The 121,282-nt window shown below is 39.0% G+C and overlaps 4 protein-coding genes across 4 annotated transcripts; 3 read left to right on the top strand and 1 right to left on the bottom strand.

Moving 5' to 3' along the window:
* Window positions 1-687: 687 nt before the first annotated feature.
* Window positions 688-9,207, bottom strand: dixdc1a (DIX domain containing 1a). Its single transcript, XM_046862771.1, has 15 exons — window positions 8,612-9,207; window positions 6,644-6,756; window positions 6,410-6,558; window positions 5,441-5,527; window positions 5,262-5,315; window positions 5,107-5,157; window positions 4,457-4,561; window positions 4,272-4,325; window positions 4,092-4,184; window positions 3,879-3,950; window positions 3,607-3,771; window positions 2,214-2,280; window positions 1,063-1,171; window positions 881-989; window positions 688-773 (listed from the first exon to the last, which is right to left on the bottom strand). Exons 1-15 carry the CDS (start codon window positions 8,632-8,634, stop codon window positions 690-692), a joined length of 1,335 nt encoding a protein of 444 aa, XP_046718727.1. The 5' UTR covers window positions 8,635-9,207; the 3' UTR covers window positions 688-689.
* A 6,478-nt stretch (window positions 9,208-15,685) lies between these two features.
* arcn1b (archain 1b) lies at window positions 15,686-24,248 on the top strand. The gene is made up of 10 exons (XM_046862769.1): window positions 15,686-15,856; window positions 19,250-19,513; window positions 19,640-19,819; window positions 20,037-20,236; window positions 20,336-20,497; window positions 20,611-20,776; window positions 21,074-21,221; window positions 21,340-21,448; window positions 22,561-22,765; window positions 22,851-24,248. Exons 1-10 carry the CDS (start codon window positions 15,854-15,856, stop codon window positions 22,938-22,940), a joined length of 1,527 nt encoding a protein of 508 aa, XP_046718725.1. The 5' UTR covers window positions 15,686-15,853; the 3' UTR covers window positions 22,941-24,248.
* Window positions 24,249-25,955: 1,707 nt separating this feature from the next.
* LOC124394499 (glucuronokinase with putative uridyl pyrophosphorylase) lies at window positions 25,956-36,468 on the top strand. Its single transcript, XM_046862767.1, has 23 exons — window positions 25,956-26,069; window positions 27,273-27,379; window positions 27,461-27,505; window positions 27,634-27,787; window positions 27,876-27,947; window positions 28,211-28,299; window positions 28,578-28,734; window positions 28,918-28,995; window positions 29,148-29,239; window positions 29,335-29,440; window positions 29,529-29,608; window positions 29,736-29,804; window positions 31,512-31,572; window positions 31,665-31,681; window positions 31,895-31,952; window positions 32,029-32,121; window positions 32,196-32,256; window positions 32,590-32,703; window positions 32,788-32,845; window positions 33,742-33,810; window positions 33,898-33,961; window positions 34,824-34,895; window positions 35,588-36,468. Exons 1-23 carry the CDS (start codon window positions 26,013-26,015, stop codon window positions 35,657-35,659), a joined length of 1,845 nt encoding a protein of 614 aa, XP_046718723.1. The 5' UTR covers window positions 25,956-26,012; the 3' UTR covers window positions 35,660-36,468.
* Window positions 36,469-37,647: 1,179 nt separating this feature from the next.
* ubash3bb (ubiquitin associated and SH3 domain containing Bb) lies at window positions 37,648-62,043 on the top strand. Its single transcript, XM_046862766.1, has 14 exons — window positions 37,648-37,924; window positions 52,348-52,401; window positions 53,772-53,958; window positions 55,242-55,440; window positions 55,848-56,017; window positions 56,196-56,404; window positions 56,756-56,900; window positions 57,107-57,227; window positions 57,327-57,446; window positions 57,528-57,620; window positions 60,563-60,707; window positions 60,826-60,932; window positions 61,014-61,123; window positions 61,381-62,043. Exons 1-14 carry the CDS (start codon window positions 37,797-37,799, stop codon window positions 61,513-61,515), a joined length of 1,923 nt encoding a protein of 640 aa, XP_046718722.1. The 5' UTR covers window positions 37,648-37,796; the 3' UTR covers window positions 61,516-62,043.
* Window positions 62,044-121,282: the final 59,239 nt, after the last annotated feature.

Here is a 121,282-nt window from a genome sequence, read left to right as displayed (position 1 = left end):
TTTTAACGGCACCAATTGTATTAACGATTTGACCATTTTTATAAAAAAATATAAATAAATAAATATATAACAGACGAAATAAAATCCTTAAAGTTAAAACATATTTATTCACATTGTCCTTTCTTTTGCATATATATCTCACTAAACATTTGTTTACTGATGCGCCAATTCTCAAATCAAGCACCAAAAATCCGCCATTGTGCACACATGGCCATGTTGATAAGAGTATAATAATTAATTTTAGGTGACAAAGTATTAATTTAAAGTACTTCAACTGTGACCAGTTGCATTAGAGCTAATTTTTGTTACACCAATGGTGGAACACTGGTGGATTTTTTCATTTACTCCAATATTATTAGTTATTTTATGCAATAACATATAAATACCAGTAAACTCCTTTAAGTCTAAGGTTGTAAATATCAGACATAAGGGCGGTGGTGGTGGGCTCAGCAAATGTTTAGTATCTTTCAAAATATTTTTAAATATAAAGCAAAAAAAGAATAATAATGTAATCCATCATAGTATTAATACTCTCATAGAATGATTTTGTAAACAGTTTTTACAATCGGTTGTCACACAAAAATGGACCATTGAATTATTTAGTATGACATGGTGCAGATTTGTGTAGAGTTGAGGTATGTACACATAAAATAAACACACTGGACAGAGATCAAAGCTATTGTCTTCATTTACCTTCCATCACTATGGTCTTCTTCCACCCAGGCAACAATCTTCCCTTCCCATCCAGGTATTTTAGCATCATCCTGGAACACCTGATTAACACAATGTAAATAAACAGGGCTTCATTACACTGGGCATTAATGTACTGACATTAAAATCACCGACGCATAATCCATCGTATGTTGAATTATATACTTGCCTCCTCCTTCACTGTTCCAAACTCAGGATCTAGAGATTTAAAGTGATATCTGAAATTGTTGTGTCTTCCAACAGCTGCTTTAAAATCCTGAAGTGTAACCTCCCCTAGTCTGAAAATAATCAATTTGTTTAGAATCTTGCATGAAATCTAAGCACTGTGGGAAATGAATATGTATTTTATACCTTTTAGGGATGTTTACTAGAAAAGGTGTAAGAGAGCGATCTGTGAAATAGAGTACTTTGGTTGAGGTTGAGGCGCCGAGCACAGGACTACTGTGAGAGTGGGGTATTCCTGGGGAAAAATAAGAACAAATGATTAAATTATATATCTATATATACACCGTAATTTCCGGACTATAAAGCGCACCCATATATAAGCCGCACCCACTAAATTTGACAAAGATTTTTATTTTTAACATAAATAAGCCACCTCTCTATAAGCCGCAGGTGTCTACACTGAAACTAATGAACTTTACACAGGCTTTAACGAAAGACACTAAATGCAATATGTTGCGCTTCTATTAGGAGCATAGCGGTATTTTGGGAATAGCCTGCCACTGCATTTTTCCGGTAGTCCTGCGTGTGTGTTAGAATGAGGATTATGTCGTTTTTATTTTCTAATGCTCATTTCTAAGTTTCTTTGACTAACCCATAACGCTGTTGCCAAGAAAAATAAAAAAGCATGAGTTTTGGAAACCTGTATGTAAAATTTTAAAGTTTAGGGATACGTAGTGTACTGGAGTAATAGTAAAAAAATGAGTTTTCCCTCCGCTTATCGCTTCTACCCTCCACACACACACACACACCCCACCGGCATTTTTGTTAGCTTAAGTCGTCTCATCTCCAAAGAAAATACACTGAAGAAAACCTTATTTTGCGGGGTTTAAAAAGTGGGAAAAAAGTAGTGGCTTATAGTCCGAAAAATACGGTATGTATGTATGTATATATATATATATATATATATATATATATATATATATATATATATATATATATATATATATATATATATATATATATATATACACACACACACACACACAGTTGTCAGCTGTTTCTTTAGCTTCCTATAACTTTTATAACTGTTATATCTGCTGTAAAAGATAACAAGCTAAGTTGGTAAATTTTATTGGACATTTCACTAAACATTGTCTGATACCAAATATCATGCTTTTCATAAATAAAATCTGTGTCTACTGTGGTACAAAAAGGGTGAAAATTATCTACTTTGCATTTGGCTGCATTACCCAATCACTCATTATTTTCCTAGAACACCTTCTATTTTGTTTTATTTCTTAGTAAAATAGAAATTTAGTAAAACAAAAGTGTCTTACTTGAACTAGATGGCCATGACTCTCTATCAGTGTGATTGGCTCTTCTCCCAGGTGATTTGTTCAAACCCTTCAAACAGACACAAAGAGATTTTAATGTTTTATAGTATATACACACACACACACACACCAGCCACTTTATGAGGTACACCCTACTAGTACTGGGTTGGACCTCCTTTTGCTTTCAGAACTGCCTTAACCCTTCGTGGCATAGATTCAACAAGGTACTGAAAACATTCCTCAGAGATTTTGGTCCATATTGACATGATAGCATCACGCAGTTGCTGCAGATTTGTTGGCTGCACATCCATGATGTCTCACCTCCCAAAGGTGCTCTATTGGATTGAGATTTGGTGACTGTGAAGGCCATTTGAGTACAGTGACCTCATTGTAATGTTCAAGAAACCAGGCTGAGATGATTCGCGCTTTATGACATGGCGCGTTATCCTGCTGGAAGTAGCCATCAGAAGATGGGTACACTGTGGTCATAAAAGGATGGACATGGTCAGCAACAATACTCAGGTAGGCTGTGGCGTTGACACGATGCTCAATTGGTACTAATGGGCCCAAAATGTGCCAAGAACATATCCCCCACACCATTACACCACCACCATCAGCCTGAACCGTTGATACAAGGCAGGATGGATCTATGCTTTCATGTTGTTGATGCCAAATTCTGACCCTACCATCCGAATGTCGCGGCAGAAATCGAGCAGGCGAAACATTTTTCCAATCTTCTTTTGTCCAATTTTGGTGAGCCTGTGCAAATTGTAGCCTCAGTTTACTGTTCTTAGCTGTCAGGAGTGGCACCCGGTGTGGTCTTCTGCTGCTGTAGCCCATCTGCCTCAAGGTTCGACGTGTTGTGCGTTCAGAGATGCTCTTCTGCATACCTTGGTTGTAACGAGTGGTTATTTAAGTTACTGTTGCCTTTCTATCAGCTCGAACCAGTCTGGCCATTCTCATCTGACCTCTGGCATCAACAAGGCATTTAAGCCCACGGAACTGCCACTCACTGAATATTTTCTCTCTTTCGGACCATTTTCTGTAAACCCTAGAGATGGTTGTGCGTGAAAATCCCAGTAGATCAGCCGTTTCTGAAATACTCAGACCAGCCCGTCTGGCACCAACAACCATGTCACGTTCAAAGTCACTTAAATCACTTTTCTTTCCCATTCTGACGATCGGTTTGAACTGCAGCAGATCGTCTTGACCATGTCTACATGACTAAATGCATTGAGTTGCTGCCATGTGATTGGCTGATTAGAAATTTGCGGTAACGAGCAGTTGGACAGGTGTACCTAATAAAGTTTCCGGTGAGTGTGTATATATACACTTGTACTAAATGCATTTGAATAAATAATAAATGTAGCTTTTAGTTAGACAACTTCATGCTTGCCTTTCTCTCCTGCTGCCTCTTCTTAGAGTCAGTGGAATGGAAATGGTCTATCAGGCTGGACACTCCCTGCTCCAAAGTGTCCAGTGTGTGGTGCAGAGGATCATGACCACTAAAACTGTTCCTCAGACTGCGCAATGCGTCCCTCACCAACTGCAGCTCATCACCCTGACACAAATACCAAATAAGAGCAAATATTTTACTATTGTCTGTCGTCAAAACTCACAACCTTTCACTGCCAGTTATGGTTAAAATCTCCTTATGTTCTCACTTACCACTCCGTGTTGAAATGGTGAAGAGATTGCTTCCATCTTATGGCTGTAGCCATTGTTCTCACAACTAGATACCTAATCAACAAAACATTGATATATGTTGTGTAGAACTATACAGAAGTACATTCTACTATATGCCAAAAAAATAAAGTCTAGGTCAAGTTTTATTGAATAAAAATTCCTAACTTGATCTTTTGTATTAGCTCTGTTCTTTACCCTGTTATGATTAGACTCATTGAGTTTGTACACTGACTCATCTAGGTTAGGGTGATGCTGCTGAAGTTGTCTCTCTTTTTGTGAAATTTCTTTCTGGAAGAAAAACAAAAATAATTTAATATTCAGTTTAATCAATGGTGTAGCTTTAAAATTGTTTCTATAACGAGGGATGTCACATACTTTGTATTCGCTCAGCAGTCTGTCTCTATCACTCAGCTTCCTTTGCAGTTCCATCTGAAAGCACAGGCTGTTTATATTAATAGTTATTTCTGCTATATATCACATCTACATGTATGGTCCCATATGTGCATGACGTGCTTAAAACATTTTGTTAATTGTGCTTTTAATTGAGATTTTATACTCACATTCTGCCCTACTAGCTCCTCCTTGTCCATACTGGATCGGAGTAGTTCCTGTTTAAGCTTAAGTACTGAGTCTTCCTGTATTGACATGCGGTACTGCAAAGTATCCTTGAGTGGCAGGTGAAGGACATAGACGTTAAAGATCTGGTTTCAGTTTATTCAAACTCTAAAACTTTCTGAAGTTCAAAACTGCTAAACAACATTTAAGCCAACTAGTCCAAAAGTATTTGCATATTATTTACTACTAGAATAGAGTAATATAGACTTTGAAATAAATCTATCAGCATATTTATCAACTTTTTATTTCAACTGTATGTTGGGCATACTATATGTAATTACTTCAGATAAAAATTCCAGTAGGTACAGTACATAAAAAAAACTGGAAGGTACTTCTACGGGAACACATTAATATAAAGGGTTTTTTGTTACAGTGCTGATAAATGATCAAATTTGACGTTTGGGCATTAAAAATAGCAACAAAGTAACAAGAATTTATAAGAGGTTTACTCTTCTAATCTCTCATAGAAATATATTGACATTTATCTCTGAGGAAATCACATATACTATACAGGTGTGATTGAAAAATGCAATGGCCATTGAGCATTTCAAGATCATCAATCTAGAATATTTCAGTCTAAATGGTTCTGGTTTACCTTGACTGCCTGAAGATTGCGTGCCTCCTGCTTGTACCTCAACAGTTCCCTCTAAAAATACACATATTAAAGACATAAGGCAAAAAATATAAAAATGTTAAAAAACTCCCAGGCCAATTTTCCCCTTTACAGCTCCTCTGCTATTAAAAATTCACCTTCAGATCCAGGGATTCTTCCATGCTCTGATCGAGGCGACTGCGAATTAATATCTGTACAAGGAAAAAAAACACTGTAAATATTTATCTCTGTAAATAAAATCTGTTGACTCTATGACAATATGAAGTATTTCTCTATTAAAAAATTTATTATTGCATTTGACATGCAAGTAAATTACCAGCTGCTGCTCTGTACTGATAGCACTGTCTCCAAATAGAGAAGCTGTTTGCTCATCTTCAGGCAGTGACCCATGAAGAAGTAAAGCCTGAATGAAAAATAATAAAAGCAAAGGTTGGAATTAAGATACAAATCTAGGCCCTGTATTTTATTCAGGGCCAACAACGATGTGCAAAAATACAGATTACATTATTATTATTGATTTTTTATTTAATCACTGTATATTCAGGCATTGGGTTTATAGCTTGAAGAAGACTTCTGTAAGTGAACTGCAGAGATAGACGTCACACTGCTGTGTGATGTATAAGAACGTTATTTCTTGTAACCCGTATGTGACTTTTTACACTTAGGCACAAGTAGTTGAAGGAAACAAGTTAGAATTTAACTTAGTTTATTAAAAAAGTTAATAAAAATAAATCTTGATGTGCCTATATACACTATATGGACAAAAGTATTAGGACACCTGACGTTTCCAGCTATATGTGGTTCTTCTCCAAACTTACCACAAAGCTGGAGGCACACAATTGTATAGGATGTTTTTGGATCCTTGAACTTGAAAACCCAAACCTGTTCCAGCATGGCAATGCCCCTGTGCACAAAGCAAGCTCCATGAAGAGATGCTTTACTTGGTTTAGAAAGGAAAATATTGATTGGTCTAAAGTTCGAATCTCAATGCTACTGAACATCTTTGAGATGAATTGGAACACTGACTGCACCTCAGGCCTGTGAAATCTTCACAAGTACACTCCAAAATATTGTGGAAGATCTTCCCAGAAGAGTGAAGGGAATTATAAGAGCAACTTGGGACTAAATGTGGAATGCAAAGCTCAAAAAGCACATACCACACTTTTGACCAGGTGTCTGCAAACGTCTGTCAATATAGTGTCTCTTTTCTAAAGTGCATAATCAAAATTCATAAAATCTGGCTAATCACAAATCAGTGCACAAAAAAGGTTGACAAAAAACTAACTTGAAGCCTTGTCACCATCTTCCTAGTCTCCTGCATCTCCTTCTCCAGCTGCTCCTGCTGGATATAAAGCTGCTCCTCCCAGGAGCTCCCATCTGTTGTCCCAGTGTTTTCTGGCCCTGGGGTTGGCTCATTGGACAACTTTACTGTATCTATAACAAGAGCAGAAAAAATGTTGAATGATGCAGAAATGGAAAAATAAAGGTGCTTGTTGATCTACACTGATATACCTCTTACCATTCAGACTTTGTGGTTGCTCTGTGTGGTTTCCCACAACTTCATGCTGTTCTTCAAACTGCCCGATAATGTACTCCTCTTTAGGCGTGTGTGTAGGACTGGATGAGCTGAGACTGTAGAGGTGAAGCAGGCAGTGTGAGAACATCTAAGTTGTATATTTAAAGAACATATTTAGCTTAAGCTTTGGCTGTAAGGAGTAGAACGTATTAAACCTTTTATTGGATGTTATATGATTGCTCTTTGCATTCTTAGTGCTAAGACTGTATTTCACAGGAATGTTTTTCAGAACTTAATTCTATTATTTGTGCAGGGTTTTGCTTTCTAACCGCTGATATATGATGCCGAAATATTTCACAAGAACATGCGCTCAGAAAATTTCAATAGATGTGAAATGGGAAACCCCTACAAACTGCTCCAAAGTACAGTGATCTTAAATGATGCCTTTAAGTGCTGAAGGCTAAAGGGGGCAAAATAACTTGTCTCTAGGGAACTACTGTGGTTAATAAAAAAGTAAGAGCAAAGCTTGTTTATATATTTATATTTATTGACCTTTTTGCAATATTACAGGCTTACAAAGACAATTGTCATTAATAACACTGAATTATTTTGCTGTTACAACAAGATGGTAAAATTAAATTTGTTTAAAGTTTCAAATGAACTAAAAAGTTTACAAAGAACCACAATTTAATGTGTTCACATACAAGGGATTTGCAGATTTTGTTTTTTATCTCTTAGTTCAACAACTTGAGATGGAGAAAGTGTTTTACAAAGGTTAGAGTAATGTAATTGCATTTTTCGCTCCATCAAACACATTTGCTCCATAAACCACGTTTGAATCAATAAATTAATGAATCATTTTCTGTAAAAAAAAAAAAAAAAAACAGAAATACGCAAAAAATTTGCCTATGTTCTCTACACAATTGCTTTTGTACAGTTGCTAAGGAACAAAGAGGCATGGACTGACATGACAAATTCAGAAAATTTAGCATGTGACAATAAGACTGCACAGGCAATATACTGTGTGGAAGTTAAATTTAGCGTAATTTGCTATTTTTTTTCTGGTGCACTACAATTAATGAATAATTAAACGGTTGTGCAATAAAGTTACTGACTACCAGAATATTTGGTACATAATTATTGTAGTGATCATCACTTAGATTATTTCTATGTTTGAAGTAGACTGATGAATAGAATCATTATGCAAATTGTATTTTATACACTTAACATACATTCAGATCCAGGTCAAAATTTAGTGTATTCAAAATACAATGGTTTGTGGTTGCTGGGCAGTTTTATTTGAGTACCAGCACCCACAGCTTAGGCTCACATGGAAGCTAAAGCAACCGGATTATCCATAGCAAAAAAATTAATTAATTATCTGAAGCCTGTTTTAAACTTGACAGGCCCAAGGATGCCCATTAGATAAAATATTCTAATGTTAATAGATTACAATACAAATGATTATAACAATAGCATTATCAAGGTCTACATATATATATACAGTATATTAGATAAATATATATTGTGCAGATGGCACAATACCACTTTTTATTTTCCAATACTGATACTGAAATCTTGAGTGTCAACCAACTTTATATATACATATATAAAAAAGGTATTTTTTAAGCAATAGTTTAAAACCAAACTTACACAAAGTCTGAAAAAATCTTTTACATTATAAATATAATAAAATACAAATTATGTAATGTACATACGATAAAAATCAAACCTGACTGAAATACAGTTCATTTTCTTTATATATGTATATATAAAGTTTCTTTTTATATATTCTATCTTTAATTTTTGCTGGTTTGGCCCAAATCCAATCCCAGGAGCCTGGTTGCCTGCTTTGGTTATAATAATAGAGTCGGTTTTTTAATACTTTTGAAATGTAGCCTGGAATGTCCGAGAAAGGTAAAGAAACAATACGCAATGCAAAGAACTCAATGTGTAGAATTTCATTCATACCATTTCATCTGTTTGGCTCCCATCCTTGTAGCTGCTCTCCTATTCTTTCATGCTGTTTCTTCGAAAGGCGTGGTATATGATAGACCGAAACAACACCATAGCAAAATGAAGCAGCCCCAGTCAAAAGAGGAGGCACGTTATTCAATATAACAAAAGCAGCCTGCACTGAGTACTTTGGTCCAGTGATGGAGATCCGCCCTCAGACACCCGGACAATATCTCTGTGAGCATGTACTGTACAAATGCAGATCTTTGCTTGTTAGGGTAAATCCTCCACAATAGGATATTTCAGTCAACAGGGCTTAAAACCCTGACACAATCCTCTTTAGAATAAAATAAAATGACCACCATGTGGTTAAGTATCTGGTATATGAGATATGAGGCATTCCTATTTTCATTTCTGAGTCATAACAAGAAAGAAAAAAGGAACGGGATTGTATTTCATGCCCCATGGATGCTGAATTTTGCATGTTTCTTCAGGCAAATTGTGTATCTTCTCTCCTCTTCATTGGAAGGTTTGTTGTTCTCTGCGATTAAAAAGAAGGATTAGTTTCATGTCTTCATGTCTCACGCTCCTGTTCCTGTTTCTGTTCCGATGGCTCAGCCTGGTGTGTTTACCCTCCCCCTTCATCATCATCTCCTCCTTCTCACCCCTCCTTCACATACCAAGCAGCCCCCACCAAGGGGCTGGCCATTGGGTCTGTGGACACAAAATCTTTCTCTAGGCAAAAAAAAGCTGAACATTACAAAACAAACTCTTTCCTAAGAGCTGGTTAGCATTTTTTTTGTATTGTGTTCATATAATTGTCAAATTTATTATTACATGCAAAATTAAATTGTTTCTAGAAAATTATAAAACACCTCACAGAAAAACTTGAATGAAATGGAAACCTTTTGTTTGGAAAGAATAGACTGGTACACTTTTAAGTAGACATGAGTCCATCTGCTTCTAAGATTAATAACCCAAATAGTTGTGAATGATCCAACATTTCCAGTGTCCAGTTCAAGCTTTTTCGGAAATCACCTCCAGATCAATTCAAGCCATTGCTGTAATTCAACATACATCATTATCCTGATTTCCTTTTTTCCTCTCAAGAATATTTGCCACTGTAACTGTGTAGATTTTTTTATAAGCTGTTTCATGAAATAGTCATGAACTATGTACACGTGTAAGCCTACATGTTAAGAATATTGGTCAATATTATAGTTTTCATATTAGATATATTGTTTTGTCCTTTTTTAATCCTACATATGAATAATCCATTTCCCTGAATTTTGAACCAATAACACAAAAAAAGGATATGCATATACTGTATATTTAAAAAAAATATATATATGTATAGAAAAATACAAAAAATTAAAAATCGCTAATTGAAGAAAAGCATTCATTTACCAGTCTTCAGTAAAATTTTTCCTGGTCAAGTTCAAAGTGAATCTAAAGACTATTCCAGGAAATATACACCTGCTAAATCACACACTCATTCACACATTGGGGCTATTTAGTCTGCCTAAGGGCATATGATTAAAGACAGGAGGTGGGGCTGGAGGTAGCAGAGCTGAAGATGTTGAGGTTTTCGTTGGGAGTGACGAGGATCGACAGGATTAGAAATTAGTTTATTAGAGAGATAGAGCATGTAGGATGTTTTGGAGACAAGGTGAGGGAGGTGCGATTGAGATGGTTTGGACATGTGCAGAGGAGGGACATCAGGTATATCGGTAGGAGAATGCTGAGGATGGAGCCACCAGGAAGGAGTTAAAGAGGAAGATCAAGGAGGAGGTTTATGGATGTGGTGAGGGAAGATATGCAGGTAGTTGGGTTGAAAGAGGCAGATGTAGAGGACAGGGGGGTATGGAGAAGTATGATCCGCTGTGGCGACCCCTAATGGGAGAAGCTAAAAGTGGAAGAAGAATTCCACCTAAGGGCATGTTTTGGAAGATGGAAGGCAACAGGAGAACTTAGGTTTCTGTCTGTTCGTTCTTGCAATGTCTATGTGAGATTTTTCTAAGTTCACTGTTGACCCAGGACTACTAAGCCCACACTCTTAAGCTGTAAGACCTCAGCAGTGTGTTTGTGTAAATGTTACATTGATGTCGAATTGTTATCGAATTTTGTTTCTCTTTCACTTTATACCTCTCTGTGAAAAAATGAATAGATTGGTCAGTGAGAACTAAAAATCATACAGTAAAGACAAAAGGGAAATTCATAGAATGTAGCTAGTTTTGATAGAAATGCCTAAGAAACCTAAGAAACATAATACTTATCTCACAATGTATGGCACAACATCATATCAACTGAGTTTTATTTCTTGCTTTCTTTCAAAGCACTGTAACCCATTAGAAATTGATTCATTTAGTATAGTTAATTACCTTATATAGTACCTTATATATAGACACAAATATATACAATTTCAAAGTGACTTATTTTGAAGGTACAGTGGCACAGTGGATTTCAATATCACAACTCTAGAGATTACTGTCAGTTTGGTTTTACACTGTTTGCTGTGTCAGTGTGTGCATGTGAAAGGATGGTGCTTAGGGTGTGTCCTAAACGTATGCCAAGTGTTCATAGTGTACACCACTGCATTAATAAATGAGTTGACAAAGGTACTTTGAATGTTTCAGGAGATTTTCGAAATGACATGCTCGACTGCATTCTCTTCCTTTTCTAGTTCATTTACCGCATCACTCATTTTCAGGATTGTTTCCATGGTAACCTGAGGACAAGGCAAGGTGGTGAAAATGGGTCTGCATTGTAATATATCTATTTCCAGGCATCTCATACCTTTATATGACATGGTACAATGCTTGTCACATAGAGAGGTTAAAAGTGTGGGGCGTGCCTGTACTTGTTGCAGGACTTAAATGTATTCTGGTTTTTTTTTTTGCATCCTGGTTGATTTAAATGTATGACTCAGCTGCTTAGTTCTGCATTCCCACTCATTTTCGTAAGGCATTGTATTATCATACTGCCAGAGTTTTCAATTGACCTAAACTGGATAGAAGCAGCCTGCATCCATCCTTGTTTCATCCAATATCCCCCTGGCATAAATCTCCACTAGGGCTCCAGCCAATTTCTAAAAGGCTTTGGCCAAAACCGATCCAGCAAAATCTGTTAAATATCTTTCAGCAGGTGAGAGCAGATTTGTATCAGTGATATTAAAAATCTCTAAAACTAATCTATCGGTCTGTGTATGTTTGATCCATGGAAGAATAACACAGCTTTGCATCAGGTCAAGTAAATAGAGATCGGAAATTTTAATGAAATTTTGTTACTAAGAACTTGAAAACTTAAAAGAACTTAAAAATGATATATAAATAAGAGCATAAATAAGAGCTGTGTTAAAGGCCAAGAGTTATCCATAAGAATTCTAATTAAGTAAGTTCTAAGTTAAAAGAATGGACATACTAATTCAGAGCATGCGGTTTTGTTCTGTCTCTTTTCCCATCACTCTTCCCATTGCAGATATTTCATCTGGGGATCTGAGGAACAGTGAGTTTTTGCAGCTTTCAAATTCTTGTTTTACTGACAACCTCAAATCTGTGTTTGTGTAAATGTTACATTGATGTCGAATTGTTATCGAATTTTGTTTCTCTTTCACTTTATACCTCTCTGTGAAAAATGAATAGATTGGTCAGTGAGAACTAAAAATCATACAGTAAAGACAAAAGGGAAATTCATAGAATGTAGCTAGTTTTGATAGAAATGCCTAAGAAACCTAAGAAACATAATACTTATCTCACAATGTATGGCACAACATCATATCAACTGAGTTTTATTTCTTGCTTTCTTTCAAAGCACTGTAACCCATTAGAAATTGATTCATTTAGTATAGTTAATTACCTTATATAGTACCTTATATATAGACACAAATATATACAATTTCAAAGTGACTTATTTTGAAGGTACAGTGGCACAGTGGATTTCAATATCACAACTCTAGAGATTACTGTCAGTTTGGTTTTACACTGTTTGCTGTGTCAGTGTGTGCATGTGAAAGGATGGTGCTTAGGGTGTGTCCTAAACGTATGCCAAGTGTTCATAGTGTACACCACTGCATTAATAAATGAGTTGACAAAGGTACTTTGAATGTTTCAGGAGATTTTCGAAATGACATGCTCGACTGCATTCTCTTCCTTTTCTAGTTCATTTACCGCATCACTCATTTTCAGGATTGTTTCCATGGTAACCTGAGGACAAGGCAAGGTGGTGAAAATGGGTCTGCATTGTAATATATCTATTTCCAGGCATCTCATACCTTTATATGACATGGTACAATGCTTGTCACATAGAGAGGTTAAAAGTGTGGGGCGTGCCTGTACTTGTTGCAGGACTTAAATGTATTCTGGTTTTTTTTTTTGCATCCTGGTTGATTTAAATGTATGACTCAGCTGCTTAGTTCTGCATTCCCACTCATTTTCGTAAGGCATTGTATTATCATACTGCCAGAGTTTTCAATTGACCTAAACTGGATAGAAGCAGCCTGCATCCATCCTTGTTTCATCCAATATCCCCCTGGCATAAATCTCCACTAGGGCTCCAGCCAATTTCTAAAAGGCTTTGGCCAAAACCGATCCAGCAAAATCTGTTAAATATCTTTCAGCAGGTGAGAGCAGATTTGTATCAGTGATATTAAAAATCTCTAAAACTAATCTATCGGTCTGTGTATGTTTGATCCATGGAAGAATAACACAGCTTTGCATCAGGTCAAGTAAATAGAGATCGGAAATTTTAATGAAATTTTGTTACTAAGAACTTGAAAACTTAAAAGAACTTAAAAATGATATATAAATAAGAGCATAAATAAGAGCTGTGTTAAAGGCCAAGAGTTATCCATAAGAATTCTAATTAAGTAAGTTCTAAGTTAAAAGAATGGACATACTAATTCAGAGCATGCGGTTTTGTTCTGTCTCTTTTCCCATCACTCTTCCCATTGCAGATATTTCATCTGGGGATCTGAGGAACAGTGAGTTTTTTGCAGCTTTCAAATTCTTGTTTTACTGACAACCTCAAATCTGGGGTTGTCTAAGCAGAGGCAAGTAAACAAACTTTTAATGTTTATGCTAGGGTCTATTAAAAACAACTTTACTTCTAATCCATATTTTCTCCCTAGATTTAGAATGAATGTGGTCTATACAATAAATTGTTACAAAACAGATGTAGTATATCCTTGTTCTCTTGAAAAGAAAATGCATATCCCTGCAGGATGTACACAGATAGAGCACAGCTTTCTAATGTTTAACTAATACCCAAGCTACTGACTGCTAGGCAAACTGTGATTTATATTCGTCTTTACTGTCATGCGTTATAACCTCTATGCTTTCTTTCCCCAAAAAGTCATATATTAAAACTAAAGGGTATTAGTAACATGGGGCAGAGGCTCACTATAGCATGTTTGTCAATCATATAATCTGAAAATAGTGGGTATTCTCACACACATTTTCTCTTCCATCGTGTCCCTACACTCTGGGAACTACCAAGTGCCACTATGTATGACAGCAAATTGCATTATAATTCAATATTATTCATTTATAAAAGCCATGAATGTTTTGCATTACCAGGGGTGGTATAATCTTTGAATGTCACTGCCAAAGTGCTCTATCGAAACCAGAAGTCCTGCATAAAAACAACCATCACTTGCACAAGCCTCGACCGTCTTCATATTATAATGCCAGAACATCAGCCAAACTGTCACAATTGATATAATGTGTTTATAATATTATACTGTATTGGGAAAAAATCCCTCAAAACATTGTGATAATCTACTTCAAAGTTAAGACACAGTGGTTATGATAGTCAAAATGTTCTCATTTAAGTAACATTTAACTATAATGCCACTGTGACTTGAGAACTTTATTCAATATTACTCCACTTACAAACAAATATGTACAAATTACAAATTAAATTACTATCATTAATGCTGCCACATTTTGTGGAGTTTGTACAGAAGTGTAGATTTACTATGAAGTGAAGTAAGGCATGTTTGGGTCAGGTTACTGGAAAAATCTAATGATGATAGAATTAGAATCAACTACAGTTTATTTATTTTTTCATTCCACTTGTGCTGTTATTATTTCGGTTTGTACCTGCCATATGAATTTATTTGGTTTCCATAATAGATATTTAATATAAATGTATAGCTATAAACTTAGTCATGGTTATTTTAAATAACCATGACCCCAGTGGTGTGTGGTCAGGGCCAGCAAAGCCTTCTCTGCAGGCCTAAACCCTATCAGAAGCACTGACCTACATTTACAACCTAAATTCTACTATTTGTTCCATGAAATTGTATTCATTTATTCCCAAAAGTTTATTCTCTAAATTTCTTAGCGTTTCTCTTGGCTACACTGCTTCCAGTAAGTGTATATGGCAGGTTTTTTGACATGTCAATTTAATCTGCCCAGGGCCTTCAAAGTCTGCACTGCTGGCTCTTTTACTATAGACTCCTTAAGAATTGGCTCTGTTTCTTAAACTAATCAGATTTAAATTTTGCCTCAACGAGCCAGCTAGTTGGCCCAGAATAGCGTCAGCATTTTTCCACCTCTGATTGCTTGGTCAGAGGGAAACTGTTACAGCCAAGTTCAAATGGCAAAACATGTCTGAAGCTCTGCACACATTAATACATCTGAGTTAGACTTTTTTATGCCCACAATGGCTGACTGAGGAAGAGAATTTTTTTCTTTTCTGACATACTTAAAAATCTATTTTCCAGAAAAGCTAAAGGGAAGGGTTTGTTCACCACTTCCAGACCAGTGAATACGAGTGGTACCACTGGATTACAGCCTCTGAGGAGCAGTGCAAATTATGAGTCTGCATCTCTGGTGAGTTTTTATTATTTTATTATCAATATTTTCATGTTATTAGACAAATATTGATTATGAACTGCTCCAGATGATGTAGGTGGCACAGTTATGTCAATTACATCGACAGTTTCAGAAATCAGCTTCATCCCATGGAACCTGAGCGTTCATCTTTTCCCTAAATGTGGCGGGTGCTGTGTCTCCTCTCCACATGGGGGCGCTGTTTCAGTTTTAGCGCGTCTCAGGAAAACCTGTTTCGTTCTGGAACTATTTCCGGTTGGAGACGTGGCTCTGCTGCTCTGTACGGCTGCGGGTCGGGTTGCGTGCGGCGGTTTACAGTGAAATAAACAAAAGACCGTGTTATATTCCTCAGGCGTTTACTGTATTTCTGAAAGTCATTGAGAACTTCGGCGGTGGTATTAAAGCGCCATAACACGGATACAAAATGGTACGAGTTTATTCTGTTATTATTTCTGGTTATAAAGCGGAACAGAGTGGGTGAATTAGCTCTCGGCTAACTACTGACAGCAGACTGCGCAGGTGTCACAACTTTTTAGTCTGACAGCAAAAACGATAATATTTACTGATAATTGTTTCCACAGAACTTTACTTTACTACATTTTACGGAAATTAGCCGGATGACCTCACGAGCCTGTTACATGTTAATGTTGGGTAAAGTCAGCTAACTCTTCTAGCTAGTTAGCTAATGTTAGCCTTAAAAGTCGTTTTGTAGCTAAACTAGAAACATTTGATAATTATAGTCTTTTATTAGTTATGATTCCTCTGACCATTTCGCTATGTTATAACTATACATCTCTGTAAATATCTGTTCATAGAGGTTAAGAAATATGTTTATATAATTTAACTTTTTTAAGTCACCTGGGATTTTTTTTATCCTGCTAAGTTTTTATGATAAATGTTATTATAACACATTGATTTATATTTTAATATTGCTTTTAATTTTCACAAATATTACTTGAGCATATTCCGGTTAGGTAAATTTAGAGTTAAAGGCTAAAAACACCTAAGCATTAAAAAGCTCTTGTTATTGGTCAGTATGAAGTTTAACCTGTTAAAATAAATAGAATTAAGGCATTTAATACTTATTAGTCTCAAATATAACAAATAATAGTTTTATACATCTAATTTACTTTTGCAATGATTAGAAAATTACATATTTTGTAATGTTAATTATAAAAAATGAATACCTATAGATAGATAGATAGATGGAAAGAAAGATCTAATGGATTTTCTTATTTAATTTAGTTCAAAAATACAAAATCAAAATTGTAGTCAATTCATGGATTTCCCTCAGACTGATTGATTTATTGATTATTATGAGGCACATAAATTGTTTCTTTCTGTCTGTCAAAAAAATGTTTTTCCGTCTGTGTGTCTATTTGTCTATACATATGTTTGTCCATAAATGTCTGTCTGTCTGTCTGTCTATCTATGATTTTAAATACTTGAATCTGATTCCTTAGAATGTATTGACACTTAGCGGCAAATCAAATATATATATATATAAGCATATATTAATATGATTGTTCTAATACATAATTATTTATTGAAAAGTCTGACATGCTCTTGAAATTTAATGAAAACTGAACCCTTGACAAGTTGCAGTATAAGTGAAATAAATTATAAAAATATTATTACAAATATTACTCATATCTGAGATCAGTGCATATAAAGCATGGTGATATTGATTAAAATATCTAAACCAGGGGTCACCAATATTCACACGGATCGGCTGATGGGGTTTATATCAGTTCAGAATAGTTATTTAATTTTGTAACATTTAATTTGCACAAAATTGTTAGATTTAGTTTCCATATCAACTGCATTCTGCAATATTCTTATGACCTGATTGCAACTTCTACTTTGGTATTCATTTAAGGTGTCTGAATACATTTGAATATGGCTGCTGCTATCGATTATTGTAGTAATAATTTATTCTAATGATTAATTGATTAAGTACTAAAGAGTAATACTAAAGAAGAGAGAGAAAGTAGGACAGGTCTCTTAAAATGAACAAGTAATTTGGATTTCTTTTTAGAAAAATGTACATTTTTATTGCTGAAATCGAAGCAATCGCATTTAGTGCATTCCATAGCCATATTACATCAAAATACAAATACAGTGCATTCAAAAAGTCCCTGCAAGGTGACTGTGTAGAGTAAGTTATAGGCCTGAAACTAACAATTATTTTCTATTCATTGGATTTATTTTTTTACCTTTTCTTTTTTTTTTTAATCGATTAATCTGATAAAAATCGAGGGGAAAAATTTGATGTTTTGCTTATTATAACAATTCCCTCATTTAGGGTATATATGTATAAAAGTGTACTATAAAAAAATGCAAAAGCCACATATTGAGTTGAACTATCTTAAATGTTAAACAAATTCACTTATGCTGGACAGGCTGCAACAAATAATCGATAAAATCGATAATGATAATTAAATTCGTTGTCAACGAATGACTTTATCGATTAGTTGGGCTGCTCAAGTTACGGTTTTGTGTGATGGTAAGATAATACAGCCACTTGTGAAAATGGCGGACAGTACAGGGTCAAACGGCAGCGGGAAAAAGTGTGCGTCCCAAGTCATCCAAGGCATGGGAGCATTTTATATAATTAATGATATAAGCATGAACTAAATATACAAACATTGAAAACAAGCATTTGAATGTAGTAAAGCTGCAGTAAATCACATTCGAAAACAGAACTGTAGCAGTAGTTGTAATAGACAAATTTGGCTAAAAATGTAATCATTTACTGCTGCTGTTATTTGCTGCTTTTAGATTTTGTTTGTTTGCACCTTTTTAATAGACTCGAGGTGATTGTTGATTGTGCAGACTGATGCTCGTGAGTCACGCCAGAACAGATCCTGCACGACTGTCCTGAAGTTAGCAAACAAACAGTTTACACAATAGCACTTCATTAAACTGTACCATTTTTACATAATGAGGGAAAAAATTTTTGTTCGCCGTGCAGATGTTTCGCCTTCATCTGTGACACCAGTGTGTTTTCTTTTCATGCTCTCGTGCATCACTGTTGTACTTCCATTCCACACAAGCTCAGCTTTGCAATAGATTGCAGGTTACAATCTTCTTTGTTGTGTTTAATAGATGACCTTGGATGACTGCTGCTGGTTGACCCTGTCCTCTCTGCCATTTCAAGTATTATCTTGCAGTCACGCTAAACCGAAACTTGAGCAGCCCAACTAAGTAATAATGACATTCGCTGACAACAAATTTAATTATTGATTATTATCGATTTTATCAATTAGTTGTTGCAGTCCTAGTAAGTAATGGGAAAATATTTGTTTGATAAAACTCATAACTATTCTCACTCATGTATTTGTGTATTAAAACCCGCGCAGTATCGCGAAGCTGCTTGAAATTTTACACAAAGTAAATCTGTGTATTTATCGCCAGCTTTAAAAACCTGCTCCACTACTCTGCTCTACGTGGCCACTGTCAAAGGACTTTTTGACCACGCTGTATATAAATAAAAATTAAAAAATCTATTTCAAATTACTTTGAAAGCAGTAACCGCACTGTACGTTGTGTTTTTATGTTTTAGAAAACAAACCTTGGAAACTTTCTGGTGTTTCCTTGGCCTGAGCTTATGCAGAACTTCAGGTTAATAACTGGAATTAATAATGCGTCACAAGTTTAATAATCTGATTTCTAGGCACAGGAATTGTGAACCAGTGCGCTCAATAGGCTTAGACTCAATAAGAAAGGAGTCCTTATGTGATAGATTCAGAACTAAACAGCATTAGTAGATTTTGTCTGTAGTAGTAACAGTGTGTTGTCTGTGTGTTTATTTTTTTAGGTGCTCTTGGCAGCTGCAGTATGCACCAAGTCAGGGAAAGCCATAGTGTCACGGCAGTTTGTAGAGATGACACGAACTCGCATCGAGGGTCTCCTGGCGGCCTTTCCCAAACTGATGGGCACAGGGAAGCAGCACACCTTTGTAGAGACTGACAGCGTTCGCTACGTCTATCAGCCGTTAGAGAAGCTCTACATGGTTCTCGTCACCACTAAGAACAGCAACATTCTTGAGGACCTGGAGACGCTACGCCTTTTCTCTCGTGTGGTATGAAATAATTTCAGTTGCGCTTCTCCTCTACACTACACTTCTTTGTTTAACAATCTGTATGGGATTGCAGGTATTAGAGTCACGATTGTGTGTTTTTTTTTTCCTTTCTTTCTTCTTCTCCAGATTCCCGAGTACTGCCGTGTGCTAGAAGAGAGCGAGATCTCTGAACACTGCTTCGATCTAATATTTGCTTTTGATGAGATTGTCGCATTGGGTTACAGGGAAAATGTTAACCTGGCCCAGATCCGAACCTTCACTGAAATGGACTCGCACGAGGAGAAGGTCTTCCGTGCAGTCAGAGAGGTGAGGTGGGCTAAAATATGCATGTGAGGGTGTGAAGGATCTTTCTGCCATGCGAAAGTCTTAAGGGTGAAGGTCTTTGTATTTTGTCGTAACATGACACTTTTTTCTTATCACTTTTAAGAGAGAGAAGAGACGTTGAGAAATGAATGTTTATAGCTGCTGTTTTGTAAGCGTCAGTAGTTTAACACCCGTTTCTGATTTCTGATTTGTCCACCAGACCCAAGAACGAGAGGCAAATGCAGAGATGAGGCGAAAGGCTAAAGAGCTGCAGCAGGCCAGACGGGATGCTGAGCGAACTGGCAAAAAGGCACCAGGCTTCGGAGGTTTTGGAAGTTCAGGAATGAGCAGCACAGCTACCATCATCACAGATACTATGATGGAACCAGAGAAGCCCAAACCTGCTCCTGTATCAGTTAGGTACGTGTAACATGTACTTACATGCAAAAGACATGACTAGTTATTTCATTAATACTCAATGATATGAACAGATTGAAAGTGTGGTTGTGTCGTCTCCAGGCCCAGCGGTCCAAGTAAAGCACTGAAGCTGGGGGCCAAAGGAAAGGAGATTGATAACTTTGTAGACAAACTCAAGTCAGAAGGAGAAAACATTTTGATACCCAGCTCAGGAAAGAAAGCCTCAGAGTCTAAAGTGCTTCAGCCTCCATTGAATACTGAAAGGTACATTTCATCTTCGAAATAGTAATTCTACATAACTAAGCATATGGTGGGTGTGTGTGTGTGTATGTGTATATGTGTGTATATATATATTTGGTATTCCTTGTGTGGCTCAGTGTACATCTGAAGATAGAGGAGAAGATCTCTCTGACCTGTGGGCGGGATGGTGGGCTGCAAAACATGGAAATCTTGGGTATAATCACACTAAGAGTTACGGATGACAAATTTGGCTGTATCCGCTTGGACATAAACAACAAGGACAAGAAAGGAGTGCAGCTGCAGGTAATTTTTCATCCTGTAGTTTCAGGATTGCATATGTCGAGACAGTTATTATGTAGTGAAATGGCCTCCCTGGATATAGGGAATTGGAGAATCTCTGGTATAATTTGCACAGTTGTTTCTTGGCCACACCACACTTTTGCGTGGACTTTGTTGTTTTGCATCTGATTTTCCTCGAGTAGGATGGTTAAAGAATCCAAAGACAAATGACTGCACAAAACCACTCATTTAAGAATTTAACAAAACAAATGCAAATCTGTATCAAATATCATTGAAATCATCATTTTGTCTTTATTTCAGACCCATCCTAATGTAGATAAAAAGCTGTTTACTACGGACTCTTTGATTGGACTGAAAAACCCAGAGAAATCTTTCCCCTTAAACAACGATGTGGGCGTGCTGAAGTGGAGGCTACAGAGCACAGACGAGTCCCTCATCCCTTTAACCAGTGGGTCTACTTTGGAATTGGAGCATAATTAAGTTCAAATTAATTACGGTTAATACCCATAGATGTGTACCAAATGTGTATAGTTCACCTGTTAATGCTAGGCTTGTTTTATCTGTAGTAAACTGCTGGCCTTCAGAAAGCGGAAGCAACTGCGATGTCAACATTGAGTATGAGCTCCAGGAGGGGGGCCTTGAACTCAATGATGTAGTCATCACCATCCCTGTGCCGTAAGTTCTACTAAGTATACTACAGCTATACAGTTTCTTCTATAGCTATCTGTGGCCGGGGCCCAAGAGAGACAAAACGCGTTCTCTCTGTCAGTCACGTACACTAACCAATCAGGAGCATCTGTATTTCGAAACAAAGGCATTACCATATTACCAAAGATGCTGTTGGTTTACTTTTGTTTTTGGTCGATTGAAAGATGATTAAGGGCAGGCACAAACTGGTGTGAAAAAATGAGAATATGGTATATTTTCCTAGTAAACCTTTTGCTATATTATACTGCTGTTGATTGTTCAATTCTGATTGGTTAGAAGGTTATTTTTTTGGATCACTGGCTGTAGTGCTATCGAGCCCACGATTTCTTGTACATGGTGGTCCAATTTTTCGTTGCACTGAACCTTTGAATCATTATATAATATTATAACTTTTTATTAATAATAGAATCTTGTAGTCATTGGCTAAAGCACATGCAGAGTACACTTTGTTTTCTGAACAAGTGAGCACCTGAGTGCAAGTGTTTTCATTCATGGGTTCAGTGCAACCAATCCTGGACCACCTCCTACAGGTAGTCTCAGGTTCAAGAGCACTACTAAGACTGTACGATGAGCACAAATGCACCTCGAGGTCTGATGGCGACCGGACCTGTGGAAACAATCGCACTCACAGCAAATGTGTGGGTGAAAACCACTTAATGGTTAATATTTTGACATTTTATATGAAGAAGTTTATTTAGCATTTATTGAATGAGTCTCTCAACATTTGTAACAATGAGATGTGTGACATGGGGTATTCTTCAGGATGCTTTGCATTTTATCGTAACATGACCATTAACATTTTAGTAGTGTACATTTTTAAACTTGAAAAAGAGATTGGCTTGAGGAACATGAATGTTGATAGCTACTGTATTATAAGTAGGAACACTTGCTAAATGGTAATTCCACAACATCAACGGATAAGATGTATGATGTTGCGTAGTGTATTAAAAAATGTAGTATTGGTATAATTTCTATGGTATAAAATGTACTGCTATAGAAAAATGATCTCCCAGACTTGCTTGGTTTTTACAACTGGTTCTGTCATGTTTTATCCTTCATTATGCGTCCCACATTTGCAGGTCAGGTGTAGGCGCCCCAATTGTTGGAGATCTTGATGGCGAGTATCGCCACGATGGCAGGAAAAACATCCTTGAATGGTGCCTGCCTGTCATCGATGAAAACAACAAGAGTGGAAGTTTGGAGTTCAGCATAGCTGGGAGGCCGAACGACTTCTTCCCAGTGAATGTCTCATTTGTGTCTAAACGCACCTATTCTGACATTCAGGTGAGCTGTAGTGTTTGGGATATGAGGCTGGTTTATGATAATGACTAATGATGACTAAACAAATCTATTTTTCTCTATAAATCAGGTGGCCAAAGTGACCCAGGTAGACGGGGGCAGCCCGGTGAAATTCTCCACTGAGACTTCTTTTGTCGTTGACAAGTACGAAATACTCTAAAGACTTTTAAAAAGTAATGTTTCTAGCCTGCCTGCCTACCTGTGTAACGGTTTGAACACAGTACAACCGGAGTGTCCAAACCTCCCCCAATGGCGTGCAGTATTTGTGTATTTGTTTGTATGGCAAAGGAAATTCTATATGTTTATATAAAATGAATCTAAGAGGTAAACAAACCACATCCTAATATGAATACAGATGGACGTTTTACTTTGTGACTTGAGCCCCAGGACACCGAGATATACCATCTCACCACATGGTCTCGGCTTATAGAACACCCTGATTTTGGGCCCTGAGTCTTCATGACCCCTAAAATAAATTATAGTAGGAACCTGAGAGTTGCCCCAGTATAATATATTTTCTATATTGTAACTTCAATCACATAAAGCAGCACATATTTGTGCCGTTATATATTCAAAAAAAAAAAAAAGTTTTTTCATAATGAACTTATACTGGCTCTGGTGAAATATAAATAGCTTTCACATTTTCACTGTGTTCTGTATTTAGGAAGGCAGTTCTTTTTCTTCCTTTTTGTTTTGTTTGAAAGATGTTTTGTAATTTTAATTATCGAAACATAAAAAGCCCACCCAGGACACTTTGTTTTCCTTTTCCTTTTTAAAGCAATTTACTTTGTGGATCAGTTATTTTCATACAGTAACACATCTACAAGCGTTTTGTTGAGGGCAGAACTGCAACCGATTTAAATGCTTTCTTTGGTAGCTGCTAGCGGTTGTAAAAAAAAGCTGTAAACTATTTCAAAAGGTCTTCAACACGCTAGATGAAATTCACTGACACAATATGGAGGTGTAAGAGGAACCTTGATATTCATCTTTTATGCATCTAGTTATTTACAGTTTGAAGGAAAAAAAACCTCAAACTTAATATCTGACTTTTATCTGGGATTGTGATTGATGTTTGTCAGTGCAAATCTAACATTGATTCAAGTGAAATTTGATTAACAAAGCCAAATTTGTATGACTTTTGCAAGTTGGAATTCTCAATGCTTGGTTTCTTCAGTCACGGTTTAAAATATTTAAGCACTTAAATCATCCATTATAATAATAGTAGACACAAGTGTTCACACTATTTCATCTATTTTGATCAGCTTGTTTTAAGACCAAAACAGTAGCCCTCTGAAATGTAAAATATAAATATTTTCTCACAGATATCATTTTTTGTATCTTTCCAAAAAAAAAAAAACCTGTCAGATAATACTTTTGGAGGGGTTTATTTAATATCCAATGGCAAGATGAAAATAATAACATTCCAGCTTACCATGACTTGTTTTGATATTAAAGCATATTGCTTGAATATGAGGCGTGTTTCATGAGTTGTCTGTTAATTTCAACATTAAATGGGTTGTTTTATTTACATGGTTGTTTGATCATCAGACTGATGAGAAACTGGTTACTTAAGATGAATGAATGAATCATTAAATGATTTACTTGTTTGTACTTTTATTAATAAGTGCAGTTAAAAAAAAGAGCACAATGTGAGGATTTTCTAGAAAATGAAATTAAGCATAATATATACCTATTCATTTATTACTACTTAAATTGTTTGTGAAATTAATCTTAAAAATACAGCATTTTATTAATGCTTCATTAATACTTTATTTTTCAACAATAAACTAATAGAGTATTGGAGCACCACATGTCATTGCATGTGATGTCATTTATGTTTCAAACTACATATTTTTGTAAATCTGTATTTTCACAACTGTTTGCTTTGTTGTTGTTACTTGTATATGTATTTATACTAAATAATGTTCGGTGTAAACAAAGCACCAAAGAATCCCTAAAGTTTAGAGATTATAGCACAGATTTTAAATTGTTCATGCTGGATATGATAGAAATGTACAGTACAGACCAAAAGTTTGGACACACCTGCTCATTCAAAGAGTTTTCTTTATTTTCATGACTATGAAAATTGTAGAGTCACACTGAAGGCATCAAAACTATGAATTAACACGTGGAATTATATACATAACAAAAAAGTGAACTGAAAATATGTCATATTGTAGGTTCTTCAAAGTAGACATCAAGAGAATTCCAAGAGTGTGCAAAGCAGTAATCTAAGCAAAAGGTGGCTACTTTGAATATGACATATTTTCAGTTGTTTCACTTTTTTGTTATGTATATAATTCCACGTGTGTTAATTCATAGTTTTGATGCCTTCAGTGTGACTCTACAATTTTCATAGTCATGAAAATAAAGAAAACTCTTTGAATGAGAAGGTGTGTCCAAACTTTTGGTCTGTACTGTACGTTGCCACTTCTTGCTAAGATGCAGACTGTGAAAGGGTGGCCATGATGACCCCTGTCCTCCACTAAAAGCACATACAATGTGCATCAGAACTGGACCACTGAGCAGTAAGTAAAGGTGGCTTCATCTCATGAACCATGTTTTTCTTTCACATAAAGTGGAGAGATTTGCATGTTTCCTACGTTAACACTGTTGCAGAGCGACTTCTCTAGCAACAGTATACCCTAATGACAATGCCCTCTTTTTAGCCGTACTGCAAAAAATATCCAGGAATGTTTCTAGGAACATTTCAGTGTTTAAGCCTTCAAATTTAATAGATCAGACTGTGTATCTGTGGGATGTGCTGGACAAACATACCTGATCTACAGAAGCTCTGCAACAAAAATGATCTAATAATGTTGGTAGCACACTTTCAGAGGTTTTATGGAGATCATACCTCGAGGTTTCAGCTGTTTCAAGGAGGAAACTACACAATACTGAGCAGGTGGTTCTAATGTTATGCATGATTGATGTACACACACATTACTACAGACCAGGGACCATGTGTACATCTATAACAATATAATAACTTTGTTACAGCTTTGGAAACAACAACCTACAGCTATTAGAGTCAAAATAAATAAATACAATAATATAAATAAATGTAATAAAACGTAGACCAGCTGTTGAAGAACCATTGCTTCACTGTAGGTGTAATGATGTAGGCATTTTGTGGACGCTGTACCTTTAAGACACGCCCACTTCCGGGTTCTTACTGGACTATGAGCTCTTTCAGAACACGTTCACACGTTGCAAATAACACGCATTTACAATGATTTGTATTTTACTTGTTGCAGGCCACGGTACTGTTTTAGAGACGCAGATTAAGGTACAGAAATACTGTCTTTTATATCGATGTTAAATTTGAAGGCATGCATTTTTCTTTTCCACACTATACCATTAAGTGCAGGTATCAGTTGCCTGGTGGAGCAGATGACGTGGAAAAGCAAACATCACACACACACACACAGAGTTACAGTTGGAAACCTGATGGAACAGTTTCCCAGAGTCTTAAGTGACTTTTTATTTCCACATTAAATTGCTTGCTTTACCAGAAAATGTAGGCTGGAAGGAATAATGGACTTTCCTCTTAGAAATGCAATTTGACACATTATTATGATATTATTTATACACTGATTCGTATAATTTTCACCAAAAAAGTACAACTGCAAAGTACATTCTTGACGATTTTTAAAGGTTCTTAACATGCACTGTTATATACTAGTATACTTCTAAGACAAGGCTCCATGATCCACTGAAGGCCTGACCAGGATGAAGATTTAACTGAAAATGAATGAATGAGTACAAAAAGCACTGCCTGCATGCAATATACTACAATTAGTGAGAGGAAAAGAAGAAAAACTCAGAGGAAACAACATGGGACATGCAAAACTTTTACCCAGACAGTAACCAGAGCTCAACAATCAAACAAGGAATCCTGAAACCGTTAGGAAGCAATGATACTGTATAGCTATACAATACTTTGGATTGTAGAAGGGGAGTTTTGTCCAAATCTTAGGCAGTAGGCATCACTAGGAAACGAGGTTCAGATAGTGTTTATCAACTGCAAAGTCCACAAATCTAATGTATCTGACAGACTTGGGGGAGGTTGCAGCTTAGTGGTTAAAGCGCTGCATGATTAATCAGAAGGTCAGGGGTTCAGGCCCTGGTATTGCCAAGCTGCCACTCTTGGGGCTCCTAAACATGGCTCTTAATCCTCTGTTCTCCAAGAGGGGTGTGAGATTGGCGACAAGAGCTTCCAGTGTGGGAGAAAGTACAGACATAGTGCAACACATGATAGTGCAGACATACATAGAATTACACAGTCGAGATGAAATTAACAAATGAAATGTGCTGTAATAAGTTATCTATCTATCTATCTATCTATCTATCTATCTATCTATCTATCTATCTATCTATCTATCTATCTATCTATCTACATATAAACAGCTTTGTCTGTCATGTTTGCCGGTTTCTTGCTCATGTAGCTCATCGTTTATGATCCTGTTTACCATTTCTCTTTTTATGATAGAATGATGTCACAGGCTTGTACACACAACTGGCTGGGGTGCCAAAAGCATTGCTACCTGGTGTTGGGGGAAAGAAAATCCTAGACTTCTGGTGGGAAACTGTCAACACGTAAGTTCCCTTCAATATAAATTTTGCTGTGAAGAGATATTTCTTTCGTCCAGCCCCATTTAATCTATCATTTTTTAATAGGCGACAACTCTTCAGTGAAGTCTATTTGGTTACAAATGCAGATAAGTGGGTACATCTTTGTATTTTATTTGATCATACTCCTGTTTTTTAATATCGAAGCCATTATTTGTATTTTAAAAATTGCTTGTAATTTCGAACTAGTTTTCACATTAGATTTGACCCCACCATTGTAGGTACAAACATTATGAGCGGTGGGCGACCGCCAATGACTTTCCAGTGGAGAACGTGGTTAATGATGGTAGCACCACTTTGGAGGATCGGCTTGGGGCCGTTGCTGACTTGGAGCTGGCTATCCGAAGCCGTCATCTTCAAGATGACATCATGGTGGTATGGCCATGGACTCGATTTCCATTTACAACATTTCACATTTCACATTTAATGGTTGTGTTTGTTAATCTGGCTTTTGTGACTGTAGATTGCAGGAGACATGCTTTGTTCTGACCAGAACTTTGACATTGCTCAAGTTATTCGTTTTTTTAGGTCCAAGGTAAGAACAAACTGCTGTTTGTGCCATAGCAATGTTGTTATCCATGCCAGCTAATGTTCACAAGCAGTTTTTGTGTAGGAATGGCAAGCTATTTATATAATAATTTGACCATATAAAAAAAAAATTATAATAGTAATAATATTAATTGCGTATTGCTTTTTGGCTGCAGTTTGACCCTCTATATATTACTATTTTGATGTAACAAAGACTAATTGAGCCATTCAGTCTATGAAAAGTAATCACATTTGTGTTTCATTGTTTAGTCTGGAGAGCTGGCTATTTATTATGAGCTAGAGGAAGGTGAGAAATGTTACACCAGAGGCATTGTAGAAGTTTGTCCAGATTCTCATAGGTAAGGTTGCATTATCACCTTTTACAGACATTATATGTAGATTGAGACAAAATGAAATAAAGACAGTCGTTTTAGACAAAACAAATGTTTAAGAAAGCTGTGTCTTAAAAGTTTCACTAGGCATTTTGGACTATTATTTTTAGACAATTTTAAACCAATGTAGCACCAAATCTCAGTTTCACATATTAATCAGCTTTAGTAGAATGTTTTAGCAAATCCGGTGTGCATCTGCATATGAAGATCCTGCACATCTTGTACATCATGTTGCTGTCTTTTAGAATAAAGCGTTTCCTTGAGAAACCACAGGAGGGCGTCACGGCATCTCGTCTGGCCAGTGTGGTCTTCTACTGCCTCCGCAAAGAGACGCTATCTTACCTCTCAGACTTCCTGCTCAAGCAGCCGGATGTGGAATACAGGACGTTCGGCAGGTTTTGGGTCAGTGCATTGCTGCAATACATTTTCAAGCAATAAAAATATATATACAGCAACCACCTTAAACCAATGAAAACGGGAGAACCACAAACACTTTGAATGAATATTAACCCACTATGCCCAAGTTTTATTTGTACAATATTTTCCAGTCGAAACTGTGTTTTCTATTAACATCCTGGTTCTTAGGAATGGCTTATAAATGAAGAACAATTTCCTGTGTATGGAATGAAGCTGCCCACAGGGTTCCAGTTAATTGGACAAGTGGTGAGAGTGAATAAAATCTATGTGTAACATGTGAATTTCAGTTTATTTCGTGCATTTTGCAAAGTAACGTCTGTGTTTGTGCAATAATATTCTGTTGAAGCCGAAAAGGAGAAGTTATTTTGTTTTAATAACGTAATCTTTTTTCATTACAGGGTCTGTCTGACTACACAAAATGGCTTGCACACTACTCAACTAAACAGCAGGAGCTTCCAGCGAAACCAATCACATTCCGCTCCTATGCTAGGTTAGTACCAGCACCAACAATACAGCTGCCCAAAGAGTTCAGTCTAGCTTGTAATCTTTTGAGTCTTGCTTTATCACTTTTTTCCCCCCTCACAGGGTAGGGTTGATGGGAAATCCCTCTGACGGCTTCAATGGCAAAACCATTGCTATGACCATCTCTAATTTCTGGGCCGAAGTGACATTAATAGAAAGCCAATCTCTGGTAGATAAAAAAATAATATTGTAAATCTAATAAAACCTAAATAAATGAAATGGTCTGTAAACTTCCTGAACATGTCTGTTTACTGTAGGTCCTTCTTCCTCATCCACTGAATGATCCCACTGAGTTCGGCAGCCTACAGGATCTGTTTCGCATCAGCCACAAAGAAGGGTTTGTTCTTTTTTTTTTTTTTCCCTCTTGTAGTAATACTTCCTGTCTCTGTTTGCTGTGTGTACAGAGAGTATATCCTGTATGAAATGATTGTGAATCAACATTAGCTCATGTTCCCACTGGCCAGGTATTTGGGAGGTCTGAGACTGCTACAGGCCACTTGTAAGAAGTTTTATCAGTTCTGCTCAAATCAAGGGTAAGACTTTTCATGTTGCACATTTAAAAATATACTCAAGGTATTATAATAGTAATAATAATAAGAGGAAATGGGATTATTTACTGGTATCGGAGACTTATACAGTTTTATCAGCCAAATGTGCTTGGAAAGTCTGAATTTGTTAAACAATATTTCAAATAATCTAAACAAATATTAGAGTAGCACAATTTTTAGGTTTTAACTTACAAAATGTAAAATCACCCAGTTTTTGTAATCGTTGTGCAGAAAGTTTTTTCCATGAGTCAGGCAGTAAATACTTTAATTCATACACACTGGAACATTGATGAGCTGTCATTCCCTCTCCACTGCATTCCCTGGAGTGTTTATTGGGTTTGAATCTGGGCCCTGAAAAGACCTATCAGAGACTAATTTTCTTTTCATCAAGTACTCTTTGAAAAAAAAAGGCAGATGGTGTGCTTTGGTGTGTTATCGTGAGTAAAAGATCCACTTGTGTCATGTGAACAATTTGTTTGCAAGCTTCTGCAAAATTCCTTTGTACACTACATGATCACATAAATGCACACAAGCTTACTGGCACTCACAGTTACAACTTGCATTCCTCATTAATACAAGATGAAATGCAATTGCTGCTGTTTTGCTCATACTTCTAATTATCCTAATGGCCTTTTTGGCTGTACCAGCACTCACAAAATGCTACACCTTTTAGCAGAACTCACGCCACATTAACTCTAAACCATTTCTGTAGCACACTGAAAACTACAGTACTTTTAAGGTACAGTTATTTTAGGCCACATGAAAAATTAATCTAATATATAGGTTTTGAATGACTGTTAAAATGTCCACTGTTAAAAGCGGTATACAAATAAAATGGAATTAAATTGAATTTGAAGCCAGATCTTCCATATTAGCTGATTTGTCTGGGACCATTGCGGCGACTGGACAAAACAATGTGTTCAAAACTATCACCAAAATCAACGATGAAACAATCCCTTGTATATCCAATCAATCCCTTGTATATCCAATGTATATCCAATACTTTGTACATTGTTAGAAAAACGCTCCACATTTTCCCAGCTCAATCAACTATCAGTAAATAATCAGCCATGCAAATGTTTGTTCATACAGATAATGTTGGTAACTCACCTGATTCTTACACCACAGTAATGTTTTTGTTTGTTTGTTTTTTTCCCCAGTAGTGGACTTTTTGGGTTTGGTACCTTGATAAATATTAATCGCATATTAAGTCTTAATTTTGTGATCTTGAATATGACCCCATGTGGGTAGTCTCAAAATAGGTTCCGCTGTGCCCACTTTATCCCCTCTCGTTTGCCATTTGTGCATTTTTATTTACGTATTATGGTTTGATCTCACACTCCTTACTTTGAACTTTAATTCCAACTTGCATTGATGTTACTGCTTTTGAAAGTGTGTACCCTGCGCAGTACCCCCAGCAGAAATGGACTGTTGAAGTTTATTTAAATTGCCAAATCTTTCAAAATTAAACTACTGCTCCCAAGGCAAATTATGGCAAATATGTGCAGTGAAGTAACTTTACAGATGCAGATGAGAACATTGTTAATAGGCATCAGTGTCCACATGTTATTTTGTTTTCATATAAAGGGGATGGCTGATGGTTGAGAAATTGTTGGTTTGCTATTGAAAATGATTAAAATACTACCTCCAAAAATAAGAAACATAACTGATATCTCTTCATTACCTGGACAGCATTGCCCTAACCAAGCAGAATTTCACTCTTAAATATGACACCAACATTCCACGGCAGGTGGTGAGTAAATTGTGTGTTCTTCTTTACAGTACTATCAGCAAATTCAGTGGTTTGTAAGTTGAAATATAATAGATGTTTCTGGACACTTCCAGGGTCTAGCTGGCAGTAGGTAAGTATTATTTATCAAGGATATACTGTACTGTATATACTGTATGTATATAAAAAAGAAATCCTTAAATAATTAAGTGTAAAGGATAAAATACACATAATTTGAATACATACACCACCACACTAATTAATTCAGAATGATTTGTAATATAATGTTATGTGTTGCTTGTACATTTGACTGACATTACTCCTGGTTGTGTTTTATTGTGCAAAGTGCAATCGTGTCTGCTACCTTGAAGTGCCTGATGAAATTTTACAACCTTACAGAAGATGTAAGTTTACCTTATTTTCCCTTTACAAAAATCATACGGGTCTGTCAGTAAAAGTAAAGAATCGTATTATTCTTAGGATCTTCCTAAACCAATCCGAGCCAACTTTATACTGAATGTGGAGACTGATGAGCTCTTTATCACGGCTGGGCTCCAGGACAGAGTGGTGCAGGTGAGTCTTGCATCACTCAATGTATTCTTTATTAGCGATGTTACTAACTTTGTTGTTTCATGACAACTTTGCAGGTATATGAGGGTTTGGTGTACATGGATTTTAACAAGCAACTAATGGACAAGCAAGGTTATGGTACTGATTCTGAAATTGTATCTCTTTGTTTGGCTTAGCACTTTTTTTGGCAATAAATAGTTAGCCATGATTTTACTGATTTTACTAATACAATAGAAACATAATTTTTATATTTGACCAGAATTTACAAGTATATAAGGAGGAAATACAAACCCCATTAATAAATCTTAATAAATCTTTCCATACTTCACTTTGTCTTATGAAGCCACTCGTTGTTTTTATGAACTGTTTCAAAGATTTTTCACAAAATGCACTATATGGACACCTGATTATGAACTGAATATGCTTTAATTATGTATGCATGGTAAGGCTACTATCTGCACATTTGTTTAGGGGAGTACATTACTTTGGATATGAGCAGTCTTCCCACATTTTGGTTAGCTTACTTGGGGGATCCAAGTGACTCTGGCCGCATTCACAGTACTGTGAGAGAGCGCTGGTTAAAGGGTAAGTACACAGAGTAAACATGAACTCTTCTGAATTTGGTGTAGTTTTCCTGCTCATCTCTTATGTCCTGTTGTCTTTGTTTAGGTGAACCTGATGTTGTGGAAGCCATGAAGCGCTTTGCTAATCTCACAGACCAGGCCCGGTTTGTTCAAGCTCTACACATTTACTATCTACATTTACACTTAGTTTTTACTTCACAAGTACTCATTACTTGTTATGTTGTATAGTGTTGCCATGTAATAAACCAAGTGTGGTTTTCTCTGGGGTTTTCTGTTTCCACATAGCTTCAAAGAGACATAGATGCTTTTGTGCTTGATGTGAATGAGTGTTTATGATTCTAGGACTAACCCAGAATGGTATTTTTGTGTCTAAGCTGTGGGAATGTGACATATATGAAGTGTGCAAATAACAAATAAACTGTTGAGTAAAAAATAACCTGCATGTAAGTAATGAAAATATTCTGGTGTAAGCATAGTCAAGTAATTATTTTATACATGTTGCCCTGGGATGCAGTCAGTATTAATGTTCATCGAAAAGGTGTTTAGTAGGATCGAGATCAAGGTTCTTTTGTAGGACCTCATCTGTTCTAAGGGACATCTTGTCAAGCATTAACAGATTTAGGCTTCTTAGTAACAGTGAATGTGCAAAGTGCAAATAAATTTCATGCAATTTTGTGCTTTAAAGCAGGACTTTTGAAGAAGAAAAAAAAACACATATGGGTGGGATAATTATCCGTCCCACAAAGTTTATCTAAAATTGTTTGCTTTTCATTCCGTATGAATCACCATTGCCTCCCCCATTTCTCATCTCGGTCAAATGCAATCTTTTTTGCTATGATTTTAGATGATTTGCAGTCAGGCCTTCAGGGCTTTCTCATACCTGGTACTTTTTGAGAGAGTCCTAAAGAATGCCCTGTGATCCAGAGTATATCTTTGCACACAGTGTTTAAGATTAGGACGATTACTGAAAATGAATGATTTAATTATTGCTTACTAGTGAGGGAGCAGTATTACTAGATGATTTTGTTTGACTGTGCAGGGAAGCCTTCGAATACAAGGACTGGCCCAGACTGGCCCAGCTAATGGATGAAAACTTTGAACTGAGACGGTAAGATCCTTCAAAATTCTTTCATTCTCATAATGCAGTTTGATGTTCATCTTTAGACAACAATTAAAGTGTCCTTTTCTCCTGCAGGTCTGTTTACACTGAAGCCTGTTTGGGCACAGGAAATCTCAGAATGGTACAAATGGCACGACAGGTAAAGCATGGCGAGGATGTAGATTATCATCTTTAAACTTACTGTTGAAATTATTATATTATTTGTTTTATTTTATCGTTTCGAATATATGTAATTTGATAAGCATTTACCAAGTGTATATTAGGGAGTATACTGTATATCCTTAACTAGAATGTAATTATACTGTAGCTAAATGCTACAAAACTCCAACTACCAGTCTGAGCATGTCAGTTTACATAATGAATGGCAGTGGTGAGTGAGTCTCAAGCCAATTAAACAAGACAATGGACAAAATAATAAAAAAGATGGTGAGGCTGACAAGATAGAATGTCTTTCTTAAGTCAAAACAATTGCAAGAATGCCATTTTCTTAAATCTTACAACAAGCAGAAAAACAGGGTGCATGCTTCATTCCCTCAGTGGCATTTCCAAACACATGGTTAATGCATTTGGGTTACTTTAATAACATATAACTGTTGTTAAGGCATTGGGATACTGATTGGTAGGTTGGAAGTTTAAATCTCAGCACTCCTAACCTGCCATTGTTGGGGCCTTGAGCAAGACTACTAACCTATTTCTGCTCCTAATTTTAAGTCATTATGGATAAAACATTAGGCCAAATTATTAGTGAATTAGCATTTCAATATAACTGCTAAGAAGTCAAGTTAATTTCTATATCGGGTTAAAATCAGATAAACATCATTTAGCTATTTCTGATATGTAGAGGTGAGAGAACTTGAACTTAGAGATGGCTAACAGAAAAGTAAAATTAAACAGCTATATTTATTGCAGATGATAGTAGGTTCACTACAGTGGCTATGGTTATTAGTTTAATGTTAATAAAAGTCTTTGAGACAGTTTCTGTCATTTGTATTTACATACAGTTTGGCTCTGCTGTGAAATTACCTGGCAGCGGTGGTGCGGTAGTGGGCCTGTGTTCGGATCCTGACCGAATGGTAAGACTTTTAATTTGTTTTTTAATTCTAATACATTTTAATAAAGCCTAAACTATTAAAGCATTATTAATATACACTATATGGACAAAGGTTTGTGGATACCTGACCAAATGACTAGTAGATTCTGTTGCTATGAACATCTATTTCCATATTTAGGCCCTATTTGCTGTTATTATAACCTCCACTCTTCTGGGAGGAGGTTCCACTAGATCGTTGAGTATGCTTGAGGAGATTTGTGCTCATTCAGGAATTAGTAAAGTCAGATACTGATGTAGGGTGAGGAGGCCTGGAGTGCAGTAAGCATTCAAGTTCATCCCAAAGGTGTTGAGGTCAGAGCTCTATAGCAGGCCACTCAAGATCTTTCACTCCAAACCAGGTAAACCATATCTTCATAGGGCTTACTTTACGCACAGAGGAACTACAATGCTGGAACAGGTTTGGGCCTCGACGTTCAAGTGAAGGCAATATGTAATTATACCGCCCCAAAGATATTCTATACTATCGGGTGCCTCTAACTATGTGCTCACAGTTTGGGGAAGAACAATATGTCAAAATGTCAGGTGTCCCAATCCATATTGTTCCATATAGTGTATGTGCAATATAGATAATGAATGTATCTGTAAAGTAGAAACCAATTGACTGATTTCTTTCAGATACTAATTATGAGTATTGTTCACTTGTCATACTATTAGGTGGAGATGAAGAAAGCATTCCAGGAGGCTGGCTTTGTTTTCTGCCTGGTTGTGCCTCACAGTCCATCTTAATGTATGATGTAGAAGTCATTTTCTATTGACACCATAGAACAAATTAGATAGCATTTCTGTGTCTACACACTCTGCTCTCCAGGCTTAAGGAATGGTAACATACTAGAGGTCCTTACATCATTAGAGTGTAACCCTGGTCACATATCATAGTCATTGAGCTCCTGCTGCTGTGTGTTTCAGGCCAGACAAACAATTGTCTATTTAAAAGTGCTATCAATGGCAGCATTGTACACCCTTCCTGTCCCTGTGTCTCAGTACAATAATGGCCATAGACTCATAACCAAAATGTTTGTTGGAAGGAGTGCAGTGTAATTTTTATGAAAGCAGTCATGTTTTTTTTATGTATAATAAATTTGAAACCTAAGAGTTGCATTAATGGTTAGCAGAGCAGGCTTTTTTGAACAGCAAGCTCTGATACTGTAATTAGCTGGAAATGTTAATTATAGTGTAAAATGACAGAGGATATAATAATAACAATTATACACTAATGCACTTTTACACAAATTTATTAAAAGGTGCTTCCATATAAAAATTCTGATCTGATTAATCATGTGTTTAAATTATTTACCGTGCAATGTATTTTTTTTGCGAGATGATATGATATTTTTGTGATATTTAGCAAATACACTAATTGTATTTCACAGTATTTAATTTGGGTGACAGGGTTGTACTTTCAGTTGCTCAACATTGCAGTGTCATGGAACTTATTTTTCTTCATACTAAGATAAGATCTTGTTTCATACCCTATTTCATGAATGAAGACAAGAATGCACAAATAAAGCATGTGCACAAATAAAGCATAAAGTCAGTGTTTGCCTAATGGTCATTTTAAAATGCACATTGAATTATCTGACATCAGTTACTTGCAATACGATTCATGTTATCTAAGTGGGAAACTAGACCTCAGAAGTATTTTATAGTTATTCTGGAATGGGACATGCAACAGTGCTGCTGTGCAAACATTTTAAACAATAGTATATTATATACTATCTGTGATAAACATCCCAATTTTGTAAACACCCTTATACACAGAAAGTTGTTCTGTTTTAAGGCCGATTTTTCCTTGTAGTGCAAAGGTTAAATAGCTAAAATATTGATGACGGAAATGTATGATGTAAAATTCAACACATGCCTGGTTTCACCATCAACTACTCAACCAGCGGACATCGAATGAAACAATTGACTCTTCTTTGTGTATGCAGAATTTTACCCAAAAGGCTTAACATTTCTCTTTGTTTTCTTTAAATGTTTGAGTTACTTTGTTTAAGGTTTGTCTATTCCCTGACCAATGATATTTTTATGGAGAATGTTTTATTATGCTTGAAAAATTATATTTCAAATTATGATGATGGTGATTATTTTACTGTTGATTCTCACACCTCATTTTGTAAATAACAAAATAAATAAATAAATGTATTAAAAAATAAATAAACTCATACATTAAAATAAAACTTTCACCGTTGATTCCCCTAATGCCCCTAACATCAATACCTGCCTTTTGTAACACCCTTGTGGCTGATTTTAGCAAATTTAGTGGAACATCTTCCCAGAAGAGTGGAGGAAATTATAAAAGCAAATTGGGAATAAATGTGGAATGCAATGCTCAAAAATCACATATTTATGACCAGGTGACCCAATACTTTTGGCAATATAGTGTATATTATATATATATATATATATATATATATATATATATATATATATGTGTGTGTGTGTGTGTGTGTGTGTGTGTGTGTGTGTGTGTGTGTATAATATATAAAATGTAAAAGATAGTCTAGTATATGCTGTACATTTACAATTATGATTATAGTTATTAGTATCCAAAGATGATTCAGAGGGACAGTAAATTTGCAGCTGATAAAATGTTCAAACTGTCTCGGTCTTCCTGCTTACTGCATAATAATGTGCGTACTAGTATGCCGAGCTGGTACGCCACCGTGTGGTGGTATGTGGCGCACCGCTTGTTCAGGCTGTGTAACGGTGTGTCGATTACAGTACGAGCGCTTGGACGTGCTGCGCCTCACAGTAGCGGGGGAGGAGGCCGACCAACATGCTCATACGGAACTTATCTGAGTAGCTGTCTCTTGCTGGGTTTTTATTCCCCCGACTGAAAAGTAAGCTGGCATCCTAAGGAGGCATGGCAGCGAAGGAAGACATTTACTCCAAAATCATTCCTCGCAGACTCCGGCCAAACCGACACAACACCGTCAAACACGGCTCTCATTTGGACGTGCTGTTATCGATGGGCTTCCCTCATACCCGAGCGTGAGTACTGCTGCTCACACACACACACACACACACACACACAGACACACACACTAATGGCTTTCTACTGTACCTGCTTTACTGGGGTTCAACTTCTGTTCAGCTGATATATATATATATATATATTTCACCTAAGAAATGTTTGTTAGAATTGTTTAAATAAGTAATCCATAAATATATATATATATATATATATATATATATATATATATATATATACACATACATACACTAAATATCCAAAAGTATTGGGTCACCTGGTCGGTCATAAATATGGTATGTGATTTTTGAGCATTGCATTCCACATTTAGTACCAATTTGCAGGTACTGATGTAGGTGAGGAGACCTGGGGTGCAGTCAGTGTTCTAATTTATCCCAAAGGTGTTCAGTAGGGATGAGATCAGAGCTCTATAGCAGACCACTCAAGATCTTCCTCTCCAATATTATATATATATATATATATATATATATATATATATATACATACACACCTCATCGTCAGGTCTTTTCTCAATGTTCAACCGTCAACCAACGTGAATTTTTGATGAAGCCATGCACATTGTTGACTCAAATTGCTGTGGTTCTCTGCTGTTGTAATCCATCGACCTAATAGTGTGATGTGTGTTCTAAAATGCTTTTTTGACCACCATCTTTGTACAGAGTGGTTTTTAAGTGACTGCTGCCATCTTGACAGTTAAAAAAAAGTCTGGCGATTCTTATCTGACCTCATCATCAAGGCATTTCCACCCACAGAACCGCCACTTACTTTGTTTCTGTTCTGTGTAAACTCGAGTATGTTGTGCATGATAGCAGTTTCTAAAAAAACTTAATCTGGAATCTGGAACTCACTCTTGCCAATCTGGAACTAACACTTTAACATTTTCAAAATCATTATAATCACGTTGTTTCCTTATTGTAATGCTTGATGTGAACATTCGCTAGCTCTTCACCAGTATCTGTGTGATGCATTGAACTACTACTAAATGGTGAGCTGGTGGAATATTTTCATGAATGTTCCGTTGGAAAGGTGTTCTTAAGAAAGTGGATGTTGAGTGCATATATCAGGGAGTATTCCTAGTATCATTCAGTGATATGTAATTTAATGTGATTGCGCTGTTCAGTACGTTGTTGAACTGTTTGAAAAGTTTTTATCTGTCAAAAAATAAAATAAAAGTGACCTATGTATGACAGATTGCCAACAGTAATAATAAACAAGAAATACATTTTAGCTTCTGAACAAGCTGGGATATGCGAAGAAAATAATTCCACTGTGCTATTATGTATATGAAAAAAAATTTATTCTTGTTCAAGTTTCAAGCATTAAATGTTATTTATTTGTCTTATCATTTTGCTTTTTCTAGGAATAAAAATAACTAGTACAATTCTCATAGAACAAGACTATTTCATATTTTGATGTCTACAAATAGGCATAATAATCTTATATTTGAAATCTTATAATCTTATAATAGGAAAGAATTTGCTTACTGCAACTATATTCAAGATATTGCAACTCCGTAAGATATAATCTTCTACAATGCACTTGGAAAAAACAAAAAAAGAAGAAATGTTTTGGTTGTTGTTATGGAAAAGCAAAAGTGTAGTGGGTGGTTGACTTGAATCCAGAACCCGCTTCTAAGGCTTACACTGTGGCTGATCAGAAACTCCATGGTATAGGCAAAAACACAACTTTTGTGGATGTTATTTGTGGTGTTGGTGACACCAACATAGACATGGTTTTAGGTAATTGTATGCACCACAGGTAGACAAAAAATATTTTCCAGCTAAAGTGTGTCAGTGCTTGATGCTGACCCAACTCCCATTGCTTTTTTTTATCGGCAATGGAGGGGATCAGAAAATCAATTCGTTCCAGTTTTGTCCAGCTAGGTATCTGCCATGACAGTTAATACATCACATATATAAAACACAAAGGGATGTGTTGTACTACAAAAATAATGAATCATTAAGATCTGAATCTTAGAACTGATTCGTTCCTTTTTTTTTTTACTACAGTTTTATTTATTTAAATAATGACATGTACCGTTTATCTGTTGGTAGTAACGTGTAATGCTGTGAAACAATAAAACAAGTTAGTTCCTCTTTTTACTTATGCTATAGCAGATGTAAACGATTTTTACCTTTAAATCCCAAAGTTTATAAAAAGGAAAACAATACAGTTTGTTAGAGTTTTACCATGAACTCAAAGTCTTCTCTTGTGGAACCTTTGCATGGCAAAATGCCTACAGGAGTATATAAAGTGGTAAACTCAGAGGTTAAGGTTGTTGGACTTTTGATCAGAAGTTTGTAAATTCAAATCCCAGCACCACCAAGCTGCTGGGCCCTTGAGCAAGGCCTTTAACCCTCAATTGACAAGTTTTATAACTTAGATAATTGTAAGTTGCTCTGGATAAAACTGCCAAACACTAATCAATATGAGTAACTTTACCTTTTAATTTAACTTATTAAAGGATTATTATATAGTGCTGAATGATTGGGCAACTACTGCACAAGTGATAAGGGACAGCTTGGAAGGTACTTGGTGTGACCCTAAATAGAAAGTAAGGCAAAGAGACGTGGTGGTGAAATGAGTAAGTGCAGGAGAGCATAAGGAGAAAGAGGTTAACAAAACAAAATTGGGATCGGCAGAGAGATGAAAAAAGTAGGCAGGAGTACATGGAAAAGGCATATGAGAAGCTGTATGAGAAGTTGACTAGTGAGGAGTGTGTGTTGAGAACATGGGGGGAATATTTTGAGCAGCTGAAAAATTAGGAAAAGAAGAGAGAGAGAGAGAGAGAGAGAGAGAGAGAGAGAGAAGGTTGGATGATGTGGAGATGGTGAAGCAGGAAGTGGATAGGATTAGTAAAGGGAAAGTGAGAGTAGCAATTAAGAGGATGAAGAGTGGAAAGTCTGTAGGACCAGATGACATACAAGCATGGAGATGTTTAGGAGAGATGTCAGTGAAATTTTTAACAATATTGTTTAACAAGATTATGGAAGGTGAGAGGATGCCTGAGGAATGGAGAAGGAGTGTGCTGGTACCGATCTTTGAGAATAACAGAGATGTGCAGACCTGCAGTAACTACAGGGGAATTAAGTTGATCACTCACACCATGAAGTTATGGGTAAGAGTAGTGGAAGCCAGGCTGAGAGAAGAGGTGACTATCTGTGAGCAACAGTATGGTTTCATGCCGAGGAAGAGCACCACAGACGCATAATTTGCTTTGAGAATGTTGATAGAGCAGTATAAAGAAAGGTCAAAAGGAGTTGCATTGTGTGTTTGTGAATTTAGAGAAAGCGTACGACAGAGTGCCGAGAGAGCAGTTTTGGTGTTGTATGAGGAAGTCAGGTGTGTCAGAGAAGTATGTGAGGGTGGTGGAGGACATGTATGAGGACAGTGTGGCAGCAGTGAAGTGTGCAGTGGGAACGACAGACTGGTTTAAGGTGGAGGTTGGATTGCATCAAGGATCATCTCTAAGCCCTTTCCTGTTTGCAGTGGTGATGGACAGGATTGACGGACGGGGTCAGACAGGAGTCTCCATGGACTATGATGCTTGCGGATGATTTGGGTGAGAATAGGGAGCAGGTTGAGAAGAGCCTGGAGTGGTGGAGGAACCTGCTGGAAAGAAGGGGAATGATAGTCAGTAGGAGTAAGACAGAGTATATGTGTCTGAATGAGAGGAAGGGCAGTGGAGTGGTGCGGTTGCAGGGAAAAGAGGTGGTGAAGATGGATGAGTTTAGGTACCTCAGGTCAACAGTGCAAAGTAATGGAGAATGTGTTAGAGAAATGAAGAAAAGAGTGCAGCCTGGGTGTAGTGTGTGGAGAAAAATGGCAGAAGTTATTTATGATAGAAGAGTATCTGTGAGAGTGAAAGTTTATAGGACTGTGGTGAGACCTGTGATGTTGTTTGGTTTAGAGACAGTGACATTGAGTCAAAGACAGGAGGTGGAGATGGAGGTAGCAGAGCTGAAGATGCTGAGATTTTCATTGTGAGTGATGACGATGGACAGGATTAGAAATGATCTTATTAGAGGGACAGCGCATGTCACAATGAGAGAAAGGCCCGATTGAGATGATTTGTGTAGTGTGGAGAGGAGGGAAATGGGGTATATAGGAGAATGCTGAGGATGGAGCCACCAGGAAGGAGGAGGTTCATGGATGTGGTGAAGGTAGACATGCAGGTAGTTAGTTTAAAGATAGTTTAAGATGTAGAGGACAGGGGAGCATGGAGACGGATGATTCACTGTGGGCGACCCCTAATGGGAGCAGTGGAAAAAAGAAGAAGAAGAAAGGATTATCATATAGAGCAGTGGTCCCCAACCGCCAATATTTTGTTGTATTTATCCATCACACCTTAAAGGCCGGTCCGTGAAAATTTTGTCTGACATTAATCCGGTCCGTGGCACAAATAAGGTTGGGGACCGCTGAGTGTCTGCCATATATCTTCCAGTCAAGTCACAATAAAAACAATAAATTATGATTATGAGCACCTTTATATAAACTATTATAAAAACTTTTAGAGCTGTTATTAGTAATTAATCAGGGCAATTACGTTGATTGCTACGAAACAAAAGTATGGTGTCACTTTTGTAATTTACAGCTGGTAAGATATACATAATGATGCTACCAGCTTGCCATGATTCTACTCTTGCCTTAATTTTACAATTGTAACAAGTTAATAGTGCATTTGCAGATCAGATCTGTTAGCATACTATATGCTAGTGTCTGCTTCCTGGTCAAACACATCATGCTATAAATGGGCAAAAGTAAACATTAATAAATAAATCAAATCGTTTACGTTTACAGGTTGTATTTCGGAGCTTTGCACATCTGTGGTGTGATTCATAAGCAGACCAGTATGCAGTAGGAAAAAAGTAAAGGGAGGAAAAAGAGGCGGTTTGGTCTCAGAACAATGGAAAGACATCATAAGTGGATCTCTCACACATCGGGCCGTACTCCACCCACTAAACTAATATAGATTCAACTTAGAAGGAGTTTTAAATAAGCAGTGAACTAAATTTGAAGAAAAAAAAAAAAGACGAACAGTATCTTGCTGTGGTCATTGCAGTAGCTTGCTTAGACACATCTCTGCTCTTTCCTTTTCCTTATTACTTCACACCTGAGTTAACTCCTGCTTTCGTTTCATGTCAGTAAATACATTTTGAATTCTGTCTAACTTTACTACTTGCTATACCATGAGAATCAGAATACACTGAGCTATTACTCAGGAAAGTTTTGCCTACCAGAAAGTTTCTCCGATTCTTAAATGTCAGGAAACAGATCTTTTAAACAGACAGCTTTGATTAAAAAGATTAGCTTTGCTTATAAAATAATGTGTACTGATTGCTCTGTGAATACGTTATTTTCAGCCTGTGCTTTAAAGTAAGAAGCCACCATATATTACTTGCTTTAATCCTTAAATTCATTTTCTGGAAAATATCTTTGCAAGCTTCCTGGATTTATTTTGTAATTTCAGACTTCTTTTAACATGTTTATAATTTTTATTAACATTTCCCGACAATTCGAACCAGTAGAATTTAGCTCTTGTATTATCTCTAGTCTTTCAGTCCAGCTCTTGCATCTCCTCATCTGCACAGTCAGATTCAACTTTCATGCTAATACAGCAATGTCAATACTGCTAGTCATCTTATACTAGATGGACAAAACTTTGTAGACAACTGACCAGTAGCTTTAATGTGGTTTTTGAACATCAATTTCCTCACTTCAATTCAATTCAATTAATCTGCGTTTGTATAGCGCTTTTAATAATGAACAATTAAAGCAGCTTTACACAGATAATGTGGTGACAAAGAATAAATAAGATGTTCTTTATGTGTAAGTTTGTCCCTAATTAGCAACGACAGTGGCAAGAAAAAACTCCCTGAGATGGCATTAGGAAGAAACCTTAAGACTAACCAGGCCCAAGAGGGAACAAATCCTCATCTGAAGAAATCCTCAACATTGCAAAAACAATGTTGAGGTGTGCAGTGATGGTGATCAGATGCAAACTGTAGTCCTGAGTCACATTTAGTCCCCATTTGCTGTTACACTAACTCTCACTTTTCTGGGAAGATGTTCCACATGAATTTAATGTGTGGTTTGCAGATTTGTGCTCATTCGACCACAGTGGCATTAGTAAAGTCAGGTACTGGTATATGGTGAGGAGGTCTGGGGTGCGATCAGTTTTCCAATTAATTTTAAATAGCACTACAGCAGGCTACTCAAAATCTTTCACTCCAACCCATGTAAACCATATCTTCTTGGAGCTGGCTTCGTCTACAGGGGCATTGCCATGCTGGAATAGGTTTAGTCTCTTAAGTTTAAGTGAAGGAAACATTTAAATGTACCAATTGTGTGCCTCCACTTTTGTGAATAAAATTATTTTTTTATATTTATTTTATTTGGCATTAAATATTGCTGCAATGTAGTACAGAGATTAAGCTTTTTTTTTTTTTTTAGAAGCCCAAAGTGATTTTTTTTCTCTTCTTTAAAAAAAACCCCCACAGTGCCCCCACTACGAGATCAGTATAGCAGACAGCCACTAAATCAGGGTTTAGGGTTAGTGACCCCATTTGTAAATCAAGTGACCCCACATGGGTTTGTTACACTAGTTTGAGAAGCTCTTGCATTAAAAAAAAAAACTACAAATGCATATATATGTAATATTTCAGAGTGCAGAATTCCCCTTTGCACTTTAACATAAAGTTATTAATACTCCTTACTGCCATCTAATTTTTGAACAATTGGCCCATTTTATTGTTCTCCCAAATGAAAAGCGACTGTCCCAAATTTGTTTAAGAGAAATGTCATAATACATTCTCGTTCAAACCAGACAGTCCAAGATGAGACGCAGTCAGAAGTGTCAGTTTGTGCTTGATACCTACTGTAAATGCATGCATAATAGAGTGGAAAACACTCCAGATGCTCATTATCCCATGACTGATGTTCAAGTCACAAGGTGCTGTCTTTTACTCTCCTTTTGACACAAGGGCATTTGGCATGGGAGGGAGCTTAAAGCCTTGCAGCTGACCAGTATAAGCTCTTTGTTTTGTGAACAGAGGGCTTGTCTGTAATCTTTCAGCCATCGCATTAAAGTCAAGTCAAGTTTGTAAAGTCAAGGATTCTTAGATTCCTAAAATGGTTAAACGGGAATATAAAAGAAATCACTCTGCTGGGTACTGTATTTTTGCATAAAAGAGTTAAGAACTGGTCCTACAAGACTGAACTTCAACCTGACTTTCAAATCATTTTATTTTATTTTATTTCTTTTTGAAAATGTGCTTCTTCAAACATTAATGAATGGCTCTTCTGTAGAATCCATCAAAAGTACAGAACAAGTTCTTTCAAAACATTACTCCATCTGGCTTTCTCCCTCTTTAGGAGAATTTCCTATTACTGTTTTTACTGCTGTAACCCTCATTAGTTTTTTGGATTTAGATCAATTTTGACTTGGATTTATGAGGTTGCAAAGCAAATCTTCTGCCTGTTTCAGCGAGATCAAGCTGTCAGAATGGTTTGCATGTTGCTTTCTATTGTTACACTAATGATACATGTACTACAAATTGTTCTATTTACCTGGGTTTTACCTCATTAAGTGAGTACATCATTTACATATTTCTCCAAGTTGGACTATTATATTGTACTTTCTTTGGAACTAAATGGTGTGCACTGGCCTTTGGAAGACTTTTCGCTTAAAACCATAGGCCGAGCAGCAGTCACAGTTGCAGTCACAGTTGTGCTTGCAGGTGTTGTAGTTGATGTTTTTTGGATAGACAGCTGTACGCCATTCACTCAATCCCTGATTCAAGCTCATGTTTAGCAGACATAGCAGCTGTTGTTTTATGGGGTATACTTTAGCCAATGGTAACGTGTTCGCAGTAGTTCCATTGCTGCCTATGTGTCATGTTCTTAGAATAACACAATCCGATGCAGCACTACACTCTGACACCAGAAGACAATTTTAGCAAAGGCAAAAAAAAAAACACTGTAATACACTGACAGGCTCTGGTAAAGGCATGCCTGTTTTTTCTGCAGTTTGCTTCACCACCATAAGAGAAGAAAATGTATTCGCCAGCATTTGTGTGGGTATCCTCTCAGTAGTGAGTCCACCATCTGTCTGTTGTGCCCTTGCCAAATAAAGAGCAGGCATCCAAAAGTGAGTGTCCTTCCAACCTGCTGCTGTATTACCTCATTCAAGCTTTGGCATGCTCTCAATCAGCCTGATGGAGAATGTTTTGAATTCACATTTGGAGCTTTTAAATAATGATTCAGTTCCAAAACATGACATTTTTAAATGGAATGACTTGTAGAAATGGCCTTTTAAATTCTTTTTTGCAGCTTGGAGAGCTATTGTAAGCAGAGCTTCTCTATCTACCCCCCTCCCATTAAAATCTTAAATAATTTTTTAGACCTTTTGCCATGTTTCTTGGCAGATTCAGTACACTATTCTAAGAAGTATCGCTGTGTGCAGAAGCGATTTGTGTCGATCTGCCAAACAAAAGGAATGCAGTCTCCATGTTGCCCACTCATGCTGAATTTAGAAAAGCTAATCAATACATTTGTTTAAATTATACTTTATTAATTTTAATTTCTGGTCCTTTCTATTGTTTAAAACCAAACAGCTGCTTTTTTAAAAACATAATATGGTTGTTGATCAAATTAATTATGTGGCTGAACTTTACCAGTACAACCTTACAATAAGCTCTTTTTACCATTATGAAGGGAATCTCCATTTGCACAATTTGGCTCTTGTTTTTTTTGATGGAACTGGTATGCCACAGAACCTCCGGCATAATAAATTCTGTGTCCAGTAATGAAAGGAAGGAAGCTTGCAATTTGTTTATGAAAACATAGCTGGTGCTGATGGTTAAGTATAATTAGTGCAGAGGGCAGATTTGTTCACACATTTCCCGACCGTACGTGTCTTTCAGATATACTGTACCTCAGTGTAGTTAGTATCTGCGCATTTCTGAAAGCTGAACGTGTATGTGCAGCAGATATGAATAGAACTGCTCTCTCAATTATCACAAAGCATCATCATAAACAGGAAGCATAAGGATGCTGGGCCTGATGCCGAGAGATTTCCCTTCTAAGGAGCAGCAGGGAGAAGGTGTGCTAGCGTCTGTATGGACAGCTGTGTGGGGGTGGAGAGGCATAAACATAAACATAGGGTTAAGGTCAGGAAGCTCTGATGGCACACTGGAATATGTATAAAGCCATGTGTCGAACTAACAACAGGTTAGGCATGGTTCCAGCACATGATGCTTAATTCATTCAATGTGAATCAAATGTCACCCTGTTAAATCTAAAATTATAACACTTTGATGCAGCACATGCAGAGTGCAATTGCAGTCATTTAATAGTGTGGTTTCTGGTTCACAGGCTTGCATATGGATCGAAATTGTCTTGATGTTCTCCATCTGTAGAGCACTGTTGTAATGGGGATTGCATATGGAGACAAATTATGTGAAGGTCTCCCACCATCTGTTCAGCCCGGTTCTTTTTATTAAATTACGTACAATGAAATTCTATTTAGTTTTAGAATCAACCCCCTATTATGTATGGTACATTGCTTTGGATATTTACATTATAGGATGTGGTTATTCATCTTGGCCAAAGGCATGGACTGTATAAAGCTTGCATATAGGTGCAAATTGTCTTGGTGGTTATGTTGATAACTGTGGTTTCCTTTTAAACGTCCTCTGCCAGCAGCCTGTGATATTTTAGTGTTTAAAAACTATAGCATGACCATTTAGTGTAGAACCTTTCACCAAAGGCAATAAGGCCTTTAATTTGACATTTAATAAAAATTCCACATAACCAATTTCTTTCATGAATTTCATTTTTCTTACAAGTTTCCTATTACCACTCCATGTTAATGTGTAAGAAATGTTAGTAGGAGTCTTAATTCTGGAAAACCTCTAGAAAAAGTCTGCTTTACCCAAAATCTCTAGCTACATTGACTCTCTGGCAGATATTTAAAAGCAGTTCCTACTCAGCTCAGATTTGTGAATAGAAACAAAAAGAAAATCAGGAATTAACTCAATTTCATTCAATTCAGTTTTGGTTGTATAATGCTATTGCTAATGGGCCTTGTCACTAAAAAGGTTTACAGGAATCCAGATACAAAATGTTTCATGTAAATGTACCATGAAAAAAAGAGAGAAAAGAAAAGAAAAGAGAAGAAAAGAAAAGAAATATGTTTATTCGTCCCACAGTGGGATAATTTCTGTGTTACAGCAGCAAAGAAAAGAAATGTGCAAATATATACAAAGTAGAGAAATAATACAAGTCTATACATCACAGTGTATAAATACAAAAGAAAAGAGACCATCAATAAAGCTTTCAAACATAGTAATTGCATCACAGTAATTGCACAAAACTTTGTTATTGTTATTATTATTGCACAGTAATTGCACAAAACTTTGTTATTGTTATTATTGCACAGTTAAAAACACAATAACTGAGTGTATTTTGGTGACTGGTTCACTGGAAACAGTTCTGATTGTACAGTCGAATAGCAGCATTGAGAAAAGACCTTCTGTATCGTTTCTTCAGACACTTAGTCTATCACTGAAGGAGCAGCTCAGAGAGGAAACTGTTTTATACAGGGGGTGAAAGACATTATCCAGCAATCATTATAGATTAGTTACGATCCTCCTTTCTCCCACCTCCAGTACAGTGTACAGGGGAATCCCCAGGACTGAGCTGGACCTTCCTGGTCACTTTGTCCACTTTCTTCCTATCTGCAGTAGAGATGCTGCTGCACCAACAGAACACACCATTGAAGATGGCTGAGGCCACCACAGAGACAAAAGACTTCTTCAGGTGCTCTCCCTGCACGCCAAAAGACCCTAGTCTCCTTAGCAGAAAGAGTCTGCTCTGTCCTTTCTTGTAAATAAGCAAGTTGGCAATCAAAAACTCTCTGAGCTGACAAAAATAAGAAACCTGTAGAGGAACTAAACTCAAAAGGGAACCCATCCTTATCTGGGTAATGCTGTCTAGTGTGGTTATGAATTATTTCATGTCTACTTTAACTGTATGCTGTAAAGTCAAGTTGTGTCAAGTGTGTTAAAATCGACTTGTGTGTGAGCATTGTTAGTTTAACTCGAACTTTTTGTTTAATCTGCTAGTGTGAACAGAAATGTGCCACATAACTAATCAGTACACAGTCATGTTTTATTCCATACTGCTCGACTGAAACTGATGGTTTAATTTGTTTGTTTTATTTTTATTTTTTTTTACCTGGGCATTTGCTGATCACAACTTTTTTTTACATTTATTATAAGAACGGAAATAATAAGTTTTTTCTGCCCACATTTGCGGTTACTTTGTTCTTTAAGAGTGGAAAGTATTTCGGTTCACTACATACAGACCCTGTTCCTATTCTTTTGAAATATTTATTATTTATTTAATAAAGAGAAAAAAAAGCATTTGACTCTGGAAGACTGTAAGCAAATTAAACATTATATAATTTCTTTTTTTTCTTTATCATTATTATTATTATTATCATCATAAATGTATACATTTCTTTAACAAATCAGTACAGTGAAATATTTAGTGTGAGACAGTGGAGACAGATGAGCATCCCTGGTCCAATTTATCAGACATTTTAGATGTTAAATGCTTTAGAGGAAATATGCTAAATTATATATATATATATATATATATATATATATATATATATATATATATATATATATATATATATATATATATATATATAATTGGCATTTACCAGTTGCAGAGCTAGAAAACTAGATAACTAGCCAGATCTTTGATGTTGTACAGAATAAAAGCTTTGTATTAAACATAAAGTCACTTGGGTAGTTATTGTCTGTTGTGTCAAATATTTCTATGTTTCAATAGCTTTACCTAAACTCTGTAAAAGCAAAGTATAAGGGGCATCTTTTCTAGATAAATAACCGCTTAGCTAAAAAAATATAGGAAGTGAAATTAGCTAGCTAGCTGTAGCTAGCTAAGGAGCTAGCTAACTTGATATTTATGGTTACTGGGTTAACTGATTAGTCAAATCAATTGGTAAAAAAAAAAAAATTGCGATGTATACATTCGTAGACTTTCTTTTTTTACCTGACAACTTATTTATTCAGAGTAATGTGCTTACACATTCATTTTACATTAAATTAATTATTGTTAAATCATTAGTACTTTTTTCTTTTACTTAAGTCTATTCTATAATTTTTTTTACCACTAGAAACTACTTCAGTGTTTTTTTTTTTTTTTTTTTAAATCTATTTTCATGTTTCTGTGTTTAGTATATGCAAGGTGAGAGTGTTCTCAGAGTAATCAGGAAGTGTGGCCTTTCTGTCAGTGCACTATGGTTTAGCTTACCACTGTGGTGTACTTAAAGATAAGAAATGGCTGATCTGTGTTGCCTGATGCATAAGTTGGACATAGCAATTGTGCATTTTCATGCTTAATTGTTTTTCCCTCTTTTTCTTTGCATATTAAACATGCTGCACACCACATACCCATCTATATTTGATTAAGCGAACAGGTGATTCACAGCTGTGTGGCTTACATTTCTTATTTTAGCAATATGAAAAATACCAAACCACAAATATAATCACATTTCCATGACACCACTAGCTTTCACACTAACAGGGGCCACTGAGGTGTTTGTCAATAATGTAAACTTCATCTTTGTACAATCAAAATAATATATTCTGCACTAGGTTAAAAGTTCCTGGGTGGGCCTTTGTGAAAGATTTGACATACTCCACAGTTCAGACCTTTGTTTCAGTGGTATTAGGAGACTGTGACACTAAAAGGGAAGCTATAACGTACTGTGGGGTTTCACTTCAATAGTTAATATAGCCAGTGTGAAAGCGATCTCTGGACACCTGTTTCGCAGGCCTGAGGTCTTAATGCACTCACGCAATGGGGAAGTGATTGCTGTGAATCAGACTTCAGCAATAGTTTTTAATAACCACTTTCATTGTTATAGATACACTAGTTTACATCTTTTTTTTTTTTAAGAGTTCCTTTTTGGACATTATCTACTATACTGCATTAACATGCACAAAAAAAGATAATAACTACTTTGACAATGTAATAGATATGAATCGACATATTCTTTGAATGTATATTGCAGTTAGTGTTTATCTTATTTAAAAAAATAATAATAATAGTTACCTCTAATGGTAAATATTATGTCCCCAAATGTTGAAAACTCTGATCTCGGATGTGTAACTATTTGGAAATTTTTGACAGTTAATTAGGTGAACTCGGTGTAAACTCATATATATTAATCAGTTAAATACTTTATATGCAGCCGTTGAGTATATTTTATATTTGGTTTATTATAAAAAATATATAAAAATCAAACATGTCCTTTAAAAATGTTGCAAAAATCTCATTGATGTTCACGTTTTTAGATTTGGTATCAAGTTCAGTTAAGTGAATCTTGATATAAAGCTTTACCATTTACATGCAAATATTCTGCAGTAGGTATAGCAGTTCTAAAAAATCCAAATATGCCGTGAACCTCGTACCCTTGTTATTTTACTGGGGCGGTCGGATATGGCACACTTTCATCTAATTCAAATCACTCTTTGCTAATTATCTCATTAGTGAGATAATGCGTCAGGTCAGACAGCATTAATTATCCCAGATATACAAAACCCGCTACGAAACGAGTCCCTGTTGGATACAAGTCAGTTCAGACAAATTTAGCAGAAGTAAGAGCATAACTCAGATGAAATCTATTGTATAAGGTCTCTCTCTCTCTCTCTCTCTCTCTCTCTCTCTCTCTAAAACTCATTTCAAGGGTATTTCATGTTTTCACTGTTACCCAATATGTACAAATATGTTCTTTGATTATATCAGATGCTAATGATTGACCAAAAAAACCCATTTGCAATTCTGTTATTTTTCAAATCCTCAATATGCGAAGGAAAAGTACACTCAACCTTTCTTCCACATAGCTTAACTGTTTCCACACACTCTCATGAATTCACCAGAGAGGTGTTTTAATCATCGTACAGCTCACCGTGTGAAATGTTCTCCATTTTGTCACCAGTTATGTTAAATACACTATACAAGCGCCAGTACTGTATGTCATGTCTTTGTGATTGTGAGTCACATCATGGAACACAGAGTATCACTTCTTGGCTCTGTAGCTTCATAACCCGCCCACACAGTTTTAGTCAGCTCAAGCACGAACCCCTCCCATGATAAGCCATGTGCAATAAGAAAAAAAAAGAAACATCTATGTATTTTCTCATGTGTGATAGTGTTGCTCAATCAGGGTGTAATGGAAAAAAAAAATTGAATCCGGAAAATCAATAAGGTGCAACGGTGCAAATAAATAAATAGAAAGGTCATCATGCCGAACATTTCCATTCTGATGCTGATGGTTGATTTTGCTATCTATCCATTTTGATATGCCTATCTATGTTGATTGCAGGTTAAAGGCACTGGTTTCTACAGGAGGCAGGAATGTACAACTTGCATGTGACTGGTAAGACCCCTTTTCATTTTCTTCATGCTGTAAGCAATCATACAAAATACATTCCACCCTCAAATTTGTTTTATTTGGACAGTGTTCTGCTGCCTCCCACTGGCAACACTGTGTTTGTGTCACGTTATAGCCGTCCTAAAGAATTACAGAAAAATCCTATTCTTGCTTTAGTTTCAGACTTAGATATGCATTTGAAAAAACTTAAGAAATTATACTTTGACATCAGGGCTAAAAGAAAAAATATACAATCTTACAAATTAAATGTTGGGGTTTTGCCCTCAATGGCAGAAATATAGAAAATAATCTTGCCTGTGTGAATCATTTTGAAACTATCAAGAAGTAGTTATACTCTAAGAATAAAAATCAAATGACATTACTGCCATTTTTCAGATGCCCTTTTCTAGAGCAACTTACAATTATATCATTTATATTACTGAGCAGTTGAGAGTGGCAGTTTGGTGTTAATTGGATATGAATTTACGACCTTCAGATAAGAAGTCCAACGCCTTTTTCGACTGACCTACCACTTTGAAAACAAATGGCTAAAACATATTTTTCTGATAGATTTAATAAAACATATGCTGGCTCATTGATCTGTCTGATATCTTAAATGACAGCTTATAATTTAGCATTTTGATCTTTTCCAAAGCTCTTCTTAAGAAAATTGTGTAACACCTATTCTGTAAAGACATTCGGGATTTGTTAATCTATATGTCAGTTCGAAGCATGGCTGTCAGTTGTTTAGTCAAAATTTCCAGTCAATATTTCGTCAGTTGATATGTCTGTCGGTGTGTTGGTCTACATGGCTGTCCTTAAAAATGTCTGTTGGTCTGTCTGTTGGTCAGTTAGTCTGGCTTTCAGCCAGCTGGACAATTTGCCCATCTGTCTGTCGATCCAGTCCTGGTGACTTGTGCTTTTTTGGTGTACATTGAAGCCCATTAGAAGACTATTAAAAACAGCGGTGTCACTTGATCCCAGTCTTATTCACTATGAGTGGAGAAATATGATGTTTTAAAGCTATGGACTTTCAGTATTAAAGTTTATTTTGATTTATGCAAAGAAATTGACATTAACATGAATTGCTTCTGATTTGCCCAACAAATGCCAGTAGGTCAATTAGTAATTCTAAATTGCCTACAGAATTAAATGATTGTATGAATTGTGTGATTGTAGTGAATTAATATAAGTGAATTTATTCAAATTCTTTGGGCAACTTATAGTTACATAACCATCATTTTCTGTGATATATTGTAAAGATATATACGTTCTTTCAGCTTCTCCCATTAGGGGTCGCCACAGCGGATCATCCGCATGTTTGATATTGTAAAGATATATAAGGGACACATAATCTACTGTTTGTCTCTCTGCAGGCTTTTTTCCCATATAGATGATCCTTTCCTGGACGACCCCTTACCCAGAGAGTATGTATTGTACTTACGGCCAAGTGGCCCCCTTCAGAACCAGCTGGCTCACTTCTGGCAGCAGTCACGCCTCACATGTGGCAAGAACAAAGCCCACAACATATTTCCTCACATCACACTCTGTCAGTTCTTTATGGTGAGCCTTTTCTGGTTATTTATTTTCATAAATGGTTCTTGAGATGATATCCTGTTCTAACTATTTTATATAGTGGTGCAGTTAGTATCTTTGACAGCTAATAGATCCCCAGTTTGATTTTCAGCCTAAGTTCGTTTGTAATTTGAGTATGCCATTGACTTTGAATAAATTTAGGCTACTAAATTAACAGATGCCAATAATGATATGCAACTGATTCCCAATGTTGAAAATGTGTACTCTCCTTCTCTGTGTTTATTTTACTAATACTGTACATGATATAATTCCTATTGTTTTGTAACTCAGAGGATTTTTGTTATCCTTTAAGCATGTACTATATACTGTTTAATATATATATAAATATTATATCCTGAACTTGTGTTACTGTTGAAATCACCACACAAAATAAAAAATCAAGAATAACACAAAACAATTATATGCAAATCTACATATATGACAAAGTATATAGAAATGATCTTTAATGCTTTAATGATTTGATGTAGGCATGATAAGTCGTTATTTAAATATATATTATGGCTCACTGATATGCCAAATGCCTTGAATTAAACATCTTTTTTTTTTTGTTTATTTATTTATTTTATTTTAATAAATGCCTTTCTTTAGAACATTTTATACCACCTTCTGTTAAGACATTCAAGGTGTGCATTCCTGGTGGTCTTGCCTTTCCTGCTGTACATTGTAAAAGAAGCCCATTTTAAGAACAACAGTGTCACGTCAGCAGTGTCCCAGTTTTATTCACTGTCAGTGGTGCTAGGAGATGATTTGAGCTATGGTCTTTCAGTATTGCAGTTTATTGTGATTTATGTAAATAAATTAAATGGCCAACCCACGAATATGATTATTTTTTCTGTTTTCTATGGATTCTCCAAAAAATACCAGTAGGTCATTTGGCAATTCTAAATTGCCTCTAGGAGTAAATGATTGTGTGAATTTGTAGTTACTGATTATGAATTTGTTTAAATTATTTGAGCTACTTATAGTAACATAACCATCATTTTCTATGATATGGTATAGAGCACATATATAATTGGTAAGGTTTAATGCATAAATGTGGGAACGTCATTATGGCTATATTCAGTCTACACCACAAATGGTCCAGATTCTGCATAGGTTTAGGCTGAAAAGGATTTCCATTTTTTCCATGTTTTTGACTCTTTGTTGCCAGAAATAAACATTTCTATGTGTTGTTAGAATAATATGTCTCTAGCGATATTTTGCAGTATATAACAAGGTTATAATTTTTCTCATATTTCTCTTTTGTCTAGTGTGCAGACAGTAAAGTTGAAGCTTTGTGTGGGGCTTTACAGTCCACAGTTAATCAGTGGAGAGGCCGCTTTCCTAGCCCTTTGCCCTTAGAGCTCTACACCTCTTCCAATTTCATCGGTCTCTTCGTTGAGGAGCAGGTGGCTGAGACCCTGAGGAAATTTGCTTTCAACTTTGCTGCAGAAGCTGCCACTAAAGCAGGTAGAACTATATAGATATAAAGGGCAGTTGATTAGACTTCATCTCGCAGCCTTAATATATATATATTGGTAATAATAGTAAGTTTCACCAATTCAGAGCAACAGAATCATTACAGGCATCTCTGTAAGCCCAATATCACACTCACCTGTTTTAAAACCCTTACTGTTATTTATAAGACATTAACACACTGATTATTTCTTTTTTGCTTTGTACATTTTTATCTTTTTTTTCTCCTTTCCATGGTTCTCTGTTCTTGAGAGAACAGATTTTTTCCATTGTAAATTGCCACCTTGATGAATCACTTAATTGTGGATCATTCACTGATTTAAATGATCACTTCACTATATTTTAAAGGAAAATAATTGTAAAACGATGTGAGCTAATGGAAACATCTGGTCATCTCACAGATGTACAAGTGGAGCCACATAAGAAGCAGCTACATGTGACTTTAGCTTACAACTTTCCAAGCAGCCACTTTACTTCTTTGGAGAAATTGGCGAGAGGAATCGAAGTCAAGCTTAGTTGTGATTGGCTCGCTGTTCTTTTCTCACGTGACATTAGATATGCAAATCATGAGGTAGGTTTTGGGAGTAATTCTGAAAGTCAATGACTGCTTGAATTCTTCTGGTTTAATTAGACCCAGATTAATCCTGCTTAATACAGAACTAAATAACTTTATGCAACATAACAGATATTTAGATAGTATAGTATGAAATATTGATATGCCCAAATACCATTCTTTTTTTTTTTGCCAGACTCTAAAGGTGATGTACCCATATGTTCCTCAAAATGAAGACGAGCTAGAGCTGGTACCAGGGGACTTTATATTGACCTCTCCAGTGGACCATATGAGCACCAGTGAGGGATGGGTGTATGGTACCTCTCTGAGCACAGGGCTTTCCGGTCTGCTTCCTGAAAATTATATTAATCGGGCTGATGAGTGCGACACCTGGGTTTTCCATGGGTGAGCATGTTTAACACATCTGTCGTTTCAAATGATTTTACATAGAGGAGTATTTCACAAAACCTTGGCATAGTATGAGAGACATTTACATACTTATTCACACACAATCAACCTAGTCCACCTAGTGGCATATTTATTAGGCAAAAGCCTTATGAAATGCATGTGGAGGATATGCACAGAAATGACACTAACAGCAAATTAAGTAAATGAATCATATACTATCTTTTTTTTTTATCAAAGTCAAAAAGATCTAAACATAAACTTAGATCCAATTACTGTTCCACTATTATAGCATTATCACAGACATGTTTAAACATCAGAAGAAGGTTACTCTTTTTCCATTAAAAACAGGTCGCACTCATTCTTCAGTGCCTTGCCTTCAGAAAAAAGCAACAAAGAGAGCAGAACACTGGATGGCCTGCTCAGCATTCAGTGCCTAGAAAACTCAAAAGCTGGAGATTCATCTATTATGAATGTAGTCTGCCAACCTATGCAGGTGCCATTTTTACAATGAATACCAATTACTATCAGATAACATAATTATGATGTTAAATGCAATGTATGCAATCCACTGCTAATTTCTTTAACAGCCGAGAATAGTATTCTCTGATTCTTTTCAGATCTTATGAAGGATTCTTGCACCTAGATAAACAAGGTGCAATAAAGTCAAGCTTGACTGCAGAATGCTTTGTTTTGGTACAGGTACTTAGAGTGAACAGTCACTCGCAGTCCCCTAAAAGAACTCTGTTTGTCTGTCGTCATGGAGAGAGGATGGATGTGGTCTTCGGAAAACACTGGTTCTCACAGTGCTCAGATGCCAAAGGTAGTGGGACTTATACCTCTACCTAGAACTCTCTCACTTCTACACATGCATAGATAAAGAGTGACTTCAGCCCAATAGTCCAATATGGTCTTTCTGCAGGCAGATATGTGCGAAGTAACCTGAACATGCCCCCTTTTCTGCCTGCTTGGGGTGGAAACCGAGATTATGACATGGACGCTCCTATTACAGTATTTGGAGCAATACAGGCCAGAACTGTGGGTATGTGGGAACTTCTCCCTCTACAGTTTTTACTAACTAGAAAGTTCAGTAGAGCTTTAAATGTCTGATTGTGTTTTGCAGGTGAGGCATTACTGGAAAATAATATTACTATTGACTTTGTTTACTGCTCGCCCAGCCTCCGCTGTGTCCAAACAGCCCATGAGATTCTCAAAGGTAATAGATTAATTAGTATTTACTATCCATTCCTGCGACATGTAAAAGCCATCATACCCAGCATATGTGTATTTATTTGCAAGAACCACACACATTTAGTTCCAATTTGCTTTTATAATTCCCTCCTTTTCTGGGAAGATGTTGCACTAGATTTTGGAATGTGCTTGTGGACATTTGTGTTTATCAGCCACAAGTGTGTTAGTAAAGTCCGGTACTGATGTAGGGTGAGGAGGCCTGTGGTGCAGTCAGTGTTCCAGTTCATCCCAAAGGTGTTCAATAGGGTTGAGTTGGCATGCTGGGACAGGTTCAAGTGAACGCAAAATTTGTTTATACTGCATCCAAAGTCGTCTTGTACAATTGTGTGCCTCCAGCTTTGTGTTAACAGTTTGGAGAAGAACCACATATGGCAGGAAAAGTCAGGTGTCCCAATACTTTTGTCCATATAGTGTATATAGGTATACATCCATAATATTACCTATTAGGGGTGGGCTATGTTAGGAAAAAGGTAAACAGTAGTTATGTGTGATTCTAGAAAAAGCTAATCTGTGATGGCTGGACAATTGGATTAGAGCACCACCAAAATGGCAGGTCTTATGGGGTGTTCCCAGTCTGCACTGATTATACCTACCAAAAGAGCTTCAAGGAATGTCAACCGGTGAACTGGTGATCTGGTAATGGGTGCCTAAGGTTCATTATTTGTGCTTGGGTAGCACAAATTGCTGAAATGCTCGCTATGGCAGAAAGCTGTCAGAACACAAGACGTCTACATATGAGCTAGTTATACTGTAAGTTATATAGTTACAGCATACTGTAAGTTTTTGGGTCCACGGGGCCAGGTAGCATCATTATTCACAGAGATATTCAGCCTCTCCCTAGAACAGTCACTGAATTCTGCATGCTTTAAACAGTCCATTACTGCTCAGTAGCTCCTGGTTCTATAACCTCAAATGACTGTAAAAGACTGTAGATAGGACGTTACTCATAATCTCACACTCCGGTGCTCGTGTTAGTTCTCACTCTTCAGTGTTCTGTATTGTTTTAAAGATTTATAATCACACTCTTGATGTCACCCAAATGAGGATGGGTTCCCCTTTTGAGTCTGGTTCCTCTCAAGGTTTCCTCCTCATATCATCTGAGGGAGTTTTTCGTTGCCACAGTCGCCATGGCTGCTCATCAGGGATAAACACACATCGTTCATCTTAACTGTTAAATTCTAAAAAATCTGCTTTGAGACAATGTCTGTTGTGAAAAGCGCTATAGAAATAAACTCGACTTGACTTGACTTGTTCCTGTCACTAAGTCATAATGGCAGGCAGGCTGGGGTTTCTATCACCCAGTAGCCCTGGCCTTTGTGATGTGATAAAGTGCATTGAACGACTGCTCAGAGACTTCATCACCTCTTTATTACCTGAAACCCATTACAATTCACATATGGTCCAAATCTACCACCTTCATCATCAACATGTAGCCTTGAGCCATATGAACATCAGGAAACTGTTTGTTGACTACAGTTGAGCATTTAACAGTATACTTCCTTCAAAACCCAACAAGTTGGGGGGCCCTAGATCACAAGCAGCACAGGTGGGCAAATGTGTCTCACCACCCTCACCCTTAGCATTAGAGCACCCACAGGGTTGTATCCTGAACCTCCTGCTGTACTCATTGTACACTCATGATTATGTGGCCACTGTCACGTTTGCTAAAGACACTGTTGTAGTAAGCCTGTTCTCAGTATCTCAACCAGGCTATCTGACGTATATTCAAAGCCTGCAGAACTGGTGCCAGGAGACCTCTTGAACATCAGCAAGACCAAAGAAGTTGATTGTGGACAGGAAGCACCAATATTTTGGTGTTTACATCACACACAGGAACCTTCATTGCCTGGTCTGAGAACAGCACCAAGCAGGATAAACTGTAACAATTTGAGGAACATTCCAGCTGTTAACTTCCACATTTCCCAGATCTCAAGCCAATTAAGCATCAATACAATATATTGGACAAACAAGCTAATATCGTGGTGCCAGACACCACAACACACCTTCAAAGGGCTTGTGGAGTCCCATGTCTTAAAGGGTCAGAACAGTTATGTTGATTAAAGGGACATCGTATTAGGCAGGTGCTTGTTAACCCTTATCATTTATGTCTGTACTTTAAGAGTCACAACAGCTGGAACCAAATTCCTTGTGTGTGTCAACACACTTGGACAATAAACCTGATTCTGATACTGATCCTGATCATTGCATATTCAAATATATACATTGCTATCTCACCAATGATCGCACCTTGCCCGGCAGTTATCTTTTGCAATTTTAACCCTTAACGGAACTTCCTTCAAAAGAATAAGCTCTACCTTATTTGAAATACCACTGAAAGATTTCTAAGTTTCAGAAGAACACCTTTAAATTCATCTTCATTAACCACATAATGATGGAGCTGCAGTCTATCCAGGGATGCTGGGTGTGAAGTAGAAGTACAACCTGATTGGGATGCCAGTCTTTTGCATTGTGTGAGAAACGGGAGAAAAAATAGTGTTACTAAAAGAACGAATGTAAAATTATGCATCAATCCATCTAGAACAAGGGTGTCCAAACTTTTCCACACCTGCCCTTTGCGGAAAATATTGGACATCCCTGATCTAGAAATAAACCCATATTACTGTTCCTCAAGATGGCAGTATAGGTTTTACTTTAACACTTTTTATGTTTACTTTGAATGTGTGGGATCAGCTCATGATTACATTAATGCATAATATACCTTATTATATACCTTTTTAAAATTGTGAATATTTTGAATTATACATGAATACATTTAATATAAAGAAAAATTTATACATTTCTTATTTTATTTTGTGTGTTATCAATACCCAGAATACATTTTTACACTCTTTCCAAAACACAATGTTTTTTTTTGTTATTGCCCTCTTTTTCCTTTACCATGTACAGGCATGAAGCAGGATGGGAAGTTAAAGACACGAGTGGAGCCAGGGTTATTTGAATGGACCAAATGGGTCTCTGGAAATTCTTTACCTGCATGGATATCTCCTATAGGCCTTGCTGCAGCCAACCTCAGTGTTGACACAACATACAAGTACAGACAAATCACCTGAATATTATTTAATAGTATAGTTTTTTTTACATGTTACATACCATGCAATTATTATGAGAATAATCAATGATCATAAGAAGAAATATTTCTATATTCACAGACCTCATGTCCCTATTACTAAACTAAATGTGTCAGAATCCTATGACACCTACATGAGCCGCAGCTACAGAGTGACCAAAGACATCCTGACAGACTGCAAAAATAAGGGTGATTGCCAAATAAGTGTGCTTTTCTAATCAGTTTATGGTTGTGCTACAAGCAGGTGCTCAGTGTGCTTTTGTTTCATAGGAAACAACATTCTCATCGTGGCCCACGCGGCATCTCTAGAGGCCTGCACTCGCCAGCTTCAAGGCCTCACCCCACACAACGCCAAAGAGTTTGTCCAAGTTGTCAGAAAAGTGTGCTTCTTCTTTGTTTTTGTTCAGAATATTATGCATAGCATTTAATAACCAGTCCTTAGTCCTTAGCTCTATGTTAATTTATGTAGCACCAGGGTCCTAGAGAATCGTTGTTTATTGTGTACTGCGTCAGCTATATATGGTTAAAATAACAATTAATGCATCTTCACTTGACTTCTTGACTTGATACTCCTATCCTATTTTCCATTAGAAAATTGCAAAATGTATAATATTAAAGTGTTTATTTCTCTTACCAGATTCCATATCTGGGTCTTTGTGCATGTGAAGAGCAAGACACTGGTGTGTGGCAGCTGGCAGACCCACCTATCCTCCCCCTCACACATGGACCCAATCACAGTTTCAGCTGGAGAGATACTCTCCAGCAGGAATGACATTCCCTGACCTTGTCTGCTAACAACTCTGGAGGGCTGTGCATCCTGCTGTTTAAGGTGCACTGGAACTGATCAACATAATTTTTTATACTTGTGTGATTAATCTCTGGGACAATAACACCATGTTTTACGTTTACAAGACAAATAGGGGCAGTAAACAAATGGATGCATTTTATTTAAATACATAAATATTTAAAGTTTTTTCTCAGGGCATTGGTAATTACTCTTAGAAGTTAAGGGTTAAGGCACATGACCAATGGCACAAACTGCATAAATTCACCCAGACTGTCTACTTACATGAGTTTGTGGACAGAAGCATAAAACAGGCTATTCTCTTAGTAATGGAGTGTTGTATAAAATTGTTTCTTGAATATGATTGGCAGAGTAAGATCTGCAACCGTCTTAGCACTTTTGATAATCATGCTATGCATATAAACTTCAAAAATACGTTGTATTACAGTGTATTTAGGCACTGCTTTGTGGTTTTCTTTTCATTTCTGTAAGTCAATAAAGACCCTTCACTAATAATCAGCCTACCATTTATTTGAATGCACAAATATGCTGAGGTCTTGCTAGCTAAGATGTTTGTTCTTTATAAGGAGAAAGGAGCCCTGTTGTCCTTTCGCATTGGATAAAAACATTTAAGGCAATGTGACAGCTGGATGAACTCCAAGGAGAGCACACATCTTTAATACAAGGGTTTTGTTCAGTCCACATGGAAATTTCAGAAGCTTGATTATAGCACACAGAGTACATTATTGATCCTAAAAGGAACTTGCAAATATATGTCAACACACCCCTGGCTGTTTTAAAAATACCAAGCAAACCAAAATATGTAAAATTTGTTTCTAGGATTATTTTTGAAATTACAACATTCAAGAAGCCAGTGAAAGACAAACATTTTAGGGAAAATATATAAAACGAATTTGGGAAGTTTAGGGGGAAATAAATCATAAAATGTTTGTTTTTCACTAACTTGTATGTTGTCATTTCACATTGAGGACAAATAAAGACATTCTGTGGTTTAGTATTTTTTCATGACAAAAACCTGCCATTTTAACAAGGAAGATTAAATGCCCAGTTGCATAAGTGTACAACTTTTTATAAATAGAAATATGGTGTGACCGTTTTCAGGATGGACTAATCACTTTTTATATTGGGTTCAAAAGTATATCATACAGTGGGTTGAGTTGCAATAGACTTCACAAAACAGTAGTCATTCTGATCTGGTCTCTTTGGATTTTTGTATACTTTTTGCACTTTTCTGTGTAATTGTTGTGTGTGAAACTCTCAGGAGATCACCCTTTTCTGAAATATTTAAACCAGCTCATCTGGGACCAACAATCATGTGAAAAGAAACACATAGATTAACTGAATATATATTTAACATATTTCCAAATGTATATATTCAAGGTGGTGGCCATTGTGCTACATAATACTTATAAATGACTACATAAAATGCAAATACATAATCAGAGGTTTACACAGCACACATCAATTGGTTTAGTGTTCCATTAAAGGTCTGATAAAATGCTGTTGTCCAGTGGTATTGAGTCATAGTAAGAAACATGTTTGGCTAGCCCAGGTAAATGTTGGGAAGCATCAAGCTAATAAGTAATCTACCAGTCATAGAGAAGAAACAGTTTGGGTGTCTACTGATGCTCCTGTACCTTTTGCTAGGGGACTATGGAGGGTCATCCACAATGCTGTTGAATTTGCAGATGTAGCAGTTCTTGTTTAAAGTGTTGATGATCGGTAGAGAAACCCTGTTGACCTTTTAGCTGGTCTCACAATACACTAGGGACTTTTTGCTTCATGTAATGCATATTCTGCAGCTTAATGTAAATGCATCCCAGAACCAGTATAAGGTGGCTCTATGATCCATTTATGTTTCATAAAATTGATAAATGAACATTAGATTTATCTATGCTAACGGTGTCAGCTAGCTCTAAAAAGAATTTACTTAAATTCCTGCATGTACAGCCATGTAAAAAAAAAGTAAACCCTCTTGGAATTTCTTGCTGCTAATCAATTCATGAATGGTTATAAGGTAATTTCCAAACAATTAAAAACTCACCATTCTACACTGTGGAGATTATTTAAAACCAAGACAGTTGCCAATCTTCCTAGGAGTGGATGCCCTTTTAAGTTCACCCCAAGGTCAAACCCAAAGAGTTACATCTCAGACTCCAGAGACCTCAGTTAGCATGTTCATGATAGTAAAATTAGAAAAAAGACTTTGTTTTGAAGGCTTGCTCAGAGAAGCCTCTTCACTTTAAAAAAATAACATGGCAGCATGTAGCAAGGTTGCATCTGAACAAACCACAAGCTTTCTAGAATAAAATTCTTTGAACAGCTGAGACCTAAGTTTTGCTATAATGCCATGTTTGACAAAAAACAAACACAGTATATCACCACCTCATACCAACTATCAAGCATGTTGATGATTTGGGATTGTTTTTACAGCCACAGAACCTAGTCACGTTGTGGTCATTGAGCTGACCATGAAATCCTATGTATAAAAAGTATTCTAGAATCAGATGTGAGGCCATCTGTCTAAAGCTTGGGCCAAAATATGGTCATGCAACAGGATTATCCCAAACACACTAGTAAATCTACAACAGATAGGCTGAAATCAAGGTTTTGCAGTGGCCCAGTCAAAATTCAAACCTCAATCAAACATGATTGAATTGTTTTACCTAAAGAGAGCTGTGCATTAACAAATGGCTGCAAACCTCAATAAACTGAAACAATGTTGTAAAGAAGAGTGAGTCAAAATTCCTCCACAATTGTCAAAAACTGATCAAATCATTTAGAAAAGTTATTTTTACTAAAGGTGGTTTACTAAAGGTGGTTCTACAAGCGACTAATTTATAAGCTGTACTTAATTTGTCTTAATTTTTGTAAAATAGATGATGATACAGTGTAGAAGGTCATGTTTTGTTGCTCATTTGTGGTTGTATTTACCTAATTCTAAGGCCCAAATAGGACCAGACAATTATTATGTCTTGATACATAAAACCACAGAATTCAAATATAGCATACTTTATTTTTCACATGACGGTAAAAATAATTGTATTTCACAACCAGTATTAGATGGTTCTGTTCTAAACTATGTACAAAGAATGTGGAGTCAGGGGATTGAATTTTCAAAAAGCTCTGTTAAAAAGAAATAATAATCAGCTGTAAATCTTTCTTACTTTTTTCATTGTCATTGCTGTCTTTTAATATGTGACTTGTTCCCTGATCAACTAGAGATATTGGTTTTCCAATATCAATGTTGTCCTCACCCTAGAGGTCTCAAATTAAATTGGACTAAAAGTGTTTAACCTCTGAATTAACCAGGAGGTGCCAATTTGAGTTCAACTGAGTTCAAAAAGTGGAAAAGTAGGTTTTACTAACAAGAAATAACTGGATGCAACTAATTATGTCAATTTGCAACACATGGTAAAAGAGTACCTAAGAGAGGCAAAGCATCTGAGGAAATTGGGAAAGGTGCACCAATCTGTGAAATTTTGTTACAATTTCAGAATAATGTTCCTCTGAGGAAATTTCTGTATGCATGCGACAGAGGCAAAATTTAATTTTGGAGGCACGTGATATTGAGGCCTTTAGTCAGTGCTGCATAAAAAGTAGGCATGATTTTGTAATTCATTCCCATCATGGGCTCAGAAACACCTCCAGCCATTTTGTCTGTAAACACACAAACATCCACAAATGTAGGTTAAAGCTATATCATGCAAAAAAGTCATATGTGAATATGATAACACTTAACATACACTCATCACTCATCTCAATCCATTCCACCATCATCTTTTTATTATTATTTATACTTGACGGTACTACACTTTAACTGCTGTTTTTTGCACCTTTCACCTTTCACTTTCACTGTTTACATGCCGTCTTTTGCGCCTCTTGACTGCTGCTGTATTTTTGCACTACATTGTGTTCTTATATTCACTCCCGGGTTTAGTTTCTACAGTTCACAGGACTGTATAACCAAAGTATACAGTAGGTTTACTGGTCGGCGCTATCTTGGTTTTGTGTCTTGTCTTGTGTTGTCTGTCTGTACTGTTTTTTGTCTGTGTTACAGGCCCCGTGCGAAAGGCCGTGTGAGCAGATTAAAAAGAACAGGAATAAATGAGGAGACAGGAGCAAACGTGTCTGTGTCGCACACAATCCCCAGCAATTGTGAGAGCACCTGTGCGATACTGCTCCTTCACGCAAATCCTCAGTTCATTTTCAAAATAAGAGTCCCGATCTTTCTCAGCAATAGACAACATTTTAAACGTTGCAGTTTTCAGCTCTCCATGAAATTGAACATATAAAATATATGTAACATAGACAGTATTTTAAACTTTGCAGTGACTGGTGACAACATTCCTACCTGAAGATTCTCCTGATTTGGTTCTGGACTTGGTAGGTAAGTATTCTCTCTTCTAGGTTCTGTCTAACTAGCAGGAATCCTCAACCAACACTCACCAGTATCACTCTCATCCGAATCAGTCTCTTCTCCTGCATGGTCACCTCTGACTTTAAGGTCGTACCGGGCTTTGCCTCGTGTACTTGCCTGCTTGCTGTTTTCACTTGCTATTTGGTATGCCTCACCCATTCTTCTAGCCCACTGTTCAGCAAAACCTCGGGGTGTTTGCCCCTCATCATGTTCAACCAGCCCGAATATCAAATCAATTGGGAGGCGAGGATGTCTTCCGTAAAGCAGGTAGAATGAGGAGTATCCAGTTGACTCATGACGAGTGCAATTGTAGGCGTGTACAATCTGGGGTAGGTGATCTTTCCACTTTGCTTTTTCTTTGTCAGCCATCGTTCGGAGCATCTGGAGGAGAGTCCGGTTAAATCTCTCAGCTGGGTTCCCTTGAGGGTGATATGGAGATGTTCTTGAGTGACGCACTCCAACCAATTGTCTGAGACTCCGGAACAGTGCATTCTCGAACTCTCTGCCCTGGTCGTGATGTAGCTTTCCAGGGTAGCCGAAGCGAGGGATGTAGTCACTGAACAACTGCTCAGCCGCTGTCCGTCCGGACTTATTTCTCGTAGGGTAAGCTTGAGCGAATCGTGTAAAGTGGTCTGTGACAACTTTAGGTTACTTACGTAACCCCGGTTCTCTGATAACATGAGTGAGGTATCTCACTATGGGAATCGCCTCGGGCGTGACCAATCCTGGAAGCATCAATCACACCACGTCTGTCGGCTGACAGACCAATCACAACAGTGATGCGGGAGTCCCGCCTCCCTATATACACTGCTGCTGGCGGTCCCTGCCTCATTCTCACATATCTCTTCTCCGTGCACTGCAAGGAGGGAAGTGTGGTGAGATACCTCACTCATGTTATCAGAGAACCGGGGTTACGTAAGTAACCTAAAGTTCTCTTTCAAACATTCGCCGGTATCTCACTATGGGATATAGACAACTCCGTGTGCAGATATGCTGTCCGAAGCAGGTGTCAACCAACTCAGTGATGTGATAAAAAGAGATAATCCCTCTCACTGAAGAGAGTGGAAAAGTGAGAGAAATGACAAACATCCGAACCACGATGTTTCCATCACCCGTTGTCATTCCCTTACGCATACACGTATACATGACCAAACACATAAATATAGACAAATACATGTATATATAATCATACCTACAATATATACACAATATATATTACACACTCAGGACGGAATGAGCCAGCGAAGGCTCCGTGACATCCAGCCTATAAAAACGGACAAAAGTGTGCGGCGAAGCCCAGCATGCTGCCGCACAGATGTCCTGAATAGAAACACCCTTAAAAAGCGCCCACGAAGTGGCCAAGCCTCGGGTACTATGAGCCCTCAGTCCTTCCGGAGGGTTGAGACCCACGCTATTATAACACATTATAATAGCCTCCACGAGCCAATGGGACAGGCGCTGTCGGGAAACGGGACTTCCCTTACGGGAATCGACCCATGAAACAAACAGCTGATTACTCCGTCTCAAACCCTTCGTCCTGTCAACATAGTGACGTAACGCACGGACAGGACACAGACAGTGAAGCCACTCCTCCTCCGCTGAGGAAAAAGGAGGCGGATGAAAAGCCACCAAATCCACCTGCCTGCAGGCGAAAGCTGACTCACACACCTTCGGGATAAAAGCCGGATTAGTCTTGAGAGCCACTCGCGAGAAATCCGAAGCAAACCGCATACAGGAGTTATGAACTGACAAAGCATGAAGTTCACTAACCCGCTTCGTGGTAGAAAGAGCCAATAACAAAGCGACCTTCAGCGACAGGAGCTTTAAATCAATACTCCCTATCGGCTCAAAAGGAGACTGAGAGAGCGTGCTCAGGACCACTGAAAGATCCCATGGCGGAACCAGCGGCTTTGAGAACGTGCTCAGACGGACATAAACCTGCACACGAGCGGGTGATGACCGATAGTATTACCATCAATCCCTACGTGGCATGCAGAAACAGCGGCGAGATAAACCTTAACAGTTGAAAACGCCCTGCCCTTATCCAAAAGTTCTTGCAAAAAGCACAACACATCTGCCACAGAACAATGAAAAGGGATGATATATCTCTGAGCACACCATAGTTCAAACACACTCCACTTCCTATCATATGCAGAGCGCGTTGAAGCTGCTCTCGCATTCTGAATCGTCTCAATCACCCTCGGAGGCAAACCAGCGACACTGAGATTCATCCTCTCACGAGCCAGGCCCAGAGAGCTACTCTGTCCGGTGCCGGGTGAAAAATCTCTCCGCCAGGAGAGGAGATCCCTGCGCAACGGGAGAGGCCAGGGTCGATCGTGCAGGAGTTGGAAAATCTCCGTCAGCCACACTTTCCCTGGCCAGTTGGGAGCGATTAGTATGACAGAGTGACCGCCTTCTCTTACTTTTTGTAGAGTCGGCACGATCAAACTTAGAGGAGGAAATGCGTAAAGCAGAACGTTTGGCCACGGGTGGGCTAACGATCCACACCCATAGGTGCACCGCCGCCAGAGAAAAGAACAGAGGGCAATGAGTGTTTTCGTGCGGCGAAGAGATCTACGGCGGCCCGGCCGAATCTCTCCCATAACAGGTTCACCACCTGAGGATGGAGAGACCACTCTCCGCACAGGGATTTCCTGGACAAGAGATCCGCCCGCATTCAACATTCCCGGCACATGAGTCGCCGCAGCGACAGGAAATGCTCCATGCCCCACACCACGAGATCTCGCGCTAGACGGTGAAGTCGAGGAGAGCGCGTTCCGCCCTGGCAATTTATGTACGCCACCGGCGCCGTGTTGTCTGATCTGACCAATACGTGGTGACTCCGAAGAAACTGCACGAAATGTTTCAAAGCTAGAAACACCGTTAACAGCTCCAGAACGTTTATGTGCGCGCACCGAAGCGAAACGGGCCATTTCCCTTTCGCTATCCTGCCTTCGCACACCGCACCCCAACCTGCGAGTGACGCATCTGTCGTCACTACTTTCCTCAGGGAAACAGCCCCCAGCGGGGTTCCCAACTCGAGAAAATCGCGATTTTTCCAGTGATGGAGAGCGCGTAAGTACAGTGACATCACCATCACTTTGCGATTGAAGTGGCGCTTTGGACATAAGCGCTGTGCCGTAACCCAGCATTGAAACTCTCTCATTCGCAACAGTCCCAGCGGTATGACAGACACTGCCGAAGCCATTAGCCCCAGCAGGCGTAAACAGAGTCTGAATGGGACTTTCCTTCCTCTCTGGAAAAGAGAGAGACAACTGCGAATCGACCTGATGCGCTCTTCCGATAGAAAAGCCTGATAACGGTCTGAGTTCAATCTGAGACCCAGGTATATTATTTCCTGTGTGGGCACCAAGCAGCTCTTCGTCTCGTTTATCCTGAAACCCAAGCCAGTCAGGTGAGACAGAAGTACACTCGTATCCACCTCCACTCGCTGCCGTGACGGAGCGCAGAGGAGGAGATCGTCCAAATACGCTGACACTCTGAGACCCGATGCTCTCAGCGGTGACAGTGCAGCTTCGACACATTTGGTAAAGATCCGCGGAGCTAGAGCTAGCCCGAACGGAACCGCCAAATATTCGTAGGCTGTGCCCTGATAGGCAAAGCGCCGCTGAAAAGCGGTGGTCTCACAGCAAATTGCAGGCGATATCCCCGCTGTATTGTGGAATACACCCAATGACGAACTGCGCATGCGCGCCAACTCTCCGCACGAGCAGAGAGCGGGCCTCTGCGGCTCTCGCTGACAGACTGCGCGGTGGCACCATCTGGCGGCGGAGCCGGGGGTTGCAACTCTGGTTCGAGTTTTTTTATTGTGTGTGGATTTTTTTACTTTTCTTTTTGTCACACACGTCTGTGCCCTCGGCCCACTGCCTGGATGCACAGAACAAATCTTTAATAAATTTGGACGAACATGGAACATTCTGCTCTCTCTCTTGCATAACCCCGCTGGCGGAGAGGGGAGAAGTAACTTTCCGGGCACTGGGGGAACTGGTGCCAACACTCCAACCGGAGAAATTTTGTTCGTCGAACACAGTCTTTGAAACGCTCCCCAACGCTTTTTCGCTGGAGGGGGAGGACAAGACTCCTGATATGAGTCGAGGGGCGCTACAGAAACTTCGAGAGTGCTGCCACCTCTCTTTTGACCCAAAATCAGACCACAGGCTAGGTCGCCCGCCTTTTCTTCCCTCCCTGAGGGTCCGCTGGGCGATGCCTAGCAGCTGCCTCTGCAAAAGAGGTCTTTTTCCTGGGCTGGGGCTGTTTCTGGCGAGCCTCCCCGCGCATTGACTGCTGGGGTGGGGGTTGCCTAGGAGCCCTGAAACCAGGCTGTCTCTCTCTGGATGCAGGGGCGAAATATGAACGTGCGGGTTGGGGAGGGCGAGCAGGAGGCTTTCTTGGGAGGCATGCCTCAAACGCTTCACCATCCTTCTTGCGAAGGTCGCATTGCTGGCGCATATTCGCCACCGCAGCCCCGAAAAGGGCTTTTGGCTCTATCGGGGCATCAAGGAACTCCACCTTCTCCCTCTCCGATAAGCCCGTCAAACCCAACCACAGGGCCCTTTCGCCTACCACAGCGAGGCCCATGCTGCGGCCGCAGCTCTGGACCGCTCCCCTAGAGGAACGCAGGTTGAGATCTGCAATGATGCAGATTTCTTCCCACAAGGTAGAATCTGGTGACCCAGCATCAATCTGCCTCCCCATCTCTTCCATGAGCTCTGCCTGGTAAGCCGTGAGCATGGAGGTGGCATTCAGAGCTCTAACTGCCAGGGCCGAGGAGTGGTAGATCTTCTGAAAAAGGGAGGCGGACAGCCTTTCTGTACGTCCTGGCAGAGAAGGGGAGGAGGAGGATAGAGCAGCTCGTCGATTTGGGTGGAGGTGGCTAGCCACCGACAGCTCTACGGGGGTTGTACATCCCCAAAGCCTCCATATCGTGCACCTCCAGTCTAGAGAAACCCTTAACGGGCACTCTATGCGAGAAAGGTTTATCCCAAAAACTACGCATTTCTGTGACACACGCCGGTACAGCAGGAATCAGCTGCTTAACTGGGAAAGTGCGCGATGGCAGCCTCTTCCCGTCATATAAATCCCTCTCAGCATCGGGATGCACCTGCTGAGATGGCCATTCGATGGAAAGTTTTTTGGCCGCTCTCCTACACACCTCCACGAGGTCCAGCTCACCTGGCATGGGGGAAGGGCCCGTAGCACTTCCAGGTCTGGAGAGAAGATCAGGAGGGAGGATAGCATCCTCCTCATCGTCGTCCAAATCCTCCTCCAAAAAATGAGCGACCTCATCATCTTCCTCTTCCACACCCTTGCAGAGAGTGTGATTCGAAGAGTGAAGGAAGGACAGGAGAAACCTCGTCCATAAACTCTCCCCAGCCGCACTGTGCTTGCGAAGCAGCCTCGTCCCTCTCCGCGGGCAGCGGAGAGAGACACGGGTCTCCCTTATTCGCGGCCGCGACTCGCAGACGGCGCTCTCGAACCCTTGACGGGAAAAGAGCGCAGTGCGGGCAGCACTCGGGGTTAGCGAGCACGGTTTGAGCGTGCCGAACTCCTAAGCACACGATGCACAGGGGATGAGAGTCTTTTGCCGAGATCGTAGACCCGCATGCACACGGTCAGGATTGGACTTTCCCCGCCGTGCACCCGGATGAGCTCGCAGCCGCCATAACGGAGGTGCAATCACCGGAAAAAAAAGGAAAAAAACACGAGATCACCACGACTTGCTTCTCGAGAAACAGGTCTCGAACAATAATGTAAATACTCGCTTGACGCGATGTAAAAAGAAAAATAGCAGAAGGGAATATCCGCTTTGACAGTGGATATTCTCCCCAAGAAGCAGCCGCGCTCGGAGACATACCTTAACGGCCTGTCTGTGAACAGTTAAACAACCGCCCCCAGAGGATCTGCTGAGGATAGCTTCCTAAAAGGATCTTCACGGGGAAGAGAACGAGAATGAGGCAGGGACCGCCAGCAGCGGTGTATATAGGGAGGCGGGACTCCCGCATCACTGTTGTGATTGGTCTGTCAGCCGAAAGACGTGGTGTGATTGATGCTTCCAGGATTGGTCACGCCCGAGGCGATTCCCATAGTGAGATACCGAGCGAACGTTTGAAAGAGAACTAATATATATTCATACCCTCCCTGACTCTGTTCCAGGTGCAGAAAATCGATGCAGACAAGTTCTATCGGCGAGCTGGAAGTTAAACTCCCCATAGGTGCTCGGACATGTGTCACTGTTTTTTTGCTTTGATGCATGGGCACTTTTTAGTAATGTACTCCTCTACTTCTTTCTTCATGTGTGGCCAGTAGAACCTCTCCCTCATTAAGTGGATTACTCTTTCTTGGCCTACATGTCCCATCCTATCATGCAGGTACTCTAAAGCCAGTTGTCTATACTTTGTTGGAAGAACAAGCTGTTTTCTTCCAGCCATGTGCCGATACAGACACCCATCTTCCAAAGACAGCTTGCTCCACTCTCTTAAGAGTTTCCTGGCTGGACCCCTCACACTTCTCCTTCTGTCTTCATCCGGCACCTTATCTGTCTCTTTCATCTCCATTATCCTTAAGATCACTGGGTCATCCCTTTGAGCTTTGGCGAGTTCATCCTTGCTTACAGGCGGCAACAAGGGTGCAGAGGAAGATTGGTCCATGTTTGCTTGAGCCATATTCAGTGCTGCAATCCAAGCCACATCCTTCTTCCTAGCTGCATGAGTTCCATCCCAGATTGCTCGTATCACCTCTAGTGAGAGGTCCTCTGTGCACTCTGCAACATATTTCTCCATATCAAGAGGAAGTCGTGACAGCGTGTCAGCATCAATGTTGGCTTTGCCAGGTCGGTGCTTGATATCGAAGCGAAAATCCGCCAGTTCTCCCACCCATTGATGGCCTACTGCATTCAATTTTGCCGTGCTCATGACGTAGGTCAAGGGATTATTGTCGGTGTAGATGGTAAAGTGAGGGGTGTAAAACAAATAATCCCTAAACTTCTCGCACACCGCCCATTTTAAAGCAAGAAATTCCAGCTTCCAACTATGCAGTCGGTAACCCTTTTCAGCTGGAGAAAGGGTCCTAGAGCCGTATGCGATGACCCGCAACCTCCCATCCTGGTGCTGATATAGGATGGCCCCGAGGCCCCTTTCTGATGCATCAGTGTGCAGCACGAATGGAAGGTTGAAGTCTGGGTATGCCAGGATGGGGGGGTTACCAGCATGTCTATTAGCAGGTTGAGGGTTTTCTGGTGTTCACTGGTCCATTCCAGATGTTTGCGAAGGCATCTGGGGACCTTTTCTCTTTCCTGGATTGTACTGGTTCTTTGTTGCCCCTGGCTGAGTCTGGAGTAGTTCGTAGATAGGTTTGGCCACACGTGAAAAGTCTTGTATGAATGGGCGATAATATCCAAGGAATCCAAGAAGTCTCCGCACCTCTCCAACAGTCTGGGGTCTGTGACTCTTCAGTGCAATCACTGCCTCAAGATCGTGAGGGTCAATCCTTACCCCATTGGCCGACACCAACCGACCCACATAGCGGACTTCCTGGCGAAAGAGTTCACACTTCTCAGGCCTTAATTTTACTCCGTGGCACCTAAGAGTCTGAAGGACTTTTCTGATTACTCCTACATGTTCCTCAAATGACCTGGCGTAACACAACACATCATCAAGGTATGGAGCACAGCACTCATCCCTGAGGTCATCCAGCATCCCCTCCATGCTGCGTTGGAATGCCGCTGGTGCACTGGAAAGGCCAAAAGGGATTCTTACCCACTTATATAGGCCCCACGGGGTGATAAAGGCGGTAATGTGTCTCGAACCCTTGGCTATGAAACCCTGGTGGTAAGCCTTTCCCTGGTCAAGGATGCTAAACCAGGAATACCCTCCCAGGGTGTCGATCAGGTCTTGAATCCTCGGCAAAGGGTGTCTGTCTGGTACGGTCTTCTTATTAAGGAGGCGGTAATCCACACACAAACGCAGTGAACCATCCTTTTTCCGAACACAGACTACTGGTGCCGAGTAGGGGGACTTAGATTTCACAATCCACCCTTTCGCTAGGAGGTCTTGGATGTAATCCTTTACTTCCTTGAACAAGGGTTTGGGTATTGAGGAATAGGCATGTTGTACTGGTATGTCATCTTTGAGGTTAATGGACATCTGGAGACTCGGGATGCAGCCAACATCACTTCCATCTCGGGCAAAGGGTGCAGTCTCCTCATGCAACATTTGCTTATCCACTGTTTGCTGATCCATATTTAGATGGCTGAGATCGACAGGTGGATGCCACAGGGTTGAGTTTTCCTCCACCGCTGCCACCGATGCACCATGAACCTTTCCACTGGTCTTTGTTTCATTTGACATGTCCGATTCCAACACTGTCTCAATGGGGTGGACATACCCTAGGATGCTGTTGCGAGGCAGGGTGATGTCGCATGTAGAGTGGTTGCTGACAGGGACTGACACGTATGAACTCTGGATTTCCAAAAGCCCTTCACCCATATCCAGCTGCTTCAACTGCACATTGTCTACATCTGGCTCAAACAGGGCTATAGTGCCAGACTGATCCATTTTGGGTGGTACTCTGCACTTTACCCATGCTACCTGACCTGCCGGTATCAACACGCTGTCTCTGTTTACTCTCAATCGCCCCCACTGTCCACTGTGCTCAGGCGTTTGTACAAAACTAACCAGATTCTTGGCTTCCTCACTCGATACTGCTATTGCACTGGAAAGCAATGAAACTAAAGTAGGAACTAAACGCTCTGGTTGGCCCTGAATTAGCTCTTCTACCACATTAAAGCCAAGCAGCGGCCTCTCGATTGGGATATGGCTCACCAGAAAAGGGACATTAATTGAGAGGTCGGGTTGTTGTTTCTTGTAAGTTGACTGTAATGACAGCCCACCCATCAAAGGGTATTAGATCTCCATTGATGGCATAAACTTCTAACTGCTCTGTCATTCCCATTAGCTCCACTAGAGGCCTTACTTCTACAGTTGGTAAGTATTTGTCTTTCCAGATTCGATCGATCATGCTTACTTGAGCCCCGGTATCAAGCAGAGCAGTCATCGCAAGGCCATTGAAGTTACACTGAGCCAGGCCTTTTTTTACTATCAATTTAACAATAGTTTCCTTCTTAGTTCCAGGTGGCGATGGACTGTCAATTTGCTGATACCTTTCTTTCTCACAGAGGGTTTGGTCTTTATAGCAGGGAGACATTGTTGTAGGTTTACATTTGACAGAGTCAGGTTTGATCCCCAAAATGGAATCCTCAGGGTTTTGGGACATACAAGGCTCGGTCACTGGTCGTCCCCTGGCAGAGGCCATTTCCCGTTTCCCTGCAGTTTCTGCTTCCGGAGACATCCTCGAGCCCGGTGCCCCTCTTCGCCGCAGAGAAAACAATGAGTGCAGTTCTGTTGACCAGCTTCAACACACCTGGGGCAACCTCTGAGTTTTGCTCCTCGCTGTGGGGGGTGGTCTCTTGCAAAGCATTGGTGTGTTCAGGTTGTGGCCTTAGTGTTGACTGGTGCATGGCATCTACCATATTGGTAAGCGCGTCAATGCGAGCAGTAAGTTGTATGATTGGATCGTTTTTGATTTTCTGAAGTGGCTCTTTTACTCTGTCAGGTTCACTTTCAAGTTGGGCAGAGCTTGCATTGCTTTGTTTGGGACGAGTTATTGGACCCAATCTTCGTGCTCCCTCGTATTCATCATTCGTGAATTTCATTACATTTCTCACAATTGCCTCATCTGTGATATTGTGGTCAGCCAAAAGGGGTTTGAGCTCACTCCTGACGTCTTTATACTTGTGCCCCAGGCCCTGATACACAGTGTGAAGAAACACATCCTGGATTGTGGCTGGGCTGTATCTCACATCAGTGTTGGACTGTTTGATAGCAAAGAGTATTTTCTGCTTAAGGCCTATTGCCCTGTACAGGAACTGTTGAGGTGTTTCGGTCTCCATCTGTTTTGCACACATTAATTCCTGAAATAACTCTGTGCTGCTTTTGTCCCCTAGGTGTGACTGAAGAAACCTCTTAAGTTCTTCCACTGTCATATCTTTCTTATTCATAATCATTTCTTTGAAGTTACCTGGTTTAATTGCACGTAGTATTCCCCTGACCAGTTCAGCTTCACTGAAATTCTCTTTAACTCCGTCATCAATCTGTCGACACACACTGGCATATGTTATGTCAGATGCATAGTCACCAATTTGCCCTCCTTGTATCTTAAATTCACGACGCTGCAGGCAGGAGAGGTCTAGTAATGAAACTACTTTTTCAGAGATCCCCTGTGAGGTGCATTCAAAATTCTTATTTATCGGCATGTCACTATTGTGTCTTACAGGTGGGCTTTGAGTGGAGTGCTGTGTACGTGGTGTAAGATACTGAATGAGTTTTCTGCTCAGCTCTTCGAAATCTGCGTGTGTGACTGTAGGGTTGGTATCTAACTCTCTAAGTTTCCCTATATCATATGCAGTTTTGAGTGATTCTACATGCACAGTGTCTGAAGTGATCATGTGACCTGTGGAGGTGTGTATATGTGAAGTGGATACCGGTAAGACATTAACATTACTCTCAACCTCACCATGACCCGGCGCTGCAGCACCATGCTCTAGTATAACAGCCTCTACAGTCCCTTGTAAAACCAAAAGTTCAGCCATACCTCTGTCCTCTGATTCTAACAGGTGAGTGCTGTACATGAAGGCATTTATGTATTCAAGACAGCCCTCTTGATCCTCAACGTCAAGTTCTGAGAAGTCCTTCCCTGGTATTGGACCGATGCTTTTGGCGACTTGGAACAGTTCAACAGAAGACAGGTTGAGTAAACTTTTCCTGATGTCCCACACCAGGCCCTTGCGTACTCGATCAGCCATGATGACCTCTTTTCCACAGTTCCTCAAGCCACTCGCACAATCACCAGCCCACTCCTCACCGACGTCCTCGCCTATTGGATCACCACCTCACTCAGCGTCCGCACTCGTTTGGTCCTCAGGATCAGGCTTGGTGGATCGACCTCCCTGGGCATCAGGAGTCGATCCCGGACGAGCCCCCAAAAATCTGTTACAGGCCCCGTGCGAAAGGCCGTGTGAGCAGATTAAAAAGTTCTGTAAAAACAGGAATAAATGAGGAGACAGGAGCAAACTGCTCCTTCACGCAAATCCTCAGTTCATGTTCAAAATAAGAGTCCCGATCTTTCTCAGCAATAGACAACATTTTAAACGTTGCAGTTTTCAGCTCTCCATGAAATTGAACATATAAAATATATGTAACATAGACAGTATTTTAAACTTTGCAGTTTTTCAGCTTTCAATTACATTTAACATATTAAATATATATAAAACGAAAAACAGGGTATAGAAAATAAACTTTTTTTCCTTCCAAAATCACAATACCCATAATGTGTACATACTTTAGGGTGTCACATCTGCACTGTTTTCACCAGGTTGCACCGATGCACTTTATGTAGCTTGTGTTGTGTTGTAGCTTATGCTTATGTTATATTATGCTATATGTTATTGTTTAGTGTAGCACCAGGGTTCCGGAGGAACGTTGTCTTGTTTTTACTGTGTACTGTGTACCACTGTGTATAGTAGAAATGACAATAAAAGCCCCTTGACTTGACTTGATTCAGAAATGCCACTGCCTTCTCTTGGCCAAAGATCATTTGAAAAACTGTTCTGTAGTTAAATAAAACGAAATTTGAAATTCTTTTTTGAAACTATGGATGTCTTTCAGACTGAAGAGGAGAGGGACCATTTGGTTTATCAGCGCTTAGTTGCATCTTTGATGGTGTAGAGGTACATTATTGCATAGGGAATGGGCAGCTTTCACATACCATCAGTGCAAAAAGGTAAATACAGATTTTTGAGCAAACAATGGCAGATGACATCTTTTTAAGGGAAGGCCTTGCATATTTCAGGAAGACAATGTTGAATCACACATTGCATCTATTACAAACAGCATTGCTTCATACGTAAAGAGTCCAGGTGCTTTCTGAAAACTGAAAACATTTAGTGCATTATGAAACAATTTTTTTTAAATATGACACTGGATGGTTGAGTAGATGGAATCCTGTGTCAGACACAAATAGGACATTCCTCTCCCTAAACACCAGGAACTGGTCTCCTCAATTCCAAAAAGAAGTTTAACATCAGTCTGTATATTTGCTACACAATAGTAAACTGTACCAGCATTTTTTGAGACGTGTTATGGCCATCAAATTCAAAATTCCCTAATGTTTTCCTCAGGCCTGTATTAGCATGTTTTTATACATTGCACAGCTGTCACAAGAATGATTACACAATTTATGAAAGAGCAAGGTGTCCCTGTTAAAATGCCAAGTGAGTGTATTTTGAGACAGCTAGGGAGCTACCCTGATGCATTTTAAATTTAAACAATTGCAGGAATATTAAGACTGATTTCGGGGCTGTATAGCACACTTTGCCCTAAGGTTGTAAAGGTCTAAAGGATCTTTAATCACATTGTAATGAACCCTAGGCGCTTAGGTAAAATCCTTTACTGACTAATTACACAAGTTGTAAGCAGCCCCTTTCTCCCTATGGTTTTCATCTGACACCTGTAGTATTTCAATGTGTCGGCAGTTGGATTTTTCCTTGATTTAAGGCAGTGATTGATAAAAGAAGTAGCCAGATAGATGTCTGGGGCCTTTCATTCCTCTAAAAATCCAAGTCATTATCTGAGAGCTTCGAATCTCTGCAATCTAATAATGCTCTCTGTGTTCTTTTCAAGCTTTTAAACAAATTTGTGATTGATTGCTAATTATCAGTGATGGAGCCTCTAGAGACTGCACTTTCCCATTTCAAGCTTCTGTTCCTATCTGTAAACTGTTTGAAAGGGCCTATAACTTTCGAACGGTCGACTTGACTCCCCTGGTTGGGAGTCAATACACAGCCACCAGACAGTTGAGTGATCATTGATGGCCTTTGCCAATACTGGAAATTGCTTCTCAACAAAAATAAACCACCTAACACATAAATGTCTAGCCCGGTTTTGATAGTGCTTTAGTCCACACTCAACATGGATATTGCTGTTATTGAACTCTTTATTGGGTATTTGTTTAATACCTTCCTCCCCAAGCACTTTGCTTGACAGATCTACGCTCCTTAATTGCATGACCATTGATTTCAGCTCCAGTCAAAGAGAGAGAGAATCTGGGAGAGAAAATGCCCTCCTAAAGACTAGACATATATAAGACGTTTCAGAGCTGCAAGAACAGAGAGTAAAACGACTAGGGTTAGACTAGGTATCTAAAAAGGTGGTACCAGGTGGCTTCTAATTTCTGGACATTTTCATTTCCAAATGACATTTTTCAATTTGACTATTTAGATACATTAAAGGCTAGCTGTAATCCTATTTTAACTGTTTATCACAGGGTAGTTATTTAAAGATCTCATCTGTATTTTACACTTAAGTGGAACTTGGGTTGAAAATTAAAGGCTGTTGAGGAACATGTGCAGAACATGAAGAGGTGAGTGATTTAAACAATTACTTTTTTTTTTATGTATGCATGAAAATATAAACTACGCCTTGCATTTCAATTTCTATTCAAATTCCACAGCTTCTTATTTACTTTTAAACCCTTTTTTGACAGATCATTTACTGTTTTACATGACACAATTATAATTTTTGTACTGAGTGCTACTAGCGACCTCGACTTGCTTCTCAGAAAATGCAGTACCTTTCAGTATTTCCATGCACATGTTCCATTCAGTGCCAGTAGGAGGCAGTAGAGCTTTACAAAGACTGCCTGACCACTATGTTTTTTTGTACATGGAGCAAATCCAATGCAAAGTTTTCCTATAACTCAAACTGTTAAACTTCTGGGATTTTCACACCCAACATTAGAGTGTATTCAGAATAGTGCAATAAAAAACCTAGTAAGTATCAAGTTCTGTGGATGGAAACTTCTTATTAATGGTCTTTAAAGATAGGTTAAAGCTGACAGAATTGCTATGGTAACTAAGATAATCATTCACTACAATTGTGGTGAGCAGAAAAGCAACTCAGAATGCACATCAATACATCAAGGCAGATGGGCTACAACATTATATAACCACATTAGGGGGTACAGTTCTGTCAGCCAAGAACAGTAAGCTGAAGCTGCAGTGGGCACCAAATCAGGACAGTGGAAGACCAGAAAATGTAACATATTAGTCTGATGAATCTTGATTTCTGCTGCGGCACACAGATGGTTGGGTCAGAATACTAACAGCATGAATCCATGGACTCAACCTGCCCTTAGTTAACAGCCTGGGCTTTTGGAGGTGGTGTAATGGTGTGGGAAATGTTTTCTTGGCACAGTTTTGTGCCTGTAAATACTAATCAATCATTGCTGAAATGTCATAGATTACACCCTATGCATTTCTTCATGGCCACAATATACTCATGGCTAATTTTAATGTGATAATGCATCATGTACAAAACAAAGGTCGTCTAAAATTGGCTTCTTTCAGTATTCTTCAGTGGCCTAAAATGAAACGACATGGACCAGAATCTCAAATGTATTTTACCATGATTTTGCTAAATCCATGCAATAAGGAATTCAAGCTTCTTTAAGAGTAAAGGAAGGCTTAACCTAGTATTAGTACAGTTTTTCTATAGTTTTTCTAAATGTTCAGTGAGTGTATTATGTTTTCTTGCACTTTACTATGTTTAGCAATCTGATTTCTTTTCTTATTGTATTTTTTAAACTCTGGAGTGAATAAATAAGAGGGTTCATATTATACTGTCTTCACACAAGACACTAATCAGGTTCAAATGAATTTATACAGTAAAGAAAGAAGGCTTTATAAATATATATTTTAATTGTTTCTTTTGATCAATTTACAAAATGATCAAACAAAGAAAATTCGGAATCAAATCAATATATAATGTGACAACACTGGCTTTTAATTCTTACATTTGCACACTTTGTGCACTTGCACAAAGTGGTGGATTTTGCAGTAGTCAGGTTTATAATTGACCAATAATACCAAGTAGGTGCTAATGATCATCAGTTTTATATGTGGGTTGAAACAAAGTAATTTACTGAAACAGAAACAGCTGTGTTGGAGGCCTAAATCTGGTTGAAGAACAGCCAAACTTGGCTACTAGGGTGAGGTTGTGGAAGACAGTTTCATGTGACAGGACATACACCATGGCAAGACTGAGCACAGCAACAAGCAAAATGCAAAAGGCAATGCAAAGATTTTAAAGCAGACTTGGTTTTTCAATATGTGCTATTCAAAGTATTTTAAAGAAGCACAAAAAATGAGCAATATTGAGGACTCTAGATGCAGTGGTCAGCCTAGGAAGGTTAAAGCAGCGGATGAAAGAAACATAAGACACACAGAAGATGTCAATCAGTGCTATCAGCAAAGAACTGCCGTAAACCAGTGGGACCCAGGTACACCTATCTACTGTCTGGAGAAATCTGGCCAGAAGTGGTATTTATGGAAGAATTGCAGCCAAAAAGCTATACCCCCATCAAGGAAAGTGACTCATATCTGCATTAAAACATTGGAAATGGGGTGCAGAAACATGTCAGCAGGTATTATGGACTGATGAGTCAAAATCTGAAATGTCTGGCTGTAGCAGCAAGTTGTTTGTCAAAGGGCTGTTGTGAGGTAAGATAATGTGTCTGGAGCCAACAGTGAAGCGATGGTGGCGGTTCCTTGCAAGTTTGGAGCTGCATTTCTGCAAATGAAGTTGAAGATTTGAACAGAATTAATGGTGTGCTCAATGCTGAAAAATAGAGAAAGATACCGGTTGCTACAGATCTATCATGCAATACCAACAGGAAGGCATCTGATCCCCACATTTATTCTGGAGCATGAAAAAGACCCCAAACACACAGCCAATGTCATTAAGGTCAATTTTCAGCATAGAGAAGAGCAACAAGTCTTGGAAGTGATAGTTTGGCCCTCACTGAGCCTTGATCTTAAGTTTATTGAGTCTGTCTGATATTATATAAAAAGACAGAAGGCTTTGAAGCAGCCTAGATCCACAGAAGATCTGTGGTTAGTTCTCCAAGATGTTTGGAACAACCTCTCTGCTGAGTTCCATCAAAAAAAAAAAACTATTAACACTCCTATTTTTGAAAGCAGTCTTAATTTCTAGCTTTTTTTATACCTGTCTAAAATTAGTGGTAGACGAAGTACAGAAACCATGCACTTGAGTCAAAGTAGAAACACCCTAGGTGAAATATTACTCCAGTAAAAATAAAAAGGCTTTCACTTGAGTAAAGGACGAAAGTATTTGCACTCAAATGTACTAAAGTATTCAAAGTACTATCATTTATTATGGTTATAATGTCCTATAATCATTTTGGTCACAAGATGTTTGCTTAATTAAGTCAGTTTATATGAAAAGGCTGTACTGTTACTCTTAGCATACTAATCTATTAATAGAATCATATTAATTAGTCAAACACTGATTGATATCTATGAGCCCAAAAGCATAATTTCAACGACTTAAAAATAATTGTGCAAATAAGGCCACATGTGTTGTGGCAAGGTCGAGTCAGGAGTTTCTCCCATCATTTATTCCTTGCAAAATGTTTTGCTTGCTGTCGAACTGATGCTGAACTGTATGTTCGTGCTAAGTAGATACCACCAAGCAGCAATCAAAACAAGTTCAAAACAGAGCGTGCGGTCTACCCTGATGGGTGGCATGCTGTGTGCTTGACCAGTCAAGTTTTTATCCACTCATAATTTAAAAGGAACGAGTGATTGTGCAAAATGTAGTTGGGTAAAAAGTGAGATATTTGACTTTGATATGTAGTAAAGTTAAAGTCTCCCCAAATGGAAATACTTTGTACAGTAAAGAACAGATACGTTAAAAATATACTGAAGTACAGTAGCTAATTACATTTACTTTGATGCATGTGTGTATGTATAAAAAAAAATAAAAATAAAATATATATATATATATATATATATATATATATATATATATATATATATATAAAATAAAGACTATAGAATTTTGTTTGTGACAGTGATTATGGGGTGTAATCTGTACACTTTTTGAAGAAGTTGTTTAAAGGCTTTAGTTTACAAGAACATTGTAGATGCAATATTGCAATCTGTCTGACACTGGAGTTCATTATTCAGTTCAGTAAATGACAGATGCTGTATTTTGAGGAATTTTAAGGAACACTTCTTGTATTTTAATTTGTTCCTTATGCCCATTAGTATTTATACAAATCTGTACAAGAAATATAAATAGTTTTTACATTTTCAACCTCTAGATTTTTTCACTTATTTTACTACTTTCCATTTAATTTAAATGATTTGTGTTATTGATTAGCTAACTAATTTATATATGTATACACAAGCACTACATTCGTGCTGATCAAAATGGACTACTGACATTTATTTATGACAGTTCACATTTGCAACAACATTGCTTGTATTTAGTCAAAGACAACATCTTGTCCTTCATGTTTCTAGAAGTACAATATATAAATAATTTATTATATTTATATATAAAGTATTTATACGAGTTATATATTAAACATGGTTTTTCAGTTTTATTTATTGTCGACACATGCTGTTTGATGCCTTTTTGTAACTCGCTTGCAGAAATGCAATGAACCTATACATGCACATAAATTAATGTCAACCTTCAACACTGGGAGGTGTGTGTGATATGCCATGACATACATACAGTATGAGGTATGTGCATCATGGCATAACTGCTCTGTAATATTTTAATCTACTGTTGGCTGATGGAGGAGAAGGAGAGGAGGAAGACGTCTACAGAGACAGCAGAAAATGGAGAAGTGTAGGAGAATAGAGGTTCGGGTTGGTACTTGAAATGTTGGTACTATGACTGGTAAAGGGAGAGAGGTAGCTGAAATGATAAAGAGGAGAAAGGTAGATATGTTGTGTGTTCAGGAGACCAAGTGAAAAGGGAGTAAGACCAGTAACATTGGAGGTGTTTAAACTGTTCTTTCATGGTGTGGATGGAAAGAAAAATGGTGTAGGAGTGATTCTGAAGGAAGAGTACAGTAAGAGTGTAGTGGAGGTGAAAAGAGTTTCTGAAAGGGTGATGAACGTGAAGCTGGGAGTTGAAGGGGTGATGATAAATGTCATCAGTGCTTATGCTCCACAAGTGGGTTGTGAGATGGAGGAGACGGAAAAATTCTGGAGTGAATTAGATGAAGTGGTAGATGGTGAACCTAGAAAGGAATGATTGGTGATTGGGGCAGAGTTTAATGGGCATGTAGGTGAAGGGAACAGAGGTGATGAGGAGGTGATGGGTAGGTATGGCTTTAAGGAGAGGAATGTGGAAGGGCAGATGGTGGTAGATTTTGCTAAAAGGGTGGAAATGGCAGTGGTGAACACTTATTTTAAGAAGAAGGAGGAGCAGAGGGTGACATAAGAGTGGAGGAAGGTGCACACAGGTGGACAATGTTCTATGAAGGAGATGCAACCTGAAGGAGATTGGAGACTGTAAGGTGTTGGCAGGGGGCAGTGTAGATAGACAGCATCGGATGGTGGTCTGTAGAATGGTGGTGGCGGTGAAGAAGAAGAGGAGGAGAGTAAGGACTGAAAGAAGAATAAGATGGTGTGGAGATGGTGAAGCAGGAAGTGGATAGGATTAGTAAGGAGGAAGTGAGAGCAGCAATTAAGAGGATGAAGTGTGGAAAGTTGATAGGAACAGATGGCATACCGGTAGAAGCATGGAGATGTTTAGAAGAGATGGCAGTGGAGTTTTTAACCAGGTTGTTTAACAAGATTTTGGAAGGTGAGAGGATGCCTGAGGAATTAAAAAAGAGTGTGCTGGTACCAATCTTTAAGAATAAGGGAGATGTGCAGACCTGCAGTAACTACAGGGGAATAAAGTTGATCAGTCACACCATGAAGTTATGGGAAAGAGTAGTGGAACCAGACTGAGAGAAGAGGTGACTATCTGTGAGCAACAGTATGGTTTCATGATGAGAAAGAGCACCACATAGGCATTATTTACTTGAAAATGTTAATGGAAAAGTACAGCGAAGGTCAAAAGGAGTTGTCTTGTGTGTTTGTGGATTTAGAGAAAGAGTATGACAGGGTTCAGAGAGAGGAGTTTTGGTATTGTATGAGGAAATCAGGTGTGTCAGAGAAGTATGTGAGGGTGCAGGACATGTATGAGAACAGTGTGACAGCAGTGAAGTGTGCAGAAAGTCTGGTTCAAGGTGGAGGTTGGATTGTATTAGGGATCAGCTCTGAGCTCTTTCCTGTTTGCAGTGGTGATGGACAGGTTGACGGACGAGGTCAGACAGGAGTCTCCATGAACTATGATGTTTGCAGATAATATTGTTATTTGGGGTGAGTAGGGAGCAGGTTGAGAAGAGCCTGAAGAGGTGGATGTACATGCTGGAGAGAAGGGGAATAAAAGTCAGTAGGAGTAAGACAGAGTACATGTGTGTGAATGAGAGGAAGGGAAGTGGAGTGGTGCGAAGAGAAGAGGTGTTGAAGGTGGATGAGTTTGGGTACCTGGGGTCAACAGTGCAAATTAATGGAGAGTGTGTTAGAGAAGAAAAGGGTGCAGGCAGGGTGTAGTGTGTAGGGAACAGTGGCAGGAGTGATTTGTGATAGAAGGGTATCTGTGAGAATGAAAGGGAAAGTCTATAGGACTGTGGTGAGGCCTGCTATGTTGTATGGTTTAGAGAGAGTGGTATTGACTAAAAGACAGGCTGTGGAGTTGGAGGTAGCAGAGCTGAAGATACTGAGATTTTCATTCTACCTGAACCCACCTTCCAGTGATAGGACATTTTGGAACATGTAACAGACTGGTGTCTCTTGTGCCCTGTTTGATTGTTCAAACAATTAATAGATTAGACTGTCTATTCTGGGAATAAAAAAGGATAAAAAGGGAAAAAAAATTAGACCACTAAGAAGACCAGAGAGCTGTCTGTCGGAGAAAATAAAGGGAAATCAAACAACAATTTGGAATGTCTGAACAAGAAAGCGTCAAACAAACCAGATATCAAATAGCCAATACCATCCCTATAGGGAAGCATGGTGGTGGCAGCATCATGCTTTGGAGATGTTTTTAAGCAGCAGTAACTGGGAGACTAGACAGGTTTGAGGGAAAGATAAATGCAGAAACGTGTTCTGGACCGTGACGGTTTATATTCCAACAGGACAAAGACCCTAAGCACACAGCCAAAATAACAAAGAAGTGGCTAGTGGACAGCTCTGTGAATGTCCTTGAGTGGCCCAGCCAAAGCCCAGACTTAAACCTTACTAAAACATCTCTGAAGAGATGTAAAAATAGATGTGCAGACTCTCCACATCCAACCTGATGGAGCTTCAATAGGTTCTGCAATGAAGAATAAGAAAAACTTGAGGCTGTAATTCATGCCAACTGTACTTTAACAAGGTATTGAGCAAAGGCTGTGAATATTTATGTGCATGTGATTTTAAATGTTTTTTATGTTTAATAAATTTGCAAAGATTTCAAACACACTTCTTTCACGTTATCATTAAGGGGGATTGTTTGTAGAATTTTAAAGAGAATAATTAATTGTATCCATTTAGGAATAAGTCTGTAACATAAAATGTGGAAAAAGTGAAGCGCTGTGAATACTTTCCGGATGCACTGTACCTTTGGGATGAACTAGAACACTTACTAAACCCCAGGCCTCCTCACCCTACATTAGTTCCTGACTTGACATAATGCCCTTGTGGCTGAATGTTGTGTTATGTAGCTCTATGTTATTTTATGTAGCACCAGGGTCCTGAAAATACGGTCTAATTTTACTGTGTACTGCGTCAGCTATATATGGCTGAAATGAAAAAAAAGCTTTTTGAATTGACTTAAAAAATATTCCCAGGTTATTATAACAGCAAAAGAGGACTAAATGTGAAATGTGATGTTATGAAAAGCACATTCCAATCTTATAGTCCAGAAACTTTTTTCCATATAATGTATTTAGTAGATAATGAAAGCTGATGAATACGTTGAAGGGAAATCTATGGCAGATGATGAAAATCTGTAGGTTTTGCCCAGGCTTCTACACAAATGTGGTTGGTGTTAGTTGGCACATTTAAATGCAAATTTTAAAGTAACTGTTCATTCTAAAATTTGCATTACAATTTTTGTTGTCACAACTTGTCTGGCACCAGTATACAATGGAAGAAACAGGACATCAATTAAATGATACGGAAACAGACAAATTATATTTGTAATTATATATAACAGGACAATCTAATTATGTACATTTTTAATAAGATCCTTGGGTTATTGAATGTTGTGTACCCTGATCTTTGAAAAGTAGTAAATTTCCCTCTCTTTGTTCTGCTTGTAGCTTGTCTATAGAGACAATCCGGCTTATTTGGCTGCTTAGCGTAGCAATCAAAAGTGGCTAATAGGGCTAAGGTCTAAGGGCACTGGTTGCTTACAAGAAAGGGTCTCTTAAAACTTTTGTTATAGGCATTATATTCAGGCTTTGAAGTGTCTTGAGCTTAGTGCTTTTATTTTAGTCACCTTGTTGACAAGTCTCTACCTCCTTCTTCACCTCTATAGGCAGTATTGTTCTTGGGCAGTCTGTGCACCACCTTCACTTCAGTGCAAGCGCTCTCATTTGCCTTTGTTCCCTAAGCCCTTTGACCTTTCTGACAAATCTGCAGGCAAAGCCCCTTCACTTTTTAATCCCCTTTTCCTGCAGTCCAACAGAGAAAACCGACTGCAATGGTATCCCAATCCTTAAATTCTTAGAACCCGTCAGTGGGTCTCAAATTTGCCACTTCTCAACTACAAACCCTTTTCTACTGGATTCATAATTAAGCTGTTATTACAACATGCTGTAAAATATGCATTACCATGTTCATTATCAAGTGCATACTTTTCATGTTCCACCACAAAAAAGAAGAACAAAGTTGATTAACAAGAGCTGATGTGCTTAATGTGTGTACATTGAACAGGGTTTTAGTAATGAACAGCTGTGAACTGACAAACTGAGGTCAGAGAGAGAGAGAGAGAGAGAGAGAGCAAGGAAGTGATGAAAGTGGCAGGCTCATAGTTCGATCTGACAGAACACAGTGTCTTATTTCCACAATATGCAGAATACAAAATATGCAGTCATCACTGTGTTCAGAGCACAAAGCAAAACCCACCAATTACAGAATTACCCAAATAATAAATAAAAGATAGAATAGATAAAGAAATTGGATAGCATTACTGCCATTTTTCACATCCATGGTAGATATGAATGTCTGCTATGTACTTTGAACTCTCTGACACACTCTTTATATGAAATCCACTAAAATACAAATCGTTAGGTTTATAGGCACCGTTCCAATCACATAAAAATTATATGCTAACCTTCAACCCTATTGGCAACTGTTCAATGACTAACACAACAATATCCAATCCAAATTGAAAATTATATATTTATTGTGATCAAGTCTTGGAACAAAATACACAAACATTTTATCTAAAATAATTAGTGCAGTACTGTATAGAGCAGGAGCAGGTGGTTAGATATGAAGCTTGTGGAACAAGCAATGCTCATTAACATAAATCAAGGCAATGCTCATTAACCTAAATCAGTGATTTACTTATTTAAAACACGTAATGCATTCATTTTTAAAATTTTTTATTAGCGCATGCCAAACCAAAAAAAAACAAAAAACAAGCAGCTAAACAACACTTTTCAGTAAAGACTAACCACAAGTTCTTTTCCCTTTAATGCAAGGGTGAGTTATGAAGCATTTCCAGTGTAATTCTACACAATGCTTTATGTTAACCAGTCAGTAATATAATAGGGGACATAGTATTTAATCCCCATGATTAAAATTACAATTATCAAAAAACATAAAAAATATAATAGGGAGGAGCAAACAAAAAAATCTCTGGGACTGGTCAGATTTTCTGTGGAAGCAGTCAAGATCTTTTTAAAAATAATTTAATGTACAGTAATGTTCAGTAATTATCATGGTGGTTTCATTAAAAAAACTGCCGTGAAAAATAGAAAACCACGATAGACAGGTGACACCGCAAAAATGCTATTTTATGTATACTGTACTGTATTAACATTTTACTTAATTTTACAATTAATAATTATATCTTTATTAATAAATGTCACTATATCAACATAAAACTCCATAAAAACAATTCCCTATACGTTTTTTGGTCTATTGTGATATCCACGAGTGACCAGGAAAATCAGCCGAAAAAATTAGTTTTGTGGCAAATGTAATTCACCTGATATAGGGAATGTAGTTAATTTCTTTTTTTTTTTTACTAAAGTATGTTTATGTCAGGTGGAAGAACGTGCCGGAAACCGAAGTGAAATCCACAAAGGTCTTTAATGAAGCACAAAAGGGAAAGGCAGAAAACGGCAAACCGAAACGAAACACCAGGTTTACTAATCCTGGTGAAAGCTATGACCAGACAGTTCCAAAGAACTAAACAGAGTCCCGTAAACAAAGATAAACCAAACCAGTAATGCACGTAGCTTGGGTAGTCCGACAATGTTCCTTAGCCTAAGCTGTAGAACGGACAATTATCTAGTGGGGGAACAGAGGTTATGTAGCGTGGAGGCTGATTTGTGCCAGGTGTAGGTGATTAGTAGGTAGGAGAGCTGCTTGGAGTGACATGTGGGTTAGGTAAAGGTGTGGCTGGTGGATCCCTGACAGTACCCCCTCCCCCAGGGGCAGCTCCTGACGCCCTGAACCTGTGCCTGGGCCGGCCCCGACCCTGGGGCGCAGGACGAAGCGGATGGGTGGCGTGGAACTCCTCCAGGAGTGCTGGATCCAATATGTTCTGTCTCGCCACCCATGATTGTTCCTCGGGGCCATAGCCCTCCCAGTCCACCAGATACTCCAGGCCTCTGCCCTGACGACGCGAGTCCAGCACCTCTCGCACCGAGTAGACCGAGGGCGGGTCCAACACTTCCGGTGGAGGAGGCCTAGCCTCACTGGAGCATTAAGCGGCCGCTGGGGTGTATGGCTTGAAGGTGGGGTGAATCCGATACTGCAGGGGAAGTTCCAGCCAATAAGCCGCCTCATTGATCTGCCACTCAATTCTGAAAGGCCCGAAGTACCGGGGGCTCAGTTTCCTGCAGGGGAGCCGCAACCGGAGGTCCTTGGTGGACAGCCAGACCCAGTCTCCGGGCCTGTTAGATGGGCCTCCAACCTCCATGCATCCGCATGTTGCCGAGTCTCTCTCAATGCCCTGCGCAGTTCAGTGTGTGCAGCCTCCCATTTCCGGACACTCTCCCGGAACCAGTGGTCCACTGCGGGCACGTTGGTCCCCAGACCAAGGAAACAGCGGGGGTTGAAATCCCAACACACATTGGAAAGGTGTGAGCCCAGTGTTGTCCTGGCGCAATGAGTTCTGCCCATAGTCAGCCCAGGGCAGAAACCGGCTCCACTCAGACTGGTCCTGATGGCTATATGTTTTCAAGTACCTCCCCAGTTCCTGTATCTTCCGCTCGGTCTGGCCATTTGATTGAGGGTGGTAACCGGACGATAGATTGTCTGTGACTCCCAGTAGCTGGAAAAACGCTCTCCAGACATGTGAGGTGAACTGAGAGCCCTGGTCTGACACCATCTCCTGCGGGAGACCGAAGTTGTGGAAGACATGATGGAAGAGTGCTTCTGCTGTTTCCAGAGCCATGGGGAGGCCTCGGAGAGGGACAAATCATAGGCTTTGGAGAACCAATCCACGACCACCAGAATGCAGGTGTAGCCTTCCGACCGCGGCAAGTCCGTCACGAAGTCAATGCCGATGTGCGACCACGGCCGTTGGGGAGTAGGCAGGGGGATGAGTTTGCCCACTGGTAAGTGCTGGGAGTCTTTGAGATGGCACAGATGTTGCAGCCCCGGACGAATTCCGCCACTGTGTTACTCATCCCTGGCCACCAGTATTACCTCTGAACCAGATGCAGGGTCTGCCTTCTACCCGGGTGCCCAGAGCTGGGGACTTCATGTATCGCCCTTAGTAGGCTTGTCGACACTCTTAAGGAACGAAGGTACGGTCCTCCAGACAACCAGGGGGTGCAGGGTCTCCCCACATGGCCGCGCAGATGTCCTCGTCCAACTCCCTTATAATCGGACTCAGGATAAGCGTAGGAGGCAGAATGGGCTCTGGCTCGGCAGGTTCTTCAAGCCCATAAACCCTGGAGAGTGCATCGGCCTTACCATTCTTCGATCCTGACTGGTAGGTGATACTGAACTTAAATTGGGTAAAGAATAGAGCCCATCGTGCCTGACGGGGGTTTAGGCTTGGCCTCACAGAGTTACTGGAGGTTCTTGTGATCCGTGATGACAGTAAATGGATGCATGGCCCCCTCCAGCCAATGTCTCCACTCTTCCAGGGCCAGCTTGATGGCTAGGAGCTCTCTGTTGCAGATATCGTAGTTTTGTTCGGCCGAGGACAGCTTCTTTGAGAAATAGGCGAGGGGTGATGTCGAGGTGGATTCCCCGACTGCTGGGAGAGGGTGGCCCCTACGTCTGTGGACGACGCATCCACCTCGACTACGAATGGGAGCTAGGGGCCAGGATAGTGGAGAAGCGGAGCAGCACAGAACCGTTTGCGCAGCTCGTTGAAGGCTTCCTGTGCCTCTGGGGTCCAGGAGAGAGCCTTGGTTTTTCCTCGCAGGAGGGACATGAGTGGCTGAAGGCACGCAATGTCCTCTCTCTCCACAGTAGAGACATGCCCTGGCCGCCCACCGGCGCTCCCTTTCCTGCTGAGACAGCCGCTGTTAGCCGAGTTGCATGGTTTCAGGTTCAGGAGCTGATGACACTGCCAAGGTTTGAGCTGGTTCAACCTCTGGGGTCCTGCAGGCCGCCAGGTGTTGGGAGACAGGTATGGATCTCTGAATGAAAGCTTTCAGCCCCAGAGTGTCGGCATACATGGCCATTGCCAGCCGGAGCGCCTGATTCAACCCCATGCGATATGTTCCCAGTGGCGCTGTTTCATTCCAACCACTGGTCGCCACCAGAGTGAGGAAACGGAGGCTGTAATCCGAAATGCTGTCCTTTCCCTGGCGGAGGTTGAGAAGCTGATCGGCGGTTGAGGTGTCCCCAGGGGCAGTGCCAAATACCTCGGTGAAGTGTCTCATGAAGTGAGAAATGAAAAGTGAAAAGTGAAGCAAATGCCTCCTGGAGCACAGCGGCGAGCTTCTTCACGAACTCGGACGAGGCAGTGGGCTGTGGATCCAGGCCGAGGTAACGCGGTTTTTCTTTCTCCCGTTTTCTGGTGCCCCTCGGTTTGTGTTGGTCCGTTCTTCTGTCAGGCGGAAAAACGTGCCGGAAACCAAAGTGAAATCCACAAAGGTCTTTAATGAAGCACAAAAGGGCAAGGCAGAAAACGGCAAACCGAAACGAAACACCAGGTTTACTAACCCTGGTGAAAGCTATGACCAGACAGTTTAAAAACTAAACCCGTAAACAAAGATAAACCGTAGTCCGACAATGTTCCTTAGCCTAAGCTGTAAAACAATGAGCTGGTGGGGAAACGGAGGTTATGTAGCATGGAGGCTGATGAATGCCAGATGTAGGTGATTAGTAGGTAGGAGAGCTGCTTGGAGTGACATGTGGGTTAGGTGAAGGTGTGGCTGGTGGATCCCTGACAGGTTAAAACAAGAGTATAAAGGATTAAGGTTTTATTTCAGTATAAATAACACCTCATTATTATAATAGTAACTTTTTTGTTGCTTTGGCTCTAGGACCTTATAATTAACTGAGTAATGAGTAAAATGTTTATGGGGCAGTGGCTTTTAGAACAATAATTACATAAGGTTGAACAGAGTTTGGTCTGTGACTTGGGTTTAGTAGGTACTCTATAAGGCTAAAAGACTAATGATCTACACTCTTCTGGAAATACTCTCTACAAAATTTTGAACCTTGGCTGTGGGGATATTTGTATGACATTTTGTATGACATCCATATAACATTCTAGACAATTCTGTGTTTCTGACTTTTTAGCCAGTTAGGGAAAGGCCCACATATGGCTATAGAGTTTATGATAGTTGTAAGGGGAAATATAACTGTCTTATGTTATGCATATGTTTAAATTTCTTTATCTTCCCAATAAATCTTAATTTCTTTCCACCCACAATTAAGAGAATCGCAATTTCCCATTCACATACTATTTAAATGTTTAGGCTGCTAAATTTTTTATTGTAATTTTCTCAATTAAGTAGTGTTGATGCCTCAGGGTCCATAGTTTGATCCTGTTCTCAATTTACTGGCAGTATAGGATTTTGATTGTTTCTGATTCTTTTGTTTCCTCCCACCTCCCACAAATACAATGTATTATTACTTTATTAGATATTTTAGTTCAAATGCATAATATTTAACACTTTTTACCCCTCACCCTATATTAACTGACAAAATTAAAGCATTTAATCAGGCTAGTGTTGTGTGTATATATATATATATATATATATATATATATATATATATATATATATATATATATATATATATATATATATTGCTGTACTGCTGAGTCCTATTAAGACTGTGAAGCCTGTTTAAAGGGAAAGTGGGGGCTGATGTATAGGGGAGCAGGGAGGGACAAAGGCAGAGAGGAGGTGGGACCCACAGGCTGAAAAAAGCCGTATGTGTATAAAAGTGTGCCTTTTATTTCAGAACATGCTTGCTGAGGCTTGCTTGGTTCATATGAAACCCAGCCTCTAAATAGGGAGGTAAAGTTCTCCTGCAGATATCTTTATATCTGTGTATATATATATATATATAGTTTGTGTGTAGCACTTCTCTGTTTTGCACTCTCTCACTGTCTTCCTCATCTTTTTTACATCCTGCTGAGTGGCAGGATATATGGGCAGTGGATTCATCTAAAAAGGGACAAACATATGAAAAAGGAAATACAAAACAGTGTCTGAAGAGGTTTTTCTTCCTTGCCTCTTCCTCTGAGGAAGAAACTTCAAACCAGAAGGTGTGAAATTTGAGGAAGAATGCGAGGGAACAAGCCCACATAGTCTACACTTTTTTGGTCAGTATTTTGGTTGATTTAAGGGGGGTTGAAAGGAAAAGAAACTCTGCTTGTTTGACAGATGGACTTTGTAGAGTTATTACACTGTTGTCTATATTTTGTTAAAAAAGGGTAATAGCTTGAGTGGGTGTATTCATGAACATGCTGGGAACATTTACACCAGAAACAGATTCTGTGCTTGAGACATCTTTGGACTATGCTATGTTCTTTGATGTGTCTGTGTGAATAAATTATTTTAAATTAATGATAATTCCAGATATATTCTGGATGATTTATATATTTTGTGTTGGCCGATGTTGTAGAAATTGCACTTTATTTTAGCTACAGTTTTTTTTTTTTGTTCCTTTGAAATGTCATAGTTTGAAGGGTACACAGATCCTGATTTTACACAAACACTTTGATACATAAACATCCATTATGGTAAACCTCTTGTTCTTTACCTTATTGTGATGAGCTCAGATAATGAATCTGGGCGTTCAGACTTTGCGGCCTAACCCAAGCCATAGAACAATATGGAGGAAGTCCTTGCATGTGTAGTTGCTGATTAATTAATTCCGTTTGTGCATTATGTTCTGTGTTGTTTAGTTTAGTTTGATTGCATTAGTTTAGTTTGATTGCATTAGTAATCATTTTGCATTAGTAATCAATTGTTTTTAGTGTGAGTATTTTATCAAGATTTTCAAAAGAACTTCATTAAAATTGGGATTTTATATACAATTGGGACCATAAAAATTTAGATAATAACACAGTTTTTAAGTTTGCCTCTATACACCACTACAAAGGATTTAAAATATATAAATTCTAGTACAGCTAGGAATTTTGGAATTTCGGCTATTTTCCAGTATAGTCCCTCCATTTCCACATTCTCACATAAGTATTATCATGTATTTTCATGACAAATCATTGCCATGAAAGGTCTGAAGTTGATTCAAAGTGTGCATTTGTATTTGCTAGCTGTAAATGGGAAATCTCATTATACTTTCCAAACAAGTGTTAATGCAAATGAAAAATAAAACAAAAACAGCATTTATCAGAGAAGTTTTGACAGATCAACATTGTTGTACTTTCTTAAAAAGAATGACTATAATGGTGAGCTTGGCAAAAACAGCACAACCTGGAAAACCAAAGAAAAAAGTTAAGTGAATAATTGCAGAATTCTTTTCCAGGTGAAGAAAAAAAATCTTCACAACATTTGGATAAAGTCAAGAACACCCACAAGGCAGTTTGAGTAACAATGTCATTGTTTACACCAAGAGACTCCTTAATGAATTTAAATAAAGTTTTCCTAAAAAAGCAAGCAAGAAATCACAAATTCTTATTAAAAAAATAAAATAAAGTGACAGCACGATGTAGATCAGTTAAAAGATAAATACAGAAAGAGGTGAGAAAATCATGACGAGTTCTAACTATTTGAGGTGTCACAAGAAAGCCTCATCTTACTTGAACAGAGACTACACATGGAACATGAAAACTAGATAACAGGTGGTATTTAGATTCAAGTTTGGTAAATGGTTCAAGTTTGGTGGCCACACACACTTTACATACATGACATCAAATGTAGTAAAATAAATTTTTTCTTAGTTTATTGTCCAGCAATAATTTATGGATGTGGTGAGGAAGACATGCAGGTAGCTGGTTTGAAAGAGGCAGATATAGAGGACAGGGGGGTATGGAGATGGATGATCCGAAGTGGCAACCCCTAATAGGAGAAGCCGAAAGAAGAAGAAGTTTGTTATCCAGCAGTGACGTGATGGACAGTGAATGTACACACTCATTATAAAAATATAATGTTCTTAAATTATAATAGACATATACTAAATACAGTAAACCAATATATATTTTTAAATGCTGCACATTGTATTGAGATATGATACAGTGTGCAAATAATTTAATACAGTAGTGGAAATTAGTGCTGTTTCGTGTATTAGTGTCTGTGAGTGTCTCTTTTCAGTTTCTCTGTTGATCTTCAGGATTCACTTGCACTTCCCTGTTGAGAACACTGAGAAGAGACTATGGTTATTTTTTTCTTATTCTCCTGGTACTTGTTCTGCATCACCTGGTATACATGTATGTGGTACAGGGAAGAAAAGTCCTTGTGGACAAAAAGAAACATCCACTCTGGAATGTTTCTTTTGGTCCTGGGCCATGTTACTTTCGTATTGATGCTTCCTGTGAGATGGCTCTCCATAGCTCCTGTGTAGAACATCTCAGAACCCTGTGAGATCCAAACTGTTTGTGTGTTGACTAGGAGAGGTCTTCTATGAAATCCTCAAGGTATTTGAAGCTGCTCATGTTCTCAACTTTGACCCCAATGATCATCAGGAGGCTGTAGTTCCTCACTTGCTTCCTCCTGCAATCTATAAATGTGCTGTATAGAATCCATTAGTGTAACACTGTGTGGAAATTATTTTTTTTATTATTTTTTTTATTTTTTCATTGTTGATGCTGATCATCTGTGGACCTGTTGAACTGGCATGCAAATTGTTATTTGTCTAAGCAGCTCAGGACGGAGTATAGACGTGGGTATTGACCATTTTTTAGGCACTTGCGTGAAAAGTGATTGCTACAGTCATTTAGAGAAGCAGGATAAGTGTTTTGGGAACATGAATGAAAGTGGATGACATAAAGCATGTTGCTATTTGGCTTGTATACAGGTGTTTTAGATGATTGTGTAAGCAGTCTTCTTGTAATAAAGAAAGGATTGCTGTAGCCACCTGAAAGCCTCCTTCCAGGGTCATTTTTCTGAAACTGTTAATTTAAGGTACATCACTAGCTTTGATATTCTATAGGTAAAAGTGGAGGTTAGCAGCCAAGTATATGGTTTTGTATATATATAAACCATAGGAGGAGGGAGACAAGTTACTTGGGGGAAAATGTTGCTTGTCTCTCACATTCTCTGGCTGTGGGCTGATATTAGGCTGATTGAATTTTTTTTTCATAAGAGTACATCATACTTAAGTCAGGTTTAACTGCCAAACACCTAGAGAATTCCAAGTATATGGGAAAGTCTGGCACTTGTCGGAAAGTCTTTTGATTGCTCAGTTACTACCACAATGGTAGTGATGTGAGCAGGAATGTTAAAGAAACAGAAGTGGAAATAATTTGCCTGAGGGTCAGGACTCACCATGGGCACAAACTGACCATGAATTTGCTTAATACTGTACTTGCATGAAGTTAGTGGCAGAAAAATCATGGCTTGGGGTTACATCCAGTATGGGGGTGTGCGAGAGACCTGCAGGGTGGAAGGCAACATCAATAGTCTAAAATACCAAGAAATCTTAGCTACCTCATATTCCCAAACATAAAAGAGGCAAAATTCTGCAGCAGGATGGTGCTTCATCGCATACTTCCATCTCCACATCAAAGTTCCTCAAGGCAAAGAAGATCAAGATGCTTCAGGATTGGCCAGCCCAGTCACCAGACATAAACATCATTGAGCATATGTGGGGTAGGATGAAAGAGGAAGCATGGAAGACGAAACCAAAGAATATTGATGAACTCTGGGAGGCATGCAAGACTGCTTTCTTTGCTATTCCTGATGACTTCATCAATAAATTGTATGAATCCTTGCCAAACCGCATGGATGCAGTCCTTCAAGCTCATGGAAGTCATACAAGATATTAAATTTGGGTCTCACAGCACCACTACTTAATTTGCTGACATATTTTTGTATTTGCAGTAAATTTGTTCAATTTCTGTATAGGCCACAAAACTTTTGTCTTGCCAAAATTTGACCTTTCTGTCTTGATTAAATTATAAATCTTTTTTCAGTGAAACTAATTTATTTCAGTCCATTGAACATCATTTGGGAGGGTTTTAGCTTTTCATATGAGCTATTTCTCACACCAATTGATTAATTAAAAGTCAGGTTAATAGCAGGTGTTTCTACAAAATAGATAAGCGACAAGACTTTTGTCAGGGACTGTACACTATATAGTATGTAAATATCTATGTCATCCATACAATCCGATCCACACTTATTTGAACAGTATAAAACAAAGTAAAACAGAACAGTATAAAATAAAGTTCAAACTTTATTTTTACAGGTTTCAATCTATCAATTATTAATACAATCATTACAAAGATCATTTTTAATACTTGGAGACAAATCTGTTGTAACTAGTGGCTGCCTGAACTCTGAAACTCCTGGACATCACCCCATACTAAGGATCCTTGACATTCTTTATTATCCAATTGTACTATGAAGAACTTTATGATCAATCTTGTAATATTTTACTTAATGTGATCAGCTCTATACACCCCCCCTTTCTGTTATTTTTCATTATTTTGCATTGTACAGCTTTGGTGCCAAACTAGGCAGGTTTTTAAAATGATTTTTATTAAAGTCTAATCTGTTTTATCTGTTAAATGTTGAGTGTTTCTTATAGTTTGCTTTATGCAGTAAATCCTCTGTATTCACATTCATTTGGACATTTATTATTATTATTATTATTATTATTATTATTCCCACCTCCTCAATAGGGCTGATGACTTGGTTAGATGTTATGAAGGTTTTTTTTCTGTGTTCATCGACTTTAGTTGTCTTCTTAGGCCTTTGGGTGTTGATGAGCTTGTCAGCTCCTTTTAAGAATGTACCAAATATCTCAAAAATAGAATGTATCTATGTCTGTTTTTTTTTTCAGTTTTTTGTTTTTTTGTTTTTTGTTTTCAGCCTAATGATGGCCTCCTTCACTTGCATTTACACCAGTTTTTCTTTTTTTAGCATATTAAGGGTTTTCATAAACATCTATCAAATTTAAATTCAACACTTGATAGCCTTTAATCTCCTTTGACATGGAATAATATGAAAACTCCGTATCATGCATTGCATTTCTTATCAACATTGAGGCACTATTAAAAAATTGTCTGTAATTCTAAAACAGTCTACATGATTATAACATGCTTAATTTTTAAATCCATTGTTGTCGTGTACAGTGGCACGATTACAAAGTTTTTGCCACAATTTAAATTCTTATGGACCCAACTGCATGTGGGTCTTCAATTAATTTTTGCCAAAAGAAGCTAAAGAGTCACTTAGGTTGGAGGTAATGTTACCAATTGCCAGTGCCAGTGATGGCACAGTGGATAAGGTTCGGGGTTACTGATTGGAGATTCAGGGGTTTAAGGCTCAGCCAAACTACCATTGTTTGGCCCTTAACCTTCTCTGCTCCAGGGGTGCTCTTTCATGCCTCTGTGCTCTGACACCAGCTTCCTAGCATGCTGGGATAATGTTCAAGAATGTATGTCAATGTACCTGTGACAAGAAAAAGCCTCTCTCAGTTGAGGGTTGTCCATCAGGACTTTAAGCTTTAGGCTGAGTTTGGGAAGACTTACAATGACACTATTCTCATGTAGGTGTGCAGTGGTGTGTTTCATTAGGCCAATGGTATTTTAATTTCATTATTTCAAGTAATCGCTTTAGGCCAGTTCACTAATCATTATTTTTTTATGTTGTTTATCATTGTTGTAAAAATAATGCATATATAAATTCAAATAATAATAATTATACTTAATAAAATATAGCACTAGTCAATACATTTAACAATATCAGAATTGTTTTTGTCATAAACTGAAAGATAATAAACTATTTATTATAGCTATTATAGTATCTGCTTTAAGGCTTGTAGAGCTGCTGTCCTGGTTTTGTATCCTGTGTGGCCTGATGAATGGAGTCTGCTTGGTTTTAAAACACTAGAGAAATGATTTACAGCTCTGCTAAATGATCTCCCAATTGAAAAAATCAGCACTGCTTTAACAAGTTTGTCTATTGAGATGGCAGATAGCATCATTAACCAGCTGTATCTGGGTTATTTTGTAGGAACAGTGAGGTATAGAAGCTCCGTATATACACTCCATGTACATGGTACATTTATTTTGGGTTAACATCACAGTCCCTATTCCCTGTTGATGGAACATACATAACAAAATATGTGGCCTTCTATTCTTAAAGACAAAGATTGTCAGCTGCCTCATGCTCTCCTTTAAAATGATTGGAATTGAGGTGTTAATATCATAGTTTGTTTTTACCTGCAACCCTAAAGGGAAATGCAAAATGTATCAGTAACCATTTTGAAGCTTCACTGATCTCTTCATGATTGCCTACAGCAGGGTACATACTTTTTTTTTTTTTGTTCTATTTATTTGAAGCTTGATGGCTTCTCTGCAGTGGTTGGAGTTGTGTACATTGCTCTTGTCTGGCATTTGTTTTACATTTTCCCTGTTTGCACTGTATCTGGTCATGTAACTAGAGTCCCTAAATTGTTTTTTATAGTGTAACTTTATCTAATAGGCACTGCATTTGCTATCTTGTATAAAATGTTTGTGATCACATATTATGAGATTATGGGGATTCTGAGAATTAAGAGAAAGATTTAACAGGAAATGTAGGATATTACACAATATTTGACCCTTAGTTAATAGTTTTCATTATATGCACACCATAGTCTAGTTACCGATAAACATTTCATGCATTATCGTCTGTTATTTCAGATTGTCACCACTATACATGGTGATGTATTATTAAAAACAACATAAGGTCATCATTCTAAAGTATGCTAGATGAAATAGACCTTTTAGCTGATCTAGCACGACAGTATCAGGGTTTACACAATTATCTCAATGACGTCAGTCTTGTGTTTTGAATATGGGGTGATGAGGTTCAGTTGTTATGCTAAAAGCATACAATGTGAGGGCACAAAGCCCTGTAGGAAGGCAGACCTTTCCTATGTGCCTGGTATTAGGCTTACTAAGTTGCTTCCTTTCTCACACTAGTAAAATGATGTAATCTCACTGAAAAGCAATATTAGTTTTGACCTCTTTGTTCCGTCACAGCTTCCATGTGTCCCAATGATGGATTTAAAAGCGAAATAGTAAAACGGCTAATAAAAATGAGCATAAGCAGGAAATACGGTTATTGTTCTGTGTACACAGTACTGCAGAGACCAATATGTGCAGCTCACAGATTATTTGATTTTGATAGATTCTCACCAGTTACTACAGCTTGTTAAATAAATATAAAGGGTTTTTAATCTCTAGATATAAGGCCCATACTTCTTAGATATTATTTAAACCCTGTTTTTTTTTACCTTTTTATAATCCATGCAAAAGGCATAGAAATTTAAGTATAATCTTAAGAACAAGCTCAAGAAGTGAAAATTCATTGCACAAAGCAGCTGGAGGAAGTATCCATTAGCACACTTAAACTTTGGCATGTCACATGTTTTAAATAGCGTCTTTGAAAACATCTAATTAAGTTTCACCTTGCTGGCCTGTTGAACAGTCTGTGCTCTGTGGGCATTTAGTTGCCTTTCAATTATATCTTGATAAATAGTTAAATTCGATGGGAGCTGCTGTAATCATTCCCACCAGGTTTCAGTTGAGACAAATGGTTGACATTGCTATTAGTCTGTTTAAGAGTGCCTTTAACTACCACTGCTGTCTCTCTGTGGGGTGAAGGGAACAGCAGATATTCACTGGTTGCTTCTTTATGGGATAGCACTGCTGGAATAGATTTATAGAGATGATAAAAGCTGTGCAGGGCAATAATGACAGAGGAGGATGCTCTGGGCCATTATAATGCACTGCAAAGCGCGCGCAAGAGAGAGAGAGAGAGAGAAAGTGTGTGTGCGAGAGAGAGAGAGAGAGAGAGAGAGAGAGAGAGAAAGAGAGAGAGTGAGGAACAGACACAGAAAGAAGAATCCTTAAATCTGTTTAATGATGCTCTATATATAGCTTTTATGGGAGAAGTAGTTCATCACCATGCTACTGTTACAGATTTCATTTTCACAGAGCTTACTACAGGCATTTGCAATCACGCAGGCTTGTTTTAGACGTTCAGAGTGATACTCCCTGCCTAGAAAAGCCATTCACTTTTCTCGGGCTCAGATAACATCAGCCATTCATCACTGTAGTATAAGGGAGTAAAACCTTCTGGTCTGACAAGCTGGAGGAAAAAACAGGAGAGGGTATAATAGCAGGAGAATACAATAATGGCCTGTCAGGCTACAGATTGATGCTGCTTTTTGCGCTAGATCCTAAAAGACTAACAATGATAAAATATCACATCGCATATCTCCAGTGACTAGTCTTAGTTGTCTTGTTACCTATATATATATATATATATATATATATATATATATATATATATATATATATATATATATATATATATATAGGCTTAAGTTGTTTCTTATACTCTACAGTCTTGTTCACTTTCTAATATCACATATTCTTGAATGTGGCCTGGACGATATTTTTTTTAAGAAAATGTTCAAGATATCAGGACATCAGTGGTTAAAGTGTGAATAAAACTTCACAGTGTGTGCAGTTATAAGAAAAAGAAGGCGTTGTGATACAGAATAGATAAAATAGATTAAATTCAATATTTTCCAAAGAATTCTACAACAATACCCCAATAATGACAACAAGGATGAAGTTTGTTTGAAATCTTGTTAATACAGTGAGGAAAATAAGTATTTGAACACCCTGCTATTTTGCAAGTTCTCCCACTTAGAAATCATGGAGGGGTCTGAAATTGTCTTCGTAGGTGCATGTCCACTGTGAGAGACATAATCTAAAAAAAAAATCCAGAAATCACAATATATGATTTTTAAACTATTTATTTGTACGATACAGCTGCAAATAAGTATTTGAACACCTGTCTATCAGCTAGAATTCTGACCCTCAAAGACCTGTTAGTCTGCCTTTAACATGTCCACCTCCACTACATTTATTATCCTAAATTAGATGCACCTGTTTGAGGTCATTAGCTGCATAAAGACACCTGTCAACCCCAGACAATCAGTAAGAATCCAACTACTAACATGGCCAAGACCAAAGAGCTGTCCAAAGACACTAAAGACAAAATTGTACACCTCCACAAGGCTGGAAAGGGCTACAGGAAATTGCCAAGCAGCTTGGTGAAAAAAGGTCCCCTGTTGGAGCAATCATTAGAAAATGGAAGAAGCTAAACATGACTGTCAATCTCCCACGTACTGGGGCTCTATGCAAGATCTCACCTCATGGGGTCTCAATGATCCTAAGGAAGGTGAGAAATCAGCCCAGAACTACACGGGAGGAGCTGGTCAATGACCGGAAAAGAGCTGGGACCACTGTTTCCAAGGTTACTGTTGGTAATACACTAAGACGTCATGGTTTGAAATCATGCATGGCACGGAAGGTTCCCCTGCTTAAACCAGCACATGTCCAGGCACGTCTTAAGTTTGCCAATGACCATTTGGATGATCCAGAGGAGTCATGGGAGAAAGTCATGTGGTCAGATAAGACCAAAATAGAACTTTTGGGTCATAATTCCACTAAGCGTGTTTGGAGGAAGAAGAATGATGAGTACCATCCCAAGAACACCATCCCTACTGTGAAGCATGGGGGTGGTAGCATCATGCTTTGGGGTTGTTTTTCTGCACATGGGACAGGGCGACTGCACTGTATTAAGGAGAGGATGACCGGGGCCATGTATTGCGAGATTTTGGGGAACAACCTCCTTCCCTCAGTTAGAGCATTGAAGATGGGTCGAGGCTGGGTCTTCCAACATGACAATGACCCAAAGCACACAGCCAGGATAACCAAGGAGTGGCTCTGTAAGAAGCATATCAAGGTTCTGGTGGCCTAGCCAGTCTCAGACCTAAACCCAATAGAGAATCTTTGGAGGGAGCTCAAACTCTGTGTTTCTCAGCGACAGGCCAGAAACCTGACTGATCTAGAGAAGATCTGTGTGGAGGAGTGGGCCAAAATCCCTCCTGCAGTGTGTGCAAACCTGGTGAAAAACTACAGGAAACGTTTGACCTCTGTAATTGCAAACAAAGGCTACTGTACCAAATATTAACATTGACTTTCTCAGGTGTTCAAATACTTATTTGCAGCTGTATCATACAAATAAATAGTTAAAAAAATCATACATTGTGATTTCTGGATTTTTTTTTTTTTAGATTATGTCTCTCACAGTGGACATGCACCTACGATGACAATTTCAGACCCCTCCATGATTTCTAAGTGGGAGAACTTGCAAAATAGCAGGGTGTTCAAATACTTATTTTCCTCACTGTATATAAAAAAATATATAAAATGAAATAAAAATAATTACACTAATTACAGCCTTAAGTCTTCTTTGCAAAACCTCTCAGTCTCCACTAGGTTTGATGTGGAGAGTCAGTGCACAGCCATTTTCAGATCTCTCCAGAAATGTACAATCAGGTTTATGTCTGGGGTCTGGCTGGGCCACTCAAAGACATTCACAGAGTCGTCTTCTAGCCACTCCTTTGTTATCTTGGCTGTGTTCTTAGGGTCTTAGGGTCCTGGTAAAAGATGCCCAATTGCTTCAGTCTGAGTTCCAGAGCGCTCTGGAGCAGGTTTTCATCAATTATGTCTCTACATTGTTGCATTCATCTTTCCCTTGATCCTAACTAGTCTCCTAGATCCTGCTGCTGAAAAACATTCCCAAAGCATGATGCTGCCACCACTACGCTTTACTGTAGGGATGGTATAGACCAGGTGATGAGGGGTGCCTGGTTTTCTCCAGACATGCCTCTTGGCATTCAGGCTAAAGAGTTCAGTCTTTGTTTTTAATGGTCTGAGAGTCCTTCAGGTGCCAGGCAACTGTCATGTGCCTTTTACAGAGGAGTAGCTTCTGTCTGGCCCCTCTATACATGATTGGTGTAGTGCTGCAGAGAAAGTTGTTCTTCTGAAAGGTTATCCTTTCTCCACAGAGGTCCTTCTCCCCCATTGCTCATTTTGGCTCAACCCCGTTAAGGCTAGTGAGGCCAATAGCATTAGCGGTCTATAGGACCTCTATAGGAGCTCTTGCACCTGGCTGCCCGGGATGTCTTCCACGTCTAGCTCTTAATACCTCCATGGTGTGCAGGCTTCCAGTGGCCTGAACTGCTGAGGCATACATATACGGCTTTCCGCTCATCCCCCAGCCAAGCTAGATCCAGCTTATCGACGGCACATGTCACAATCTCTATGAGCTCCTCAAACTTGGGCTTGCTAACCGCTAGCCTTCTTTGATGCCCTGAATTATTATTTTTATTATTTTGACAAACAATAGACATAAATACACACAGAGCGCTTCATGGACAAACAAAAGCTGGCGCTGGCTTCACTCCACTGCTTTTTTTATAGCTTCCTAATCATGATGTCAACCCGCCAGTCTTCCATTGGACAGATTACACACGTGATCCAGAGCATGGACAACTCGGAAACGTTCCCAAAACGTTGCGACGCAGCTTGAATTCCTGAAAAGGAAACTTCTTTTATATCATTATGGGGTACTGTTTGTAGAATCTTAAAAAAAATTATTTATTTAATCTATTTGGAAATAAGGCTGTAACATAAACAAATGTATAAAAAGTAAAGCGCTGTGAATACTTTCCGGATGCATTGTATAAAAACAATCGTTACAAAGCCAAAACACTACATTTTCATTAACTTATTACATCATTAAATCTTTATGTGGCTGTCAGGTTCATTTGTTACATGTGCTGTTACTTTTTTTGTATTAATGACAAGCATTGTCTCTTTCCATGCACAGTTGGATCTAAGTGACATGATTGGGGAGCATTTGTAACTGCACAGAAAGCGGCAAGTCAGGTCAGTGCAAGTAGTTCCATTACTTTTCCTTTCTGTTTCTAGTCCCAGCAACAGGCCAGAAGCCCTGCACATGGACTTCTGATGAATGGGGTCAATCTGAGGGCTGCCTACAGATTAGCTGCTGGGGCAATAAATGACTTAATGTAAGGCAAGCTTTAGACCAAAGAGCAGGGTGAATCTTGTTTGGAAAACAGTGTCCTTCAGGATGGGTTGAGCCAATATCCAAGTGCCTATTGTGTCTTCAGGGTGATATTTAGCTTATCCATGGCAACAGACCAAAAAGTGTATCTTGCAATATTTTTTAAGTTTTTTTTTTTTTTTTATAAAACAGTTTTATGCTTAAAAATCTAATACAATTTGTTGCTTGGTCAAAGACAAATAAATGGAGCTTTTTCCTAATGACAATGCATCGAAATCTTAAATGCAGTTTAACTTCAAACAAGAGTTGTTTTTCCATGATTAATTCCATAACTCATTTCTTCTATTGAAAGGGCGAACAAATTTCAATCAGAAGTGGGAAATCCTGTGCGCGATTAGAAGATTGCAGGCACGCTTTGCTATGTGTTCTATCATTCTCTCATTTGCACTCAGCCCTCATTCAGTTCCAGCATTTCTTTATGGTTATTCATATGTAGATGGGGGTCAGGAGATGAGGTAGTTCTCACGTTCAACTTGAAACCCTGGCCTTTGTGTGGCTAAAGCTCAGGCCATAGCACCAAAGCCAGAAGTGAAATTAAGATCCGCTGAATGCCCCAGCAGGGAGGGGAGAAGTGGGGAGAGGAGCAGTGCAGGGAGGATACGCAGCTGCTGATGTTGGATAAATGTGAGATGCCCACTGTGGCATTCCATGCCCTCCTGAGGGAGCAGCCAAATGAGGCATTGCTTAGTCTGCCTTTCATCTTAATACAGGCCCATTCCTCTCTCAACAGTCAATGTTCACTGCATCTTCTGAACGCCCTCATTTACCAAACAGTCTCAAACCATTTTCAAGACTCTAATTACGGCTTTACCTTGGAACCTTTTTCTTGCACCTGCAATTCATGTGTGGAAAAACTAATTGACAGTCATTGTGTCAGCATACCTCACTGCCTTTAGTTAATATGTGGCATATGTGTATATTTTTCATCATTAAATTATTAAGTTAATTATCTATCCTAACAGGTAAATAATAGCTCCAATATGTGCCATTGTGTCATATGTGACATTGACTAGGTTAGGAGAGGCTGGTTATAGGTGAGTTAACTAGTTAAGTGCATAAATATCTTTACCCCAGATAAAAGAATGTGTTTATGCGTTCCATGTGTTGGCCATAATCATTGTTCACTTCACCTAAAGTCTCTAACTTGCATCTTTATCAAACCATCAGCATGTTGTTCGGACTACATTTTGCTTATGAGCAGTGCTGTTCTATCATTGCATGTAAAAGTTAGGATTTGATTCGGAACATAGTCTTGCAGGCTAATTACTCTGTCAATAACAAATCATGGTGCTCATTAAGTATCATACCAAATAACATCCACACCAAATATTTACTGTTATTTTGTGCAATTTATTTTCAAGGATGTTTTTCTTTCTCTGGTTGAATAACCAAAGCTGCATATTTCAGGTGTTTATAGAGTTATAACACAGTATTTTTGGGTTATCACACTACCACTCAATTGACATCTGTATATTTAAGGTCTATGTGTGCAGGTAAAACATGTGTCAATAATTTGAGCTGTTCTTTACAGCTTCAACTGTAAATGCAGCAGTGTGTTTATATCTCCTCCAATACTAGCTGACAATTATGGATAATTTACAGGAAATGTATCGTAATTGCACAGTACATGTGTATGTTTATTATTCGTTTCTCCTGCGACTGTGGTATATAAATTACAGGTAAAGGTTAGCAGAGTTTAGCTTTTGGTTACTTGAGCTTCATGATGAAAGGAGTAGATATATAGACTGGAGGCTGCTACATAATCTATTTTCTCTCAGCACAGATTTTCCATGTAATGTAGTGTGTATCAGACTTATTTTCTTTATTCCCTCTTGGTGGTTTACTCAAAAAAGTCAATTTATTCTGTGAAAAGGCCAGTTGGTATTTGTATTAAGGTTTTGAAAATGAAGTCATTTGAGAAATACTTTCCAAACCTTGACTGAACTGTTGGTCTATGGAAGGGAAGAGTATAGCTCTGTTTATGTCTTTTTAATCATCACCTCTAGAACCCTGGAATGCTGTGGGAAGTCCCTCCTCAGATATCAGCTTCCAGTCTTAAGACCTGGCATTAAGCCCTGAATGTAAAGTCTTAGCTGTGTTAGCATAACACTGATAAATAGCTTGGAAGTCTAAAACCACAGATGCACGTTCATTCTCATGTTTTCTTATTTGGAGGGAGTGGATAAAGTACACAGCAGATTGGATAGATGAAAAGAAATCTTGGTTGAAAAAGAGAGCCAAAGAAAGACAGAACAAACCATTTTATAAAATATAAATGCATATATAAAATATGGAAAACATGATGTATGATTTTTATTATTAACCAGTTCAATATAACTGCTGAGATAATATTCAAACAGGTTGTTTGTGAACTAAAGAGGCATAGGACCGTAGATAGAGGAACTAGAAGGAAACATCTTTGGTATTTGTTAGACAAATGAACAGAGAAAGAATATGAATATATATGTATGCATACTTTATATACGTACATATTGCGATATAGACAATGTGTGTTCGTGAGGTGCCTGAAACAAATTATTCTGTTTTGTTTGATTTATGGGTGTGTTTACCCATTTTCCCTTCTTTTCTTTTTTCCTTTTTTTTCTCTCTTTCCCCACAAAAAATTTGGCTCAAAATTATGCCTATGATATGATTTATGGTTAAAGTGTATGTATGTATGTATGTAATTATGAAACTGTTTAGATGTCTGCATACTTTCTATGTGTGCTGGAAATGTTTTTCTCTCTCAGAATTGTAAAATGTACATAAATATTCTGTAAATGAAGTTCAATTACTCGAAAAAGTACACGTGTATTTTATGCTGGTTCTTAGAAAGTCCAGTAAATAAGAACTTTTAAAAAAACTTTTTAAAAATGTGTAACTTAAATTAAAAACAACACACATTTATTCACAACATTCGTTCTTTACTACAATATAAAACGTCTCTAGGTTATGTATGTAACCCTAGTTCCCTGAGGGAACGAGACGCTGCTTCGGAACGGGACTGCATTGTCCATGCTCTGAATAATGAGTGTAATCAGTCAAAATTGAAGGCAGGCTGTCACCAGCTGGGTGACGTCACGACCAGGAAGTGTAAAACACACATGGAGAGAAGCCGGCTTCAGCTTCTGTAAACAAGAAGAAAGCACGGAAGGGACCCCAGAGGCGTGGCATAGAGACCCGCGTCTCGTTCCCCCAAGGAACTAGGGTTACATATGTAAACTAGAGATGTTCCCTTTCAGGAACTCGAGCTGCGTCGGAACGCTTTGGGAACGAGAATCCAATACCACCACATTGACCAGTCCCTGACTAGTGTGAAGGAGCACAGCTAGGTCAAAGGACAGAAGTGCCAGGGGTGGCACAGAGGTCAAGGTTGTAAAACCTGAAAAAGGTGAGAAGGGTGGATCAGCCCGCAGCGTCGCAGAGGTCTTGGAGGGACACTCTGGAGGACCTAGCCTTAGAGGCTGCCAAACTCCGGGTCAAGTGTGCTCTGACCTTAAATTATCCATCTGCTGAGCATCTGCTTATGAGCAGGAAGGCCTCTCCTCTGAGGATCTGATCTGAGACACAATCTGCTTGAGGGTCAGCATTTTTAACCGAAGCCTCATCAAAGAGCGTTTCAGACGATGTAGATCTGGGATAGGACGCAACCCACCATCCTTTTTTGGGAACTATGAAGTACCGACTGTAGAACCCGGGCTCTCTGTCTGATGGAGGGACCACCACGATGGCCTCCTTCCTCAGGAGAGTATCTAGTTCTTGTTCCATAACCAGAGCCTGCTCGCTCCCCACCAGAGTGGGACAGCGCCTGTTGAACCAGGGTGGATGAGACCCAAACTGAATCGTATAGCCTCGCTCTACAGTGTGCAGGACCCACTGGGACATGTCTGGCAGAGCTTTCCAGGCTGCCAGGTGCTCCCTTAGGGGTATCAGTTTCTCAAAACTGACCGCCAGTGTGTCTAGAGCCAGGGCGGTGCCTTTAGAGACGAGACCTCCTGGTCCGCAGCAATTTGGTTTTGGGTCGAAACCAAAGAGGGAGCTCGTTGGAGCTGGCCGTGCCCTGAAGCACATTTCTTGGCAGGGTTAACAAACCAGGTCCCTGAAGGGGCTGGTCATCTGGTCACCCATACCCCCACCCACCCCCACCACCCCCGCGTCACGACACTCTGTCTTTTGCACTTGTCGGTAGGAAGTGCTGGGTTGCGGTTGGGGCTACGGCCGCCGAGCAGCCCCATGAGAGTGGCATGGGAGGTACCGCTGGAACACCGCCGATTGTCTCTTGGATTCCTGAAACCTCTCAACTACCTAAAAATGGCAAGCCCCAACGCGAAGGCTGTGACGCTGGGAGCAAAAAACGCTCGTCGAGCTTACCGGACGGAGGCTTTATGCTCACTGGCCGGCCAAGCTATATCTAGCTTCTGGACAGTGCGTGTCACAACCTCCAGGAGCTCCTCGCTATCGGGCCCATCTGAGGAAGAGAGGCAAAACTGGGCGCTCTCATGATGAGGAGAAGACACCGCCGAAAGGCGTGCTTCCGAAGCCGATTGAGAGCTGGTCCAAGCAGAGGAGGAAGGAGAAAGGGACAAACCCGTCTCCAACCCTTCTGCAAGGTCCATGAGTGAACCCCAGAAACCAAATCGCTGCTCTGCCTCAGCGAGAGCGGGACCAGAACCACGAGGAGTGGGGGCACCCTCCTCGAAGAGTGCCAGCTGGGAGCAGAGCAGCCGCATGGGTATCCGATATAGCGTGCTCCCAAACAAGTCACACAAAGTGTCAAAAAGAAAAGTGTGCTTGGTTTTCTTTGATGCCTTAATTATATATATATTTTTGACAGACAGACAGACAAACAAACATTGAATTTACACAGCACGCTTTATGAACAAACAGAAGCTAAATCCAGTTTCTCTCCATCTCCATTTCATCCAGTGACAGCCTGCCTTCAATTTTGACTGATTACACTCATTATTCAGAGCATGGACAACGCAATCGCATTCCCAAAGCGTTTCGAAGGAGCTTGAGTACCAAAAAAAATATTTGTAATCATTAAACAGATATATACAAAGCAGATATATACAAATATATACAGATTCACCTTTCTTGAGTTTCACTGTAGATGCTGAATATTTGTAGTGCTACTATATTATACTGTGTGACAGCAGCATGTAAATCATATTTAATCAATTGACTGCTAGCCCAGGAAAGTTCATGACATGATGAAACAATTTCTATCATATACTTTATATGGCTAATAGCAACTATACCTTATATGGCTAATAGTAACATATGGGTAAGATGGCAACTAGCTATCTCACCCATATGTGGGTCTTATACAAACTATTGCCACAAGATGGAAGCACACAATTGTACAGGATGCCTTAGTGTGCTGTAGCATTACATCTTCCCCTCATTGGAACTAAGAAACCCAAACCTGTTCAAGCACAACAGATTCCTTATGCAAGTTCCCTAAATACATATTTTGGAGAAGAACTCAAGTGGCTTGCACAGAGCCCTGTCCTGAACACCATTTGGGTGATTTGAAATGAACACTGAATTGGAATAAAGACCATCTGTCAGGCCTACTTATCAAACATCTGTGCATGATCTCACCAATAATTTTGCTGTGTTCCAGAATCTAGGGGAAAGTCATTCCAGAATAATTGAGGTTATTGTAATTGCACAGAATAAATTAAATGGAATGTTCAAAAAGCGCATATGAGTGTGATGATCAGGTGTCCACAAACCTTTGGCCCATAAGTATAAGTCTCCTAAAGGTTTACACAGGGGTTGCCAACTGGCAGACTATGGTCCGAATGCGGACCAAAAGATAAATATACGCCAAGCGCTTTTACTATTTTCTAATAAAATCTCATTTATATCAGGCACATCAACATCAGCTCAGTAGAGCCGTTTGGACCCTACAGTGCCACAGGTCGCTACTACAGTTACTATGCTCACTGTTGGTACGATTAGACGTGTAGTTGCACGTGCAGTGAAGGCAGCAGAGAGCGATCTGATTAAACTTTCACTGAGTGAAAAAACAATGACAAAGTTGATAAAAAAAAAAAACGAGATGCTTCCTTTAGATACATTTAGCACCGCTGCGGCAGGGAACCAACCCCAGCCACTCTTAGTGCCGGTCCCAAGCACGGATAGATGGGGAGGGTTGCGTTAGGAAGGGCATCCAGCGTAAAAACGTGTTAAATCGAACATGCAGATCATGAATACGGATGATCCACTGTGGCGACCCCTAATGGGAGAAGCCAAAAGAAAGTTTAGTTAGGTAGAGACAAATAGTGTGTAGTTAAAATGTCATATGAGATTTCCATTTGTTTCGTTTTTTTGAACCAGTGAGGTATGCGTTCATTACTTCCATAATCTCAGTTCAGCAGAAACAAAAGCACTTTAGCTTTTTATTTTTTTTTCCTTTTATTTATTTATTTATTTTTTTTTATAATGTGTCATTAAAAATGTTGTCTACACTCATTTCTTTAGTCTGGCAAAAAGCATCAGTTCATGTTTATTAGGTACCGTACTATAAGCCGCTACTTTTCCCCCACGCTTTGAACCCCGCGGCTTAAACAATAAGGCAGATAATTTATGGACTTTTCCTGGGGTTTCCCGGTTTCACAAGCTCCAAGCCAAAAAACTGAGCCCCGTAACATTGGACCAATGAAATTGCCGAACGGGTTCAGGTGAACCAATGAAACTCTTTATATTAAATCAGATGTGCTCCCACTGAATCGGGCCGCACCACATCATAAATATGGATGAGGTTCTTTTGACGTTTGACCTGCCTCTCACTCAGACTGTCAACAGGAAATGCGAATCATTCATGCTGAAAACAACCGGGCATGAAAAAACACACTTCACATGTGTTCTGAGCTGCACGGCATCGGAGAAAAGCTTCACCGATGGTGATTTTTAAATGCATGACAATGCCAAAAGATAAACTCTCGAGAGCAATTGTTGTGAAAAGAAGGAGGAAGACAGTGAACAATTACTTTCTTGGTAGGCTACTTTTTAGATACAAGCTGTGTAACAGGCACTGTCTTTCATTTAAGCCTGTGTAAGGTTCATTAGTTTTAATGTAGGCACCTGAGGCTTATAGACAGGTGCTGCATATTTATGTTCAATCTTTGTAAAATTCAGTGTGTGCGGCTTATATTTGGGTGCGTTTATTAGTCCGGAAATTATGGTATATAATTGTCTGGACCTCAGCTGGTGAGGAGAGTTAATTTACTTGACCTCAAGCAATTTTATTTGAAGACCCCTGGTTTACTTAAATAAAGCCTTAAAGTATGATAATAACCATAAGTGAAACATTTAGAGATTCTATTTCATCTTAGGCCATTTGCCAAATTTTGCTTTGTATTGGTAGGATTCAGTCACAGTGACGTCTGATTTTCACAGGCTGCCACACACTGTTTTGGTTTATTGTGAGCTTGCGTACTAACTCGAAGTGTAAAAACACATTTGTCAAAATTGCAACAACAAGACTGCACTAACCTCAGTTTATACCCAGTTGTCTTACAATGCAAAGAAAGATGATTGCCTAGCATTTTCAGTACCTCTTCTGCAAACTGTAAACTTTTGCAGCCATCATTTGCAAGTATGACTAAAATCATTCCCTACTGAATTACCTCCCACTTACATGCCACAGATTCATAGACAGATGTGACACACTTGACAAGTCTTTATTGGTCTCTTCTCTGCCTGGACAGAGCTGGGATGGCAGACTGTTGTGACTAGCTAAAGCCCATGGGGTAAATAGGAAAGTCATTATATAGGAGCACATACTGTGTCTTTTGGTCAGAGGACAAGTATACCAAGCATCAGCAGAAACTCCTTTTTTCTCTTCATGTAGTGTGGGTCAAAGGGCCACCGTTTCTCCATTTGAGACAGCAATTTAATTTTCTTGCTCACTGTATGGAGCAAACAGGGGCTTAAAGTGGTGGTATATGGCTTTCTGAACATTAATAGCTTTTGGGCAGGATGCTTGGCTCTGATGGAGGACCATTTATTTATTCTTTTTTCTCCCACTAGCCCCAGAAACTTGGCCATGCTCCAGTCATCACAGATCTTGTTTGTTTTGTCATGGGGTGTGATGGCTGAATATGTCTCAGAGGGATCTGAGGAATGACTGCAACTCTCCCTAAGGCTGGGCCCCTCCACAGCTGCTCTCAACACTATGCCATACCACAACTCAGCTGCACGTGGATACATTCCTCAAACTGGCCCACCACAGTGTTACACAATTATTTTTTCGGAATTAATTTTTTTCTTTATTTTTTAATAGGACATTATCAGCATATGAGCATGCACGTTTGAACTCATGTATATCTAAGCAAATAATTTTTAAAATATATATATTTAATGATATCAGAGTAGCTGTGTTTCCTCATGGCTCCAGGGTCCCTGGAATGATTCTGAACTTACAAGATTGTCTGCCTCACGTGTTCTCCCCTTGTTCCTATAGGTTTCATCTGGGTTTACAGTTTTTTTCTCCAAAACATGCTGGAAGCGGTTTTTGCTAATCTATATTTTTAGTGATGTGTGCGCATGGTGATTTTATCCAGGATGTAGTCCTACTTCATGCTACTTGTTTCTGACATATTCTCCAAATTCCCTGTAACTCTGAGCATTATGAATCAATTACTGAAGATATATATATAATTTAACAATATGTTGGAGGCTTGTCATCAGCATAGTAGGGTTTGAGTATTATTGTTATTCTGTATGTTTTCTGTATCCTGTAGCCTGTCAGCATTCACATAAGCATATACAGCTATAGCATTAGGCAGAAGATGGAAAGAGGGTAATATTATTTCTTTTTCCAGGTTGTTATATTTCACAGAGCCCATCCAGTTGCTTCTTATACTATTGCTCTTATGACGGGTAATTATTTTAGTCTGTGTAATAGTATTCTTTTATTTTGTCAACTTGTTCATCCCTCTCTTTTCTCCCACACTCCAACTCTCTTTTTATGCTTTCTGCCTCTGTGTGCATTCCCAAAAAACCTTTCTGATATTTGACCAGTATACGTTTTAATGAACAATGTAAGTTTTAAATATTGAATTATTGGTGGGCCTGTATTTTTTCTTTTTTCTATTAGTATGACCGTCTTTCTTCTTTGCTTTCTCCTCATCACTTTTTACTGCACTGTCTTATCAGAGCTGCAATAATTTGAACAGCAAATTTTAATTGTGTGGCAGCAAAGAAGATCAGGGCAATTGCTCCTACATGTGGAGTTGGGGACAGTAAATCATCAGATATGTTCATACTTCAGTGATCATATGCTTCATATACTCCATGTATCTGGAGGACTGGTTAAGCTTCTTCTTCAATTACAGGCTCATTTGACGGCACATTAAAATTTAACTCCACCTAAATATCACCTAGTCATGCTTTTCTATGTACATTAACTATGCAATCCATAAAATACATTTAAACATTGCTGTGCACTTGTGTAATATGCAACAGCTATTTGACAAAAAGAAATCAATATTGATGACAATTAGGAATACATTTGCAATTTGAACAGACTGTGTAATGACTGTAAAGTAGAGGAACTCTACATTAGACTATGCCTTTGTCTTTAATGTCTTGACATAACTTGTGTTTTCATATGAATAATATGTCTATTTCTTTTAATCCATTGTAATGAATGTGGGAAACCAGGTGGAACTGCAATGTCTAATATTAATTAACTGGATATAAGATATTTTCAGTTGCCACATCTTGCATCCATTTTCTATTTATTGCACATGGCTATATGTATCAATCATTCATACCAGAAAGTATTATGATATTTTGATAGACCAGTGGTGGGTTATCAAGGCCTTCTCTGCTGGCCTAGACTCTACCAGAATTTCTTATGACTAATAAGACTTGTTTTAGTATGTTTTAGTATATTTTAGTCTGTGAATATGTATTAAATTATTCCTAATAGTCTATTTTCTTCATATCATATTTCTCTTTTTGAAGTAGTGCTCCCAAGTGTAAGTTCAGATTTTAGCTGTCACATTACGTGTTGCTGGGGACAAAGGTATACTGAATATCTACCTTAAGCCCTTTACAGTCAGCACCTACAGGTTCTTTTTGTGTAAACTTTATGTTGCTTGAAGCTGTTGCTTTGACTAATCAGATTGCAAGTTGCTTACCCTCTAAAAGGCGGCCAATAACATCAGCATTTTCACATTTGTTGATTGGATGGTCAAAGTGCGCACTAGTCAGATCTCTCAAACCGAATCTGTTGCAAAATGCATAAGCTCAAATATATTCATGTAGATTTAATAGCTGTTTTTTATTCACAATGGCTGAAAGAGGAGAAGAAAATGAAACTGGACTAAACAGTTCAGCTTTTTCATGGACGGAAATACATGTTAAACAAAAATGCACAGAAATCACGGAGTAATTTTATGAGGTTAATATTGATGCTTCTGCTAGAGAGGATTAATGCTGTGTAGCTGTGGCTGCATTGAAAGGAGATTTTGTTAAATTGTGTTCATTAAATGCCAGTAATGACATTTATTCTCACTGCGGAAAATATTATTTTGTGATGCAACACTCTGTCATACTGCGTTTTTGTATATTGATGCTTTAGCATCATAATGATGGTATTAAGAGGTGGACTGAATCAGGTAGGACACCACTGATTGCACTGCTTGTCACTGTGATAGACTATTCATATACTATAAAGGTTTACCATTATACACATGTGGTATTAGAATATTTCCATTTCTACAGTAACAACAACCTCCACTCTCCTGGCAAGGATTGCCACTAGATTTGCTTTGTGCTTATTCAGATGCAAGAGCAATAGTGAAGCCTGGTGAGGAGTGTTGGGACATAGCCAGTGTTCTATAGGGTTATGGTCAGGGCTTTGATCAAGTTACTCAGGTTCTTCCACTTTAATTTTGTGCACAGGGGCCTTGGTTTGGGACATGAGTTTAGGCACCTTACTTCTAGTCAAGGAAATGATTAAAGTTAGAGTTAGAGGTGGGAAGTAACAAAGTACAAATACTTTGTTACTATACTTAGGTAGATTTTTCTGGTATCAGTACTTTACTTCACTATTTATTTTTTGGACAACTTTTTACCCATTAAATTTTAACACAAATATCTGTACTTTCTACTTCTTAAATTTTCAAAACAAGCTCATTACTTTAGTTTTAATCTGTTCCCTGACATGATCAATATTTTTTCTTCTCAGTGCGCCATTTTCAGCCCATTAACAGATTTCCTGTCAAGACGTAGGCTAGTTTTCAAAGATAACAATAAGGCAACAAGATGTATTGGGGTAATGAGAATTAGACAAAGGAAGTCAGCAATCTAAACATAATTGAGAATGTCTCCAGGTTACTTATGTAACCATGGAAACCCGAGGGAATGAGACGCTGCATCAAAAATGCTTTGGGCACGCTTCCGTGTTGTCCTCGGTCTGAATCACGTGTGTAATCAGTCACGACCAGGTAGCGTAAAAGCACATGGAGTAAAACCAGCGCTAGCTTCTGAGAAGGGAAGGAAGCACTGTAGGGATGCAGGCAGTGTGGTATGGAGATGCAGCATCTCGTTCCCTCTGGCAACCATGGTTACATACGTAACCTGGAGATGTTCAATTTCAGGAACTTGAGCTGTGTCAAAAATGCTTTAGGAACAAGAGTTCAATCAAGCCAGACTGACCAATCACTGCCTATTGTGGATGGGCACAGCTAGGGCGAAGGATAGAGGGGCCAGGAGTGGCACTGAGGTTGAAGCTATAGAACCTGACAAAGGTCAGTGCGGTGGACCAGCCCGTAGCATTGCAAATGTCTTGGAGGGGAACTCCGGAGGACAAAGCCTTAGAGTCAGCCACACGTTGAGTGGAGTGCGCTCTGACCCCAAAAGGAGCAGGAAGACCAGAGGACTTATTAGAGATAAAAATAGCATCCACAATTTATCTGATAAGCGTTTGCTTATTCGGAGCGAGACTTCTCGTCAGAGGGTCATAGCAGACAAATGGTACTTGCACTGGACACTGTCGAGTAAGTTTCTCCTGGTCTGGGACCTGAAATGTAGGAGAAGAGAATGCCTGAAGCATAACAGGTTGTGGGACAACCAAGGGGACCTTAGGAACATACCCTGATCTAGAGTAGAGATGGCCAAGAGGAACACAGTCTTAACTGTAAGGAACCTTAAAGGTAACTTGGTCAGAGGCTCAGAGGGAGGCACCGACAGGACCTCCAAGACGATGGCTATGTCCGGAGTAAAGAATGGTCTCTACCACCTCGGTAGAGAGGCTGGCAGCTAGAAGCTAGTAGCCCTTACTGGCCACAGCCACAGCTTCCACAACTCTGGATGGGGGTGTATTATAGTACACCCTGCCTGAGATAGAAGATCCCTCCTGAGAGGAATCTCCCAGGTAGGGTGTTTGAGAAGGGCTACCAGGTCCGCAAACCATTGCCTGTCTGGCCACGTGGGGCCACCAAGAGGAGATGCCAAAACTGGGGACCTCGGCCCTTCTCTGCAGAGGGCGTCTGCTCCCTCGTTTAAGTGGCCTGGAATATACGCTGCCTTCAAGGAGAGCAGCTTCCGTTAGGTCCACAGGAGGGTCTGACATGCCAGCTTGTACAAGAGGCGAGCTCGCAGACCCTCCTGGTGGTTGATATAAGGACCCACCAAAGTATTGTCTGTATGGACCAATACATGGTGATCTCTGTGGTCTGGGAGGAAATGCCTCAGAGCTTAAAGCATAGTCAGCATCTCTAGGCAATTGATGTGCCACAGCCGATGAAGCCCCCTTCCCCCCTCCGAGACCTTGAACAGAGCAGCCACTCATGACCGCTCCCCACCCCATGAGCGTCGTGTCTGTCATGAGTTATGCGATGCCCAGGAACTCCCAGTACGGGGCCCTGAGTCATACTTCACCTAAGTAAATAGTTCTTTGTGATGAAGAAAGCACACTCTTTTTTGGCGTTCAGCCTTAACCCCAGTTTCCTCATGTGGGCAAGAACAACATCTTGATGCCGGACCCCCAGCTGCTCTAATTGAATTAAATTACAATGCATCCACACACTTTGTGAAGGTGTGGACTGAGAGGGCAGGAACAAACGGAAGGACCCGGTATTGGTAAGCATCGGCCCCAAAAGCAAACCTAGGGAACTTCATGTGAGCTGGAAGGATGGATACATGAAGGTATGCATCCTTCAGATCTATGGTTACATACCAGTGATCGGACCTGATTTGTGACACGACCTGCTTCAAGGTCAGCATCTTAAACCTTAGTCTCAAAAGTGTGTGATTCAGCTGACGCAGTTCCAGTATAGGATAGGACACCATCCATCCATTATGGTAACTATGAATTACGGCATTAACAGCATCGCCGAACAGGCCATCAGCAACAGCGGGACGTCTCTAAGGGCTAGGTCACATGTAGCTCCCGCAGCAGATAGGCCTGCAGCACAGCCATGGTATGCAGACACCCTGCGGCTTGACCTGCTAAAGCATAAGCCTTGCCCACCAGCAATTTGAGAGATGACGCATCACCTGGTGAGGAACCCCTCGGTGTGAAAGGCAATTCTGCTGATCGGCCAGCCAATCTATTTCAAGCGTAGCAACGCTATTTGTCACTACTTCTAGGAGCTGCTTAAAAAGGATTGCCTGAGGGGTAGTCTCAGGAGGCTCGCAGACCTACACCCCCCTCCACCCCCCCTTTAGAGGAAGAGAGGCGGAGCTGAGTGCTCCTCTCAAAGGGAAGAAACCACCGAAACGTGTGCTTACGAACCTTGCAATCAGGTGCTGGACATGGCAGGATGTGGGAGGCAAAAGGGACGAGCCTGTCTCCAAGCCCTCTGCGAGGTCCATTTGTGAGATGCAGGTCCTTCAACACCGCTTTGCTTTGGCGAAAGCGGGGCCAGAACCAAAAGGAGCAGGAGCATTCTTCTCAAAGAGTGCTCTCCGGGAGCAAAGCATTCGCATTTTTATGCGAGCGCAATCTAAACAGTTGCCCCCTGTGCGTTCTGTGTCATTTTTTCCTCAGAACGGAGAAACAAACATTACTCTGTCTTTTTTGATCGTACAGATAAGAGCAATACATCATTCGAATCTGTAAAGGGTCTACTTTCTTTTGTACACACAAATAACAACAAAATGCTGTGCTTTTGTAAAATAAAGTAGTAAGACAGGGTGCATTTTCTGCCGTCTCTGTCATCTCTCTTCACAGACACACAGCTAAAACAACCTGAATCTCAGTAAACATTTGCCTCACAGACATAATAATATATTTATATAAAGCTTGAAAAGGTCTACTTTAAAATAAACCAATTCAGATCAAATACAAATATTCTCTGCTTATGTAATCTGTATGAAAGTTATAAGAGGTACAGTTTCTCCAGTATCAACTTATTAACCATCCGTTTGGAAACAGAGCAACGGTTCTGTTTGATGTCTGGATAATTACTTTTACATTTACAAGAATATTTTGTCTTCATGCTCTATGTTGAGTTTGGTTTCATGAATAATAAACATACATTGCGTAAAGCATCAATATTTGTCCATACCCATGTTGATTAGAGTATAAAATAAATTAGAAAGTATTAATTTAAGGTACATTTAAAACAGATACAAATGCATGCGTATGTTTGCGTATGTTTGCGTTAATTAATTGTGAGTTAACTTATGACAATCATGCAATTAATTACGATTAAATATTTCAATCTATTGATAGCCCTAATTTTAATATGACGTGGTGTCCAGTTACCAGCGTGACACTAAAAAAGGTAGTAGTAATGGCAAATTTTTATTTAAGTACATGTCATAGCCCAAACTTCTTTTATTTATCTTGAGTAAAAAAGTATAGTCAGTACTTTAACTTTTGCCTGAGTATTTTAAAACATGAGTATCTGTACTTCTACTTAAGTGAAGGATGTGTGTTCTTTTGCCACCTCTGGTTAAAGTACACTATAAAATCTTACAGTTGTGTTCTTCTAATGGTATGGCAACATTTTGATGAAGAACCACATATAGGTGTAATGCAGTGTACAACATTTGTGTCAAAACTTCATCTGCTTTTAGGTCACATTGAAATAAATTCCAAAAGAGTCAATTCACTTGTTCCAGACATTATAGTAAGAAATAAGAGTCAAGCCCAAATCTATGAAGTCAATTCCACACATACTGAAAATGAGATCGTGCGTCAAGCTAAATCAATTTAAGATTTCACCTAGCGAGAGTCAGCATATATTTATTTTGCCTTTATTTTGAATTTGTGTGATTGGAATTGAACAAATTCAGGCTAAAATTGCTAGAAAAATGTGATTAGAAAGGTGTATAGCGACTGAAATGAACTACGTTTTGCACCCTACGTTTTGCCCCTGAGTTACTTCGAAAGCTGAATCAACAGCATAATATTTACCAAAGACTGCGCTCCTCCTGTTATCTGGATCAGGTGTCTTTGTAAACCATAGACCCCTGTGCTTCTGTGGGGACATGTGCATGCAGATGTTCTCTGATCACCAAGGACACAGGTATCTACTCTGAAGTTAAGGCTTGGCTGTTTGGACTTATTGC

This window comes from Silurus meridionalis, chromosome 12, assembly GCF_014805685.1.
Source record: "Silurus meridionalis isolate SWU-2019-XX chromosome 12, ASM1480568v1, whole genome shotgun sequence".
Lineage (NCBI taxonomy): Eukaryota > Metazoa > Chordata > Actinopteri > Siluriformes > Siluridae > Silurus > Silurus meridionalis.
The sequence above is the reverse complement of the archived record's forward strand: the minus strand, read 5'-3'. Positions and strand labels throughout refer to the sequence as shown.

What these genes read in the sequence shown, in the direction of transcription:
- dixdc1a (XM_046862771.1), bottom strand. Translation starts at nt 8,634, where the DNA reads ATGGGAGCCAAACAGATGAAATG. An exon ending in AGATGGTGACAAGGCTTCAA is followed by an intron (nt 5,528 to 6,409) that starts GTTAGTTTTTTG and finishes TTTTTCATTCAG; the next exon opens with GCTTTACTTCTTCATGGGTC. An exon ending in CTAGTAAACATCCCTAAAAG is followed by an intron (nt 990 to 1,062) that starts GTATAAAATACA and finishes GATTATTTTCAG; the next exon opens with ACTAGGGGAGGTTACACTTC.
- arcn1b (XM_046862769.1), top strand. An exon ending in CCTCCATTGAATACTGAAAG is followed by an intron (nt 20,498 to 20,610) that starts GTACATTTCATC and finishes TGTGTGGCTCAG; the next exon opens with TGTACATCTGAAGATAGAGG. An exon ending in GTCATCACCATCCCTGTGCC is followed by an intron (nt 21,449 to 22,560) that starts GTAAGTTCTACT and finishes CCACATTTGCAG; the next exon opens with GTCAGGTGTAGGCGCCCCAA.
- ubash3bb (XM_046862766.1), top strand. Translation starts at nt 37,797, where the DNA reads ATGGCAGCGAAGGAAGACATTTACTCCAAAATCATTCCTCGCAGACTC. An exon ending in GTACAACTTGCATGTGACTG is followed by an intron (nt 52,402 to 53,771) that starts GTAAGACCCCTT and finishes GTCTCTCTGCAG; the next exon opens with GCTTTTTTCCCATATAGATG. An exon ending in AGCCCATGAGATTCTCAAAG is followed by an intron (nt 57,621 to 60,562) that starts GTAATAGATTAA and finishes TACCATGTACAG; the next exon opens with GCATGAAGCAGGATGGGAAG.
- LOC124394499 (XM_046862767.1), top strand. Translation starts at nt 26,013, where the DNA reads ATGATTTGTATTTTACTTGTTGCAGGCCACGGTACTGTTTTAGAGACG. An exon ending in ACATTCCGCTCCTATGCTAG is followed by an intron (nt 29,240 to 29,334) that starts GTTAGTACCAGC and finishes CCCCCCTCACAG; the next exon opens with GGTAGGGTTGATGGGAAATC. An exon ending in TCCAGGACAGAGTGGTGCAG is followed by an intron (nt 32,122 to 32,195) that starts GTGAGTCTTGCA and finishes ACAACTTTGCAG; the next exon opens with GTATATGAGGGTTTGGTGTA.